At 38.3% G+C, this 144,179-nt stretch overlaps 5 protein-coding genes and 2 non-coding genes across 16 annotated transcripts; 3 read left to right on the forward strand and 4 right to left on the reverse strand.

Annotated features, from left to right (window-relative positions):
• Positions 1-2,038: 2,038 nt before the first annotated feature.
• Positions 2,039-11,315, reverse strand: PNN (pinin, desmosome associated protein). 2 transcript variants are annotated; one of them, XM_034418062.3, is made up of 9 exons: positions 10,860-11,315; positions 10,312-10,383; positions 9,351-9,419; positions 8,002-8,074; positions 7,769-7,863; positions 6,571-6,646; positions 5,575-5,730; positions 4,893-5,031; positions 2,039-4,310 (listed from the first exon to the last, which is right to left on the reverse strand). In XM_034418062.3, the coding sequence occupies exons 1-9, from the start codon at positions 10,970-10,972 to the stop codon at positions 3,037-3,039; spliced, it is 2,067 nt and encodes a 688-aa protein (XP_034273953.1). In that variant the 5' UTR covers positions 10,973-11,315; the 3' UTR covers positions 2,039-3,036. The 2 variants fall into 2 exon arrangements, with proteins under 2 accessions (XP_034273953.1, XP_087730685.1); XM_087874559.1 differs by having other exon boundaries at positions 10,655-11,039.
• A 1,141-nt stretch (positions 11,316-12,456) lies between these two features.
• Positions 12,457-20,504, forward strand: TRAPPC6B (trafficking protein particle complex subunit 6B). Of its 2 annotated transcripts, none has more exons than XM_034418061.3 (6): positions 12,457-12,713; positions 14,133-14,200; positions 14,987-15,104; positions 16,311-16,394; positions 19,482-19,575; positions 20,230-20,504. In XM_034418061.3, the coding sequence occupies exons 1-6, from the start codon at positions 12,618-12,620 to the stop codon at positions 20,259-20,261; spliced, it is 492 nt and encodes a 163-aa protein (XP_034273952.1). In that variant the 5' UTR covers positions 12,457-12,617; the 3' UTR covers positions 20,262-20,504. The 2 variants fall into 2 exon arrangements, with proteins under 2 accessions (XP_034273952.1, XP_087730701.1); XM_087874575.1 differs by lacking the exon at positions 12,457-12,713 and adding an exon at positions 13,091-13,208.
• A 2,348-nt stretch (positions 20,505-22,852) lies between these two features.
• Positions 22,853-32,969, reverse strand: GEMIN2 (gem nuclear organelle associated protein 2). Of its 2 annotated transcripts, none has more exons than XM_034418059.3 (10): positions 32,733-32,969; positions 31,126-31,210; positions 30,364-30,453; positions 28,869-28,928; positions 28,198-28,311; positions 26,915-26,959; positions 25,252-25,320; positions 24,150-24,260; positions 23,704-23,762; positions 22,853-23,086 (listed from the first exon to the last, which is right to left on the reverse strand). In XM_034418059.3, the coding sequence occupies exons 1-10, from the start codon at positions 32,852-32,854 to the stop codon at positions 23,047-23,049; spliced, it is 795 nt and encodes a 264-aa protein (XP_034273950.1). In that variant the 5' UTR covers positions 32,855-32,969; the 3' UTR covers positions 22,853-23,046. The 2 variants fall into 2 exon arrangements, with proteins under 2 accessions (XP_034273950.1, XP_034273951.1); XM_034418060.3 differs by having other exon boundaries at positions 31,138-31,210; positions 32,733-32,937.
• Positions 32,970-35,880: 2,911 nt separating this feature from the next.
• PROSER1 (proline and serine rich 1) lies at positions 35,881-56,905 on the reverse strand. Of its 7 annotated transcripts, none has more exons than XM_087874403.1 (15): positions 56,738-56,874; positions 53,931-54,045; positions 53,188-53,253; positions 53,035-53,092; positions 51,782-51,850; positions 51,339-51,433; positions 50,561-50,654; positions 48,962-49,072; positions 48,486-48,569; positions 47,558-47,636; positions 46,768-46,872; positions 44,956-45,000; positions 40,250-41,942; positions 39,467-39,614; positions 35,881-38,448 (listed from the first exon to the last, which is right to left on the reverse strand). In XM_087874403.1, the coding sequence occupies exons 5-15, from the start codon at positions 51,797-51,799 to the stop codon at positions 38,317-38,319; spliced, it is 2,604 nt and encodes an 867-aa protein (XP_087730529.1). In that variant the 5' UTR covers positions 51,800-51,850; positions 53,035-53,092; positions 53,188-53,253; positions 53,931-54,045; positions 56,738-56,874; the 3' UTR covers positions 35,881-38,316. The 7 variants fall into 7 exon arrangements, with proteins under 7 accessions (XP_087730529.1, XP_087730537.1, XP_087730535.1 ...); XM_087874411.1 differs by having other exon boundaries at positions 53,931-54,042; positions 56,738-56,873; XM_087874409.1 differs by having other exon boundaries at positions 52,912-53,092; positions 56,738-56,873.
• A 3,176-nt stretch (positions 56,906-60,081) lies between these two features.
• On the forward strand, positions 60,082-60,245 carry LOC132710828 (U1 spliceosomal RNA). The gene has a single exon (XR_009621555.1). It is a non-coding gene; the product is annotated as a U1 spliceosomal RNA (small nuclear RNA).
• Positions 60,246-60,773: 528 nt separating this feature from the next.
• LOC117666184 (U1 spliceosomal RNA) lies at positions 60,774-60,937 on the reverse strand. Its single transcript, XR_004591662.1, has one exon. It is a non-coding gene; the product is annotated as a U1 spliceosomal RNA (small nuclear RNA).
• A 4,775-nt stretch (positions 60,938-65,712) lies between these two features.
• SEC23A (SEC23 homolog A, COPII component) lies at positions 65,713-101,029 on the forward strand. Its single transcript, XM_034418054.3, has 20 exons — positions 65,713-66,276; positions 72,788-73,024; positions 75,824-75,881; positions 77,701-77,787; positions 79,465-79,701; positions 81,003-81,082; positions 82,388-82,532; positions 82,862-83,020; positions 83,509-83,624; positions 85,157-85,280; positions 86,418-86,498; positions 89,114-89,203; positions 91,715-91,821; positions 92,996-93,149; positions 94,829-94,906; positions 95,627-95,788; positions 96,718-96,804; positions 97,833-97,988; positions 98,632-98,697; positions 99,951-101,029. The coding sequence occupies exons 2-20, from the start codon at positions 72,804-72,806 to the stop codon at positions 100,038-100,040; spliced, it is 2,298 nt and encodes a 765-aa protein (XP_034273945.1). The 5' UTR covers positions 65,713-66,276; positions 72,788-72,803; the 3' UTR covers positions 100,041-101,029.
• Positions 101,030-144,179: the final 43,150 nt, after the last annotated feature.

Below are 144,179 nucleotides of genomic sequence, written 5' to 3' on the forward strand. Positions count from 1 at the left end.
TACTGTGTCGTTTTGGTCTCCATGATACAAAAAAGATGTTGAAACTCTAGGAGTGTAGAGAAGAGCAACAAAGATGATTGGGAGGCTGGAGGTTTAAAATATGATGAACAGTGGGTATGTCTAGTCTAACAAAGAGAAGGATGGGAGGGGGGGGGATATGATAGCAATCTTCCAGTACTTGAGGGGCTGTCACAGAGAAAAGGGGGTCAACCTATACTCCTAAGCACTGGAGAGCAGGACAAGGATAAGAAACTTATAATGGAGTGATCCAATCTAGAACTAAGAAGAAATTTCCTGATAATGAGAACAATTAACTAGTGGAATGGCTTACCCCCAGAAGTTGTGGGTGCACCATACCTAGGTTTTTAAGACGAGATTGGACAACCATTTGCCCAGAATGGTATAGGGTCTCCTGTTTGAGCAGGGGGTTGGAGTAGAAGACCTCCAAGGTCCCTTGCAACTGTTACTCTGTTAAGTGGCAAATTTATGAATTACAATCTCCTTCGTTAAGTTTGAATCTCTTTTAAAACTTGCCAATGTTTTCAAGGACTTACAGAATACCTTTTCTGCAATGTTTTTGTTGAAAAAGCAAGATCTCATATACCAGAAGAAATGGCCTTGGCTAAGAATAGAAAAATGTTTCCCTGAAGTTAAAAAAGATGCCTAGACTGCTATGTTAAAAGTGCTAATGTTGACTTTTAAAATGTTAATAATGAAGCCTGAAATTGCAGGCAACAATTCTCTCATTTGGTTCTCAAACTGTTTACCTTGCTGAACCAGTATTATATTTAGCAAGAAAATGAGTAGTTAGTATTTGAACTGTGGGTTGTGGAGCAGATTTTAAAAGTTATTGCTGATTGGGTAGTACTGTATCTTTCTGAGAAAGTACTGTATTTTTCGGACTATAAAACGCACTTTAGTTTTTGGGGAGGAAAATAAGAAAAAAGCTGATTGGCAGGTGGAGCAGCCTCCTGGAATACCCCGCATCGCTGTTCTCAGAGGTGAATTTTAGCAATAGGTTCCTTGGTTGTAAGCTCTGTGCCTTGCTTTTTTTTGCTTTTTCTGTCTCTGAAAGCCTCCAAAACAGAGCTTCAGAAAAAGCCTCTGAAGCTCTGTTTGGGGGCTTTTTTTTCTGAAGCTCTGTTTCTGATGCTTTTTTCAGCCTCTGAAACCTCGGTTTGAGAAGCTGGGCGGGGCTACATTCGGAGTATAAAATGCACCCTAATTTTCACCCTCTTTTGGGGGGGAAAAAGGTGCATCTTATACTCTGAAAAATATGGTATTTCATCCTGAAGCAGCTTATAGCTGTGTGATGTCATTTAGATCACCGGTCCCCAACCTTTTTGACTTGGTGGCCCACCTAGTGGGCGGAAAGGAACTGGGCTGCATAAGTGCAGTTCAACTCACATGTGCATGTGCACCGGCTCGCCACTCATGCAAATTGAGCAGCGAGCCACCCAGTTGCAAGTAGGCCACGGCCTGGGGAACCCTGATTTAGACTTCAAGATAGTTACAACAAATGCAGCCATATTGTGGATCTCTTTTTCGTACTTTACTCTATGTAATTGTTGGCAGGAGCGATTGCCTTGCATGTTTTATAGTTATGTCTAAATGACGATTTAATTTATTGTGATGAGAGTGAATTTCTTCTGGCCATAGCCAAGAAATAGTACAAATTACTTGCCAGGACAACCATAAATGCTGGAAATGCACCATAATCTATTAGGTAATCTGATGATTTCAGGGTTATATGCCAAGGCTTGGAAAAGATTCTCTAAAGTGTAAATGTTATTATATTTGGTTATTTGCCCTGTGCAAGCTTGTATTTTAATATCCCAAACTCCTTCATAATTAATTGATGTAGAAGAGCAGGCAGAGCCTGGTGTAGCGGTGGTGGTGTCAAGCATGGACTCAGCCTAGAATTGTTACCTGTCCACAAATGCTCCAAGTCCAATTAGTTTCACATTACCAGAATTTTTATATTGACAGATAACTGATAAAGAACATTTTATTAAATAATAGAAAATAACAAGCAATGTAGATAAAGCTAACTTTATTTGGACTATTACAGAACAGGCTAACAAAGACACTAATTGTATAAAAAGCTTAAAAACAGAACAATACCATTCCATACCAACTATACTGCTATTTGCTTTATTACAAAAAAGTTCAAGTTCAGTTTCCTCACTCAACAGGCATTTTTAAGCACAACATTAGCTCCAAACAAACTATGCAATCCATTTATACTGCTATTTGAAAGGGTGTGATGGCCAATAATAATCTAGCTTTACAAGATACACATGGCATTCTTCTATCATACAGCAAAACACAGAAAGGCAAGTTTTTTTCTTTAAAAAAAACCCTACACTAAGTATCATCCTAGAGAAAGGCAAGGTTTATGTAATTACAGGAATCACAAAACAGAATGTTATGTGTTCAAGAAAATTATAATTAGCCTGATGTACTTATTTTGCTTTCATACATGGGTAGTTATCTTAAGAAACAATAGTAAAAGCTTGAATCAAATTTAAATGAAAGCAGACACTTGCTTCTTTATGGGATTTGGGAATTCACTTTCTTCTTTACAATTAAATAGGAAAGACTAATGTGCAGAATATTAAACACTCTGCATGGAGTTTGCCAATAAATGGAGAAAGTTTTCTATGCAAGATGAAGCAGCAACAGGCTCTCACAAACCTCTGTAAAAGACATTTATTTCTACAAAAAGAGACTTATGATACAATTGAATCACACAAATTTAACTATGTACCTTTTAAAATATACAAGAAACTTTGAAGTAGAGGATACTTAAAAAATGGAGGGGTTTCAATATTTTATTTTACACATCTGCATCTTCACATAATTTGATAAGTAACCTTTTACAAAATCATGTAAAAAGCACAATTGCCTGGTAAAGAGTCTTCAAAAGATTTTACACTGCATGCAATTAAAGCAGCCTTTTCTTCCTTATATGGACTCTTTTCACTCAAGTAATCTTCTGCTGCAAAAATTAGGGTAGCAGCCTGGTCTCTTCTGTTAACGCCTTTTGTCTTTCCTGTCTGATTTACGGTCTCTTTCATTCCGTGAAGTCCTTTTGCCTGACCAACTACTTTCTGATATAGACCTTTTTCTGTCCGACCTTGAACTTTTATCCTTTGATCCTTTTGCATCTCTTCTGCTACCTTTTGATGACTTGTGACTTCTATCTACTCCTGAATTGTCCCTTCGCTTACGTTCCAAACTCCTTCTATGCTTTCTATCTCTATTATGTCCTCGCCCCCTGCTTCGACTTCTACTCTCACTGCTACTAGAACTACTAGTACTTTCTCGACTACTAGTACCACTGCTACTACTGCTGCTGGAACTGCTCCGACTACTGCTTGTACCACTGCTAGAACTGCTCCCACTGCTACTACTTGTAGAACTAGTACTACTAGTGCTACTACTAGTACTCCGACTTCGACTCTTACTAGTTTTGTTTCTTGCCCTACCTCTGCTTCTGCTCCTAATTTTGTTTTTAATTTCTACACTTACTGCCTGGACTTGATCTGCCTGCATTTCAGGCAGCTTTTCAGACACTACAGATTCTTTGTCTAATTGTGGCGCTTGGTCTTGAGCAGATTCCAAAAGTGGCAAAGGCTGTGGCCAAATCAGAGACTCTGACTGAGGCTGGACCTCAGCCTCTGATACTGGAATGGATTCAGGCTCCTTCTCTTCTGACTCCTCTGGTTCAGCATCAACTTCTGGCTTGCTGGGTTCCTCTTTTTCCAGGGCAACCGTAGGCCCTTCCTGTTCTGGCTCTGCATTACATTCCATTTCTGGTTCAACCTCTGTGCTAATTTCATTTTCTAATGGCTCTGTACAATCTGCCTCATTAATTTCCATTACATCCTGCTCACCATCTATTTGCTGAATACCTTCACTTTCTACTTTCACTAGCTCAACTTCCTCAGTTTGGTTATCTGTCTGCCTGTCATTCTCTTTAACTTCAGCTTCCTCTTCTACTTTAACTTCCATTTCCTCTTTTTGCTCTTCCTCTTCCTGTTCTATCTCCCCATCACTATGACTAGCACCTATCTCCTTTTCTTCCCTTACCTCTTCCATTTCTATATCATTGCTCTTATTACCTGTCTCCATCTCCTCCACCTGCTGTACCACCTTACCCTCTTCCTGATCCTTGTTCTGGTCTTCCTTCTTTTCTTCTTTCTGTACCTCCTGGTGTTCTTTTTCCTTCACAGACTGTCGTCTGGGCCTGGCTTCCATTTTATTAATTTGCTCAGCAAATTCAGTGCGTCTATTTTCAAACAGTGCTGAAGAATAAGGAATATATAATAAATAGCAATTAGATTCATAGTCTGAATAACTCCCTTTATATAACAGTATCAAAGAAATTATAATCCATGTAGGAAAGTCATGAACTCCACCTCTAATTCATCACATGACCAGCACATTTGTTATTTTGCCATATCTACTTGCATACAGAAGTACATGTTTTAAGCCAAGATACACAAAAGCCAAGTTTGTAAGGCATTGCCAATCTATGAAAGAAAACGTCTGTATATAAGTAGGTAGAGCTAACAATCTACACATTCTTTCATTTAAGCCAAGTTTGTAAGACACTGCCAATCTGAGAGAAAACTTCTATATGTAAGTAGATGCAGCTAACAGTCTACACATTATTTCATTTAGTCTAACATAGTGAACAGATGAGGAATTTTCATGGTTCCATGAGAAACCAGAGCCTCAGAACTTACATCACAAACTAAATACACCATGTTTATAGCTGCTTATTATTTTCCAATATGGAAGGAACGATTTTGTTTTAGTGTGACATGCACAATCTTACCAAAATTACTGCTTTTTACTATGGCAATACAGAAATAAAAACATACCATTTAGCTTTTTTTGGGAATCATCAAACATCTTCTGGGTAGCAGGGCACATTCTGCCAGGTATATAGAATAGATGAGGTTTTGTCTTCGTTCTTATATATTTAATTATTTTGGCATTATGTTCATTCCATTCTTCTTGCTGGAAAAAAAATTGTTTCTTTTTGTTTCTGGTTCCATCCAGAAAACAAATATGAAATAGCTACCATGTTTTCTTGAAAATACAACCTACCCCAAAAGTAAGTCCTAGCTTGATTTTTACATGTGCGCCCAATATATGTCCTACCCCCAAAATAAGCCCTAATTAAGACCCCACCCACTCCAGAGTGCACAGGTAAAAATTAAGCTAAGGTGGGGATGGGGTGGTGGAGCTGCCTACTACTCACCTTCGGACAGTTGCAGCCAGGCCCATTTCTTCTGCAGCCAGCAAGGTTTTCCTGAAAGTCTGTGCAGCCGATCAGTGATCGGCTGCACAGACCTTCAGGAAAGCCTTCCTGGCTTCAGAAGTTCCTGAAGGCCTCGGACAGTGAAAAGGAGGTTGGGGAGAGGGAGCGACACACACAAGTGAGATGAGTCAGAGGACGACAGCCCCCGGAAAATAAGACCTGGTGCCTTTTTTGGTGGGAAAAAAATATAAGACAAGGTCTTATTTTCCGGGAAATACGGGTACTAAATTTCCACTCACCAACTGAGCAAGTTCAACTTTTTGTTCCAATAGTCGTAGTTCTGTTTGTTTAGCACGTCTTTCCTCAAAGAGTTCTCGTCTTTCGTTTTCAACCTGCTTTCTTTCTTCTTCTGCCTGCACTTCAAGTTTCTGCTCAATTTCTTGTCTTCTTTTTTGCTAAATTAGAATGGCTTATAGTTAATTCAATAGCAGCATTCTTATTTAAGAAAGTCATGATAATGCACAAACTGAACCAATTCAATTCTTTTAAGGCAAACAAAAGTATTCTTCCCCAGCATATATACTGTAGATGGAGATTTGGTCTAAGGAGATTAATACTGAAACAAAAATTGTCCCCAATGTTATATAAGATTAACAGCATAATCAAAAGTAGTATAGAATCCGTAAAATATAACTTAAGATCAAATGTATTTCAGATGTTTCTTCTAATATAATATGCTGATGAAGGAGTTTGCAAAATTTATTTACCTACTCTGTCTTTCCTTTGCCAAGCCACAGAGTAAACTCACAATAAATTATTTGGAGAAATTCCCCTAAACAAAGTGAACCACGGCATTAAGAAACTGAGATCAAATATGCTCAGTAATCAGATGGAGGTAAATTGTTACTGGAAGCTTGTTCCTCTTGTGAAATGACACTACTGGCTACAATCTACAGGATTTACCTGTAACTTTTTATGACTAGTAGGAGTTTGCTGTCTAACCTCCTGCTTCACTGAAATAAAACAGTTCAGATCTGTTATATCACTGCGAATGCACTACTGATTTCCCTACTGCTAAAATTAGATTTTGATGATCTCAAATTCTTATTTGTAAAATATGAGAAAATGTACCAAAAACATTTTGCTTTCTGTCATAATTAAAATGTCCTCCTAAAAGTTGCTTCAAAATAAAACATACGCATGACTGGAATTGATATGGCCACCAGATTGTGTATTTTTCTATTATACAGAAGTATTATTTTTCCTGCACAATTTACTAAATATGAAATTAATACCCTCTCAGTAGCAACTGTTGATTCTTGTTTAAACTTCTGAAGAGTACCCATCAACAGGCCAAATATACGCCGATTCCTGACAGAATACAAAATGAAAACATATAATTATACCACAAATATTGGTATTTTATTATATATACATAGTTTTTTTTCAAAAATTTCCAAGGTCACTAGCAGCTATAAATATTGTAAAATACCAGGCCTCTGTGGCTGAGTTGGTAGTTATAAATGTGATTATTAATAATTAACCAAATAAAATATTTTTTTTAAAATCAGCAACCATGACTCTGCCCACGGCCCAGAGTACAATTCTGATGTCATTCAAGGTTGAATCAGTCTTCTATCCTTCCAAGGTTGGATGCTATATTCCACAGTATATGTTTAGTACAGTTAGTCCTGACTTTTCAATAGTTCATTTAGTGACTGTTCAGTTACCACGGCATAGAAAAAAAAAAGTGACTTATGACCATTTTTCACATTTATGACAGTTGCAGCATCCCCCTGGTCACGATTTAGATTCGGATACTTGACAACTGACTCACATTTAAGATGATTGCAGTGTCCCGGAATCATGTGATCTCCTTTTACAACCTTCTGACAAGACAATGGGTAAACCAGATTCACTTAACAACTGTATTACTAATTTAAGAACTGCAGCAATTCACTTAACAAATGGAGCGAGAAAAGTTGTAAAATGGGACAAAACTCACTGAACAAATTTTTCACTTAGCAACAAAAATTTTAGACTCAGTTGTGGTCGTAAATTGAAGACTACCTGTACATTTTAACTAAGTACTGCCAGCATTTTTCACTCAGAAACTGGTTTGGATCATTGTTCTACAGGCATTTTGTAAAATATCTCCCTTCTTAGTTCAGATCAAGCTGAAATGGAACAAATAGCAAAAATGTCCATTCCTAGTATCAAATATCTTTGATATTTGGAAGGTTGGTGGGTACCAAATGTTATTTTGGCTTATGTATGACCAGATATACTGCGGCTCTGCTTGTTGGAAAGACAGTTATAGATAATCTAGTAAACAACAGTTTCAGCTGAATTGCTTAGTATAATTCACAGCACAGAATACTGTCAGCATTTCTTATCAACTTATACTACCATTCTTCAAAGTGATAGAACTGCTTTTGTTTCTTGCTGCTGGAATTGGGAAAATTTAAAATCACATGAAAGAGCATGCAATACCTTTGTTTCCCTTTTTCATCCATATTTTGATCTTGAATAAGGTCTCGGCGTGTTCGCTCTTTGGAGGTAGCAACAACAGAGGACTGCAACGCTGGCTGCATAAAAAGATCAGAGTTAGGTTAACAGAAGCCTATTCATTTATTAAACTTATGCTGCTCATCTTGCCAAAGGTAAGTCTTGCATTATATATTTCTCTATCCTTACGCCCCAATAATATTTCAAATATACTTTACTTTTTTAACATCATCATCCTCTGCGTCGCTTTCATGGCGTGATTCTCTCCTGGTCCGACGTTCACCAGCCAATCTAAATGTAATACAAAGTGTCAGAAGCAACCAATGTAATTGAGATAATCAAACTTGTGCACTTATGCAGAATTCCAGAACTTGGCATTAGCCAATAAGAGTTTCTTTTATTAAATTGCATTGTGGAAGGAATATTTTTAAAACAAGTATTTGCACACTCAATTCTGATAGATATCTAGTAATGAGGGATGCTGCTCTACAGATAGTCCTCATCTCACAAATGTTCATTTAAGAACTGTCTGGAACTAGATTGGTACTTTACAGTCCATACAGCATTTTCAGCCGTCACAAAATGTTGCAAACTCCACACACATACCTGTGATCACGTTTGTGATTTTGTCACCTGGCAACTGGCTCACATTACCATTGGCTGCAGTATCTGCAGTCACATGTTCACAATTTGTGCCTTTTTTGCTAGTTTCTAGCAAAAAATGCCCATTAGGGAGAATGGATTTATTTAGCCATTGTATGATTTGCGTAATAATCACCATAAAATGATTGAAAAATTGGCCATATAGTGGTTGTAAAATCAAGGATTATCTGTAATATCAGGAAAGACCTGGTACACCCAAATAACTCTCCTTCATGAGCTGCACTGGTTAAGTTTACTTCCAGGTGTGATTCAAAATGCTGGTCATTACCTATAAAGCCATACCTGGTATAAGGGTTGTGTAATACTTGAGGGATCACCAGTCTCCCATAGTATCTGCTCAGCTGAACTGATCTGGCAGAATTTGGGGTGCTCCAGCTTTCTTCAATTAAACAATGCTATCTGCTGGGATTTAGGAAGCACACCTTTTCTACAGTAGTGCCTGCCCCCTGAAATTTCCTCCAAGATTCAGACAGCCCTCACCCTGCCTAGTGTTTCAATGAGCTCTAAAGACCTGGCTCTTTGTCCAGGCATAAAGCATGTGTGATGAAGCCCACTTTACTTCTTTTGAGCCCCACTTTCTTTTCCTTTGTTCTTATCTGAAAGGTTTGTAGTCTTTTCTTTTTTTAAAAAAATAAAAAATATTTTCAAACTGCCCAGAATTGCTAGGAATCGGGCAGGATATAAATTTAATAAATACTGATACCTGCTAGCTTAATGTGATGTGTAAACCTGCCAAATGAAGCTACACATTGTGGGTAAACTAATCACTGGGCATATTCTACAGTACATTGTCTATGCATCTTGGCAGAAAATTATCCAAAATGTAGGAAACAGATACACTGAATATAGTAAGATATAAAAATAATTTGATTCTTCAACTTAGGTGTAAGTATTCTCTGCTCACCTATTCGTCGACCCTTCTAGATCCCTCTGTTTGGCTGGGGGTCCTCCTCCGCTATCCGAGAATCCACGCCTAACATAAAACAGCAAATTAGCTTTCTGAATGCATACATTTAGAAACATATAATGCTCTATGAAGCTGTATACAGTATATAAAATAGCTGTTAGTTTCTTCATGAAAGGTAAAACTGAAATGCAATAAGTGAAACTAGTAGTATTGTTAAGCAAGAAGCATTTTTCTAGTAAAATGAATGAATAAAGGTTTTATAATTGGAGTAGTAACACACATACACGCCCATGCATATATTTACTAAAGCATCAGGGTTCTAAAGCTTCTGACTATACCTATTGTGGCATCATGGTAGTAGACTACAGCAGCACAATATGTTTGGATTTCACTGATTTTTTAGAAAATTTACACAGCCGCCTATTCGCTCACAGCTACTCTAGGCAGCTTACAAACAATGATCATGCTTGATGTTTGCTTGTCTACTCCAGAATTATAATAGAAATCTACAGATCAGATGAAGTCACTTCTGTGCCAGCTTTTCTGCAAAGAGCCTTGTATAATAATTCCAGCATGCTTATCCAAAGTGCAGTCGATTATAGTTTTTTTCCCCCTAATTTACCACAAATAAGCCTTTTTAGAGAGAAGGTGAACTATCCCCTTACAATATTCTCAAGGCAGCAGCAGCAGTCCAAACAAAGGATGAGCATCCCAAACAGTAACACAGCGGTGACTGTACAGTGGGCTGCTTGCCACCCAGTTATGACTATCAGAAACACATACCTCGGCGCTTGTTTCAAAGTGGTAAGTCAGACTTAAGTTTGGCTAGCCTTAAATAGACACCGATGCTTTCATTTGGCCTCAACTAGTTAAAACGGAAGCTGAATTTCCGCACCGCAAAAGAACTGCGGGCGGTATTAAAACAATTCGTTCCTCTCCCAGGTCCTCCGACACTCACCTCAGTAATAGGCTTCCGCGCCCCCTACCTCCACCAGGGCCTGTGATGGCCAACAGTCTACCTTGAGCGGGCCTGGAAAGGAGGAGACACACAATGAAATGCCAATCGCCGGGAGGACGGAGGAAGCACAGAAAGGGAACACCCGCCCCTCAAGAGCAACGCCAGGGGCCCTCGTGTTTGCAGAGCGCTGCAGCGTTTCCCAGCTCATGCCCGGCACCACCGGGCAAGCCCCTCCTAAGCAAAACTTCCCCCTACGATCCTCTTTTTTTATAGCCCTCTGAGCATTTCCATCCGGACGCGGGAAAAAGGAAAAAAAATAAAAAACCCCGTCGAGGACGCTCACCGCGGGCCTCTTCTATTGGAAGGCGGCGCCCGAGCTGCTTAGATCCGTAACGGGGGCAACTGCGAGGCCACCGACACCCCGGATTGCTTTTCGAAAGGAAGGCGCGAAGAAGGCCTCGCGGTGAGGAGTCAACCGCAAAAGCAGCCCTTCAAGTAAGCGAGCCTTTTTCGAAGCCCCAACCCTTCTTCCCCCGCTAGGGTCTCACCGCACATCGTTGGGGTCCCGCCCCGTGAGTTTGCGGATATTCTCATCGACGTGCTTGAGGCTTTCCTTGGCCTTTTCCAGCTGCTCCTGTAGAGCCCGCACGGCTACCGCCATGCCTGCCACCACAACCACGGCCTACCCAGCCGGAACCCAACGGAAAGCACGATGAGGTTAAGGGGGCAAGGAGATAGGCCAGCTTCGCGTCGTGACGTGGCTCCGAAGAACTCACCAATAAGAACTCGACGTTTGGAGTGAGACCTTTTTCACCCAAGAGCTATTCGTAACCTCTAGCGAATGGCCAACCTATGAGTATGAGTGGCACGGCACTGCTCCAATCGACGCGCAAGTTCTTAAACCAATGAAGAACTGACGTTAAGGACGTAACGTTACTCGCAACCACTTAATCGCTCTGCTTCTGTAATCCTGCCAATAGCTAAAAATGCCCGGGTAGAATGACATTTTTACAACCAATCAAGTGACAATCACCTCTCAGCACAACCAATCCGTGATGGGCGGAAGGGTTAGTGCTTCCTTTTCCACGCTAGGACAATCCCTACTAAAATTCGCGCGCTTCTGTGGCTCTCGGTAAAGCTTCAGGAGCTGTGATTTGAACTTCAAAGCATATCACCCCCCCCCAATTAAAACGAGCCTTTTTATGGATGTATAGACAGAATTAAATGTCAATGATTTCACGTTGCCTCCTTTTAATTGTATTCATAGTTTTCGGTATTACGTTTTTGTGTGTGAAACATTTTACTTTCTATGCGAGCCGCCGTTTTGATTCTGGCAGCACACAGAGGTGTAAAAGTACTTTGTTTTGGCTGCTTTCAAGTCAAGTCTCGGCTCCTGGCGACTGCCCGACAAGCTTCCTATGTTTTTTTGGGAAAGATTTTGGAAGTGGTTTTCCCTTCCTGCCCCCCACCCCCACCTCCAGCTGAGATTGACTGGCCCAAGGTCATGCAGCCAGCTTAGTGCCCCAAGAGGAACTAGAACTCCTGGTTTCCAGCCATTCTCTCTAGCCCACAGCTCTCCAATCCTGGCAACTTTAAACCTGGCAGATTTCAACTCCCAGAATTCCCCATTCAGCAAAGCTGGAGCAAAGCTAGCCAATAGCAACAGCCCTTAGACTTATATACCAGCAAAGCAAAGCTGGCTGGGGAATTCTGGGAGTTGAAGTCCGCCAGGCATAACGTTGCCAAGGTTAGGGACCCCTGCTCTAGCCAATAGCAACAGCCCTTAGACTTATATACCGCTTCACGGTGCTTTACAGCCCTTCTCTAAGCGGTTTACAGAGTCAGCCTATTGCCCCCCAAATCTGACTCCTCATTTTACCCATCTCGGAAGGGCGGAAGGCTGAGTCAACCTTGAGGCGGTAACCATAACTAACCATTGACCCACAACACATCATAATAAATATATTCCCGTTACTCTTTTTTTTCCTTTTCCGCAAGAAAATGGCCCGCAAGAAACGAACGAACCCAGCACGTTGTTCCGAAAGTATTTTAATATCGCCCCTTGCCTATTATCGCGTTTGCTAGGAGAGCGGCCAACTCCAGTATCCGCCTTTAGTTATCTGCGGTAACTAAACCGAGGCCGGAACGTCCGGAAGCTCCGCCCCGGCAGGCTGACGCCGGTTGCCTTGTTAACGCTGCCTCGGCTCTCAAACGGAGCGGTCGGTGGGGGGGCTCGATTTGCATCGATTGCCTCGGGGCGGGCAGGGGCCGCGGGTCTCTTTCTCTAGGCGGGAGAAGAGCTCGGCATGAATAAGTCGGAGATGGCGGACGAAGCTCTCTTCCTCTTGTTGCACAACGAAATGGTGTCCGGGCTGTACCGCGCCGCCGAGCAAGGCGATGGGGTGAGTGTGAAGTTTCTTCTCGCGTGTGTGGGGGGGAAAAAGAAGGGAGCCCTTCGCGATTCCGGTTTGAGAGCAGCTGCTTCAACTCCTCCTCGTCCTCCTGAAGAGCCCAGGGCTGCTTCCGACTTCCAAACTGCTCTTTAGAGGGGCGCCTCTTTGGGGATCGTGTGGCGGGGAGGGGGGAGGCGGAGTTTCTGTCAGACTTCAGGGGCTGAACAGATAATTTTAGACGGCGAACCCGTTGGTCTTTTTGGGATAAATCCGAAGAGGCGGGTGGGTAGCGCTGAATTCATACGTTTCCCTTCCCGTCATGGGCTGTGGAGGCTCTGGGTAACCCGGAATACTAGTGGGAGGGATAATTTGAAGAGAACAAGGACATGGTTTGTTGTCATATTCTTATTTTAGCCTAAGAAACGATCTGGTTCATTTTTTTTTAAAAAAATTAATGTCCAACCTTGCTTTTCTAATGGTAAATGTATGGCTTTGTTTTTACAGGTAAGTCCTTGACTTGTGATCTCAGTTGAGCCCAAAATTTCGGTTGCTAAAAGCGAGACGGTTGTTAAGTGAGTTTTGCCCCATTTTACGCCCTTTCTCGCCACCCTTGTTAAGTGAACCATTACAGCGGTTAAGGTAGTAACGCGGTTGTTAAGTGAATCTGGCTTCCCCATGGACTTTGCTTGTCAGAAGGTCGAAAAAATTGATCACATGACCCCCTAGGACACTGCAACCGTCATAACTATTGCCAAGCATCTGCATTTTGATAATGTGACCATAGGGATGCTGCAATAATCATACGTGTGAGAACCGGTCATAAATTACTTTTTTCAGTGCCGTTGTAACTTCAAAAGGTCACTAAATGAACTGTTACAAGTTGAGGACTACCTTGCAAATGTCTGAAGTTCCCTTCCTATAATGCACAATACTGGCTCCTTTTTTTGGGGATAGAGTAGATTCTGTCACTTGAATGAATGACAAAAACTGCCCATTCGGAGGAGTTGTAAATCCCTATTTCTGCCACATCCTGTTGGATGATTTACAGGAGAGGCAAAGCCCAACAGAGTTGACTTCTCATGAAAGCTGACACAGTCTTGTTTCCTTTCCTAGTGGAATTTACCTTAATATCCATGAAGTGGCTTTGGGTACCTCTCCCCCCCCCATTTATCGACACTAGCAGTCTTTCTGATGCCATATGACTGTTTTTGCTACAAACACTAACAATTGTCCTTTATTAGCACAATACTGTAGAAGGATAACACGTGCAATGTTTATCTCAGATGTATTGCTCTTACATGACAAATGTCACAATTGCTTTCATTTTGATTCTACCTTAAAACAGTTAAGAGAGAATAAGCAGAACCATTTAAAACCATTTTAAAATAGATTATTTACAACTGCAAGGTTCTTTTTTTGTAATTATAGGAAAATGGACGTTGTATTACAAAATTGGAAAACATGGGGTTTAGAGTAGGACAAGGATTAATAGAAAGGTGAGTGCCATGTTTATTTTATTTGATTATTATGATTATTATTATTTTAACAATGGGGTTGTGCAATCTGTGGTGCCAAGCTCAAATGCTATTTCTCCAACCCCCTTTTTTAGTCCTTGGACCACCTTGGCTAAAATGTAATTGTTTTTATCTATTTGGAATGAGAAATAGCTGAAACTAGTGCAATGCCTAAAATAGATATATTACACTAAGAATAAACTTTTGGAGCTCTTGCTGACATTATCCAGTTTATAGTCCTGTGAGCTTCTAAAATTATTAAGTATGGCCATTAGCCATGGCCGCCTTATTTTAAAGGACCAGAGTTGGTAAAATACTAAAGCTAGATCTTTTATTGCGAGTTAGGAAGAAAATGATTGGGATTGGTGTTTTTATCATTATCGAATACATGAGTTGTTATATTTTATAATTAATGTCAAAGAAATTAAAAAAAAATGAAAAATAGCTCCCATTGCTGCTATTTAAGAGAGAAAGTTGGTAAGTAAAGTGCAAAAAGTTAATTGCATATTGTATGATAATTTAGTGGTTGCAATAGCAATAAAGCTGCATTTTTTCAATGTAGCCCATGGAGTTCTCTATATTCTGCATACAGAATATATATTCAATCACTTTTCTCATCCATCTCCTGTTATAAAATCTGTTGGTGTATTTAAGATTTGATTTGATAGGATGTACACATTTTTTAACTGATTGTTAACAGCTAACTGTTTGTATTATCCTATATGAAGATGATTACATGCTGCTGCTATTTGTGTTGCTTTCTCTTAGGTTCACGAAAGATACTGCCCGATTCAAAGATGAATTAGATATAATGAAGTTTATTTGCAAAGATTTTTGGACTACTGTATTCAAAAAACAAATTGATAACCTCAGGACCAATCATCAGGTATTGTAAGAATGAATAATGACTTGTAGAACAAGGAGTCAAACTATATTCCATTGCTGCGCTATTCTGTTCCTTGTCAGACATTTCAATTCAGTGCATAGGTAAATGGATGTTATAAATAAGAGCAATATGTACATAGAAGTCAAGTTTATTTTTATAGCAATGCAGTTATTTTTCTCCTTGATGAGCATCAGCAGTATTTATAGTCTTGAATAATATTTGTCTACACTTTCATTGTAATCTTTAAAACATTAATAAAAAAATATAGTGAAAATTGTTGAATATAAAAATTAGTTCTACTAATATGAGGTTTACTATGGTCATTATATGGGTAAGTAATATCATTATAAGGGTAAGTTGATGATACATTACACAGCATAATCCACTGACTTCTGCTGTCCACATTTCCTCTGTACTCAAAGGAAATGTCCACATTTCCATGAATCTAGGATGTATTCCAAGTCTGCTAAATACATATAGATGCATAGTAAATCACTTGATAACATGTTACTAAATGTTTGAGTTAGCTAACAATCCCCTTCCCATGTAACATTGATTTGAAGATTTTAAGTAATAACAGAGACTCTTTTTGTCTTTCCAGTCATGCTAATAAAATCATAAATGCAAATTACTGCTTCATTTGTCATATCTAGATCTCAGTTTGCCTGTATACACTAGTGCAATGTATATATTCTGCTTTTCAAATACATCTTTTATTTCCTATCAAATTTGTTAGGTCATGTTTGATTACTAGTCGTCTTTCTATCCCTTTGTTACCTTTTTCAAAATCCCTATTTCTCAAATTGAGCCATTCCATAATCTTTAGCTATTTGAAGACTTTTAAAAGTTTTTTAAAAAGTTTGTCTCTTTCTTTAATCACTGACTTGATTCTCCCATATTTTTGGAACATGAGTCCAATTGGACTCAAAAACTCTGAGAACAAGGCACTGATGGATTAATTTTTAAAGGTTGAAAATTTATTCTAAATTGATTGAGGATAAAAGGACTATAGTTATTGTAGCAAAATTGCTAATGCATCCCTAACAAAAAATGTACAAACACTAATTTGGCTACATATGGGCAATCTTAACTAATTATATTGATATGTGGATCAGCTTTCTAAATGTTTGAATATAACATTAAAATGAATAGCAGGATATAAATGTATTAAATAAAATTTAAAGTGGAAAATGTTCATTTCTGCAGGGTATCTATGTACTTCAGGATAACAAATTTCGTCTTTTGACTCAAATGTCTGCAGGAAAGCAGTATTTGGAACATGCCCCTAAGGTATATATATTATATTATAGTCAAAGTAGCTTTAAAATATCAGGTCTTTCATAGATTGTTATTAAGCCCTCTGTGTCTCCATATATATGTGGGAAGGAAGATGAAATTGTGGTTTCCTGCTTCCCCCCCCCTTTCTCTCTTATGTGCACAGGTTACATCTTATGTATATTAGGCATAATATATATAATATACAACCTGTGTTTTAGGCCTTATATGCATACTGTGCTGATTTGTCTGAATATATGAGGAGCTAAAGCCTGGTAAAGTGAGGAATTGTGTAGTGCCTGCCAATCTTTTCCTCTTCACATCCAATTGAGGAAGAGTTCTGTTTTGATTCAATGGCATTTGAGTAGAAAGCTCTCCAGACTTTGCTATTGAGTATTGCAAAATCTAAAAGTGAGGCATGGGGCAAATGTAGAAAGGGCATAGGATATTGTGCTAGCATGTTCAGTCCAATAATTTTACTTGGGTTAAAATATTATTTTTACCTTTGAACAATATAACCACCATACTGTTGTTTTTAATTTGTGAGACTGTTGTGTGAAATCTGGAAGATAAATATTGGATGGGAAACATGTATCTATAAAAAATTAAACACATTCTAACAATTAGATATGCATCTTTGTTACCAATATTATAAGACAAAAAAGATTTTTGGTTCTCTTTATAGGTTCTTTATCATCACACTTTTTTCTTTGGAACTATATTCAGTCTATTTTGGAAAGGGTCTTAAGTATAACATTAACAGTTACAAGATCTTATTTTGTTATTGGGAAAAGAACCAAATGGCCTTTGCCATTCAACATGGGTATGCTGATTCCAATCTCCTACATACCCTGGCTATTATTTTCCCTATTCTGATAACCTTTAAGGTGGACAATAGTACCGTGTTTCCCTGAAAATAAGATCTAACCAGAAAATAAGTCCTAGCCTGATTTTTTAGCATGCTCCTAATATAAACCCTTACCCCAAATAAGTCCCAGTTAAGGTTGTTATCACGGGGGGTGGGTTGGGGTGGCCAGCACTGGAGGTGGTGAGGGCGCGGAGGCTGGCTGTGTCTGGCAGCAGCTGTAGCCCGCACAGCGCAGGTGAGTTGATTACCTGTCCAAGCAGCAGGCAGAGGGAGGGATGCAATCTGGACACACTGCATGGACTACGGGAAAGCCAAGAGTCAGTGGGCCAGAGCGGGGGAGTGGCCTCGGGAGACTTGTCTTCATATGGCAGCACTGGCAGCAGAAGGAGGCAGAGGCACAGGGTGGGGGGAAGGTAGGTGATCTGATGCGCTGTGCGAGCCTCAGGCAAGCTGAGAGATGCAAAAATGAGCCTCCCTTGGCTGCCCAGCTGTTCCATCTCACCGTCTCTTGGCGTTCCTACGGCCTGCACAGCACATATGGATCACCTGCCTCGCCCTGTGTCCCTCTCTCCATCTGCTGACGGTGCCGCCAGGTGAAGACGAGCCTGCTCTGGCCCACCAACTCATTTTTCCCACAGTCCGCATGGCACGCCCGGATCGTCTGCCTCCCCCCTGTGCCTCTGCCTCCATCTGTTGCTTAGCCAGGTAATCAACTCACCTGTGTTGCATGGGCTTTGCAGCCCCAGAGTGCGCCAATCAAGGTGCTGGTGGGCTGCAGCTGCTGCCGGACACCTTTGGCCCCAGTGCGCTTGCCTCCTCTTGTGTGTGCATCAGTGGGGTGGGGTGCCCAGCCTGATATCGTGTTTTCCTGAAAATAAGCCCTAATGTGTCTTTTGGAGGAAAAAAAAAAAAAAAAAGGACCGGATTTTATATTTTCGGGGAAACACAGTATTGTATTATATACATTTAAGATACTGTAGCTAAATATGCAGCCTTCTGTCTATAGTAGTTGATTGCAAACTGAACATGATGTAGAAGTCGGATATGGCTGAAAAAAATGAATGTAATTTTACATTGTGTCAACAGAAGTGTAATTTCCAAATCAGAGGAAATAACCTACACCATTCCATATCAATTAGCATCCAATTTGAGCACCATTCTGGGCAATGTGCTTCAGGAAGGTTTCAGAGAAATTGGAACGGAAACAAAGATAATTAAAAGTACAAATCAAGATGTATAAAGATACATATTGTTTATGATCACATTCTTTAAGTACCTGAAAGGTTGTTACATAGAAAATGAAGGGAATTCTTTCACAGAATAAAGGATTTAAGTTACACAAAGCTGTGTCTAGTTGAATTTTATAAAAAAAAATTAAACAGTAAAAATAACTTGACATTGAAATCCATTACCCAAAATGATAGCATGCTTGTGTTTATTGGTTGTGCTCAAGTGAAGGGTAAATAGCCATTTGTCTGTAGTGCTTTAAATTGAATTCATGTACTAAATAGGGGATTGGATTTGATGATCTAAATCACTGATTCTCAACTGGAGCCTTAGGATATTTCAAGGAGGCCATATGTGAAAAACATGTAATGGGAGCTATGGCATGTGCCAAGGGGGCTACAGAAATGTATTATACTGCATCTTGTTGATGCCAGAAAATGCACCAGTTACTCTACTATGTATGCTTTTGGTAGTAGGACCTGGAGGGGGAAGCACAGAGAAAAAGTTGGAGGGAGGCCATGGATGAAAAAGGATTGAGAAACCCTGGCTTAAACAATAGCTTTCTGACCCTGTCATCTTCTGATTTTTAGAAAGATATGTGTAGTATAACTTCCATTAGAACTTGGGCAGAAAGATAAAAATTAATGTTTCAGAAATGGATCAAGACCCAAACCTTTCCATTTCCCATACATTCCCTCCATCCCTTTACTATTATGGGAGGAAAAACTATGCTAGCTCTATTATGCTGTACTTTATTATCCTTCTGGGAATAATGATAAAAAATATTTTTAAATGAAGTCTGAAACAGAAGCAAATATAATTAGAAGTGCCTCTCTCCAACTTTTACCTCACTGAATCATTAATTGTTTGAAATTTGGTGCAAGCTTCTTCCTTTCCAGGCTAGAAAAATAAGTTTGTATTTTCTCAGTATAAGTTTTATAAATTACAGTACTGTATTTTAAGATTAGAGTTTTACCATGAATATTCTGCGTTGATATGTCTTGCAGTATTTGGCATTTACATGTGGACTAATTAGAGGCGCTTTATCAAATTTGGGAATAAAGAGTATTGTGACAGCTGAAGTTTCAACAATGCCTGCATGTAAGTATGTGCTGTATTAGCAAAATAAATCTGCTCTCTTCTGTGTAATTGTAAGATAAAATAAGTGAAATTACAAAACAGTTGCTTTGAAAATACTGATACTAGAACTGAAAAGTATACTGTACCTTAATGTAAAATTAGTGAGATGCCCAAGAAATAAGGTAACAGTAGTTATTGGCAGTAATGTTCAGCAAAAATTGTCAAGTTGAACAGGACACCTGTTTCAACTCACAAATCTTTTCTAAATGTCTGGAGAGAGTTTTTCTCTACATGTGGTACAAAGCTGCATACAGTATATTTGAAGCACCAGGAATCAGAGCTAGCTAGCTCTTAGTTCTCTACTAATTTCCACAATTATGATAGTTTCTTTGTTTGACAACTGTATGAAAATAGAAAGTGCTGAATTATATTCAAATTTAGATAGGAAAAAATGGGATTTTCAGAATGTGAAATAATCCGTTGAGGAGGAAACAGATTGTAGTCTCATACTTTACTTAACTCCAGATAAGTTCTACTCATCAAGGCAGTGAACAGATTGCATTGTGAAATATAAATTGAAATGCTTGAACCTGAATATTAATAGCATTTATAGAAGTACATGAGGTTGTTTCTGATAAAACAAATATTCCTTAACATTTTTTTTTTAATTTGCAGGTAAATTTCAGGTGATGATACAGAAGATGTAAATATAAAATTCATATTGTTGCTTTGTAAAATGGCAAAATGAACTGTATTTTATTTATAAAGCATGTGAAGCTATCCTTTATTATATTATTTGTCAAATACATTTTTTCCAGAAGGGATTAAGTGCAATTTTTCATAATTTGCTGGTACATTTTTAATTATCTACAATCTGTGGCCATGAATATGAATTTTCATGTTTGTAAGGATGAATAAAATATCCTAAATAAATGCTAAGCTGTAATATAGCCAAATCCTGTACAATTTCATTTTGTAGTGTTGAAATGGGTAAGGGCCGTAGAGCTGAGAATGGTACTCCTGCTTTTCAGTTCCAGAAAGGTAGTTTAGATATATTCCAAAATTGCTTCAAGTGATCTTGCATAGTTTTTAAAATGATGCACTTGCTTATCTAGCTGAAAGTTTCAGAATTGCATAAACAATGTTAATCTGACAATTAAGCTTGAACTGGGTAGTTATTGTTCCAAATCATATTTAATGGGTAGTATTGTCTGCTAGCCATTCAGATAATACAGATAAGTCTCATGCATTGCTAGATTTTACATTTTGATTTACTGGATTTTCTTTATAAGGTTGAGACTTTAAATAAGAACTTCGAAATGTTTTTGACATATTGGAATTAAAAACAGTGAAGTGGCAGCAGGGTAACAACAAAGCTGCCAATGGGCATGCCCGAGTTCGATTTAGAAATCTTGCTCATCAAACTGAAATTGATAGTACATGGAGACTAATAAGTTTTGGAAGGTAGAATGACCAAAGACCTTATATTCAAAAAGTAACCTTTTGCTCATAACCAAATACATCTCTTAGAAACAGATGCATAGACATTGATCTGGATTGGTTAAGTATTTGACATAATGGTCAGAATCTAGCATAAATGTTATCAAGAGGCATATTGTTCATTCTAATCTGTTTCTAATCATATGAAAAAAGTTATTGCATAGTTGGTGTACGATTTGCAGATTCCTGCTCAAATACTGTAGGTGCCAGGCATGACTAGGAGATCCTAGATACAGATTATTCTGGAGTGTCAGTTGCATCCTTTCCTGGACTGGAAGGAAATTTGCTCAATTACTCAAGCCTTGGCTACCAGATGTTTGCAGTATACTCTAAATGGGACTGCCCTTGAAGACTTGGAAGTTACAACTGTTCCAGAATGTGATGGTGCATGTGGTGATGGGGGCTCCTAGGTTCACTGATATAACATGTATTGTGTGATCTGCATTGGTTACGTTTACTTCTGGGTGTAGTTCAAGGTGTTATTATCTTTAAAGTCATACAGCACAAGGATTAGGTGATCTGTGGGACTTCCTCTTCCAAAGGACATCTACTGATCCTACCAAATTAGAAAGGGTGGGATACTCTACTCCCTTAAAACATTGCAGTCTACTGGCATCTAGAAAGCATGCCTTTTTCTGTGGAACTCCCTGAAGTTTGTCCAGGAGGTGCTTTTTCAAAAGGCAACTGGACTGTTTTTTCGTGAAGACTTTTTGCTTCTCATCCAACAAGCTGCTTCAGTTCTGAAGAATTCAGGAAACAAACTGAAGCAGCTTCTTGGATGAGAAGCAAAACATCTTCAAGGAAAAACAAAGTCCAATTGCCTTTTGAAAGAGCACCTTTCAGATAACCATGACCTGGATGATTGAGAATCCCCTGACACCTTGAAGTCTGGTAGGCCTTTACCCTTCTAGACTTCTGTAAAGTATGCAAGAACTGGCTTTCCCAAGTGGGATAGGATGAGATGGATTAGATGATTTAACATGGATGTTGGGACCTCGAGCTTGTTGCCAGGTTTTTAATATTTATAGTTTAATGTATTATTCTGTTGTATTGTTTTAATTATTGATTGGGAGCTGCCCAGAGTTTGATAAAAGACGGCTGGCTGTATATAGTAAATGTTTTAAATAAACACATAGATCAGGGTTGAATTATGGGAGTCCTTGTGGTCTCTGATGTTACCTAGTTGGGTAATTAAACATCTGCAGGCAAACAACTAAGATCGGAGAATACCAAGGACTCCACTTGGATCAGGCTTTGCCACAATTCCACATATAGAATTAGTATTTGATTTTATCAACATATTATTCAAAGGAAATACATTCTTTAAAAAGAAAAGATCTACAGTATAGGTCAGTTTTGTATCACACATGATTGGATTTAGAGAAGGATCAAAGCAGATGGGAACACCTGAGTGAATTTTGCTATTCTTAGAAGTTAAGCAGGTTTGTACCCTTGTTCAGACTTGAAGGGGAGACCAGTAAGAAATCCCAGAGCTTTATGGTAGTTCAGACAATCAAGAAACATTCTGAACAAAGGCAATGACAAACTATTTCCATAGCGTTTCCACGAGAACAATGTGGATGCATTGTTTGAATTAAGACAGTATTTTAAAGCCTTCATGTTTACACTTACAATGTTTTTAAAATGTTATTGTTCAACATAAATAACCTTTTTGATTAGTTTGCTTCAGTTCTGCTGGGTTTTAATAAGATAGACACTTATTGATTCACTGTGTAATACCGCAAATAAAGAGACACACATAGTTTGTAGATCAAGCAAGCTGAATTATGGACAATAATTTGTAAGAAAATATTTTATTAACATCTCCAAATCAGTCTGTTTTAAAAAAAAACCCCAAAAAAAACTTAAGTATACAAGTATCCACTAAGGTCACATTGGAACATGTGGTGCATCCATTCTTCATACTTCAGTCATGAAAGTACTGCCTGAGAAAGATTAACAATTTGTGCATGTATGGTTTCTAGATGTTTATCAGGATGCCTCGTCAGCCAGGTCGTATTGGTCAAAATACCTGTTAGGTGGGAGAAAAAAAAATCCATAAATATTAGTAAAATCTTCAGACAAATCTTGAACAAACGTATCAAAGAAAGGCAGAATTTCACTGTATAGCTTGTCTAAATATCCATTTAGTTGAATAGTGGTATGAGAATTATACTATCTTAACTACTCTTCAGGTGCCTTTCAATGCAGGAATTGAGCATTGATCTTTGCATGAAATCAGAGCATGTGATTCAACGCCTAGCATTTGAAGCTAAGACAGCATGGAAGAGACCTTATAAAAGAAGGTGCAATCATCACTGAATTTGATTATGCAATTTTAAGCTCTCATCTCTTTACAATACACAATACCGAATGAGGAGACACGAGAAAGGCACAAGTGAAATCAGAGAAACAGAAATGATAGGGCTATATATTAGTTGTTGCCAATGAATATTGTAATATTATGTAACATAATCCAACAATTTACTTTTTAAGTCTCTGGAAAGATAGAATTGGGTAAAAATTACAAGTTATTATTACAAAACAAGGCTCATGTAAGTAACGGTGCAGACTCTTGAGGATAATGGTGGAGAGATTGATTTCCTTTCATAGCCAATTTAGTACACTAATTAAAATAATTTGCCGTACCTTCCAACCAAACAAATCAACAAATTTAGAGCAGAGAGTTTTTCGTCATTCTTGTTCTCCTGCATTAGAGGGAAGAAAAGCATTTAAGTAGTTTGTTTCACCAAATTTCAAGCAATTGTTTTATGTCAACTATTACGAATTTCCAACAAATTAACAATGGATTTTGGCAACTGTCTGTGATTGATAGCTCTACTAAATATATTTGTAGAAAGCACAATTCTCTTTTAAATATTCATTAAATTCATCAAAGACTGTAAACAACACCACCATATTTTGAACATTTAATATAACTGGTGTTGCTCTTTTCTCAAGTTTTGACTATCATTCTGAAATATCAACATAACAAGTGACAAATTTACATATTTCAGGGAAATGATGGCTTCAAACGATTAGCATGATCAGGATCTTCTAGTATTCCCCTTCAAGGATCAACTATTTCAGCTTACCTCCAGTACTCTCACTTCAGAGCATTGCCTAGCCAGTTGTCGAATTAGAGAGTGAGCCTCTGGTAACAATGGTTTTTCCAGACAAGCTAACAAAGCATAAAGCCATCTGCCCTAGAGAAATTTTAAGAAATTGCAATAAGAATTTAAAGATAAAACCATATTTGCATTGTTTCTTTGTATCTCCATGAACACATCCATATCAATATCTTGGCAACAATGCAAATAATTTTCCTTGTCATCTGGGTTTTTTTTTTGCTATTGTCTAGTTTTCTACTTTTCAGTACAGATTTGGGATTTCTTAATGGTCCCTCCTTTAAGCAATAATTAGGTTCAGTCTGGTTATTGAAGTTTTTTAAATGAGATTTTAAGAAACCACTAAACTTTACTTAGAGGGAAAATAGATTCATTGTTTTTGAAGGCATGGTGATAAGACCACAGGTAAATAGGAACAAATTCTGTATTTCTTAGATCAAAATCAATTAATGCAGATATTTAATAGAGCTTATAGATGAAGGAGGACCGGTCTTTTCAGAATCTGGGTATGACTGCACAAGGCCTTACACATTTTAAAAAACCTTATACAGTAATGGCTTATGAAGCTTTGTGTGAAAATGGCCAATTGTTTTACAGATTTCACATGAGAACGATAATATTTTGTATTTGATTGTTCAAACTATTTAATGAGAAGGACTGTGAGAAACCAATTCAGTGGGTGCTGACTTGATATTCTTTTTATAGAGTCTTGTGTATAGCATGAACTATAGGAATCAAAATATGCTTTAGTGATGTAACAAACAGATTTAAAAGTTAGTTTAGAGGTGTAATTTAAAATTTACAGGTTTTTATACAACTATGGCATACATTGAATCTATATGAAAGGAATATATATACTAAGAACTGAAAGCAATTCAAAATTCTAAAAGAGCCAATTCAAATCATTCACCTTAGGGGGACATACCCTTTTTATAGCTTTACTAAAATCCAGGAAGGTACTCATGTTGACAATTCCAGATTAAAAGAAATTATTGATAAATAAATGAGTTTCCTTCAATTTTAATTTCAATGGGGATAATGCTTCTTATAACATAAAACTGCAAGTTACCAGTTCTGGAGTAAATTCTTTTTCCACCAGCCAGTTTGTCAAGTATTCCAAGACACTGGTCACTGTTGCCTTTTGGGATAGAGAAACAGCTGTTAAAATTTTGCATGGTGGTTGTTTTTTTCCTAGTGCACAGGGCAGATTTATAATTAGGTATTTTATACAAATGCTAGAAGAATTCAATATATGAGTAATTACTACAAAAATATTTTACAATCTTATGAAATACTTATTGAAGCAGCTTGTCCTAAAAAGAATTTTAAAAAGTATGCAAGATAGTATAATGAAAATACATAATATAGTTTTTATATATTAAAACAAGTTAAAGATCCACTAGGATTACAGACAAAATCAAAACTGCTTTTACCCCTTCTATTAATCTACTGTTTTGTTTAAATCTTTTTATAACACTGTCTCTTCTAGTGAATGTTACTGGATTCTTTGGATTATAGGCTCTCCTAATCATTTTTTTAATGTTCACAGCAAAATGAAAAATTGTTTTATTGCAAGTGAAAGGGGCTCATGTAAATTTATTTAAAAGTGGAAATAACTGTATGTATGCCACCAACGGATTCCTATTAGGATACTTTCTATTATAATTAGCAGGATTATTAGTAGGAGACCTGAGGCCAGAAAACAGAAAACAGTGCTTCTCCATCATAGAACTATGTTACAGAACAGCCTCTCTTCAGCAGTTAGAGTGGCCCCCTCAGTGGGAATTTTCTAGAAGCTTTTCAAGGTACAACTCATCTGGAGAATCTCTAAGAAATGTTTATTTGCCACCTCTTATGTTATTTATGATGAGCTATTATACTATAGGCTTGTTCTTATAGTGTACTGCTTTCTGTTATTCTTAATTGTGTAAAATTTTAATTTGTCAGCTGTCATAAGTGTAGAAAATTCAAACACATATAAATTAAAACAATCAGTCTATATCTGAATAAATGATGGAAGAGCTATAAAAATTTGGCCATCAACAAGGCAAATATTACTTTACTGAACTCTCTGAAATTCCTCATGCCTTATTAGCTGCAGCCTAGCAGGTCAAAAAGGGAAATGGAGAATTCTTTGTCTCTCTCCATCTTTTCTGGGCCTTTAAAATTTTTTCCTCTTATTACAAAACAATTGAGATATAACATATTTAAAATATACTTATCACTACTTTAAGGCTAAGAATCTTTAGGGCTCTTCAGATTTTGAGCAATACATTTCTATTTGGGATTACAAGTAGTCCTTGGTTTATAACCATTTGTTTAATGGCCATTTGAAGTTACAATGGCACAGAAAAGTGAGTTACAACAATTTTTCATACTTATGACCATTGCAGCATATCCATGGTCACATGATCAAAATTCAGGTGCTTGGCATTTAGTTCATATTTATGATGGTTGCAGTATCCTTTTGCGACCCTCTGACAAGCAGAGTCAATGGAAAGTCAGAGTCACTTAACAATTTTAGCAAGAAAGATCATAAAATGAGGCAAAACTAACTTAACTGTCTCACTTAGCAATAGAAATTTTGGGCTCAATTATGATAGTAAGTCGAGGACTACCTGTATCCAAGTTCAGGTGTTTCAAGCAAGCTATGAAGGCAGGTAGGAAAAAAAGGTAAAGCTGGATTCATCACACCAAGACTGGAAATGAAACCGACAACAAAAGTAAAGTACCTGATTCATTCTGCTAACAATGCTCAACAATGGAGGAAAGCCAATCTGAATGAAAAGAAACCAAAATATGTTAGATTTTAAAAAATGGTTGGAAATCTAAATACTTAGCTTAATTTTAGATCTGAACACTAGTGCACAATTGTCATTTTTTAGGAGAGATTGTATAGATATTTTGAGCTTTGTTAAACTATATTTCATTTATTGAAAACATTTACATAGCTGCCCATCTTATATCAACTTCTGTATGGCTTCCATGTAATTAAACTCTAGAAATATATGCAACAATTACCATTTGCTTCTCTTGAAGCTTAAATTTTCAAAACCAGTTCCTGATATCTATTTATCTAAACATTAAAGCCTGCTTTTCTAATGTATATTCATAGCCATGTTCACAAGTAAAACCAGTACATAATTAAACTCATTTGAAAGAGAAATACAAAAAATACAATCTCCAATACAATACCCTGTTTCCCCCAAAATAAGACATCCCCTAATAATAAGGTAAATCGGGCTTTTGACCGCATGGCAATAAGGCCAAGTGCTTATTTCAGAGTTCAAAAAAATATAAGAAAGGGTCTTATTTTCGGGAAAACATGCTATTCTTATTAGTAATAGTTTTCTAAAAGGGTTCCCAGGGTAGTGTGGCCATTGGGAAGACCTGTTTAACCCTACCAAATTTATTTTATTTTATTTTATATCGAATTTATATACCGCCCTTCTCCCTGAGGACTCAGGGCGGTGTACAGCCAAAGTAAAAACATAAACTACAAACATTAAAATACAATTAAAAAGATATATATATATTTGGCCCCATAATTAAAAGCAATGACAAACCAATTAAAAACATTTAAAAAAGTGTTAGGCCAGCCCGACTTGCTGAAAAAAGAAAGTTTTAAGGGCACGGCGGAAGGCACCGAGGTCTTGGATTCTCCTTATCTCTGGGGGCAGCTGGTTCCAGAGGGTAGGTGGCCCCACAGAGAAGGCCCTCCCCCTGGCGGTCACCAGCCTACACTGTTTGGCTGATGGCACCCCAAGGCGGCCTTGTGTGTCTAGTATCACTGGGATTCTGAATATTTTTCTATTTAATATATAAAATCAATAGTGCAGGTATATGCAGCAACAGGATAGGCCCATTTTGTTGGACAAGGGATTATATTGTAAATATTTTAAGGATGATCATATGTACAAACTTAATACATATTTCACAATATGCATGCAAACTCTGGATCAAAATATAGTTATTTAAAGGTGATATAATTATTTAGGACAGATTTAACACTCACCTGTACATAATCAATTCCTGGACTTTCATCAGTTGAGATTTGATCTGTTAACTCTAAATACAACTTTTCACCTAAGCAGAATTTTTTCCAACCTTCTTCATCATCTGTTGTAGGCTGAACAATTGAAAAAAAAAAGTCAAGTTATTTTTCTTTACATATTTTCCTTTATTCAAGGTTCTGCAGCCTTTATTTTTAATTTAAAGTAATTAATGCAAGGTTGATGCAGGAAATCCAGGGCTGGGCTGGCTGGATATCAGCAGCAGCAGGAGCCACCTACAAAGATAGGGGGAGGGGAAGGAGGCTGCCAGAGGAAAAAGTGTAATGATTTTTAGCTGAAGAACGCTGTCAGTGCATATATAAAGGCCTACACATGAAACAAATATAACTTCTGAACTCTATTTGAGTCTGAATGTGTAGGGTTGCAAGGCATCGGTACAAACCAGGAACTGAGTTCTAATCCTGTTTTAGGCACAAAGCCAATTGGGGAACCTTGGGCTAATCACTCTCAGCCATGGGAAGAAGGCAATGCAAAGCACTTCTGAAAAACCTTGCAAAAAAACCAACAACCCTATATGGACTTGTCCAGGCATTCTTCGAGAATCTGATACAGTTGAAAAAAAAAAGCTTATATGTAAATTGACAGTATCCTGAAAATATTATGTTTTACTTGCCATTGCTACATTGCTGTCCAAATGCTGTGCTTTCCAGTGATCCCTGTGCTTGTTCACACTCTGAAAGATAAACTTTTGATCAATTAAAAGATTCTAATTAACAAATATTTGATCACTTTAACATATACTTGCAGGTGGTAGACACTAAACATAGAAACATTATTCTTCTCACATAAAACAAAAATACCTCTTCTGTGATTATGCTTGCTGAACTATTTGCTTGGAATGATAAGCATTCCTTTCTGCTTTAAAGTGGCTATTCTTAGCCCTATGGAGATTTAACTAATTCCTTAATTTATACAATCAATTAAATTTAAATGAGATTACAATCCTATCATTAAATAGGATTTAGCAGGAAGGGCATGCTCCAAATTCCTTCTATTAAATGATTTTGTTGGATCCAAAAATTCCACCTTCTTTGTTTAAGAATCTACCCTGTAGAAAGACAATCCCTCTTGAGATCTAGATGGTCCCAATCCTGTTAAATTTCACATAGCATTAAAGACCTGGCTGTTTTCCCCTGGCATTTGGGCCAGAAGACTAAGTGAATTCTATTGGCTGATGTTATTTTTATTGTAAACTGGCATTGTGTTTTGAGAGTTTTTTTAAAAAATTGGAAATATACTATTTGGATTTTTATTCTAACTTTGGTTTTAACACTGCACACCAGGGCCTCCAAACTTTTCAGCTTATTTATTCCCTTCATAAAGTTTCAAACTGTTCATTGATCCCCAAGCACTTATTACAATAAAATACATATTACTTTTACTATTACTGCAAATAACAATGACCAATAACACCATCAAGCATCCACATTTGTCTATCCCAAGTCCTTGTCTTGATAGCAAGACAAAAATGCCAAATCCAGTCTGAATATCTGCTGACTATGTGACAAACCACAATAGTAACAAAACCACCCTGCTTGAAACTGCCCATATTCTTAGATGGCACTTTAATAATTTTTATATCCTTGGTTAGGATTTGAATTAAGTGTGCAGTCTTAAATTATACATCTAACTGTAGATTACCCCACATAATAACCAACAGTCCTATAAACTTTGGGGATTGATATTGACCACTTAACAGAACCCTGTTGTATATTAACCAGTGTTGCCTTTCTTTTTACAAACTGTATAAATAAATAAAGTTATTTCATTTTGGTGTGCACTTTATATTTGATATTTAAGCCTTCAAAGTGGAGTATTAGTACCACTAGTACTTTTAATACTATTTTATTACATATGCATTTATATGTAAATGCAGTATAAAACCTAACTTTTTCCATAATATCATGTTTGTGAGGTATATTTGGCTGAGAGGCACCCAATGAGTTCTACACCTTGGAAATTCTCACTGATAGCAAACAACAATAGTAGAAAAGTGCCATCTTCCTAAAAATGGGAATTATGGCTGCAAAGACCAGAATAAGCACTGTCATAAGAAACACTCAACATAAAATCACTGAATTTATATACTTGTATGTATGTATGTATACCTGGCGTATGGTTGAAAAATGAGACACTTGTTGCTGTTGCCATTTCAGAGTTGGAGAGTATCCTTCAGGAGCAGGTTGACACCCTGAAATCTAAAAAAACCACAGGCAACGCAATGACAATATTAAGAATCTCATGTTATTCACATATACACAAAGATTTTTCAAAAAAGCAGGACTATCTACAATGAAGGATTGCACTGTAAAGATGAAATAATTTGCATAAATGGCAAAATTAATCTGTTTGATCATGGAAAAAACAATAACTACTTTTCTAAAGGACTGAAAATGTTTTATTAAGTTTTTTTTTATTGAAAATGGATAAAAATGTCTTGATTTTTGAATTAGCTGATTGAAAAGGATCAAATATGGGAAGAAGTGAATTATGTGATGTAACTTGATAGGGAGTGGTGTGATATTAAGTATGCTGGTAACTGCTATAAGAAAGATCAGAAGTTGCTTCTTTAAATATTTTTTTTCTTATTTTTACTGCATTTTAAAATTTTTCTTAAACAGAAAAAATATAGAAAATAGAATTATCTTCTATCTGTTTAAAAATTCTAATAGTAATAATAAAAGAATGTCATATTCAATTTTAAAACAGCCATTTCCATTTTGTAGGACTAGCTACCATGCAGATGGATTATGTAGAGTGCTTAATTACAAAACTGGCAATCTCTTAAAAGTATTGTACTGTTAACATCCAATCATCATGAGCAGTATACTTGTAATGCTTATAATAATGATTTTTTTAAAAAAACGTACTGAAATATTTACAGTCTGCTTCTTTTTCAGTTTCTTGGGATCAATCTGGGCCACAACAACATCAGGACATTTTGCAGCTTCAATCCTACAAAATAAAAATATTTGAAATTTTAAGTACTTTTTGATTTCTAATTAAACCTAATTTAGGAATTAAAGAATTAAGCCTGGAAAATCCTTAAAAATCATTCCAGCTTTGTCTGCTTATCAGTTTGGGTTTTTCAAAATGAGACAAAGTGGGTGGGATTGTTACATACCAAATGTAACAAGCCATCCTAATGGATTACAGTTTGAACAAAACTAGGCTATATGATGTATTCTTTGAAATGCTGCAATAATGAATTTAGTTTTAAAATTGATTTGGACTCATGGCACAATGCAGAAATGTTTCAGGTATTTTTCATTCCATTTAATCCAGCACTGCAGATCATTTAATTATACCAGATCTGCATGTCTTATTTATCATTTGGAAAGGAGTTGCGAACCAATATTACTAGAGTAAAAAACAACAACAATGAATTGGCAAAACCCAAAGACATCACTATGAAAAGGACAGTACGAGTGGATTCAAAGCTACATTTCAGTATTATCCTTCTTTATAGCTAAAATAGCTAAATGGCTGTAGAGATTCTCAGTCATCCAGGTCACGGTTGTCCCAAAGGTGCTTTTTCAGGAGGCAACTGGACTTTCTTGTTTTTTCTTTTGAAGACGTTTCGCTTCTCATCCAAGAAGCTTCTACAGCTCTGACAGGATAGTGGGGAATGGAAGGATTTATATTCCTTGTAGTCAGTTGGTAATCTGCATCCTTTTAGGGTCCTTGAAGCACTTGGAGGTTTATCTGTGTCCTCAGGGTCACCTGAGTAGTGCTCCTGGTTCCTGTAGTCTGCAATTTTTCTCTGGAAATCCATTCCTACTCCACCACTCAAAAGGTGGAAGCAGGAGCTCAGGTGACCCTGAGGACACAGATAAACCTCCAAGTGCTTTAACGACCCTCTAAAACAGGTCTTCAAGCTTGGCAGCTTTAAGACTTGTGGACTTCAACTCCCAGAATTCTCCAGCCAGCATAGCTGGCTGGAGAATTCTGGGAGTTGAAGTCCACAAGTCTTACAGCTGCCAAGCTTGAAGACCTCTGCTCTAAAAGGATGCAGATTACCAGCTGTCTGCAAGGAATATACAGTAAATCCTTCCATTCCCCACTATCCTGTCAGAGCTGAAGAAGCTCCTTGGTTGAGAAGCGAAACGTCTTCAAAAGAAAAAAAAAACAAGAAAGTCCTGAAAAAGCAGCTTTGGGATAGCCTTCCTTTTTCATGCAGGAAATCCCACCACCGCCAAAGCAACCCGCCATATTGCATTGCCAGTAGCAAGACCATACCCAGGCGAGCCTCTGAAGTACTTCGTCAGGCCCTACCAGAACCGTTCATCATCATAGAAGAAACGCTTTCACTTCCATGCAAGCCGCACAGGAGTCAATATAAATACAGCGCCCATTTCATACGAATATTAGCGCCGGGTTGACCCCATCCAACTTCGCCCACTCAACCCAGCGCAGCCCCATCCCCAACCCGCCCCCCCCTCCCTCGGCGGGAGCCACCAACAACCACTTCACTTACTGGACCCGCTTTAAGTACTCTTGGGGAGTTCGGGGGGGCACCGTGGGGTCGAAGTCTTCGGCGAGGTCGCAGTCCTCTACGGGTAAGAGGCGGGGCATCAACTCCTCCACCGCAGACTCCATCGAACCGCTCGCAGCGCGCCGCGGCCTCGCCCAGCGCTGGCAATGCTCACGCGCAGAGAGACAACCGACGCTCCTGGCGGCGCCACGTTTGCGCCTGGCGAGTCGAACCCAACCTGACTGCGCACGCGCGCGTTTTTTTCCCCCTCCCCCCCCCGCTCGTCTGAGGGGACGGATCAGAGCGGCGAGCGGGCTTTTTGCTTTTCTTTTTAACCTGCTTCTTCCGTTTCGGAACCGAATAACTCGGCGCGGCGTTTTATGTTATATTTGAAAGCTTTTCTGTTTGCAGTTCTAGCTCTAACGAGTGGAATTTCCTTCAAGGGAGGTTGTGTAAAAATCAATTGCAGGTAGTCTTCAACTAACGACCACAGTTGAGCCCAGCGTTTCTGTTGCTAAGCGAGACATTTGTTGTCAGGTGGCAAAAGGGGATCATATGATCCCAGGACACTGCAACGGTGATAAATACGAGTCAGGCGTCCAACGGGTGAATTTTGATCACATAAGAGCCTGATAGTACAGTGGACTAAAGCACTGTTATTAACATCTGCTGCTTGCAATTACTGCAAGTTCAAATCTCACCAGGCTCAAGGTTGACTCAGCCTTCCATCCTTTCTAAGGTAGGTAAAATGAGGACCCAGATTGTGGGGGCAATAAGCTGACTTTGTATAAATATACAAAAGTATGAAGGCTATTGCTTAACCCATTGTAAGCCGCCGTGAGTCTCCGGAGAAGGGCGGCATATAAATTAAAGCAAAAAAACAAAACAAAACATGACCATGGGGATGCTGCAATGGTCAAGTGAAAAATGGACATGTCACTTTTTTCAGTGCCGCTTTAACTTTGAACGGTCACTAAATGAACCGTTGTAAATTGAGCACTACATGTACATTCACACTTGTTCGTTTGAAGGGTATTTCTATACAGGAACCTTTACAGTAGTTTCCGAGGGAGAGGGGGGCACCTTGTAACCTGGATTGTAAGGCAAAGTCCCATGATATGACAACTGCGCCATCGCGATTCCGCTGTTAAGAACCAGGATTTGAAGAGACTGCATGTCAGTCCTCACAAATGGCTTGAATCCATATATGCACAGCCTAGTTCCGTATATAGACTTTTATGAAGATGCAGGAAAAATGCTAAATGAAACATTACCTTTTTCAGAAGCAACGCTAAAGTAAAATATTACAAGAGCTTTTCTTTATTTATTGAATTTGTTTCCCATCTCGCCACAAGGCAGCTCTGCTATTCATTTTTATGCTTCTCCCTCATCTCAAGATGTTTAACTGAGTTATGCCAAAGGAATCCTGCAAACCAAACTATGGCCTCCAATGTTAGTAAGCCAGATTGTGGTTTAAAGAAAAACAGACAGTTGCTGTTTTGGGGTGAAACATCACACTGAACCTAGGATCTTCCAACTCCACATCCCACAGCAATGCCTTTTAGCACCCTGGGGGACACTTTTCAACCTATATGTAGAATGCTTCTATGAATACTGGTACAAAAGAAATACATCACTGGCAGGGGTGAAATCCAGCAGGTTCTGACAGGTTCTGGAGAACAGGTAGCGGAAATTTTGAGCAGTTCGAGAACTGGTAGCGGAAATTTTGAGTAGTTCGGAGAACCGGCAAATGCTATCTCTGGCTGGCCCCAGAGTGGGGTGGGAATGGAGATTTTGCAATATCCTTCCCTCAGGAGTGGGGAGGGAATGGGGATTTTGCAGTATCCTTCCCCTGCCACGCACACCAAACCACGCCCACAGAACTGGTAGTAAAAAAAATTGGATTTCACCACTGATCACTGGAGGTTTTTAAAAAGAGACTGGACAGCCATTTGTCTGAAACGGTTTCCTGCTCAAGCAGGGGGTTGGACTAGAACCGTGACGGCGAACCTATGGCACGCGTGCCACAGGTGGCACGCGGAGCCATATCAGTGGGCACGTGAGTGTTGCCCTAACTCAGTTCTGGCACGCATGCGCACGCCGGCCAGCTGATTTTCAGGCCTTCTGGGCCCACCGAAAGTTGGGAAACAGGCTGTTTCCGGCCTCTGGAGGGCCTCCGGGGGGTGGGGGTGGGGAAGGCTTGGTTTTTGGTCTCCCCAGGCTCTAGAGGCTTTCTAGAAGTCTGGGGAGGACGAAAACAGCCTTCCCACTCCCAGAGGCTCTCCAGTGGCCAGAAACATCCCGTTTCCTGACTTCTGGTCCCACGGGAAGTCGGCAAACAGGCCTTTTCCGGCCTCCGGAACAGTGGGGAAGGCCGTTTTCACCCTCCCCACACTTCTAGAAAGCCTCTGGAGCCTAGGGAGACCGAAAAATGGGCCTACTGGGCCTACCGTGCCATCCCTTGCCAAAAGTGTGGGGAGTGGGGGAGGGTCGCATGTGGGGGGCATTGAATTATGGGTGTGGGCATGCAACCTCCTCCTGCTTTTGGCATGTGACGGCAAAAAGGTTAGCCATCACTGGGTTAGAAGATCTCCAAGGTCTCTTCCAATTCTATGATTCATTGAGAAGACTTATTCGTACTTAAATAATACTTAAATTTAAATAAATAAATACAAATTAAATAAATACTGAAAGAATGAGAGCTGCATAGGAAAACCAATATAGGAAGGAAGTGTGAATAGGTTGAGAGGAAAGAGAAGGCTGAGAAAATTGTGTTTGGTTGGAATTGATGAGAAAATGAAAGGTGAAAAGTTTAGAAAGAAGCAGCATATGAATACTGTAGAAGCAAAGATGGTTGCAATGATATTGGTGTAAGCTAGTTTTACTTATAATTCCTTTTTGCATCCAATACCTTTCATTCTTTATTATTTCTTTTTGTGTTCTGCATAACATTGGCTATTCTAAAAAGGAAAAGTGATTAGCTTGGATATATGTGCACATGTACACTACTATAGGTAGTAGCAGGGATAAGAGGCAATTTGATTTAACAGCAGTGACTGTTTTGCTGTAGAATGACTAAACTGGATACTAATCTTGTATTAGAATTTTTTATATTAATTACTTTGTTATGTAAAAAACTACTCAAGGCAGATTTATAAGGAACTGTTTATTCAGTCTATTTTAGAAACATCACTGCTATTCATTTTATTTTAAAAAAATTATAAAAATACAGCTATATACATATTAGCATTCTCCATACCTGCTTACCTATGGAAAATTTCTACATTAGTAATACTATTCAGTAGACTGTCATCTTTAGAAAAAGCATTAAGCTATGCACTGCAACAAAGTGCATTAAGTTCACATTAAAATTTTAACATCAAGTATATCTACTATAAATCTAAAATATGATCAAAATTATTTTAAAAGATAATATGGGCAGGGGTTATATTCATCACTACAGATGTTAAATCAAGGCTGATGAAGTTGTGTCTTAACTGTTGATGAATTTTAACTCCCAGCAGCCTTTAAAAACATAGCCAACATTAAAGGATGTTAGGAGCTACAATACAGGTAGTCCTCGATTTACAACAGTTCATTTAATGACTGTTCAAAGTTATAACAGCACTGAAAAAAATGACTTATGATTATTTTTCAAACTTATGACTGTTGCAGTATCCCCATTGACACGTGATCAATATTCAAATGCTTGGCAACTGACTACTATTTATAAACATTGCAGGGTCCTAGAATCATGTGATCACCTTTTGCGATCTTCTGGCAAGCAGTAAATGGGGAAGCCAAATTCATTTCACAACTGTAGCAAGAAAGATCGTAAAATGGGGCAAAATTCATTTAACAAATGTCTCAGCAACATACATTTTGGGCTTAATTATGGTCATAAGACAAGGACTACCTGTAGAAGCACAAATGAAGAGCAGTAACTTTCTCAGAAGTTATAGGAAATAGTACAAAAGTCTTTATTAAAATAGCAACAATGTTATATTGCACAATTCATAATTAAAATTGGTCTTAATTTCAAAAAGCCAATATAATAAATGTATTTAATTATTTTGGTTCCCCCCCCCAGTGTTACTGGAAAAAGTCTGTGTGAAAACCTAGCTCTATCTATTTAAAAGTTCAAAATTTTCAGAATTTAATTCATTCAAATCTGACAACATTATGTGCATTTGTTTTGTTCTCATAAATAAAGTGAATTCTTCATTCACAAATCCAAAACTCTTCAATATATTTGATGGGCTACATTAGACCCATTAGTAGTGTTATTACCAGTGCCTTGTTCATGAATTAGATACAAACATTTGTTTGTTATGGAACATAAAACTATAATCTACAAAATGTATTTCCTACTGATTGAAGGAAACAGTACACTTAATCTAAAGTTACACATTAAAAAATACATATCTACAGCAGACTTCTGGTATCCTAGAAGACTGAACAAATTATTGGTGGGAGGTAGATTGCAAATATAAGTAAAAACAGCTTTCCCTACTTAATACTCTCCAGGTGTGTTGGAATTACCACTTCAAACATGCAGCTATCTTGAAGCTGAAATGCCAAGACATTCTGAAGCTATCAGCCTGGAAAGGATGGAATAAATGCCTGAGACAAATTGTTAAGTAGTAGAGCTTTCAATAACAAGTACAGGTAATCCTCGACTTAGAACCATTTGTTTAGCAACCTTTGAAATTACAATGACGCTGAAAAGGTAATTTACAATCAGTCCCTGACGTCATGTGATTGCAATCTGGGCGTTTGGCAGCTGGCTTGCATTTGTAACAACTGCAGTGTCCTGCAATCATGTGCTCACCATTTGCAACCTTCCTTGCCAGCTTCTGATAAGCAAAGTCAATGGTGAAGTCTGCAGGAGACTGCAAGTCACAGTCACGTGATATTTCAAGGACTGATGGGAGATTTGCTTAACTATTTAATGACAAAGGTTGTAAATTGGTTGCAGCCGTGTGATGCCTCAGTTAACAGTTTAATAATGAATTTTTCAGTCCCTATTATGATTCTAAGTTGAGGGCTATTTGCATCAGAGTAAAATAGCAATGGATAATCAATTTTTAAAAAGAATGAGAAAAAAAAAAAACTAGAATACTAGGATTCTATAGGACAAGGCAAAAAGGAGTGCAAATCCGCTCAGCCTAAGTAAAGTAGGCAGATGCACAAGATTAAATTCCTAAAACGAGTTGAAGGGGGTAGGTGGGGAGTTTGATCTATATCTTTAAATCAGTACCTATACCTCATGCAGTGCTGTGATTTTTAACAATCTAAAACACTGATATCACAGCAAAAATGTTTTTTTTTTCCAGTGATCAGTTAGTCTGGATCTTAAAAATCCTACCTGGATTAAAGTATCCTCAGAGTGTACTATGAAAAATGGAGTGAAGGCTTCCTAGGGTTGTTGATATAAAGTAAAAAAAATAACCAGTTTTCATATCATTTCAGCAACAGTTACTGCATTTGTAATCTCTCTTGAATGATATATGTTGAAAATGTATTTTCCGAAGGAAGCATCATAAGCTTTTAGAGCATTCTTCTTGATAGCTGAGATTGATGTTCATTATTGCCATCCAGTCTGGGGAAGATTTGCCTGCACTGAAAAAGGTGTTCCAGAAGTTCCTGCTGCTGGGGGATATGCACTGAAACCTTCAGATTGAGAGCCATAGTTTTCTAGAGCAGAAGCAGAGTGTATCTTTAAAGAAACAAACAAGAAATTAATAGTATGTCTAAAAGCTGGAGCCTTGGCCATTCCAAAATCCAAATTTGCCAGCAAGGAAGATAAATACAACTGTCAGAAAGTTTAATTCAGTGTTCCAGAATATGTAAATGAAAGTTACATCGCTTACATGCATCTGCACAAATTTCACACTTTGTTCCTAATGGAAAAATTAATGGATGAGGATGTTTTATGATACAAATAGTAGCACTGGTATATTGATAGAAGAATACAGTTACAACTATAATAAAAATGAGGTAATGAGGCTTCACTTGAATGTTCAGAATCTGTTATCTCATACAGAATAAAATGTGATTTCTAGAGGTGTTGGATAGTTCCCAGAATTCCCAGTTAAAGGCCACATTGGCAGAATTCCTCCAGCATATGACAGATGCTAGCTTGGGAAAAGTTACATTAAAATTTATAACCACAGTCTCAGAAATTTGCAATTTAAAAAATTTAAAATGCCCAATTTCATGCAACAGTCCACACTTAACACATCTCTATCAGGGGCAAGCGACTGTTCTGTTATCAAGGGCTTTTATTATAGGAAGGATTTCTGGAGGCTGATGATCTGACTATTTCACTCCAAGCACCTACTGGAAATCTGTAAGAGATCCAGAAGGTACCTGGGGACACCTTCTTAGCTGAACCTTTCCACACAGAGATCATTAGTTCCAAGGAGGCTATGGAAATGTAGCAATTTATATACATACACGTGAATTGTACATTCCACATTATAGCCTATAACCACATATTTTTAAAAAATTCAGATATTTTTCCACCAAAATAATTCTCTGCTTCCACCATACAATCCCCGATATTTCTTCCTCACATCAAATTTTAAATTACCAAAATAAAATAAAAACTTTTTGTGTTTTTGTATGTATAATACTTTTATTCTTACTGTAGATGTTGGAACACTGTGTTTTTTCCTGATCATTTCTCTATTCTTCGTGCCTATCTTATCTTTTTTATTTATATATTGTTTTACCTGCAGTAATGCTGACTGTGCAGCTGCACTGTGCTGAAGTTCCTGGAGGGAAGATTGCGTTGCACTCTGAGCAAGTCCAGGGATGGCAGGTAGAGACAGAAGTCCTGGAAATACTGTATTTCCAGGGGCCTGGAGTCCAGACGTCAGGCTAAAAATGCAGAAGCAGAACATTTTCAAATTCACACATTCAACACTACCAAAAAAAAAATAATAAAAAAAAATTGATAATTGTTATATTCCAACCTATGACCATACAGCTTATATAGATACAATGTATGGAAGCAATCAACATGTGATCAAGAAGTGTTTTCAATGTGACTATTTATTTAATTGTATTTATTTGTATCCCGCTGTATTATTTTGATAAATAACTCAAGGTTTATATATATATATAAACCTTCCTCTTCCTATTTTCCCCACAACAACCCTGTGGTGGGTTGGGCTGAGAGAGCGACTGGCCCAAAGTCATGCTAATTTGGAACTGGTTATTTCAGTGTATGTAGTAGAAATATTCCAATATTTTATTCCTAATTAGAATATCTCTCAAAGATTCCAATCAATTTAAAACAATTACATATCCTCTATTAGAATAAATCTTCCCCTGCTAGATTAAGGAAATTAAGAAAAACCATAGACAGGATCTGTCAACATTTAACAATAAGAGAATTCAGAAAGCAAACATAATAATTATCAGTATTTTATAATTCACACCTAAGACTTCATTTTGCACATTATTGTAAGAAATCTGCCAAAATGACTTTTGACTTTTCGGAGTAAACGTACCCAGCCTGTGCCACAAGTGCAGAGTTGAAGTTTGAGCTAAAGGCCGAGGCAAACCCTGGCAGCACCGGAGCTGGAGATGGGGCTGTGGCAGCTGCTGGCAGGGGTGCAACTGCTGCTACTGTAGAGGATGCCTGGAGCCCAGGGAAAGAAGGGAGAGCAGGAGTGACAGAGGGTGTGTTAGAGACAGGGAAAGGCGGGAAGGATGAGTTGCATGAGCCCAGGGGCACTTGAGGAACAGAAAACAGGGAAGAGACAGCACTGCACAAGTTAAGGGAGAATGGAGGAGCCGGGGCAGCAGCGGTGGCAATGAGTGGCGGAAGAACGGGGCCTGAGGAGCTGACATGTGGGGCAGACGTAGTTGTTGGTGGAATGGACAGCAGAGGCCCCGTCGGAGTAAGTGCTGGATTGCCAGTAAAAGCAAAACTGTTGGTCAAGGAAGTGAAAGGAGGAAGTGCATTATATACCGGAGTAGATGAAGCGTGGGAGGGAATAGATGGGGAACTGTTCAGAGGAGAGGTCAAAGCGGGAAGTGCTGGATTGAGGGAACTAGTTAAACTGCATGGTAAGGAAGTAGCTGAGGAATAGGCATGCCCAAGGGCTGCCAAGCCTGAAGTGCTGTGATTGGACCCCCCAGAAGGGGTTGGGATTTTGAGACCTGAAAGAGTTGGGCTTGTGGGTTCAGTTTTAATCAGAACTGGGGCAGCTGGAGCGGAGGAAACTTGCTGTTCAGGATTGGCAGGGCTTGGGCAATGCGGAAGACCCACTGAGGAGCCACAGCTGACCGGCAAATTGGATGATGACATTGTTGTTAAAGGAGACTGCGATGACAACGCAGGAGAAGTGGCACTACTGCTCCCTCCTGGCTGACAGGCGAGGCCTGAGAAAATGGAGAGTCCTGGAGCGGAAAGGTGCTGCAGGGAAGAGGTAACAGTTGGAGTGTAACATTTGCTACTGGATGAACAGACGGCTTCGGAGTTCTGACTGAGAAGACCAGATAAAGAAGCAAGCTCAGCAGTCACAGTCGAAGGCAGAGCATTTGAATTAATTAATGAGCTATCGTTCACTGAGAGAAACCCCTTTAAAGCTGATAAAAGCGGGTTAGGTAAATTAACTGGGCAAGGTAAACTAGTGGCAGGAGAATTGGCAATGGTCGATGAAATGGAGCTAGCTACTCCCTGAGGATTGGGGGTCAAGGACAAAGGCAGGCCAGCAAAAGCAGATGACAATGAATTAGGATTATTAGCTGGGGCAGTGACAGTGGCTGCAGAAAAAGGAAGACTGGCGAAGGGTGCAGGGGCAGATGCAAAGGCTTCGTTAGGTGCAGGGGTGGCACACAGCGTGGAGAGCCCTTGGGGTGCTGCAGCGGCAGGCAGCACAGAAGCCAGTCCAGAGAAAGATGCAGGGAGAGGAGCAGTGCTGGCACCATGAGCAGATGTGGCAGGAACTGCAGGTAGCGAATGGGATTTGACAATAGTAGGAACGGGAGTGGATGGTTGAGGCGGATGGACGGAGGAGATAACCTGCCCAGGGAAGACAGGAAAGGCAGGGTTGGACACGCTTATCCCTGGGACAGCTGGAGATGGAAGTGCTGATGAGTGGCTTATTGCCTTAACCAATGATGGGGTTGGGACTGGAGTAGCAGCAGGATTAGAACCATGAGGTGCAAAGAGATGATTCATTTGTGTGGCAAAAGCTGGAAAGAAACAAAATCAGTAAGAATTCTTGGGAGGCAGTAGATATGTTTGTATTCAACATGAATGCATTTCAGTACAGTTTACATAGCAATGGATCAGCATAGGAGCAAAATAAAAGATGCTACTACAACTACCAAAAAGCAAAATGGTATGCAAAACGAGACAAACTCACTGGTTCAGTTATTCTGCTGCCTGAACCGTTACCCTACAATTCAATCACAATTGATTTGGTATTAATTTTAGTCCCACATCCCCATTCTAGCTTTTGTTGCTTTAGTAATATGGCCATTTAAAAAATGTAAGGTTCTGCATGTTTGTGTTCTAGTATGAATGTTTTTTGTAGATGTTCATTTTTTCCATTGTTTAGTTATTTATTAGGTGCTCAAAGCAATCTGGGCATTTTAAAAATCCAAATGAATCAATGTTCACACCACTTTTATTAGTTTAAGCTTCTGTGGCTGTCCATTTCTTATTTGAATGCAAGCAAGTCTCCTATTTTGAACTTAATCTTTCCCAAACAGAAATAAGTAGTGTGAATATTCAGAGGGTTTTATATTATAAAATGGGTACTTTTAAGATTTTTCAAAAATTGAGGGCCTACTTTATCTCCATAATTCCTTCCTACCAACACGCACACATTCATACAAAGCACCCTGCACTAAAATTTCCAGGTCTGATCATTCATGAGAATGAGGGCAATAGAGTGACCATCCCTGGGCTAGGTGGAACTATAATTAATTTTCTCCTGGGCATCTTTGGGACCGCGTTCTCCGTGTGGAACTAATTCCCCCTGTACCACGCTCCAAATTTGGAGCATTGCCTGTATATGTGAGATAAGTGGGGATCAGCAACATTTTTCTGTGGCAATGCACCCCGTGGAAGAGCCAGAGGTTGTTGGCGTCATTTCAGAAGTTCACCAATGTGGAACTTTTTTATAAGACTGTTATGTACATCTGAGATAAAACCTATGATTATTGGTTACTAGACAATCTGTGACCCATTGGGTTATTGTTTCAGAGATATTTTCTTACTTGAGCAGAGAAACAGAATGACCATGTGCAGTGAAAATAGAAGCAACTTTTTGTCATCTTCCCTACTGACTTCACTTGTGAGAAACTGGCAGGGACTATTGGAAATAATAAACACATGACTGTGGCTAACTGTGGCAGCATAGTGCATTGAAGAGGCCACAACTTTGCCAAATTTTAATCCCAGAAGAGTAATGCGTTCCAGCTTTTCTATGCATTTTTTAATTCAGCCCAAAACTGTGTTTTAGAAAACACCATTTTGCCCAACTGAAGGTTACAAACAGATGTACAGGAATATATAGATTATTTTAGGGCTCTATCTTACTAATTTCATTTTTATTTTGTCTGTCCCCCTTTGTGAGTCAGTCTGATCTGGTAGTATACAAGCATAAATAGATAAATACTACTGAAAGTAGAAGGAACTCAATTATGTTAAATAGGCCTGATGAACTCATAATACTTTAGAAACTGGAGTTTTTATAGTTTAGAAAGTATAGAGAAAAGCAGCCTTACTCCAGAAAATATAATTGGAAGGAGTTGTACAGCAAAACTGGTGAACCATTAATTTGAGATAAAAATAATAGTTATTAAGCAACCGCATTACAAAACATACCTCTGACTAATTCTGCTATACAGGAGAAAAAAGGAAACCTTTCTGATTTTAAAGCAATTTTTTAAAGTACAGTAATTGGATCCATGACTGTTGCCAGTGTTTCCCAATTTTCTTGTGTAACAATTCAGTGTTAGGAATTTTCAAATTGCAAATATATTCAGTTATTTTCTCTGGTAAGGGTAAATGAATACAAGGGGACAAAATTGCAATTATCCATGAAACCCATTATTGCTGGATAGAATTGAAAATTGTATTGTCTCATAGAAAGTCTGTCAATGGAGATTTTAAAAAGTTTACTGGTGAATAAGGCACTTTGTGTAAGACACTTCATTCTATCAAAGAAAAGGACAGCCATTCACTTTTCCAGCAAGCCATAGGACATAATTGCACTCTCATCTGTGACTCGATGCTAGAATAATACAATAATAAGAATAACTTTATTGTCATTGTATGTGTATACACAGTATACCCATACAATGAAATTCACTTAACACCCAAAGACCAGGTCCAACACACATAACAATCCCCAAACACACTCCCACCCACCACAATTCCCCACCCCTAAACCACCCAAACATCCACACAAAGAGACCAAGTACAATGCCATACATACTGCTCACATTTGAGACATACTGCAGAGAACAGTATGCAAAAGCATGTGAAAGGCAGAATGATTTTTATACATATTTTCATTCTCCTGATTTATTCCTGGTTCAACCCAAGTTTATTTTAATAGTTTAATTTTAATTCATTAAACAAAAATGTAATTATTGTTCAATTGGTACTTTAATTGTTCTTGGATACTTTAATAAAAAATAAGGTTTCATGTATTCTCTTTTATACTATATTCATTGTATTGTAAATAGTTAAAGAAAGGTTTTTTTTTTTAAAAAAAAGTACAATCCCCTGCATGTTTACCCAGATAAAAGCTCAATGGGGCTTACTTTCAAAGCACAAATATTTTTAAAAGAATTTAAATCAGAACTTGCATCTTATTCTTGTTTTAAGTGGAAATTCAGCTACCTATTGATGAGATCAAATAGTTTTTACCACTTGTGCTAAACAAAAGCTTTCAATTAATAAAGTCAAGCCATCTCATTGCAGAAAAAAGACTTAGCACATCCAAATCATTATCTAATCAAACCTAGGAACAAACACAATGAATTTCTCACAATAATTCTCAGTATGATATATATCCAGGACTGAGTATGTATATACGTATGAGATTGACTATCAGGGAAAAAACACCTCTAATCAGTTAGTAAATTTGGCACATTTATACTTTATCTTAAAATTGGTATTTTTTAAAATCTGCATTAGATTTATGTATTTGAAATTACAGTGGCTTGTCTTTGTAAATAGATAGCTTACCTTGACTTTGGGAAGATTTTGCTTGATTGGAAAGTTCTTCATTTTCTATATAGAGTATAATGAATTAAGGAAGAAGCGAATACTAAAACTGGTCCAGAATGCGGCTGCGCGGGTGATTACGGGAGTGACATGGCGCTCCCATATAACACCTCTCCTGCGCGAGCTGCACTGGCTCCCGGTGGTCTTCCGGGTGCGCTTCAAGGTGTTGGTTCTCATCTTTAAAGCGCTCCATGGCTTAGGGCCAGGATATTTACGAGACCGCCTTCTGCTACTGATAACCTCCCACCGGCCAACATGTTCTCACAGAGAGGGCCTTCTCAGGGTGCCGTCGGTCAAGCAATGTCGGCTGGCGGCCCCCAGGGGGAGAGTCTTCTCTGTGGGAGCACCCGCCCTCTGGAACGAGCTACCTCCCGGAATACGGCTGATCCTGGATCTCTGCACTTTCCGTAAGACGTTTTTATTTCAGCAAGCCGGCCTGGCCTGAATAGGTTTTATGGGTTAGTTTTTAATTGTATAGCTTGGGGTTTTAAATTGGGAGGCCGATTAATTTAATTTATTTTTAGTTATCTTAACTTTTATATTGTATGTTATTTTAATTTTCGGCTGTTCACCGCCCTGAGTCCCTTTGGGGAGAAGGGTGGTATATAAATTCAATAAATAAATAAATAAATAAATAAATAAATAAATAAATAAATAAATAAATAAATAAATAAATAAAACAAATTACTTATCAAATGCAAACAAAAATCTAAGGCTTCCTTTATGCTGCTTTGATTACCGATCTGAAAGAAGAACCAAGATATTTTTGCTGAAGCCTAGTACAAGTAGTCTTCAACTTACAACCATAATTGAGCCTAAAATTCCTGTTGCTAAGCAAGACGTTTCTTACCACACTTGTTAAGTGAATCACTCCAGACGTTACGTTAGCAACACGGTTGTTCAGTGAATCTGACCTCCCCATTAACTTTGCTTGTCAAAAGATTGCAAAAGGTGATCACATGTCCCTGGGACACTGCAACTGTCATAAATACAAGCCAGTTGACAAGCAGCTGAATTTTGATCATGTGTCTGTGGAGATGCAGCAATGGTCATAAGTGTGAAAAACAGTCATAAGTCACTTTTTTCAGTGCTGTTATAACTTCGAACAATCACTAAATGAATGGTTATAAATCAAGGACTACCTGTAAAGTGTTTTGCCAGTAAAACCTGGGTTTAACAATGTTAGGGAGAATAACAATTTGCTTCTGCTATAATTTGAGCAATTGGCCAATAACTTCTAGGCTCCATCTAGTTAAAAAAAGGCCATCGTCCTGGCTCAAGCTTCCCCTTTACTAAAGCTCTGAGGTGCTAATTCCCCCCACTGTGATTTTTTTCCTCTCTTGACGAAGTGGTAAAAAACACCCTGATAGATGCACATCATTTGACATTTCCTTTTCAGAACAGCTACAGCCAGGGATGGGTTGGGTTGTTGAAACCAAGAGCAGGAAGCTGTCCCAGTCTTCCTTCCTACCTTCCTTCCTTCCTCTCTCTCTCACACTCATTCCCCACTCCCTTTATTATTTCTACAAATAACTCAAGGTGGCGAATATGTTCCATATACCTTCCTCTTACGGTTTTCCCCACAACAACCTTGTGAGATGGGTTGGGCTGAGAGAATGTGACTGGTCCAAGGTCACCCAGCTGGCTTTAGTCTGGTGCCTTAACCACTAGACCAAACTTGCTCTGTCTCATGTTCTTTATCATTTACATGCTCTTTTTTACTTCTTGGCTTGGTTGAAACATAAACCGATCACCTAGGCTTTTCAAGGATACCTGCTTTACCTGTTCCTACAGTACTAGAGGTATATGATGGTGTAGTTGGCAAACCAGGAGCTATGACGTTAGCCAGTGGAACAAGACCTGCATTGTTGTAAGCACCTGGTAAGGAAACAAGACACAGAAAATTGGAGAAATAATAAAGTAGCATATATTCCTATTGGGTTGCTCTGTTCATTGTCTCACCTTAAATAGCACATGTGAAAATCACAGTTCCTCCACAAGGCTTTAAAAATATTTTAACATTATTTACTTATGTAAAACTATTCAATAATATTATACATTTCCTGCATACAGTCTGCAAAAAAAATAAAAATAGCTTAATTTATATTATACTAGCTGTATAATACATAAAACAATCTTGTTGATTTGGCCTGGAAGAAAAATGAAATGTTCATCTGGTATCCAATAAATGGAAAAAGATGCTGGGCAAGAATTATAACATTGTTCACTCTCCTTCCTTTTATTCTTTTTATTTCTATTTATGGAAGGAACAGAAAATGCGGTAGCTTCAATTCCTAGCACACAACAGATATTTTGCTGAATGTCAATAAAATTCTCCAGGGAGAAGAGTTTTCAGCTCTGAGCACCGCCTATTATTACAGGCTACTAACTTATCAGAAAAGATTAGAGACAAGTATAAAAGAAATATACAGGAAGCAAGCAACCTCAGAGAAAACAAATTTATTCATATATAAATAAGCATATCAGGCTATCAGCTGTCTATGAAAAGTACCAATTAGGTACACAATTAGAATCAATGTCAAATAACAGGAGGAAAGCTTACTGGGTGCAATTGTTGCATGTGGTCGACAAGGAGGAATTGGATAAGGAACAGGCTTGTGTGGATTGTATGTTGCTGGAGCCTAAACAAGAAGATCAAAGATTATATGCAAAGCTATCATGAAAATAGGCTACCCAAGATAGTGTGCAACACACACGTGTGCCAAATGACACATTTGGCTTTGATAAAGGTTCTTCTTTCCTGTGCTCCTTTCACTGGTTTTCTTTTAGTGTTAAATCTGTTCATTATTTGATTCATCCTCCTGTAGGTTTTCTTTTCTGTCTAGATTCCACCTCTGTGATCAGCTAATCTAAATCGTGGCTTACTTCTGCTTCTCTTTTTTATTCCTGCCCCTTTCTTTGAATCTCAATAATTTTAGCAATTGCATATCGAGAGGAAGTATGGCTGTACCTCTTGCTCAACACCATCTATGCACTGAGGAAACATGTCATGTAACCCTAGGATAAACCTATAGTTCACTATGCTGTAACAAAGCCTAACGATAGGCACTGCCAGCCTAAGTACACTCCCTAACTTATAGTTGTGTTCGACTGCAATTCCCACATTCTGCATGCACAATGTTGGGCACAAATTATAAAAATTATAATCTAAATAACTGAAAGATACCAAGTTGGGAAAGACTGTCCTTAATCAAACTTCTGCTTTCTTGCATTCAGAATGTACTTGAAATACTTTCTTTTCATTCCTTTTATGAAAGTTGTTCTTTCTTAATAGCTAATTTTATAGACATCTGAACAAGGTTTTTTAAACAACAAAATCTTAAATTTATATATCAGCTGCTATTTATAACAAATAGGGGTTGTATTTGTCACATTCGTATTCTTAGTTAATTCTTTTTCCTACTAAATTTATCTGGTTTTCAATAGCAAAGTCAATGGTATCTTTTGATCATGGCATTAATGTGACTTACTGGTTTTGATGGTCCAAGAATGCGAGCTGCTATTCCCTTGCCTTCACTAGAATAGTCCTCATTTTCCTTCTTAACAGGGGAACCCTTTAAAATACAGATTTTCCATTAGTGAATATATAACACTACGTTCGAAGCAAAAAGATCTGGTTCAAGGAGTACTGTACAGTAAGTCATGATTTGCTTATATATGTGTGTGTCTGAAACCGGAGTGTAATATATTTTCAATTTATTCGATAAAGGAAAATATATATGATGATAAACAGCATGACAAGACAGTTTCCTCTACATTTAATCAGCATGGATACAATTTTATTATATAAGCTAGAAGTTAAATAACATGCCTCCTTTGAGATAACCTGAGCAGAATAAACTTTCACAGAGAGAGGCTACAGTTTTCCACAAAACACGATTTATATGTTAAAAGACATATAATAGAAAATTCAGACAAATGGAAAGGTCAGTAAGACCACACGTACAGGAAAAATTCCATTGATACGGCTAGGCTTCCCCTTTGGATAAGGGTTCCCAGGAATCATGCCACAGGAAGATATCATAGCATGAGGTGCTTTGCATCCTGCTTTGGAAGCCTAAAATATAAAGAAACAAAGCAAAGCAAAGCAAAACAAAACAAAACAAAACCACACACACACAAGAAGTCAGAATGAGTATTTCATTACTGTGAGAGAACACAGCATGTTCTATAAAACATATGAAAGGGAATATTAATGTAATATCCCTATTTCCAGACTGCAGATGAATTATGCTTACTGCAGCAAGATCAAGACAAGCATAGCCTCTATGACAGGGCCAGGCATATCTTGTTTTTACATGCTTCTCTTTCTTTTTTTCAAAGGCTTTCAACTTACACTGCAGCGGTACGAGGAAAGAGGGCAGCTGTGGGCAAAGGCCAGCAATGATTTTCTTTTCTTTTATCCAGCGACTAGGAATACCATTTTAGAATTCTAGGCAAGTTTATATTTTGCATAAAAATCCTCTCTGGGAATGTTATTCTCTAGCTGCATCTTAGTTGACATCATCTTTTTTTGCCCTACCTAAAAGTAGTTCTGAAATTTGGGGCAGGGCAAGGTAGTGTCAATATTAATTAGGCAAGTTTCCAAGAAAGATCTTCTAATAAATAATCGTTGAAGAAAAATAAGGAAACTATAGCGAAGGTATTTCAGCTACTATTGTATAATAGAAACCCTATATGTAGAAACTGATTTTTTTAAAAAAATATTGTGCTCTTTTCTTTCCGACTTATGAAACAGGCTGCCTGGCCCCCTCATTTGAGTGGAACAGCCTGTTTCTTTTATCCCTTGTTTTGCATAATCAGATTTGCTACCATTTCATTCACTGTGTGAAAAATAACGTTCACATCTTACAAGCACTACCCAAATTCTCAAATATTTGAAACAATTGTTTCAGTCTCTGAGTGTGTGCTTAGCTGGGCTATCTGAGTGAGTAGTAATATGCTTCTGGGTTCTCTCTGTCAACTTTATTTTCAATAGATTTAGTTTTTAAATTATGCTCTATTATGGAACCTCCCAACTGATTTTTTTTTCTTTGACCGTTTAAATAGGATACTTGCTATTTATTGAGTGAAAGAGCCTCACACGTTTTGGTGCCTTAAGAATTAACTCAAGCCAATTGTATCCCTCAGCAATCTTTCAAAATGCTTCTTCTTAACTTTAATCTCTAGCAGGCATCTCCCAATTTCTTTTGGTTAAATACTCTTGGTGACTCCCACTTATTAAGAATGCAATTCCCAGGATTCATAATTAGCAAGGCGGCTGAAATTTCCTCATGGCTAGAGAGGTGTAGAAGTTCTATTTACAAACATTTTCCACAGCCCCATTGTGGATATAATGACTAATTTATATTTGTTAAAAATTAAGTTAACAATTTCATAAAGCTCAGAAAATTATTTTTCTTTTCTAAACAATTGGAACATGTCCACACCATTAACATTCTTCCCATGTACATCTGCTAGATTTCTTCTGAGAAGAGCTCATGGATCTTTTTCTTCGACTAGTTTTAGAAAAACTCTAAATCATACACGTTCCTTGCCTTAATACCTGCTCAAGAATTCTTCTGCATCTCTTCTTCTCAGACATATTAACTCTGAAGAGGTCTTCAATAAGACGATAATTCTGAGCATCAATTATATTGCTACAAACAAACAAACAGTTTAAAAAAATTCTTTATAATCCTTATAGCCACAATTTTATAATTTAATCTTGCTTCACTATATTTTTCAAAAAGGAAATAATAAACAAAAAGCTAATATGAAAAAATATGAATGTTTATCTAAATATTTATTGTTCATGTACAAAAACGAGTTGTACAGAGCAAGATGATACAAAATAGTTACAGCCTTTTAGAAAAAGTGCCTTAATCAAGCAAATAAAATCACGTTTTTATCCAACTAAGTATCAATAAGACTTAAGCTACTACTCGACTTACAACAGTTCATTTAGTGACGTTCAAAGTTACAACAGCACCGAAAAATTGACTTATGACCGTTTTTCACAGTTACCACCTTTGCAGCATCCCCATGATCATGTGATCAAAATTCAGACGCTTGGCAAATGGTTCATATTTATGACCATTGCTGTGTCCCTGTGATCCCTTTTGCAACCTTCTGGCAAGCAAAGTCAGTGGGGAAGCCGGATTCGCTTAACAACCGGGTTACTAACATATCAACTGCAGTGATTCACTTAACAACTGAGGCAAGAAAGGTCATAAAATGGGGCAAAACTCATTTAACAATAGAAATTTTGGGCTCAATTGTGATCATAAGTCAAGGATTTCCTGTATTAATGAGAGTATGCATCATCAACAGTGAATACTTACGAAGCCAATAATTCTAGTGCAATAAGTTTGTCTTTGCTAAAAGTGAAGCAGTTGAGGATATTAACCACTTTTGCTGCAGAAACAGCTACCATTTTCTAGAAACAGAAGAAAAGCGGCCTCAGTCCATGTTATATTCTCATTTTAGGCTCAAAGTACAAGCATTTTAATATTGTAAACTGCCCAGAGTTACCTCGTGGTAAGTTGGGCAGTCAATAAATTTAATAAATAAATAAATAAATAAATGTATTTCAGCTTCTGGCAAAAGAAATTTGGATCGGAGACTATATTAATGATATATTAAGTATGAAAACATGCTTTCCTCAGAAAAGAGACTAAGCTATAAATTAAATGAATGCAGGAAAGGCAAATTAAAAAAATCTTCAGCGGGATAAAATTTATTATTACATTAATTTTAAGAAGTCATTGATTCTTCAGAAACTTACATGCTGTAATGCCTTCATCGCTTTTAATTGCGGTTCAGCCCAGGAAAAGTACCTCAGCAGCTCAACAATCTGCAACAGAAGCCATTCTATCATACACCATGTACTTATGCAAGATAATTTATTTGGAACTACTGTCTTCTGTTGAACTAAAAGCATTTTCTCTCATCTTCAAGGCTTCTAAATGCCTCTTTAATAGGCAATAACAAATTCAGTATGATTTGAGCATTTAATATCTTTATGATATAAACATTTTGAGTAATTAGAATGTAAAATTTTCCTCACATTTGATTGGTAAGTAAATAATTTATTTCTATAATTTGAACGTTGGTGTTACAGATACTCCTTGAATTTTGACTGCACTTTGGGAGTGGGATTGCTGTCATGAAATAATGAAGTTATAAAGTGTGACATCATGTGGCTGCACCTCTTAGTGACAGCAGTCCAGGAATTCCCAGTTGTTGTAACCCGAAGACATGCGGGCCATTAAGTGGGAAGCAGATGGAAGAAGTGCAGGATTGCAAGGGAGGAGGAGGAGAAGTCTGGTACAGGCCACATGCAAATTAGGGTGGTATTGCAGGGTGGGAAAAGCTGAGGGAGGGAGGGGAAAGAGGATGCAGGTTGTGCGCGCACGTGTGTGTGTGGGGAGGGGGGGCTGGGGAAAGAGGGCCTGAGGAGCATGCATGTGTATAATTGCAGAGAAAGAAGATATGGGATGTGCACATGAGAATGCTGGTAAACCCAGGGAAGGAGGGTGCTGGTGGGTGCAAGTGAGTGAAGGAGGAAGGAGGACACATTGCTTCAAGTGAAGAAAGCCGGGGGTGTGTGTTGATGGTGGTGGGGGAGGAAAGACACTTGTTCAAACAACTTGTGATGTTCCCTGCTAGCTTCCCCCATTGACTTTGCTTGTGGGAAGCTGGCAGAGGTCAGCAATGGATTATGAGATTATGATTATGAGTGCAGGATCCTGCAACTGATCTTAAGTGCAAACTAGTTGCCAAGCGCTTAAATTTTGTTCAAGTAACTGCAGGAGCACTGAAATGGCTGGAATTTTGAGGACCAATCAAAAGTCCCTTTTTCAGTGCCATTGTAATTTCAAACCGTTGCTGAATGAATGTTTGCTTGAGGACTACCTGCCATTGACGGTGGGCATTCAGTGTTAAGTCTGTATCAGTTCCCACATTCAGCACAGCACAAATCAGAATATATAAAGTACAAACATCTTGTATTGTCCTTTCATACAGTACACTTCTTACAATGTTGGATTAATCAAGGTTAATCTCATGAGCTCTTTGCACAATCCATTGTCAAGGGCTGAAAGGAAAACAAAATACCTTTAAGTGCCTTTTTCATGCTGCAGTAAACTTCCCTTAGTAGTAATGGTTTATAAAACAGTTCATCTCCCTTACCTGTTCACTAGAAAAGTATCCATGTACATATTCAATTGCTTTTAATTTGTATTCCATCAAAACAGCCTATAAACACAGAAATAGCATTTGTTAGTCTTACAGGAATTAAAATGGAAGGTTTCTGAGAAGTCTGTTGAGTGGACAGAATATGTATCAGAAATGAAGATTCTATACTTTTCATAATTTATTTTCTCTTCATTGTTAGCTATCTCAAGTACAATTATTTGGTAAAAAAGGGAGGGTATACAGGTAGTCCTCAACTTACAACAGTTCATTTACTGAACTTCAAAGTTACAATAGCACTGAAAAAAGTGATTTATGGTTGTTTCTTTACCTTCTTTACCTTTTTGACTGAGTATCCTATGGTCATGTGATCAAAATTCAGTCAGTTTGCAACTGGCTCATATTTATGATGGTTATAATGTCTTGGGGTCATGCAATCACCTTTTGAGACCCTCTGACAAGCAAAGTCAACGGGAAACCAGATTCACTTAACAACTTAATAGCAGTGATTTACTTAACAACTATTGCAAGAAAGACCATAAAATGGGGCAAAACTCACTTAACAAATGTCTTGCTTAGCAACAGAAATTTTGGGCTCAATTTTGGTCGTAAGTCAAAGCCTACCTGTAAATTCCTTAAATAATTGGGCCAAAAGTATCAGTATAATCATTCCAATCTGTCTTCTAAATTCAGTGAAGCTCTCACCTTCTGTATATCTTTATTGTACAAACATTGATTACCTTTCTAATTTCATCAAGAACTGTCTCAAATGCTTTTTTATCCATCTTGTTATCTTCAGTTACAGCCTTTTGTCTGTTCCAGTCACCTTTCCTTTTATTGCAGAATTGTCTCCTACTGAAGGAATAGAAAAGTTGTTGGTGGGAAAAAAATTTAGGAGGATCCATTCATCGGACTGTTGAACAATACAGTTGTCTCTGTTAGAATAACAGAAACCTCTCAGGACAAACACACATTCATACCCAGCCTGATACAAGCATCTTGTACATTATTTATTTATTTATTTATTTATTTATTAGATTTTTATACCGCCCCCTCTCCCGAAGGACTCGGGGCGGTGAACAGCCAAAGTTAAAAACATACAATATAAACAATTAAAATACGTTTAAAACAGAATTAAATCTAAAATGGCTCCCCAATTTAAAATGCCTTACCCATACCCCTATAAAAAGACGAATTTAAAATTTAAAAATTTAAAATTTCCACATTTAAAAAGGGGGAAGATTTAGGCCAGGCCAGCTTGATAAAATAGAAAAGTCTTAAGGGCGCGGCGGAAGGTGCGCAGATCCGGGATCCTACGTATCTCCGGGGGGAGCTCGTTCCAAATCGTAGGTGCCCCCACAGAGAAGGCTCTCCCCCTAGGGGCCGACAGCCGACATTGTTTGGCCGACGGCACCCGGAGGAGCCCCTCTCTATGGGAGCGTACTGGCCGGTGGGAGGCTATTGGTGGTAGCAGGCGGTCCCGTAAATAACCAGGTCCTAAGCCATGGAGCGCTTTGAAGGTGATAACCAGAACCTTGAAGCGCACTCGGAAGACCACCGGGAGCCAGTGCAGCTCGCGCAGGAGAGGTGTCACATGGGAACTCCATGTCGCTCCCATCACCACCCGCGCGGCCGCACTCTGCGCCAGTTGGAGCCTCCGAGTGCACCTCAAGGGGAGCCCCATGTAGAGCGCGTTGCAGTAATCCAGACGAGAAGTAACGAGGGCATGAGTGACTGTGTGTAGGGAGTCCCGATCTAGATAGGGATGCAACTGGCGGATCAGGCGAACCTGATGAAAAATCCTCCCGGACACGGCCGTCACATGCTCTTCTAACGACAGCCGTGAATCCAGGAGGACACCCAAGTTGCGAGCCCTATCCGTGGGGGCCAATGATTCGCCCCCAATAGTCAGCGATGGCATTAGCTGACTATATCGGGACGTCGGAAACCACAGCCACTCGGTCTTGGATGGGTTGAGCCTGAGCCTGTTCCTCCCCATCCAGATCCGTACGGCCTCCAGGCACTGGGACATCACTTCAAGGGCATCGTTGGGGTGGTCCGGGGTGGAGATGTACAGCTGGGTGTCATCCGCGTACTGATGGTACTTCACCCCAAAACCACGGATGATCTCGCCCAGCGGCTTTACATAAATGTTGAACAAAAGGGGCGAGAGGATCGATCCCTGCGGCACCCCACATATGAGGGGCCTCGGGGTCGACCTCTGCCCCCCTGTCAACACAGACTGCGACCGGTCGGAGAGAAAGGAGGAGAACCACCTTAGTACGGTGCCTCCCACCCCCAACTCTTCCAACCGGTGCAGCATGATACCATGGTCGATGGTATCAAAAGCCGCTGAGAGATCTAACAGGACCAGGACAGAGGAGCAGCCCCTGTCCTGAGCCCTCCAGAGATCATCAACCAACGCGACCAATGCCGTTTCCGTGCTGTATCCAGGCCTGAAACCCGACTGGAACGGATCCAGATATGACGCTTCATCCAGGTACTGGGGAAGCTGTCCCGCAACCACACTCTCAACAACCTTCGCCACAAAACGAAGGTTGGAGACTGGACGATAATTAGCCAATATTGCCGGGTCCAGGGAAGGCTTCTTGAGGAGGGGCCTCACCACCGCCTCCTTAAGGGCGGCGGGGAAGACACCCTCACCCAATGAAGCATTTATAATCCCCTGGAGCCAGCCTCGCGTCACCTCCCGGGAAGCCAGCACTAACCAGGAGGGACACGGGTCCAACAAACATGTGGTCGCGTTCAATCTACGTTCAATCTAAATTATGGTCTTAAGCAGAGGCAACAAGATAAACCTCTTGTTATCTTGTCTTGTGAAAGATGCCTTAGATTTATAATGCAATTCAATGCATTTTAGATGGCTAGTCTCTTTGAATACAACAAGGACTCACCTTGTAGTAAAACTGAACCGAACTCATAACGTGCTCTGCTTGGTCTTTTTTTTACAGACCCAACCGCTATTCTTATAAAGCCTCGTTTTACCACATTAATACAGAGTCCATCACTTGTTTATTCAGTACACTACATATGGAAATCGTGGCCAAACATGACATGCGAACGTCATGGACATTTAATTTTTTTTATACTACATGAGCGGCGCGCAGGTTCCAGACTGAATTCCTGTGGCGACATAAGCTCGGCATGCTATTAGGAAGTTAAGACCAGAGACTGAACAGTTTTCCTCGTAGGTCAAGCCTTCCTTGGGTGGGTTTGGCTTTAAGGCAGGGGTCTCCAACCTTGGCCCCTTTAAGCCTGGCGGACTTCAACTCCCAGAATTCCCCAGCCAGCAAAGCTGGCTGGGGAATTCTGGGAATTGAAGTCCGCCAGGCTTAAAGGGGCCAAGGTTGGAGACCCCTGCATTAAGGAACGGCATCAGGTAGGAAAGCGACCTCCAAGAAATCTTTCCCTGCTCGGAAATGCAACCTCGAAACGAGCGAGGCAGGCAGGCCCCAAACCCTGCCCGCAAAAAAGGCTCGAAGCTCCGTCGCCCGTCCTTCCAAGCGCGGCGCTCGGCTCTACTTACCATCAGCGGCGGACCAGAGAGCAGGAGGGGGAAAAAAAAAAAAGAGCCGCTGGCCGGCGACTGAACCGCTCGCGCGAGTCTCCGAGGCCCCCTCCGCTCGCAAGGAAACTTCGCTCCTCGGCGCGCTTCGGGTGACGTCATCAGACCGGCGCCTCCAACGAGGATCCTGCTCGCCCGGTCCTTCGTTTCAACAGGGGATGCCGGGAAAGTTGCTCTGGTAGCCCGTTACGGGGCTAAGCACGAAGAAAGCGACGCCCGCAAGCGGGATTTAGGAAGGATTAACTACTCCCGGTGGTCACTAGCGGTTGGAATTCAATTCAACTCAAACCTTTATTGTCAGAGTACAACATGTGTACCATGAGATTGGCTGAGCCTCCCTTCGTGCACTTGGAAGCAAGAATAACTTGACAATTGACTGTATTCAGCGAGCGCGCATTTTCAGAGCTGTGCCAGACTTCTTAGGTTTGCCCTCCTGTAGATCTTCAGATCTCACCGTCCCCCATCTACTGCCTAGAAATGACAACAGCTTTGTATGGAGGGCACCGACTTGGAGAAGCCTGATGGGGCTGCCTCCCTGTTCAACTACCAGAGCATACAAAACATTTGCTAGACCAATTCTCGAATACAGCTCATCTGTCTGGAACCCGCACTGCATATCGGACATTAGTGTGTCCAGAAATATTTCACAAGAAGAGTCCTCCACTCTTCCGCTCGCAACAAAATACCCTATGCCACGAGACGTGAAATTCTAGGCTTAGAAAACTTAGAACTACGCCGCCTTCGGTATGACCTAAGCGTAGCTCATAAAATTATTTGCTACAATGTCCTACCTGTCAATGACTACTTCAGCTTCAACCACAACAATACAGGAGAACACAATAGATACAAACTTAAAGTGAACCGCTCTAAACTCGATTGCAGAAAATATGACTTCAGCAACAGTGACATGCCTGGAATGCACTACCTGGCTCTGTGGTTTCATCACCAAACCCCCAAAATTTTAACCTAAGACTGTCTACTGTTGACCTCATTCCGTTCCTAAGAGGTCTGTAAGGGGCGTGCATAAGAGCACCAGCGTGCCTACCATCCCGGTCCTAATGTTCCCCTTATTTGTATTCATTTTATATATTCAATTCATGCTTATACTTATATATATTATCTAATACGTACTTGACAAATAAATAAAAGTAAAAAAAAAATTAAAAAACTTAGGGATAAAATGCGTTTTTGAGCCAGACTGCAGACAAAGTGGCATTTTGGCACTGAATCTTATATAAGCCCACCATTTTTTATACAGCCAGTGTTGACTCCTGGCAACCACCTAAGATAGTCTCTGCACTTCTATTGGCATGAATTGAGAGGGAATAATTGGCCCAGAGTCGCCCAGTTATGTTCATGCCTAAAGTGGGACTAAACTTTTAGTATCTTCTTTTCTAGTGCGGTGCCTTCACCACTAGATCAAACTGGTCTCATCAATCCAGTTTAGCTAATAGTATTTATTGCAGGGTTTACAGAACAGTTAGGATGTAATTCCTGGTATCACACATCATATTTAAGCTGTACACAATTTCAGACTACATTGGCTGGATTCACACAAAATGCGAATAAAAGAAACTATTACTTTTTCTGTGCTTTGAGATACTTGTACCTTAAAAAAATGAGCACTGAAGATGTTGAAGTTGATTATTTACTCCTTATTGGTAACAGTACATTTTGCACAAGGGTATTTTATCATTCATTAGCTCTTTTCCAGCGATAATAGCTTTAACATTCAATAACAATCTTGTGGCACTGCTGAAGTTTTCAAAGTAATATTTGTAGGTATATTGGGATAGGAGCTGGAAATATATTGGATTTAACATTTATTGAAGATCAATTATGAATATGCTTCTCTTTCACTTTCCTAATAATGTTAATTGGCCAGATTTATATGGATCAGCATATTGGAATATTGATCCAAATTTTGGAATAATGGATTAATAACTTATTTGAATAGCCTCAGGCTGCATTAGACAAGTGGAAATCATTTACTGTATGCTGTACGCATTCACTGCCGTTACTCTTTATCCGCAACTAAGGACTGTGAAAAAGTACAGTTGGATCAAGCCATATGCGCATTTAGTGCGGCCCTGACACACTGGGCATCTGAATGCATTTAAAAAACTGACAAATCTGAACCGGTTTGTATGCTTGTTGTATCTCAGCAAGGAGGTTTATAGCATGGTGTCTCAAGGAAGGTAATGAACAGCCATCACTATTAATAGCCATTGATGAACTGATTCTTTTTTTTTTATTGAAAAAGTTTTTCAAATACAAATTTTTCCCCCTCCCCCCTCCCCGCTCCCTAACCCCCTCTCCCCCTCCCCTCCCCCCATGGCTTCTACAAGATGAAATCCAAATTAATATCACATTATGTAATACTTTACCACCCTTCCACACCACCCCCTATGTGCTACACATTTCTTTCTAACATTATTATTATGTCCCCCATATACTATACGTTTCAAAACAACATTCGGCTATGAAACTATATAAGATGAACTGATTCTTCACAACCTACTCTTCGTTTCAAGATTGTCCTGATTATTTGCCATTAGCAGCTCTGGGCTACAGATTTCATAGTTTAACTATATGGTGTATTTATATATACTTAAGATATATAAATATTTCCTTCTGTGAGTCCTGAGTCTGTCTGCACGTAGCTTGGATACATGATCACCATCCAGCGTTAACGCCGTGTAGGAGAAAAGCTGCTCGTAGCTCCAGCCTAGCGCATCTCTCTTCACTCTTCCCAGCCGAAGAGCCCAACTCGTGGCGGTCCTTCTTTGGAAGGGAGCTGGGAACAACCCCCCTCACCCCCCGCCACGACAGGCATCCGCCGAAAAGATGCTGTTTCGGAGTTGCGGAAGCAAAGAATTTAGTCATGCCAAGCAGGAGGGTAAGCGCTGAGCTGCAAGCGGCCGACACACAAGATGCCTCTTCCATTCCCTCGGGGATTGCACAGCGTCGGATCGAAGCACACGAGAGGACTCATCAGCGGTCTTCCTCCTCCTCCTCCTCCTCCCGCGTCCAAGTCGCTCTTCAGAAGGACGAACGAGAGCCAATCGCCAAGCAGGAGAGGTTTCCCGGCACATGCAAATAAGCATTCCCGCAGAGCATTGTGGGAAGAGCGCGAACCGGAGCTCGCCTCCGTTGGCGACACGGCCGGTTCCTCCGGGAACCTGATCCGCTCAGGAGAAAGGGTTTGCAAGGGTGAGGGTAAAAGTCCGGCGGAGCATTGCGGGCCACCGTGACCTGAAGTGAGTGGAGCGATGGTGGGAGGGCGTCCCGGCGCGAAGCAAAGCATACTTACCTGGCAGGGGAGATACCTTGATCATGAAGGAGGTTTTCCCAGGGTGAGGCTCATCCATTGCACTCCGGGTGTGCTGACCCCTGCGATTTCCCCAAATGCGGGAAACTCGACTGCATAATTTGTGGTAGTGGGGGACTGCGTTCGCGCTATCCCCTGACTTATTTGGTTCAAAATTAGAATAAAATGTTTTGGACTGCATTAAAGGCTTCAATGCTGTTGTATTTTAATCATTACCCGTGCAGGTGGTTTTAAGAAATTTTCAATCAGTCTGCTTTTGTTTTGCTCCTTTTCCATCCGTGTCTGCTGTCCCCTTTGCTCGCTGGAAGAAAGAGCTATGCTTAGTGGACCTGGCAGGTTGAAAGGATTTCGTGTTCTTTGGGTAACAAAGAACACGTTGAGTGGGAGATTATGAAAGCACCTGAAACTCTTAAAACAGTGCAAAACCGGAGTATGTGGAGACCTTGTCCAAAGAATCGCCAATAGTCGGACATGACTTAAACGGATAGTACTATGAGTAAACTTTATTACATCTGCTAAACAGCTTTTTTAAATGAATGCTTTTTTTGTATATGAAAAGTACACATAAATACCAGACTTAAAAACGCAAATAAGAAATGCTTCGCAAAACCATCACGACGAACTAATGTTCTTAAAGTTTTATTCTATTTTTTGAACCAAATAAGTCAGGGGATAGCGCGAACGCAGTCCCCCACTACCACAAATTATGCAGTCGAGTTTCCCGCATTTGGGGAAATCGCAGGGGTCAGCACACCCGGAGTGCAATGGATGAGCCTCACCCTGGGAAAACCTCCTTCATGATCAAGGTATCTCCCCTGCCAGGTAAGTATGCTTTGCTTCGCGCCGGGACGCCCTCCCACCATCGCTCCACTCACTTCAGGTCACGGTGGCCCGCAATGCTCCGCCGGACTTTTACCCTCACCCTTGCAAACCTTTTCTCCTGAGCGGATCAGGTTCCCGGAGGAACCGGCCGTGTCGCCAACGGAGGCGAGCTCCGGTTCGCGCTCTTCCCACAATGCTCTGCGGGAATGCTTATTTGCATGTGCCGGGAAACCTCTCCTGCTTGGCGATTGGCTCTCGCTCGTCCTTCTGAAGAGCGACTTGGACGCGGGAGGAGGAGGAGGAGGAGGAGGGAGACCGCTGATGAGTTCTCTCGTGTGCTTCGATCCGACGCTGTGCAATCCCCGAGGGAATGGAAGAGGCATCTTGTGTGTCGGCCGCTTGCAGCTCAGCGCTTACCCGCCTGCTTGGCATGACTAAATTCTTTGCTTCCGCAACTCCGAAACAGCATCTTTTCGGCGGATGCCTGTCGTGGCGGGGGATGGGGGGTTTGTTCCCAGCTCCCTTCCAAAGAAGGACCGCCACGAGTTGGGCTCTTCGGCTGGGAAGAGTGAAGAGAGATGCGCTAGGCTGGAGCTACGAGCAGCTTTTCTCCTACACGGCGTTAACGCTGGATGGAGATCATGTATCCAAGCTAGGTGCAGACAGACTCAGGACTCGCAGAAGGAAATATTCTGTTACTATGCCCTCTTAACCTGGAGATTTTGAAGAGTTAACTTTTTTCCTAAACAGTCAAGCTTCATATAATTTACAGTAGAATGGAATGGAATAGGAATAAAGCGTAGACACACAAGGAATTTGTCTCTGGTGCAGAAGGTCTCAGTGTACATAGTAAAGCAACAGTCATCATCATTTATTATTTATTAATTCAATTTATATGCCGCCTTTCTCCGGAGACTCAGGGTGGTTTACAATGCATTAAAAAAAACCATCTCAATAAGGGGGTAGTAAACAAGATAAGAAGGATAATAATGCTACATATAACATAGGTAAATTATGTAGACTTAGTAATGTGAGAATTAGGTGTTCAGTAGAGTGATGGCATGAGGAAATAAATTGTCCCTGTGTCTATTTCTTTTGGCATGGAATGGCCTATAGTGGCATCCCAAGGGGAGGAGTTGAAACAGTTTATGTCTAGAATGTAGATATGGTATTTTCTCAGCTCTCCTTCTGATCCGCACAATATACAGGTCTTCAATGGAAAGACTGCTTACAATTGTTTTTTCTGCAGACTTAACTATCTATCTGTTGGAGTCCGTACCTGTCCTGTTTGGTTGCTGTATCAAACCAGACAGTTATAGAAGTACAAATGACAGACTCAATAATTTGTCTGTAGAACAGCATCAATGGCTCCTGGGGCAGTCTGAACTTTCTGAATTGATACAGGAAGAACATTCTTTGTTGTGCCATTTTAATTATGGTTCTAATGTTAGGTGTCCATTTCAAGTCCTGGGAAATTATAGGACCCAGAAACTTGAAGGTCCCTATTGTTGATACTGTGTTCTCTCATATTGTAAGAGGTAGTAGAATAGGAGGGATCCTCCTAAAATCCAATCTCATTTCTACAGTTTGAAGCATGTTCAGCTCCAGATTGTTCCGGCTGTACCACAGGGCCAGTTGTTCAACCTCCCGTTTATGTGTAGGCTTGTCACTGTCTTGAATGAGACCAATGACTGTTGTATCATCTGCAAACTCCAGTACCTTAACAGAGGGATCCTTAGGGATGCAGTTATTGATATATAGAGAGAACAGCAATGGAGAAAGCATACACCCTGTGTTAATTGCCCAGGTATTAGATCTAATTTTCCCTAGCTTCACCTGTTGGTTCCTATCTGTCAAAAAGCTACTGTAATAATTCACCTACAAGTATGGACAGGCACAGCTAGCTGAATCAGTTTACAGTGAAGAATTTCTGGAATGATAATATTGAATGCCAAGCTGAAATCTACAAAAAAGACCCATGTATAGATCCCCAGGGATTCAAGATATTGTAAGATGTTGGGCACTGCTACTGTATGTTGAATATGCACATGCACTGAAAATAAGAGTTTGGAACTCCTGTGCAATTATTTGAAAGTACATTTATTAACCAGAATGGCATTTAATTTTCAGTAAACATATTTAAGGTATTATATTCTGCCTGTTATTTATTTTTTTCATTTTTTAAGAAGAATAATTGCAGGGGAGACTAATACAGAGAGTTAAATTGGTGTAATGTTTAAGCATCAAGCTAGAAACCCAGATATCCCGAGTTCTAGCCCTGCCTTAAGGTACAAAAATAGCTGGCTAATCTTGGGCTAGTCACTTTCTCTCAGTCCTAGAAAGGAGGCAGTGGCAAAGCATTTTTGAAAAACCTTCCCAAGAAAACAGCACACAGTCTAGGAGAATTGGACAGAAAGAAAAAATAATAATTTTCAACTGCCAGTTATACATCTCTTTGTGGGCATATTTAATTATATATACATAAAATATAATTCAGTGGTTTTCCACCCATTGTGCACTCATGCTAGTTAAGGATAAAATAAATAATAAAAATCTTACTAAAATTACTGGTTAAATTACAATTGAAATTAAATATGAACTGATTATGAAAAACTTATGTTGTGCAACCTGTGCTTCTTTGAATAATGTTGAACTACGATTTCAGATTGACAATAGAAATTCTATATTTTGGGACCCCCTCGTTGGGGCAGCTGTGAATTGCTTTGGCATATGACTTTACAGCAGTAAATGCCATAAATTTCAGAACAAGTAAGTACTGTCAGTATTTGTTTCCCATTGATGATAATCAGAAACGTTGGCTGTGCTGCCTAAACAAGTCTGGGTTATGACAATCCAGTTTTCTGGATTTGCAATGCATGATATACTGGACCATAAATTTACCCCATTGGTGGGATTGCACAACGCTCCATGCTAAAATGTGGTTGGCTAGTTTGTAGTTTGGTGCATCTTGTGAAGATAGCCATGGTTTGAGGACATACCAATTTAGCTTTTTGCATGTTGGCATTCCTCAAAGTATGATTTCCATCACTATCAGCCAACAAAGAAAGTTGCATGACAATGATTCAAATTGTAGGGCCTTTTCCAGGTGCTGAGGTAATGCTCTCCTTTGGTTCTTGAGTTTCAGAAAACCTTGAGGTTTCTGAAAATTCCATATTTACAGTCCCATTGCTGATCCAGCTCCTGCCTCTCTTGCCTCGGTAGTCGACCTATTTCCTTCCAAATAATAAGTGACCAGTTTAAGAGACTGAATACTTTCTGGCTGCTCTGCATGTTGTTGCAATACTGGAGGAAATACTATTTGAATGCAGTGGTGGGATTCAAATTTTTTTACTACCAGTTCTGTGGGCGTGGCTTGGCGAGCGTGGCAGGGGAAAGATACTGTAAAATCTCCATTCCCTCCCCACTCCAGGGGAAGGTTACTGCAAAATCCCCATTTCCTCCCGATCAGCTGGGACTCTGGAGACAGAGAATAGATGGGGGCGGGGCCAATCAGAGGTGGTATTTACCAGTTCTCCTAACTACTCAAAATTTCTGCTACCGGTTCTCCAGAATTGGTCAGAACCTGCTGAATACCACCACTGTTTGAATATAATGTACAGCTAAAGGATGTGTTAAGGCCAACTCTCTCAGAGGCAGGGGTATAAAGCAAAGACAACAGAGCACGCAGGAACAAATATCGGGATGATGGCACTGGGTGTTTGTGCCAGTGGGAAAGGCCTCATTGAAGAAAACATCTACAGGTAATCTTTGACTTACAACCATTTGTTTGGCAACCGTTCAAAGCTACAATGCCATTGAAAAAAAAGTGACTTGCAACCAGTTCTTTCACACCCATTGCAGCATCTCCCAATGATCACAATTATGGGATCAAAATTTGAGTGCTTGGCAAACTAGTTTGGATTTACAATGGTTGCTGCTTCCCAGGGTCATGTGATCACCCCTTGTGGATTTTTCAGCAGGCTTTCAACAAGCAAAGTCAATGAGGGAAGCCAGATTTAGTGAAGGATTGCATGATTCATTTAACAATTGTGGCAAAAAAGGTAGAATTGGGCGCAGCTCACTTAACCGCCTTGGTTAGCAATAAAAATTCTGGTCCCAGTTGTGATCTTAAGTTGAGGACTTCCTGCAGAACATAGAGTTACAGAAGGCAGCGATATACCATAAGCAGCATTGAGTCTGACAATTCCTCAACACAAGGATACTGAATGTGGATCCATCTGATTATCACAGCAGCTTTCTAGACTCCCTCAGTGTTTTTCAAACTTGGTGACTTAAGGTATGTGGTTTCACACATGCTGGCTGGAATTCTGGGAGTTGAAGTCCACACATCCTAAAGTCACCAAGTTTGAAAAAGAGTACTCTAAATTAGTGGTGAAATCCAATTTTTTTTACTACCAAGATTCTGTGGGCATAGCTTGGTGGGCGTGACAGGGGAAGGATACTGCAAAACCTCCATTCCCACCCCACTTCAGGAGGATACTGCAAAATTCCCATTCCCTCCCCACTCCTAGGGGAAGGATATTGCAAAATCTCCATTTCCATCCCACTCTGCGGCCAGCCAGAGGTAGCATTTGCAAAATTTCCGCTACCGGTTCTCCAGAACCTGTCAGAACCTGCTGGATTTCACCCCTGCTCTAAATGCAATTTTATACTGTCTTAATTCTGTGGACAGAATTTCAAGAGTTTTATATCAGAAGTGAGGAACGAGGGCCCCTTTGACTTGTGGACTTCAATTCCCAGAATTCCTGAGCCAGCCCGGCTCAGCGTGGCTGGCTCAGGAATTCTGGGAATTGAAGTCCACGGGTCATAAAGAGGCCATAGTTCCCCGCCCCTGGTTTATATGAACGCCCAGCTAGGACATGCAGTGAAGGAAAAGACTGCTGGTGTTGAAGTCCCCTCAGTGACGGGGCGTTTAAAGCGAGGCGAGGAAGAAGGCTTCCCGGCGTCTCATAAGACTGCGAGGACCTGGCGCTGAAGGAGGTGGAGCCCCCGAACGACGCAACAAGCGAAAACATCCTCCCCTTTCAGTTTACGCAACAGCCTCGCTTGGATCTTCGCAATCAGCCACGCCCCTTCGTCGGCTTCCCTCTGCTCTTTTTTTTTTCTCCCGCCGCTCTGGGCGGAGCTAATCGACTCCAGACCCGCCCGTCGCTCGCGGCCCCGCCCCTCTCGCGCGCTCTGTGCCCTTTGACGTGGCACCGGTTTCTTTCCCCCCTCCCCCGCCCCTTCCTCAGCCATGATTGTTGCGTCGGCGGCGCTCAGCTTGCTGGGTTTAGTGTGCGCGAGAGCGAAGTGAGAGAGGCGGTTGGAGGCTCGCGGAGCCGAGGTGAGTCGCGTGAACGGAAGGACGGATGGAGGCGGCACCGAGGAGGCTCGGTCCCTCGTCGTCTGGGCCGGGGAAGCTGAGGGGGGGGCACCCACCGGTCCAGTATAGGGAGCGGGAAAGGAGAAGGGGTCTCTTTCGATTTCTTCCGAGCCCGTCGACTCCCCTTACCGGAGGGGATGCCGTTCGCGCTCCTTTGCCCAGTATCCTAAGATGTCCTCGCGGGCTTAAAGCTGGAGGGGCTTCCCTTCCTTTGAAATCGTTTAGCCTGGTGTCGGTGGAGGTTTCCCCTTCAGTATCTTCTGTCCTGCCCGCCTTTATCCGTTCTTCTCCCTTCCTCTTCTTCCAATCACTCCCCCCCACCCCAACGTAGCTTTAAACCCCAAATTGGGTTTCCGACATTCGGCGAGAGGGTTTCCCAACTTGGGAAGGAAGGCATTGTGGGTGTGAATTGGGCAGATCAGTGAGTGTTCTGCTTCCCTGTTGAAGTGGGCGTGTTTGAACATTAGAGAATCATGGAACTATCATGTGGAGCTGGACTCTCTTTTTTTTTCTCTCTCTCTCTCTCTGTGTCTTTGACCATCCCATCTTCTCTGGAAGGGAGGTCTAAAGTCTGATCCTCCTAGTTGCATTGAGTTGTATCTCTGCAATCTAACCTCTGACATCATCCCAAGGTGAGATCGTGTACAGGTAGTCCTCAACAAACAACCACAATGGAGCCCAACATTTATGTTGCTAAGTGAGAAATTTGTTAAGTGAGTTTTGCCCCATTTTACGACTTTGCTCGCCACTTTTGTTAAGTGAATCACTGCAGTTGTTAAATAAGTAACACGGTTGTGAAGTAAATCTGGTTTCCCCATTGACATTGCTTGTCAGAAGGTTGCAAAAGGACTCTGGGACACTGCAACTGTCATAAATGTGAGTCAGTTGTCAAGCATCCAAATGTAAATCACGTGACTATGGAGATGCTGCAACAGTCATAAGTGTGAAAAATGGTCATAAGTAACTTTTTTTAGTGCTGTAACTTTGAACTGCTGTAAATTGAGGACTATCTGTATATTAAGCCTATTTCTAAAGCAGAAAAGGGAGAGAGAGATCAGTGTCCTTTTTTAAAATGGAAGTAGGCTGTGGAAAAAGTGTCAGTAAAAAAGGGAGTAGAATAATGTAAAGAGGTTCTTAAAATCAAAACATTAAGCGGGAAAGAGAGAAGAAAGGACTAGATTAGGTTTTTTTGGGGGGGGGGAGAAGCTTAGTAGATTTTTGTAAACTTGAATATTTACTTTTTATAAATTCAAGTGTGTTTGCTCACTCTGCTGCTAGTGGCAAATATTGCCAGTTGTACAAAATAATACATGTATGATATGTTCCTCAAAAACAATGTAGTTCTGAATCAGACAGTAGCAAATATGGCTTGAGCTTTTGTAAGCCAAGATGTTAGATGAATGAAGGGGAACTTCATAGGATTTGAAGGGGTCTTGGAGATTTTATAGTCCAACCTTCTGCCAAGATAGGAGTCATCGTACCATCTTGGATAAATGGTTATCCTAGCCTTCCTTGAAAACCTTCAGTGATGGAGCACCAACAACTCTGGCAGGCAGATTGTTCTATTGATTATAGTTCTCACTGTCAAGAAATTTCTCCTTATTTCCAGGTGGCTTCTTATCTTTACTTCAGGTGCTATGGAGAATAAATTGACATCTCTTCCCTTGGTCATCAAGTATTGTTATCATGTCTGCCTTCTGTCTAAATATACCTAGTTTTTTCAGCCATTCTAAAGAAGCCATAGAAAGATTTAGCTTCCAAGACTCTTATCATCTTTGTTTCCTTTTCTCTTTCTAGGGCCTTAGTATCTTTTTTGTGTGAAGTGTCAGAACTGAACACAATATTCCAAATGTGGCCTTACCAGTGCAGTGTAGAGCATATCCCTTGATCTTGATACTATCCTTCAGTTGATACAGCCCAGCCCAGCCCAGCCCAGCCCAGGACTGTGTTGGCTGTTTTGACAGCTGCAGCACACTGCTAACTCATACTTCAGCGGTGGTCTAGATCCCCCTTATAGGTACTACTGTTGAGCCAAGTACTGCCTATCCTGTATCTGTGCAGCTATTTTTCCTGCCTAAGTGCAGGATATTACTTTTCTTGCCATTGAACTTCATCTTGTTGGATAGGCCCCAATGCTCAAACCTGTCAAAATTCAAAATCTGAATCATGACTCTATCTTCTGAAGTGTTAGCAGTTCCCACCAGCTTTGTGATGGGAACAAATTTGATAAGTGCCCCTTCAATCCCCTCATCTAGGTCATTTATAAAGATGTTGAAGAGCAATTGTCCCAAGATAAAACCTTGAAGAAGCTCATCGCATACTTCCCTCCATATAGATGTAGTTCCATTAAGGATCACAAGTTGAATGTTTTTGATAGAGATACTGTCTGTCTTACATTGTTCTATTTTATTGAGAAATAGGCTGTGGTCTATTTTACAAAATGCCTTACTGAAATCTACCATGTTTCCCCGAAAATAGAACATGTCCTGAAAATAAGGCCAAGCCTGATTTTTGGGGTTGGCCTAAATATATGCCCCTCCCTGAAAATAAGTCCCCCCTCTCTCACGCACACACAGGTCGCTCACCCCACCAACCCTCCCAAGGCAGACACATCCCTGTGAACTCCTGCAGCCCCCGCCTGCCCTCGCTTTTGGCTGCATGCAAGGAAAGCAGCAGAAGTCTTTCTTTCTCTCCCCCAAACTCTGCCTCTGTGGCTTCCAAACCCCAGCCAGGACAGCAGCCGCTCGGGGAGTGTGCTTCCCACTCTATTGTGATGGCTGGAGCTGGACCCTGCAGGGAGAGCTGGCCCAGGCTGTGGCTTCCATGCGGGTGCTGGTGGTGGGCGTCGGCGGCATTGGCTACAAGCTCAAGGACCTGGTGCTCTCCGGCTTCGCCCACATCGACGTGGTGAGGCGTAGGAGGCGCGCAAGCAGGGAGGTGGGGACAGGCACTCACGTGGGTTGGTGCCTTCGGGCCGCTCGCGTTCTACATACGTGCACACACACACCATGGGAGGGGAGGGGCTTGATGGTGGCATGCGAAGGGAGCCTCTCTGCCGGATTCCCGGCTGTGAGTGCGCAGGCGGTCCAGGGCCTCCTGCACCCCTGAAATAATAAGACCCCCCCCGATAATAATGCCAAGCCCTTATTTTGGGATTCAAAAGAAAATAAGACCCTGTCTTATTTTCGGGGAAACACGGTAAGTACGCTGTATCCACAGCATTTCCTTGGTTCATTAATTTAGTCACTTTATCAAAGAAGGCAGTAATAACCAATTTCTTAAATATTTTGACCTACATTTCTCTTTTGTTTCCCAGGTTGCTGTTTTTGATAGGTTGGACTATTTTTTTTTTTACTTTTGCAAAAAGACAGATGCAAAAAAGGAATCAAGCAGTTCTGCCTTCTCCCTACTGTCACCTTTTTGTTATTTTCTCCTAGTGAATCAACCATTTCCTTGACTTTCCTGTAGCTCCTTACATATTGAATTTTCTTGTTATTTTTGGTATTTGTTGCAAGTGTTAGCTCATTCGTGAACCTTAGCTGTCCTGATTCCGTCCTTGTAAAATTGTGCTATTTTCTGGTAATACGCTCAGGTTACAAGACCCTCTGTCTATTCTTTATACTTGTCCTCTTTGTCCCTCAGCTTGTCATACAGTTCTTTGTGCAACCATGCTGGTCTCGTCAAATGTCTCTTGTTTTACTTTCTGTGTGATATTGTTTTTGTTTGGGCCTTTATTATCTCATTTTTCAGAGTTTTCTATGCATCCTGATTTTTTTCTCCAGCTAGAATTTCCATCCATGGAATCCTTCTTATTCTTTGTCTTAGTTTGTTGAAGTCAGCTCTCTTAAAATCTGGAACACTAGTCCTTCTTCAGTTACCTTTGCATGCAGTATGGTGAATCCTTATATGATACGGTCACTCTCTTCCAAAGTTCCTACAATTTCCACTTCCTCGACCACTTCATCCCTATTAGTAATTATCCAGTGTAGTTGATCCTTTAGTAACCTCTCCATCTTTTGGGTGATATGTATGTTAGGAACCTGTCAGGGTAAAGTTCCTCTTTACTACAGTATGTGTTTCCTGGATACTTCAACTAACTGATTTATAAAAAAAAGTTCATCTATTTCTTCTGCTTGGCTGTGTGGCTTGTAATACATACCTATACAATGTCATTTCTTTTTCCCTTGTAATTACAAGTACCTTAAACTTACATTTTTAAAGAGTGAAAAAAGGCAACAAGAAAATTATGCAATATCTGATTTTTTCAAATATAAAAGTACTGTATCAGATTTTAAAATCTGACAAATTAAGATTTTATGTACTTTAATTAAGAGATTGAAAGACATGAATATTAACTGTGTGTAACGTATTCCATGGGGATTTGCAGAAAAAACAAGTTATACCCCAAGGGACTAATTTGTAGTCATCTGTTTTCCAGCTTGACTAGGCATATTGAAATAGAATTAAATATTTTTTTCAAAGGGATAGCTGAATATGTGCAGAAGGTTGTTTCCTGGACTTTGAATTGATTACAGTAATTGTTTGACTACAGTAATAAATAGACATATAGCTGATAAATATGTTTAGAAAGAATTAAGTCCATGATGTAGTGGTTGATGTAATGGTTTATTTTTTATTTATTAAATTTCTATGCCATCCAGCTCTCCTACAAGGGACTCTGGGTGGCTTACAAATTATAGAAAAAACTGAAAAAAATTTAAAAGATTAAAATAAACTGACATTAAAATATTAGTAAAAACTGCACTAAAAACTGCAAAATCTCCATTCTCACCCCACTCCAGGGGAACGATACTGCAAAATCCCCATTCCCTTCCCACTCTGGGGCCAGCCAGAGGTGGTATTTGCCGGTTCTCCGAACTGCTTAAAATTTCCGCTACTGGTTCTCTAGAACCTGCTGGATTTCACCCCTGGTTCAAAGGTAACCTCGTGTAGAGCGCATTACAGTAATCCAGCCAAGATATGATTAGAATTTGAGTAACCATGCACAGGGCCCCAGGATTCAGGTAAGGATGCAACTGGTGCACAACGTAAAGTTGCACAAAGTTGCACAAAGGCCATCCTAGCCACGACTGCCACCTGCCTTTTGAGCAGGAATTGTGAATTGTGCAAGTTGTCCACTGAATCAGTCTGGGGTAGTGCAAATCCATGCAGAGTTAATGAGTTAATGATGATAAATCACCAGATCCAGAGATCCCTTGCACAAATTTGAAATTTGATGGTAATAAAGTTTAGTACAGTGGCCCCATTTTCTGCTTAAAAGTGAAAAAAATAGCTGTATTAAACTTCTGATAGCACAACTATTTTGCTGAAAAATATCCAAGAAACTGAAACAATAACTGTATCACGACTGCAGTTCATCTATACATAATTTATTTTTCCCTTAGTAGTTCCTCAGAGAGCAGCCATGACATGTAAAATCGTTACCTACCTGCTTCTAGGGAATTTTAGATATCATCAAATATCATGAAGCTCAGTAACTCCTATGACCAGCATTTTATCCTACCTTTTCCTGATTTGTACTTCAAATGCCTATTTGATTAAGACATTCTTACTTTATCTTAATATAATACCTAGTACTATTGTAGTTAGATAGTTACTTTTATTTAATTCATTCTGTCCAATAGAAGAGGTGGGCTCTGGTTTCTGTTTCTATTGCATATTGCTACTGAGTTTGCACTAAATAGGTTCCAAGTTTTGTGTACTATAACAATTGTCCTTGGTTAGCACATAAGAATGTATGATGTATACTGCAGAGTAAACTAGGTTGAATTTGTTAGTTTAAATGCAGCAGTTCTTTTAGGCTGTTTTCAAATGAATGCAAGTGATAACCATGATAATTTGTCAAAATAAGATTTTTCAAAATGAAGCTACATAGTAGGATAACACCTACTATAATTTCAGAATTGTTGTAATGTTTTGGAGTGAAACCGTTGCTTAAGGTACATGTGCTTGTGCATTTGGAAATGTCCAAATTTCCATTTTGTTAAGCAGTGAAATAGTTACTAAAGAGAACAGAGACTCCTAATTGTTATTCATTTTCCTTCTATAGTTTTATGGATAGACAGGAATTTTCATGGTTTCCAGATGACTGGTAATGAAAGTACATGAATTCCCTAAATATAGAAGTCACCAACATTTATGGCTTGGCGACTTGACTGGGGGGGGGAGGAGAAGAGGGGAACTGGGCTGTGGGAGTGGTGGGCTAGTGTATACGCAACCCTTGTGCAAGTGGTGGGCTGGCAAGCATGTGCCGGCCCACTGCTCACACAAGTTAAGCTGTGAGTGTGCATGTTCCGGTCAGCACCTCACGCAGCCCAGTTCTGAATAGGCCAGGACCCAGTAGTGGGCCTGTGCCTGGGATTTGAGGACCCCTGCCCTAAAAGTATTGCATTGCTTTTAATTTATCCTCAAGAACTTGCATGGTTAAATTCAATATATCTTTTCGCTACAGATACAAGAGCTTCATAATGACAACCTTCTTGGAGTTCATTCAGCAAAATGAAGATAGAGATGGTGTTAGATTCAGCTGGAATGTGTGGCCTTCCAGTCGTCTTGAAGCCACAAGAATGGTGGTTCCAGTTGCTTCTCTGTTCACACCACTAAAAGAGCGTCCTGATTTGCCTCCCATTCAATATGAGCCAGTTCTCTGCAGTCGCACTACCTGCCGTGCTGTTCTAAATCCGTTATGGTAATTCCAATAAATATTGTTGGTTTTGCTGACATGTTATTAGTCTTGTGATTAAAAGATTGCTTTGTCCCAATTTTACCAATTATGAGCAGTCAGTCTTTGTATAGCGTTATAGCTGTTTCCTAGAAACCCAGGTGCTATGTACTGTTACGCAATGTGAATAACAGAGCTTATAGAAAAAAATGAAGTTGGGGCAGATCATTCAAGAATGACAACACATTCTCAACCCAAATATTACTAAACACAATAAGCCTATTAAAGTACTTACGTAGTTGAAAAACATATTAAATGCATAAGTAATGCAAATTTAGACTCATTTTGAAAATAAGTGAAAACAGCTTGAGGGATAAAAGATGAATTGAGGCTGAAGACTTACGAAGACAATGGAACAAAAGGATGACCGTCAATGATGAAGAAGAACAGATGCAGGATTTAGATGAATATGGTCACATCACATGCTTCTCTTGTAAATAGCTGCTTATATGGCTTTAAATAAGATTAAAATGCATGGCCTGCTATTCTCCTTTCTGCACTGTCTTCTAAATATTGCAAGTTCTTCCCAAATGCAATTAGAACTGAAGCAGAATGCTTTTTTATGGTGGCTTGCTGGACAGTGACTTTACTTGACCTTCATCAATAAATTGTTGCAGTTCTTTGGTTGAAAATTACTTTGCATGAGATTGAAACAGCTCCTCTGTCCTCTTCCTCCACTGTCAAACCCAGCCTGCTGAGTGAGAGCAATACAGTTTGCTTTTATTTGGAAAACACTTTTATGTGGTCAACCCCTTTCAAATTATACATAAAATCAGAAGGTCCACCAAGCACTATGAGAATAGTCTGTTTTAACCTCATTTTGAGCTTACAGAATAATACAAATTGCATTCTTTATGTTGAATTGCTGCAAAAATTGAACTGTGCATTTTTATCCTCAGTAGCTGTGATAGCCATCTTATATAACAATGTACAAAATCAACAAAACTGGAGTTTTTGCTACTTTCCTTGGTAGCTCCTAGATTGGAGTATTACTATAGTAGATGCATAGGTGGCAGCGTCTCCCTTCACTAGCACCAATTACGTTACATAGTTGGGTTATGAAACATACTGCAAGAAGCAACCAAACTCAGAGACCTCCAAGGACTCCATAGTTTAGCCCTGAGCAATATATTCTATTGATAGCAGTAATTCTCTGATTGAGAGGTTGGAAAAGTATTGTTATTTGAGGAAATAAAAATAGGATTTTAATTTTTGGTGAGAGCTCAGTAATGGCCAAAGGATGATTTGATGTACAGGTAGTCCTTGACTTACAACTATTTGTTTAGTGACCAAAGTTACAAAGGCACTGAAAAAGTGACATGACCATTTTTCACACTTAGGATCATTGCAGCATTCCCATGGTCAAGTGATCATAATTCAGACGCTTGGCAACTAGTTCACATTTATGATAGTTGCAGTGTCCTGTGGGGGGTATCATGTGATAACTTTTTATGACCTTCTGACAAGCAAGGTTAATGGGGAAGCCAGATTTACTTTACAACTGTGTTACTAACTTAACAACTGAAGCGATTCACTTAACTGTGGCAAGAAAAGTTGTAAAATGGGTCAAAATTCACTTAACTGTCTTGCTTAATAACAAAGTTTCAGCTCAATTGTCATAAGTCGAGGAATACCTGTATTGTCCAAAACAATTAGATTAATAAAATCACAGTTTTGCTCTTATAAACACTTCAATTTTGTTTTCTTCAGTTTAAGATATCCTCAGATATGTTGAGTAGAAGTTTAAATAAGGTCTGCTCTATCTTTTACCCCCTTTTAATGTGTCTGATATAGACACCAATGACCATATCCATTTTGGGGCTTAGTAATTGGTTGCATGATAAAAAGTTAGAGGCTTCAGTTTCAGGTTGCTAGTTTAAGCGTTATAGTCAATCTATCCTTAACACCTTTGAATCCTAGAGCTTAAATGCTTCCTTCCCTGAAATATCAGTTTGTGATGGCTTGTTTTCCAATGAAAACCAATTGCATCAAAACAATATCTGAACAATGTATGTATAGTCTTTGTAGTAAATTATTTTTTATTATTGCAGAAAATACCCTCAGCAAAAAACTTCCTGTTATCTTCTCAGCATTTCTTCTGATTGTTTCTAGTACTGCTAGTACCACGCACAATGTCACACATTTCATTTATTTCAAAAGAAGTTTGAACATTTCAAAATAATTCTGTGATGCTAAAGCTTTTCTGTTTCTTTCTCTGCCTGAAATTTTATCATCAGCATGTTTCTTTGGTATATTTTTTTCAACTAGTGTACTCATTTGGAGGGGGGAGAAGCACAGCTGAGCTGTAATAATACTCCAAAATTGAGGAGAGAGCTGCCATAGACACTAACAAAGTACCATATATGTGGTAACTGATTTGAGTAAACAGTGAATAAAGCAGCTAACTATTGTGTTCAAGTGGTTATAGCTTGCTATGTTCATTTGCCATTTCTGATTGATGCCATATTGAAACTCAGGAAAATTATGTGTAAATCATGCTATGCAAACATTTTTTTCTTTATCATTTGTATATGAATAAATTAGTATTGCATAAACGTACTACAATATATGAGAACTGATTCTACAGTGAACTTAGCCCAGCAAAAACTAATTAGAGAGGAGCTAAAATAGAGCATCCAAAGAGTCAAATTTAATAAGTTTTGTTAAATAAAATCTAGAGATGAAAATATGTAATCTATATTCAGATTTGAGCTTGAAACTGCATTATCTCATAATTTATTGAAACATTTAATATTATGTTTGTAGCCAGGTTGATTATCGAGCAAAACTATGGGCTTGCAATTTTTGTTATCAGAGAAATCAGGTAAGTCAACACTTATATTTGTCCCAGCTATTCTAACATTTTTTTTTGCTTTATTAAACTTACAGATATTATAGTGATAGCATGGTAAAAATAAAAAAAATGTGAAAATCATTTTGATGTTATGTAGAAATGAATCAATGTTAAATCTGAAATAATAGTTAATGAGCAAATGTTGGGTAAGTAAAGAAAAAGGAACTGTAAATCCTGGAAAAGAAGTGTCATTTTCTTATCTTTGTTGAAAAAGGATTACATTTTTTGACAAGCAAAATAGTATTAGTAATTTTTTATATGTCAAATGTAGATTAATCTTTCTGATAAAGTATATGGATAATCTTTAATGACCATAATTGGACTAGAATGACCATAATTGGACTAGAATTTCCATCATTAAGCAAAACGGTAACTAGGTAAAGCACCACGTAACCACCCTTTAGTGATGGCAGTTCCAATCGTAGTTGTTAGGCGAGGACCATGCCATCATTTGGCAAGGATCTCATGCCTACTACACTCATTTCTGCTTCAACTCTCCCCATCTGTTCATATCTCCATCACTGTCATTTTGGCCACCCTGCATTTTCTGGTCTTATTCCTATTCTCTAGTTGATCTTCATTATCTTGTTCCATTTGCTGCTGGCTTAGGATCCAGGCACTGGGCACGGGTAAAGACCCGCAACAGATCCTTGCCTGCTGAAGTCAGCTTGCTGAGCCTGTCTGATGGGACAGCAAGGCATGGTGTGTTCCATTACCAGGCGAGGCAGGAAAAGTTACAGTGAAAGTGGAAGCAATGAGGGAGGTGCTGTTCAAGATGACAACAGAATTAGAGGAAGCTGAAGGCTAGGAACTTCCTGGAGGTGCAGTGTGTGGAGGCAGTCCTGGAGAACCAGCCTGCCAGGCTTCAGCAAGGAGTGGAGGCAAGCCTACTGTCAACCTAGGCGCGGTCCCTCTGTTCTCTCTTGGCTCAGCCTTCCTTCTGCAAAGCCTTGCAAAGGACTAGCAGCTTTCAGTGCACTGAAGCCCACAGACCTGTTCTCCCAGGGCACTTCTGACATATGCTCTGCTGCTCTTGTCCCTCCGCTTCCTCCAGTTCTGCTGTCACCCTGAGCAGCACTTCCTGCATAGTCTCCACCTTTACCTGGGGAGCCACCTCCTCTCCTGCATAGCCTAACAATGGAGAGTTCCTCCCTTTGCCACCCTGCTGTCTCTTCCCCTGTAGGGCCTGGCAAACTCCCTTCAGTTGACAAGGCTCTGTCCATCCTGCTGCACTTGCTGTGTATATCCCAGGGCTGCACTCTTGCCCAGCTCCTGCATACTGGCCCTGCAGGAGGAGGAAGAAGACTGTGAAGGTCGATTGGGGGTAGTGGCAGTGTGGGGGGGGGCGAGGTAGCAGGAGTATGTGGCAAACAGCAGGTGATGAAAAGTGTAGAACCCAAATATTGATCATATGACTGTGTGGGTGCCGCATTGCCCAGAACTCCAAGGAGGGCTGGTTGTAAGTACCATTTGTTCAATGACACTAACTTTGAGTGGTCACTGAACAAACCAAAGAACACAAATAGCAATTTGTTGTCAGCCATTCCGTTGAATCCAATCCTCGGCCACTCTAATTAATATCAAAATAAGTCCAAAAATAAATTGAGGACTAGCTTTCCTTATTGTGATGTGCACCCCAGGCTAAAATGATGAATGGTAAGTCTGAAAGATTTCAGGTAGAATGATATGGTATGAATATTAAGATGCACAAATAGAAATAAGGATAGTAATAAAATTCAGAATGTGATGTGTTAGGTTTATATGAACATTTCTGTCATTTTTCTTTCAGTTTCCTCCTACATATGCTGGCATATCTGAGATGAACCAGCCTGCAGAACTTTTACCGCAATTTTCTAGTATTGAATATGTTGTACAGGTAAATATGATTAAAAATTTAGAGGTGAATGTTGAGCTAGTGAACAATAGTAGAGGGAGAAGTTGTGATGGCCAGTATGGCAGCATATTATAACAATATGCATTATCGTTTGTTAAAATAATGGAATAAATCAAAATTATGCTTTTCACTGTTTGGCATAATTTGATGTGGTATATCATAGGATGGTATGATTTATTTTGTAACAACAGCATAGATACTTCTCATATCATTATAGATATTACCTATCACATTTGTTCTTAACACATTGAACAGTATAACAACATAAACTTGAATTGCACAGAAATATGCTCAAATTCTACATTTGCAGAACTCAATACATCTTTGTGAATATTTGTTTATTGTTTTTAAAAAAAACCTAACTATGAAAGAAGAATAGGAATAGGAATAAGAATAAGAATAGGAAAGCAAAAAATCAATAATAGTTTTATAAATATTATAAAACTGAATAACATTTTCAAAGTAATCTTAGTCTATATATTAAGATGTCAATTTAACAATTCATATATTATTAAAATCAAATATAATATGCAAGAATTAATGGCAATAAACGATGTAGTATATTTTTAAAATCAAGATGAGTGAATTTCTGTCTACTCTAAAAATTCTATCCTTATTTAGCAAGTCATTGAGAAACTCAGATACTAAAAGTTTAATGTTAGAAGAAATCAACACTCGATACAGTACAAATTCATATGTGGATTTATAATCTGGTAATGCTTTCCATGTTAAACTGGATAGTTCATTGGATAGTTTTCTATCCAATTTGTTTTTGTTTTAACGTTGTTGCATACTCCCACTCTAAACTTAATTTGCCATTGAATTATACACAATTTCCAGTGGGAAACACAGATTATTCTAGAATTGTAATCAGTTTGACATACTTTGTGAGAATCTGTGGTTTGGTAATTAATGTGAAAATAGTTGGGAAAGAGAATTCACTCTTCAGAATTTGTTTTATTTTATTTGGTTATAAATTATTTTCTAGAATTATTGGGCTTTGTAATATTCTTATCAAATAGAAAATGATGTGACTTGATTATTACATTTGAAACAATTTTTAGAGAATGAATTATATGCTATATTATTTATACAGGTAGTCCTTGACTTACAATAGTTCATTTAGTGACTAATCAAAGTTACAATGGCAGTGAAAAAAGTGACTTATGACTAATTTTCACAGTTACAGCTAATTTTGCAGCATCCCTATGGTCATGTGACAAAAATCCAGATGTTTGGCAACTGGTTCATATTTATGACATTTGCTATGGATTATGTGATCATCTTTTGCGATCCTCTGACAAGTAAAGTCAATGGAGAAGCCAGTTTCACTTAATAACAAGGATACTAATTTAACAACAGTGATTTACTTAACAACTGTGGCTTGAAAGGTCGTAAAATGGAGCAAAATTCACTTAAAAAATGTTTCACTTAGCAATAGAAATTTTGGACTTCATTGACGTAAATTGCACTACCTGTAGTGCAGTGTCAAACACTTAAATGTTTTAATTAGTGAAAGAGAGAACAAGCACTCCAAAATTGGTTTTGGCATTATTGGTCTAATAACACTATTGACAATGATCTGTATTACATGCTAATTTGTCATGGTTCTTTTGTGAATTAATATTAATATTACAATGTTTTTCATTTTACTTAAAGCGTGGACCTCAGATGCCTTTGATATTTCTTTATGTTGTTGACACTTGCATGGAAGATGAAGATTTGCAAGCTTTGAAAGAATCCATGCAAATGTCATTAAGTCTCCTACCTCCTACTGCTTTGGTAGGGCTTATTACTTTTGGGAGAATGGTGCAAGTTCACGAGCTTGGCTGTGAAGGCATTTCCAAAAGTTATGTGTTCAGAGGGACAAAGGATCTATCTGCAAAACAACTTCAGGTAGCTATCTGATATTTAATTTGATCACTTATTCTGTGATTGTTGTGTCTTGGAAAATAGAAGAAGAAATTGTCTGCTGTATTGAACAAAGTATTGCAGTTCAGAAGATAAAAGTGTATTTTCTGATTTTCACCTACTTTTTTTAAAAAAAATGTTTAAATGGTGTTCTTAAATGTCAGGGGAAATGTTATAAAGTTTGAATTACCTGCCCAGTACTGTCAGTGTATCATGCTCAACTTTAAAGTTGCCACTAGTACTCATAATTTTCCACTTTAAGATTATTAAAAATAGTGGAAAGATATAATACAGATTTATTAAAAATTTGTAATGACTTCAATAACTTTATACACACATACATGGAGTCTAATACTGAAGTAGGAGGGTGTATTAGCTGGACCCACAGTCTCCATCTAGTCCGGCTTTAGAATCCTTTTCCTTTTTCTTCTTGAGACTTGAAAGCTCAGTAATGAGTGAATTGTATAAGCAGATGGGAAAAGAAGCCTTGGACAGGTATGTTAGAAACTCATGCTCAAACTTGATTCTTAATTATAAGGGGACATAATAGGATTCAGAAAAGGAAGCCAGATAACTGCTTGAAAATGAAAACAAAAAGCTAATCTTACTAATCTATATTAAACTTCAAGGTAGCAACATAGAGGTATTAGCATAGCAATGAACTGCTTAGGCAGAGAGCTAAGTATCCTTAAACAAGGCTAGACTATAGATTACTGGGGAGTTAGAAAAATGCACTTTTCTTTTTTAATTCAAGATATTCCAAATTGGGTTATGGATGGCAGCTCTCTTAGTCAATAATGCTTGTAGGTTTGTTTTAAATAAGCACTGTTGATATAATGAACAGAAGGAATAACCTCAAGGAGTAAGAAGAATTACAACCAAGGCAATGGTCAGATAAAAGAAATCTGAATCTGGGGCAGAAATGTAATTTCAGAAAGCATCTCCGATATTATCCTCTCTAATTCACATGAAGAAAAAAAGGACAGAGGAGGAAAGCACATTCAGATTTGCAAGATTCTGTTACTATAACCCTGTACTAAAACCCTACTACTATATTGTCTTGCATGTCTTTGATCCCCAAGTTTGGTCTGTCTTGGAGATCTTCATGAGAATTAGGAAAGATCATGTCTCAAATTATATTTTTGTGTCAGATTTTTTAAATCTGACCCATGTCTTGATTACGGCTCTTCCTCTCCTCAAGGTTATTCTTTCTGCCAATTTCATATGGGTAGTTATTTTGAGTGATTTGCCAAATATATAGCTGTTCTGTTATACACTGTTCACAGGAAATGCTAGGACTTACAAAAATCAATGTATCACAAGTGGGTCGTGGTCCTCAGGTACAACAGCCACCACCATCTAACAGGTATCAATTTTTATTTTTTAAAAAATGTACTCTAAATTGCTTTACACTAAGTTCTGGTTTGTTATGTATTACTCTATTTTATCAGTGCTGAACCCTTATGAACCAGCATTAATCCTCTTTTTTTTTATTTATTTATTTTGGCTAAGAACCAAAAGGATTAGTGTAGGCTACTAACAAAACAATATATTATTTGATCTGGTATGTGTTGATCTCTTGAATAACTTGGGTTATATCCATTGGTGGTATGGTGACTATGAACTCCTGAGCTGACTCTGTTTCCATACCACCTGAGAGCAGATTGTAGTCTCCAAGAACTATAAACCTTGGAGACTTTACTGCCAGTCTGCTGAAAGAATTTAGCAACTCAGATAGGAATTTTGTTGTGGTGCAGGGAGTCTGGTATAACAGCAACAAGCCAATTACTCCCTAGAACCCAGCTTCAACCAGAGTGTGTCACATCTGTTCATCTGTGGAACAGGATAACTGAAAGTCTTCAGTCTCATGGATAACCAACTGCCACTCCAACCCATGTCACCCCACCTGGGCTTGTGGCTGATGCCAAACTTGACACGTAGGTGGTAATATCATCGAGAGAGAAATTCCTCCCTCCCAAACCATCCAGGTCTTGGTTATACATGTTAGATCAGCTGCTTCATCTTATGGTGGATGTGCATGATCTTACTGCATACCAACTTGGTAACAGCAAGTCAGCAGAGTAACAGCAGACAGAGCCCAAGACCTCAACAATCCCATGATGTGGACTCATACTTTGAAGGCAAGATAAATCTTAGTCACTGACTTCACCATTCTTGCAAGCAGCCCATCCTTAGCTTCTCTCCATATCTTCCTCTTTTAAAGTGTGTGTGTGTGTATGTATATATACATATAGTATCTTCTTCCAAATGATCAGCATATTAAATAAATACAGATTGAGAATTTCATCCTGTCATGAATTATGATCTTTTTCAGTTGTGCAGTAGATTACAATTTTACAAGCTTGATAACTGCAGAATGAATGTAAATCATATTTGAGAAATTGAGATTGTAGAACAGTATAGTGCATATTTTCCAAAATGAAATCCAAAATATTCTCATTGGCATTATTCTTTTCTTTTCCTTTGACCCTCTTACTCATTGTCAAAACATTCTTTAGAACAGATTTTGGGTGGGAGACAGGTGTAGGTAAATGGGAAGAACTCATAGAATGGATTTCTCCTTTTGTGAGGCTGAATTTTACCTCTCAGTTGAAAAAAAGAAAATTTTAAATAGTTTCCCTAAGAACAAAACTGTTTTTATTCTTTCTAGATTCTTACAACCAGTACAGAAAATCGACATGAATCTCACGGATCTCTTGGGTGAACTGCAACGAGATCCTTGGCCTGTTCCCCAGGGGAAAAGACCTTTGCGATCTTCAGGAGTGGCTCTTTCGATAGCTGTAGGACTGCTAGAGGTAACAAGTTATCTCTGATATAGGAAAATAATTAAGTTAATGTGAGTTTGATTTAAATTAGAAAGATAACTCTTTTTAAAGATAGTAAATAATTTTATGAAACATTTTCTTATCACAAGTATCAAATATACTAAAATTTGAGCAATAATTATTTTTCAACTTTACATATCTAATTTGGACAGTGAGATGGACAGCAAATTTAATTAATAAATAAATACTTGATACTGCAATTCCTTTTAGAGCATGAATAAACAGTTCTAAATATCAATGGAATATTTTGGGCTTCAGGAAGCTCATTTGTTTCTTGACTTGTATTTATTATCCTGCAGTGTACTTTCCCTAATACTGGTGCTCGTATAATGATGTTTATTGGTGGACCGGCTACCCAGGGGCCTGGGATGGTTGTGGGAGATGAACTTAAGCTCCCTATAAGATCTTGGCATGACATTGAAAAAGATAATGCCAAATATGTTAAAAAAGGTACTAAGGTAAGAGATTCAATAAATGCTACTTTTCATTTATGTTAGCTAAGAAGTGTGTTTGATACATTCCAAAATGATCTCGTCCTTAGATTATATATATTTTCCAGAATTAAAAAAGTCTTTAATATGTTTACAATCTTTCTAACAATATTCTGAGAAACATTCTGACAGTTATAAGCTTCGGATGGTATACTAGAAAAATTAAATTAATATTGATGGACAGTATATCAATTTATAATAAAAATATATTCCATGAGTTGTTTGTATAGCATGCTTAATAGATATAATTTTGAATCTTTTGTTGACATTTTTGTTTATCTTATGTAATCATGGAAAGAAATACAGCAAGTCAGTACTATCAAAATATACTGAGAAGGATTAAAAGGATGTAAAGTATTTAATATTTATCTTTTTGTGAAAGAGCTGAATACCCTGTGTTAATGAATGGCTATAGAAACTCAAGTAATTTGGAAAAATTATATTTTTTTGTATAGCATTTTGAAGCTCTTGCAAATCGTGCTGCTACAACAGGTCATGTTATTGACATCTATGCCTGTGCATTAGATCAGACTGGTCTTTTGGAGATGAAATGTTGTCCTAATTACACGGGGTATGTAATATATGAAAGTATATAATTTACCAAAGAAATATTATTTCAATAAACGGTTAAAAACATTCACTGTATGTGCCAACTGGATTTGCATATATGAACATATGTAGTTAGTATGCAAGCAAAAGCTTTTGATGATGAATAGACTTCATAAATATGATTTTATTTTCTCAAAAGTTAAGTTCTATCATTTAATTCTGGAGCCCTATTAGCAGTGGTGAAATATAAAATTTGTTACTTCCGGTTCTGTGGGCGTGGCTTGGTGGGGGGGGGTTAATGTGACTGGGTGGGCGTGGCCAACTTTTTTTAAAAAAAACTTTTAAAACCATTTTTTTCTACAACCTCTTCGGCTGAAGAAGTTGTAAAAGAAATGCTTTTAAAAGCCTCTGATGATCCCAGCTGAACCGTGCGATCATCAGAGGCTTTTTTTTTTTTACTTTTAAAAGCATTTTTTCGGCCGAAGGGGTTGTAGAAAAAATGCTTTTAAATTTTTTTTAAAAAAGCCCCTGATGATTGCGCGGCTCAGCTGGACATGGGAGGGTGGGCAGGGATTTTTGCTACCGGTTCTCCGAACCACCCGCTGACATAGCTACCGGATCGAGTGATCCGGTCTGAACCGGGAGCATTTCACCCCTGCCTATTAGGTTAAAATGTGCTCAAATTGCTAAATAGGATTTATGGGTATTGCTTGACTCATTTGGGACCGTCCACTCATCTCTTCCCCTAAATCTATGTATCAGGTAGACATTGAATTTTGATCACATGACCACAGAGTTGCTGCAACAACAGTAACTTCAGGCATGATTTGTAAATCCATTTGTTCAGCTTCTTTGTAGCTTTGAATGGTCACTGAATGAATGGTTGTAAATTCAGTGGTATCTGCAGCTGCTCTTCAAATGAATTTTATTCACCTGCTTGGTGAATTTTATTTCTTCACTAGACAACCCATGATCCCTTGGGCCATTGTTTCAGATATGTTTCCTTATTAGATTCCTCAATGCCTTTAACAACAGTAGAACTTCTAATATTTCTTAAAAATTCAGGGAAGTACAGTATTCAGAGATGTATTTGTCTTGAAAGACCCATGTTGAACTGTATAGCAACATCAGGAGTTCACCACAGGAAACGTTTTTATGACATTTTCTATTATATCATAATGCTTTATGATAATTTTATATAATGAACAGTTTTATGAAATTTTTCAAATTTCAATTTCATGGAAGTCATGGGTCATGGATTTTGAATGCATTTTGTAATTTAGCTATTCTGTAGTTTGAGACACCGTGCTCAAAATTAATTACTCTATGATGCACCCTTTCCCCCAATTAAAAGTTATGGGAATCAGAGTTTTTATAGCATATAGATTATGCTCTTGAATAAATTGTATATTAAAAACTCAGTATATATAAAGTAAAATGACAGATGCCAGTTGTAGTTGGAGACCAGGTTCTGAAAGCAATAAATGATAATGTAACTGTTCTTTAGGACTGTCCATATCTGTGTCTTTTTTTTTTTTTTTTGTCTTCATGTAGAGGTTACATGGTAATGGGAGACTCTTTCAATACATCTTTGTTCAAACAAACATTTCAGCGGGTGTTTACAAAAGATGGACAAGGACAATTCAAGATGGGATTTGGAGGTACCTTAGAAATCAAGGTAAGAAATGACATTTACTATTAAAAAATATGGTTCTGGTGTTCTTATCCCATAAAATCTTACTGTGCACTCAGAGCTAAACAGACTTTTGTGGAAAGAGAGTATTGCTAGCAGTAACATTCATCTTAAATTTTTAAACCTTGGATTAAAGTACTTTATTTCACTGTGAAAATAAACTCTTTAAATTGAACAGCTTTTCACAATGAAATAAAACATTGACTGATGTTCTTGGGTTAAAGATGCAAAGTAAACGTTTAACTCTGCAGCTGTGATTCTGCACTCATTGTTTGGCTAAACTATATTAATTTCATTTCTTACAAACCCACAAAATAAATTGCTGAATGCATTTTATGTTCCTGTGCAGTTAAAGCAAACTCCCTAGTGCATGGGAGTATAATCATAAGTAGGGTATTTAGATTCCATTCACATGATGTACTGAATATTTAATAGAAACCTTTGTCGATGTGAGCATTTTTCCCTGTCTGCCATTTCAACAGTTGAGCAGCAGCATATGAAAACAAGGTAATATATATGGTTTATCCATACTTTGCTCAAGTAATGAAATGCTGCTCAAGAAATAAAATAATATTGAAAAGAGGCAATAGCTTTAATAGTAAATGCAGATTTTTCATGCTGAGGGCTCAGTCTAAGTTCTGGATTCTCAGTTTAAAAGCATCTCATCCTGGTGAGCCAGTACTTGTGAGAATTCTATAATCATGGCCTCTATACATCCGTAGTATGATTTGATATAATGCTGAATTGGGAAATTATAAGGATTCAAAGGACAATAGAAATATTCTAATTCAGATTCCTGATCCTAGAGATCACCCAACACCTGTAACCTAGTACTCTTCTAAAGGAAAATAAATATTTTAAATTTAAAGAAAGCTGACTAATTTGGTTTAATAATATGAGAAAGCAGTGAATAAACACTAGAAAAACTTTTAATGCAAAATATATAGTTTTGAGGAAGAAACATAACCATTTGTTTAGCAAAATCATAGATATTATTTTTTAAAGATTGACTGGTTCTGCACAACTACTTAGTTTCACTTTTACAGGCTACAGTAAAATTACTGGAGTGAATTTTAACCCACCTTTTGTATATTATTCTCTTTTACTTTGAAATCTGTGCAGACTTCAAGAGAAATAAAGGTATCTGGAGCAATTGGACCCTGTATATCTCTCAATTCTAAGAGCCCTTGTGTATCAGAAAATGTAAGTTATATAAAATCAAAAAACAGATACTGTCAATCTATATCATTGCTCTTTTTAACATATGAAATACAATAGAAATTTTATTCTTTGTAAAATAACCTAAATAATTATTTTGTTACTTAGTTACATGTTTGATTATATGCCATCAAGTCAGTGTCAACTCTTAGTGATCACATAGATTTTCTCCTGAAGGATCTGGCCCTTCATCTCTTCCAGTGATGCACTCATTGCCACAATAATTGAGTCCCTCCATCTTGCTGCTGATCCTTTTTTCTTTACACTTTCCCCAACATTAAAGATTTCTCCAGAAAAATATCTTGGTATTCACATAATGTGTCTGAAGTAGGATAATTTGAACTGGCATTTGTATCTCAAGCAAAAATGCTGGGTTTATTTGTTTGATGATTCATTTTTTTCATTTTCTTGGCTATTCATGATATTCTAAAGAAGTCATCTCCAACACCAAAGTTTCAAAATATCAATGTTCTTTCTATGCTGCTGCTTTAAAGTCCAGCTTTCGCTTCTATAGTGTCACATAATATGGCATCTGAATATCTTTTTTTCATTGCTACTTTACTAAGTTCTGGTCTGTGACATATTTCTTGATTGCTGATTACTTTACTGTTGCTAGTTGATCTTAAAAGGTAGAAATTATTCGGCATTTCAGTAGCTACACTGTCAATTCTAAGGCTGGTTGCTGTACCTTTTGCTATTAATTTGGTCTTCAATTTTACTTTCATTTTTTCACTGTGCTTTCATTACTAGTGCTTGCAGATCATTTGCATTTTCAGCTATCAGAGTAGTGTCATTAGAATAGAACAGGCTATTGATTTTCCTCCTTTAATTTTAAAAACACATATATCTTCTTCCAAACAAGCTTCCCCCAATATGCATTCCACATGTAGGAAGAATATGACAGTTTAGGGAAGTAGTTAAGGTGCTTGTCTAGAAACCAGGAAACACTGTTTTTAGGCCTCCCTTAGTCCTGAAAACCAGGTAGGTGTCTTTTAGACCAATCATTCTCTCAGCCCAATTCACCTCACAGGGTTGCTTTTGCGGGAAAATAGGAGGCAGGAGTATTAGATATGATCATTGTCATATACATTATATTTTAACATTGCAGGATAAAGATATAACAATAACAATAATAAAGTGTACAGTCTTGTTTCACTCTTTTGCCATCTGTTCTGTGGCTTCCTAACCTGTGGATAGGATTTTTGCATGAGGACAATTAGATGTTCTGGAAAAGCCTCTTAATTCTCTGTATAAAATACTACTGATTTTCCTTTTGATTTCCTTTTTCTTGTGAGAGATTCTGTATCCTCAAAATCTGCTCAGAAATGGTGTAAAAGTCCAATCTTCTAGAGCAAATTCTGAGCTACCCAGGGAACTATGGGTAAGAAGAAAGCAAATGGTCTGCCCATGAGACTTTGGATTCCATCTATTATTATTTCCATCTACTATCATCTATATATCTTTAAAACAAAATTTTGACTACAGTAGTCTTCAATTTTAGGCCAAAATGACTCTTAATTTCAAGAATAGATATCTTTTTAATTGCATTCTGTTTTCTCTTACTTAACATTCAGAATCAGTGGGAGTCGGGTGGTGTATACACCATCATCATTCACTAGATTTTTTTTCTTATAAAAAAAAGTGGCATCCAAAGGTCTGATTCAGATTTTCTCTTTTCTTCTGCTGGCCTCCTTGTGTCCTCCAAATCCACCGTAGAGGATTTTAGAATCCTCTGGAGCAGATTTGGTGGACAAACGGGGGAAACATTGGTGAAACATTGGATTTATTCTTTGATTAAGGATTCATGTACACTGCATCATGAAATATAACTGCAGGAACTAGTCCAGGCAGTTGCCAGGATTCAAAACTGACTCCAAAGTGCAGACACAGACTTTACAACATCATACAATTACATTAGCAACATTCTTTTGAAGCTTTTAGAGGTAAGGTAGATAAGAAAGTTTGAGCTCATTTATTTTACCCCTTGTGCTGTCTTTCTGGTTTCTGCCACTGAAATAGCTGTTGTATAACTGTTCAAGCATTTGTAACTTCATTATTCGAGAATTTCCTGTTTTGTTTATTTTTTTGGATCTGCGCAAGGAACCCCTTGCTAAGTATCAGTATAGATACTCTGTTGTTTTCTTTTTGGCCATAAGGTGGCATTTTGTTGCTTCCATTGTTAGATACTCCATCATGCATCTGAAGTAGGCTTTAGTCTCTCAAAATGTTTTTTTTTATAAAATGAGTTAAGCCTTTGAAAATGTTTATTCTTTTTGGAGAGGGCATTATTAGAGTTCTAGAAATAATGATTATGTGGACTTCACTTCAAAGGAAACATGCCACTGGGTATTGAATCTGTAGGGAGGAAACGCCCAAAAAAATTAGTCTGTATTTGCTTTTTACTTTCTTCCTTCTAAATTATTAGTAGTTGTTGCTGATTTGTGTTATCTCAGGTATCATGAAAAAAAGTCTCATAAGGTTTCTGCATCTATATAAACCAAAAAGAGGTGTTCTAATGTAATATATTTAAAGCCAGAAAGTTTTACTAATATGTAGCAGACTGTATTATTACTACAAATTCATTTGCAATCTCCTTATAGGAAATAGGAACAGGAGGTACTTGTCAATGGAAGATTTGTGGACTTAATCCTACTACAACTTTAGCTTTGTATTTTGAGGTGGTGAATCAGGTAAGATAAAAATAGCTGAACATCCTTTATTGAGAATAACAGGGTTGTAAAAAGGGAGTTACTGTAATTTTACAATTAAGTGTTCCTGCAACGATACTGTATTTTTATGAAAATAGACTAATGGCTTGCCTTAGTTGGCTTTGGGGAATAGTATTTAAATATGGATATTAATAGAAATGAAATCTAGCAAAATTTTAGAGAAGAAGGCATGTAGTAATCTAAAAGCTGAGTTTTCTATAGCACATCTTTCAGTGTTTCGTTTTAAAAATTCCTACTTTATTGATAAATTCTTTGTCAAAGAAGAATCAACACATCAATAGAAAACTGAGTAATTTTGCTGTCTGGTTTATGACTAACTAAATTTAGTTCCCTAATATTTGCATATTCAAATAAGGCTGGTCAAACTGGCAATTACTATATAACTGTTTCCAGAGGAGAGCAGCAATTACTTTTCTGTTCTCTGCCTTCATCCTTCTCGGCTGCTTCCATCAATTACAGTAAGATACGTTTTAGAAATAATAGATTAAAGTTATTTTAATCAGAGCAGAATCACAAAATAAAATTAGAGTGTGGGAAAAACAGATGAAATTGTTTTGTTTGACCATCAAAGATAAAGAAAAGCAAATTCTATGTTCTTCATTTGAATTGTGTCAATTTGATGAGACATAAGCATTGTAAACAGTCCTCTTTGATAAAGAATAGGAAACAGGAAGGTCCTGCTTTATCTTATCTGTGCCATAAACTCAATAGATGTGTGCAGACAAATTAACATCAATAGTCATGAGGAAAATAATGTTATTTATCTTAATCTGTTACATTACAATGCTACATATAGCACTTGGAAATTTTTCTGTGTTAAGAATTGTTAACATGTCCAATTTAATATAGAACAAGATTTATTATCAATATTGATTAAGAACCATTTTTGTTTTGAGAAATCTATGTGTATTTCAAAGGTCCAGTTTTAGATATAGTTAGATATAGCCAGGGGTGAAATCTAAATTCTTTTGCTACCGGTTCTGTGGGTGTGGCTTGGTGGTCATGTGACTGGGTGGGCGTGGCCAGTTTGACGTCACTCACTGTTAGAGCCAGGAGCTCCAGATTCTGACACAGAACAGCAGCACTTTCTGTCACAAGCCAGGAGCTGCTCAAAAGCACATTCTGCCTTTCTGAAGCCCTCAACGCTTTGAGTTTCCCTCTGGCTTGACTGCCCAGGCGAACCTTGGAGCTTTCTCTTGCTGTGCTCTTCATCCCAGAGGGCTGTGCATTCCCCTCCCCACCGCCAATCCTCCGTACAAACTGCCCACCCTGTTTCTGCAAAGGCAGAGCCTCCCCCTTGCAGGGCAATCCAAAGAGGGGAGGGGGCTGCTGCTGAAAAAGCTGCCTTCCACCTGGGCCTCCTCCTGCAGCCAAACGTGCCCAGCTGTCTCTGCCTTTTTCTCAAACTGGCTGTGCATGGGGCGCTTGGAGAGACAGCGAGCAAGAGAGCTCTCCAACCTCTGTTTTTGTGTGTGTGTGTGTGTGTGTGTGTGTGTGTTTGTGTGTGAGGGAGGGAGGGAGGGAGGGAGGGAGCGATCTGAAGCCGAAGCACCCAAACCTCTGGTAGCTTCTGAGCAGCCTTGAGTCAGCCAGATCCACCTGACCTACTCCCTGAGTCTCGCTGGCTGACTCAGGGCTGCTCAGAACCCCCCCCCCCCGGGTGCCAGAAGTTTGGGTGCCTTGGCTTCAGATCGCTCCCTCCCTCCCTCACACACACACACACGCACGCACGCACACACACACACACACGTTGGAGAGCTCTCTTGCTCTTTCTCTCTCCAAGAGCCCCATGCACAGCCCATTTGAGGAAAGGGCACGCACGGCTGGGCGCCTTTGGCTGCAGAAGGAGGCACAGCGCAGTGGGGTTGTTTTGTTCGCTGCGGTGGTACTTTGGGAGGGCAGGCGGACATCTGCAGCTGACAACTATAATGAATATGTCCACCTGCCCTCCCGAAGCACCACCGTGGCGAACAAAACCATCCCATTGCTATGGATGCATAGCTTGTCAGGGCTGAGCTGGGAAGCTGCTGCTTGAGTTGTGGTGGTGGTGGGGGCGAGTAAGGTGCTAGCTCCTTCTCCGCAGCCCTGCCATGCTTGCCTGCCTTCCACGTGGGCTTCTGCTTGCTTGCTTTCGCATGCTGGCCACCAGGACACCAGGAAGGCAGCATGGAAGGCAGGCAAGCATGGCAGGACTGCGGGCCATAGACCGGTTCAGGGACATGGCCAGCCAGCCATTGCTCCCGGTTCGGCGAACTAGCCTCAATCTCTGCTACCTACTCGCCTGAGCCGGTCTGAACCGGGAGCATTTCACCCCTGGATATAGCTAAAGTTGAGGAACAAATTTACAGATCTGGTAATTTAGCTTGCTTTTGGCAGGTAATTTTTAGAATAGATTGGGTAATATAATTACCTCCTTAAATTCCTTTCTCAATGTCTTTGTGACTCTATCTACCTTTTCTCTTGTCAAAACAGCACAATGCTCCAATTCCTCAAGGTGGACGGGGTGCAATTCAGTTTGTGACTCAATATCAGCATTCAAGTGGACAAAAACGGATTAGAGTAACCACTATTGCCAGAAAGTAAGCATTAATTTTTGGTGTAGCATTCCAGACATCTGAATGATTTGTATATTAGTTAATAGTATGCAATAGGGAAGTGATGCTTTGATAGACAAGTTGAAACTTTGCATCTTAGGCTGCAATTTTAAACCAGATTTATATGCTTGAGAAGTTAGTTTTTTATATAGAACAGAGTTGTTGGGAGTGGGGGGAGAAAGAGAGAGCAACGACATTGTAAAACAATTGTTTAGAATTCATTTTGAATCAGAGACATGTACACAATTCTGTTGAAGTACAAATTGGTTGGCAAAAGACAAATTTACAATATTGGGGCATACACAGTGTGATAGTATTTCATAAATATAATTTATTTCTAGAGAGTTCTTGTTATGGGTTTTATCAAAGTGTCCCTCGTTCCTCTTAAGTCTACCTCTTGGAATCTTTTTCCAGTTTATCGACATTCTTTGCCTTTCCAAATGTCTGTGGTTTTGCTGACAAGTTTATTTTTCTCTGGAAAAGTGTATTTGGAGAGGGGTTTAATGTATTTATCTACTCTAATGTCATCTTTTCTCCTTCAATATCCATTTGTGGATTGTTTTTAATTATAAAGGTTGAATCCAAATTTCATAAAACAAATATAATTATTTCTGCTCAAATTGTAAAGCTTGATAACATTTTATTTAAACTGGCAACATTTTGCTTGCAGTGCAGATCTACTATGCATTTGGAATCCTGCAAAACTTCCCATGTGAATTAGGAAGGGTTTTTCCTACATTGGATTTTATTTTGTTTTACGTTGGAGGGTTAATACTGAGAACTAATAATATTGGTCATATAATAAACATATATAATAAATATTGGGTATTATGTAGAAGGTGAAGTTGGATAAAAAAATTAAAAACCCAAATGATTTGATTTGTGCAAAAAATATACTTAAACTAGGATAAAAGTCACAAGTTTTGTGGGGACTGGGAGAATTTTGTTGCTAGTACAGTATGTGGTTATCCATATCTGATACCACTTTCTTCTGGGAAATATTAATTGCTGGTTGTTCTGCAAAGAATGCTTTGCTATAGTGTTGAAAATGAATATGAAGAAAAGTTCAGATTTGTTCAAGTGACAAAATTATAAATTGCTGTTTTTGCTGCTTTTTGGCTAAGTTTGTGATAAAATAATTGCTTTTTTTGTTTTGCAGCTGGGCAGATGCTCAGACACAGATTCAAAACATTGCGGCTTCTTTTGACCAGGAAGCAGCTGCCATTCTTATGGCAAGATTAGCAGTCTATAGAGCTGAAACCGAAGAAGGACCTGATGTGCTTAGATGGTTGGACAGACAGCTTATCAGATTGGTAAGGCATTCAAAATGTTTTAGAAACTGTTTCCTTTCAAGGATGAAGTCTCTTCAGAGATGTTTATCCAGAGGTTACACTTCAGAAGAGTTATTGTTCCATATTTGTTCCTCAACCGTTTGTTTCCATTATTGTAGACATAAAAGAACAATTAAGATCCTATGTTTAAATATAGGCACCATGGCAGTGATCTTGTATGATTAATTATTGCTAACTACTTCAAAAAAATTTCTAGAAATCAGAATTGATAGAGCTTCTTTTCAGCAGAGTAACAATTTGGAAAGCCTATTTGAATATTTATGGATAATAGTTTTTAGCCCACTTTTAGTTGATTGAGCAATTCCTGTAGTAGAGATTTTCAGCGATAAATCTTAAACTGAATCCAGATCTTCTTTAAGCAGAGGCTGGCTGCAGACAGAGCATTCCTGCTCCTAAATAATTGGGTAGTTTAGGGGGTAGTTTTTATTATTCCTTTCTTACCCATAATATATTTTAGGGCATAGAACCTCTTTAGAACATTCTAGCTCACTGATGGAGAATTAGCAGAAATCACCTCCCTCCTTTTCTCTGATTGTTAAATCAGATTTCTGCCTAGAGCTTTTCTTCGGCTATGAACAGAATGGTTTCTTTGAATCCAGTCTATTGAGATTAGGCTAGTGTACATGGTAATAATGCTAATAATATTTAATGATGTGTAAAGAACAGTATTTTGTTATTGTTAATCCTTTCCTCGTTTATATCTAAGCATGAAATAGTTCTTAAGTAGTAAAATACCTTGTTAAGAACAAGTAGCACATACTAACAATCCAACTTAATATGCTATTTATAAATACATATTAATAGCATGTTGCGTTAACAATGACTTCATATAGCTGTTGTGAGTCCAATGGATTATGATCCTAGTAAAGAAGTAGGTATTTTTAATCTAGTTCATGCCAAACTAAGGCTCTCATTTTTCTTATTTGCCAGCAAGAAAGCTCCCACACATCTCATCTGCATGTTTTCTTCCACTATGAAGCATGTTCTGAATTGGATCTTCTGTTAGCCTCTGTTACTTATTTATAAGGAATATCCTGACTGCCACCTGCGACATTCTTCCCTAAACCTGTGCTTTTTAATTTCTTTTATAACTGAACATGTCCCTTTGCTAGGTCTGATGCAAATCCAGTGATTTAAAAATACTAAAACCATAACTGGGAACAATAAACACCTGAAAAACCTGCTCATTGTGTGATGAAAAATATTAGGAAAATTGACAGTTGGTTTTTAATTTGACATATTGTATAATAAAGTGTTAATGTAAGAAATAAAATATTTATTTGAAGGTGATTGCTACTTGTATAATTATTATATTAACAGAGTTTCTCTCCACATATGTAAGTTGCCATAGTTTTTCTCAGTTGCTGTCCATTTAAGTTAACACTTTATTGTCTGGAAATCATAGTTGTGAACATAATTGAGAGCAAAAAAGTAGCATACAAAATAGAGAAACTATTATTTAGAGATATTCCTGGCTATTAAAGTTGATGTAATATTTCTGGATACCGATTGACTCAAGATTTCACTTTTCTGAAATCTGGTTTGCAGACTTTTAGAGGAAGATATAGTACATATTATTTTACAACATAATATTAAAAATGCCATACTGAACACATTGACTTTGTTTTTAAATCTTACAGTGCCAGAAATTTGGAGAATATCATAAGGATGACCCAAATTCCTTCAGATTTTCAGAAACTTTTTCCCTTTACCCACAGGTGAGTAAGAATAATGCATGATTACAGTCTGACAAAAAAAAAGTTGTCAATGCAGTGTAGTTCATTTTATGACAAATTAGAGGTGAAATACACTGGAAAATTATTGTTATCTGCATCTTGGAGATGTTGAGGCAAGCAACTCGGTTAATGGAAGTGGAAGTGCCTGTCTCCAGTCCTCTGTAAAAATGTTAGAGATGAGGATTTAGAAAAAAATTGATAGAGAACCATGAGCAAAGGCTGCCTGAAAAGGTGAAAAACAGTAGGTTACAACTCTGCGACATTTCAGTAAAATTATTTTGTGCATGAGCTCTATTGGACTTTTTTGGGGTGGTGGTGGTAATGCGATCTAAACCTCTGCAGAGAGGTTGCAGTTATAATAGAAGTCAGAGTCTTACCAATCAGACTAGAAAAGCAAAGCTGTTTTTTTTTCTCCTAAAGGATATTACTTGCTACTTTTCAAGATTAAATTGATTGTGTGTTATTTGTGAATACTGCTTGATTTCATCATGAACTAAAAGATTCATTATATTTAAAAGTTTGATTATAAGATCTACATACTGAGACAATATTATATGCATTAATCTATACTGTAGATGTTTCAAGAGAGGAATCCAAAACATTTTTCATCAGATAATGTTAGTGCACTGATCTGAATTTGATGCACAATGAGGTTAAACATTTGCTATAGTAGAGTTATGTTGGACTTGTTTTCTTTTGCAGTTTATGTTCCATTTAAGAAGATCTCCTTTCTTGCAAGTTTTCAATAACAGTCCTGATGAAAGTTCTTATTATCGCCATCACTTCATGCGTCAAGATCTGACTCAGTCACTTATAATGATTCAACCAATTCTTTATGCCTACTCTTTTAATGGACCTCCAGAGGTATAGCACATAGGGGGAAAAATCCAAGAGAACAGATTTTGCTTCATCCTATTTTTTTTAATGCATATGCTATTTTGTTACAAGGGCTCAGATTGAAATATATGTTAAGCAGATCAAATAAGCTTAGCATCAAAAACATGAAATAAAACAATTGAATATGTCTTAATTTGTCACAAAATGGTAGACTCAACATTGATTGACAGCAATTTAAAGTGGAATCCTTTTTGTTTGGAATAGGAATTTCTAATTATTGCCTTCCTCTTCCAAAATTTAATTTTGTGCAATGCAAAAGTGGAAAAATTCTTTATTGAAGATTGCTTTTTAATCATGTGCTAAATGCCATCAGCTGGCTATTCAAAACTTGCTCTGGCCTGGAATGCTGTTCCCAAAAGAGCATACTGCTCTCTGTTTTCTGAAGGGAAGATCAGGAATTGCCACCAGGTAGTATTGGTTGGCAAAAACTTGGTCGGAGTTTCTTTGGAGTGGGATGGCATTTAAATGTAATACAATAAATAAATAAGTTACAGGATGAGAGTTCACTGCTTTTTCCATACACTTTTAAAATCACATATTTTTTTTTTTAAAAAAGGTCTTTTATATATATGTTATAAATGAGAGGTATGAAACCTGTATAATTATTTAATGCTAAACAGAATGTAAGTGAGGGTTAATGTTACTGTAAAACGCATTGCCTACTGAATCAAGGTATCAGGGGATCCCAAAACATGGAATCATACACTTCGTTGTTGTTATTGTTATTATTATTGTTATTGAAACATGCTTATAAGATTCATGCTTAAACTATAATTAAACAAAATAAGAATACATTATAAATATTTTATTTCCTAACTAATTGACACAAAACTGTCTTTAAACGTTTTTGATAGTTTCAAGTATATTTAATGAAACATGTTTCCTTTTTATATTAGCCTGTTCTTTTAGACAGCAGCAGTATTCTGCCTGATCGCATACTTCTCATGGACACCTTTTTCCAAATTCTTATTTATCACGGAGAGGTAAGAGGAAATGATTTTTGTTTTCTTTAGAAAAGTTTTTGAGTAGCAACTACAACTATATATAAATTTTGCTATTTTTGAAATGGTACTCAGTCTCTGAGGAAATTTACTATTTAATCTGGGGAAAAAAGGAGCTAAGAAATCAGTAATGGGCAGATTCAGAACCAGAAGTAGGCATGAACTCCTTTTTTCTTATCATCATCATTTTTTCTCTTCTTTTCCCTGCTATATCTGTATTCACGTCTGTTATCTTTTTCTTTGCTCAGTGTGGAAGAGACAGGTTGATACATATACTGCACTATATAGTATTTTTACATGTCCTATAAATGGTTACATATGAGATTCTTTTTTCCCATTACTTTTTCTTTTCTTTGCACTTTTATCTTGGTTTTTGTCTGATTCTTTTTTTTTAACTTTTTACTTTTAATATTCATTTTTATTCATTTTTAAATTTAATAAAAATATTAAAAAGGGATTTTAACAACTGATAAAAAAGTGTTATCTAGTATAGTCAATAAAAATCTGCTATTACCCAGTAAGTTATTATTTTTTTAAAGTTTTGGTCAATTTGAATTATCACATGGCATGCGTGGAACTAAGTAGGCAATTTATGATACAAGTATATTTTAGATACATGAATATTAAATATTCATAACCACATTTCTTGAAAATATGAATGTATTGTTTTTTTGTTTTTAAGGATTTAATGAAATGCCATAATTATTGAGTTGCTCTTAAAAAAACGATTGCAGTACTAAAATTAATCATTAGATAGTCTATTGTGGTATTATCCTCCAGGTACTCTTTCAGTGTTTGTATTTGGTCTGTAGTTGTTATTTAGTTGTTTTAATCCTATTTAATCCAAATCCCTTTAGAGTTGCCTGGTAACTGGGGCAGCATATGAATAATTGAATAATAATAATGGCAAAAATAATAATATTGATTTACCTTGATCTAACAATCTTACTATTAAAACCGATTTATATTAAATTTTCACTAAACAGTGAATGTTGAATTGCTGTCTCTAGACTATAGCTCAGTGGCGCAAATCAGGCTATCAGGATATGCCAGAATATGAAAACTTTCGTCATTTGCTCCAAGCCCCAACTGATGATGCACAGGAAATACTTCATTCAAGATTTCCAATGCCACGATACATTGATACTGAACATGGAGGTAGTCAAGTAAGTTACTTTGATTTCTACCTGGGGGACTGTCTGTTAAATAAAAAAACAGATTGTTTTGGTAGAATTCTTTGGTAAGCTTTATTTCATATAATTAAAGGGAGCATGATTGAGTATGTATTATCCTGCGTGTTGAGCTTGGGAGAGACAGTCTTTCATATAATCAAAACATACAAACAGTGGCTTTATTCCCAGTTGAGAACCACTTACAGAATATCCTGTAAATACTTTAATTTCTGTCATGCTTTCTCCAGTGCAGTATTGGAATGATGTGAAACCTCTACTGTATTGAATTAGCACATTGTTGCTCAAAGATGTGATATTTGGTTGTTAAAGAAGAACATCAGTATTTGGGGGTGTGCAGTTCTTTTGATATATATTAGTACTTAAGAGTAGTATATTTATATAAATAATAGAGAGAAAACTATTAATACTAGTATGCATTGATCTTGTTCTTCGATTCATAAGGAAATATATAGGTAAGGACACAATGTACCATAAAGACCTACAGATTGTCACAAAGTCTCATACAAATGCAAATGCTATGAGAATTGACTTTGTTATAGGAATAGTGTACATGCTGTGATTGAAACCATTTTAATTGTTATTTAATAAAATTATATTTTTCTTTCTTTCTTTCAAGGCCCGTTTTCTACTTTCTAAAGTAAATCCATCTCAAACACATAATAATATGTATGCTTGGGGACAGGTAAGCTTTAGCATAATTAATCAACCTGCATAGAGTAATTAAAATATTATTTTCTGTGTTAACATTTCTGGGCATCTTCAAATTAAGGACTAAAGGTAGGTACTAAGATGGAGTGGTAAATTAACTACTTATTAAATTAAGAAAATGTACTAGTTTTTTCTAGAATTAGACATACATTTTTGATAGAAAGTTTTCTTTGAGACTTTTTAAGTAAGGCAAATCTTCAAAGTTATTAAAAGTGTAATTTTTTAAAAAACTGCTTTTGTTTCCAACATTTAAGAATTTGATAAAACTATATTGGATATATTTATACTGTGTATATCTACTGAAAAATAGATTAATAGTTTTATTGTATTATAGATAACTATTCTAGTAGATACAGACAGTCAAAAATGACTCACTTTTTTAGAAGACAGATTCGGGAAATGAAAGAACAATGTGCTCATGAACTAAACTGCAAAGCAAATGTGAGGTCTGAATCCAAGATACACAGCGTCTGTTTTTAAATAGTTTTCTATTCTTACACATATTTTTCAAAAGGCAAACTTATTACCCCCATTAAAATAACTGTTGAGACAGTTATTTTAATGGGGAAACTAAATATAAGGTGTAAAGAATAAGACCAGAAATTCCAACAACAGATGTCTGTACCACAGAGCACAAAAAATGTCCATTCATTGATGGCAAACTGGTTAAGTTTAAAGGAATGGAACTCTGAGGCTAGGATGCATTCTTAGAAATAAGGATGTTGCTACAAATCAATGTTTGTTTTGCACTATTCTCACCTCACAATATTTTTAAATCTATAAAAAAAATGACCAGGAGGGGCAGCATTCCTGACAGTGCCACATACATATCTGAAGGAAGAGTAGTTGCACATAGGCAGCCCAACTCATTTGTCACAGCTGCTTTTGCTTCCTTGTAATATATTTATGTGACACAAAGTCTTTATTAGAAAATGTATATAGCTGCCCATCTATCAAAAGGAAAACTGAGTGAACAAAATAACACATTACATTAAAAACCACAGTTTAAAACAATAACCTGGTTAAGGCCCCAGTAAAACTTAACATCCATCCACCCCATGCCAGCTCTGTCAACATCCTAGCTTCACTGCCTGGGGAAAAGCCAGATATGCACTGCTTTTCTGAAGGCCAACAAAGCCAGGACTGTCTGTATCTCCGGGGAGAGGCTGTATCATAAGGCAGGCACCCTGACAGAGAAGGCTGCTAACATTTTCCATTCTGTAATAGGAATCTGGAGCACCAATTCTTACGGATGATGTCAGTCTGCAGGTCTTCATGGATCATTTGAAGAAACTAGCTGTATCAAGTGCTGCTTGAAAAAATGTGGAATTTTACACATGCTGACAAGTTGAAACATTTTCACTTTATTATTCTTTGTATGTAATTGTAAAACGGAATGCCCAAGCTGCCTAACTACATCTTATAAAAATGTAATTTTTAAGAGAGTGTTTATTATCAAAGGCCTAAGAACAAACATAATTTTGAAAAGTAAATGAAATAGGAATATTGAGAGAAATCTTTTAGATTGCCTTAGTCCAGAGGTCTTCAAACTTGACAGTTTTAAGACTTGCCCCCAAGTCTTAAAGCTGCCAAGTTTGAAGACCGCTGCCTTAGTCCATTAATAACTAGCTTTTAAAAAAATATTCTAATGGTGGAAAGTACCATTCTGGTTTGCACTGCAAAAATATGGCATAATCATGCTTATACCTTTTCACTAGCAGAAGAAATTGATAAGATACTACAAATCCAACTTGGTGATATCTGAAAATATTTATTTTCTCTGTTTAGCTATACATGGATGTTTTAATAGTTTTGTTTTTCATTGTTTGGTAGATAAATTGTTTCTATATGAAGAAACCAAGCAAACAGAGATTGAAAAAGAATTGTTATCCAGTTGTTATCCAAAGCTTATATTTTGATAGACTTCTAGTGTCAATCTTGCTACAATTATTCAAACGCTATAAAATTGACTGAGTTCAAGAAAGGCAAATTAATATCCTATGCCTGTCGCAAATGTCTTTGCAGGAGAATACAAAAATTGTACTATAAATAAAAACTATTGTCTGTTTCCCAAATATACTTTTTTTCTTATAATTATATAACAGTATAAAATTGTGTGTTCTTGTGCTATGTTCTCTTTCTGTTTTGCTATTAAATTATATAGGTAGCAATTCTTTTCCAAACAGTATTGTACACTACACGCCATAATGATTACAAATCTGATAATATTTAGCTTTGTTTTTTGAGAAAATCTATATTTACACACATGTACATATCTTTAATAAAGTTTCTTTTGTTTGAATACAGATTGGCTTGTTGAAGCTATTTCTATACTCAATATTTGATAAAGGTACAAAGGTATTCTTAAATATAGATATCAAGACATATCCTGTGGCCTTGCATTATATATATTACAATGTGTGAGCTCCTTGGCCCCAAAACGAATAGAAATTGAGCCAAAGGAGGAGTTTGACAATTCATTTCAAGAAACAATATCCTTTGCAACCTTGACTTAAGCACCCTTCATTTTGACTCTAGGAGAAAGAGAGGGGGGATTTGTAGCTTGACTGGGAAAGAATAACTTTGCTTGATGGTTCCTCATTTTAGCTGGTCCTTATTAGAACTGTTATTTGAGATGAGTACCTATGAGGGTTGCCCCCCCCCCCCTCCAATGTAAAGGTGCAGGTCCAAGCTATGCTTTTTACTCTGTTGAAAAGCAGGTTAAAATATTTCAAATAGATGAAGCAGACTGTGCTTCATTTTTATAAGTTGAAGTTAGTAAATGAATATCAACACCCAAATTAATGTATTGTCAGGTCTTTAGTAGGGTAGAAAGAGTCTTAGTAAATCAGCCAAAACATATGTCTGTCTGAGCATTCTTTTTTCCTAAAGTGCCATCTATGTGAAGCCCTTAAGAACTTGAGCATGAATGCATGGATTTTAATAACAACTTCTGTGATTCCATATCACAAAAAGGAGACACATTTTTACTGATTTATCTACCACAATTTCTTGATCATTTTATGCCAATCTAAATGTGATACTACTTTTTTAAAATTTAGTTTTCACATAGTTTAAACTAAGATTTGTTTTATAGGTAGTTTGCTTGAACAAATTCCATCTATATAATGGAAACAGTCTACACTTTTGCAGTTGGGTTATAAACATTGGCACATTTTAACTATGGCTTGAATCCAGAATGCTCTCCTATTTTTGGTTTTCTATCCCCGACACACTTCTTGCTAATTGACAAACATGTATAGTAAATAGTTCATATACAAAACACAGTCAAAAATCAATTAGATGAACAGAAAATACTTTGAACATGCATGCAAATTTGTTTCATAGGTTAGGATCTTTGAGATGTCATTAGTGGTAACAGCAATTGATAGCAAGCTTGCTAAACCACAGTCATTTTGCTGATATAGAAGGGTAATTCAGGTTTGTTGAATAACGCATATTTAAAATAATTTTTGGTGCCAAGTTAGTTGCATATATAGCCAATGTATTATTTTAATTTTGTTTCCCTTTTAATGTATCTGATATTTTAGTGCTTGCTTCTCATGTTGCACTCTTCTCTATTACTTTACTATCCTTTTCAATTTTAGCCACTCTGAATAATTTGGAGCCATTTCCTAACTAGCAAGGCTTCTGTTAATTGATAGGGTGAATCTTCACAGCTGGACTGGGAGTGTTGATAAATGAGGCTGTGTTGTGCTGATCTTGGGTGGTAGCAAGTTGAATTCCTGTGTAAGACCTGCAGCTGCCCCAATGCTGTGTAGAGTCCCTTGGAGCCCATTATTCTCTCCCATTCCCATCTCGGAAAGATTTGGCAGTCTGGGTCAGGTATTATCCATAAGCAAATGATGTGCAGCTGTATATCCCAATCCATGATTGATCAAACAGTGTTCTGTCCTGGTGTCTGGAGGTTTGTAGAGTTTGGATGGGGAGTAACAGACTTGGACTCAGACTGAGCGTCTGGATTTAATAAGCTGTTTCCAGGGATCTTCCAAAATTAATTACTGATGGGATTCTACTATCGGGCAGAATTTGTATATAATTTTGGTGTTCTGGACTTTCTGCTCTTGCTTAGTAAGCAAATGGCAACTGTGCCAGGGTGCCCTTGCTCAGTGATGTTTGATGCTCCAATTATGGCTTCTGGATTGGGTAGTCTGTTTATGCCTTAATCACCTTTTGTATGGACTAATGCATTCTTGATGATCATCTGGGAGCTACAGCTGGTCTAAAATGAAACTACAATGAATAATGGGAATGTGTCATTTTGCTACATCTCTAATTTACAAGCTGCATTGGTTACTAATTGGCTTTCAGATGTGATTCAAGATGTTGATTGTCATTTATAAAGCCCTTTATAGCTTGGGCCTTACTTACCTAGGAGAATACCTTTTTCTATTTGTTTCTGCTCATTTGGTAAGATCCCACAGGGTCAGCATGCTCCAGTACCAAAAATGATAATTGCTCAGCCTTTTTTGAAAGGGTAGATACGGTGATTAACTCCTTGGGTGTTCCCTGATTTTTCTTTCTACTGCTTAGGTTTGTAGCCCTCCAACTTCCACTTATAAAGTCATTTGTTCTACCACTTATCTCTGTAGACTAGGCTCACTAATAATACACCTGGTCTTGAAGATTCACGCCATCTTACTGAGCTCCTAGTGCCAGTGAGATTGGCAAACATTGCTCTAGAAAGCTTAGATAAGGCTCTTGCAGCTTTCCTATAGGTATGCCCAAAGGTATATAACAAATTGCAGCAATCCTGCTTCATGCAAGGCCATCAGGGGTGTCAAACTTACAGCATCACGATGGTATCATGTGATGTATTGGGACTTTCCCCCCCTTCGTTAAACCGGGTGTGGGCGTGGCCAGTGCGTGATGCATCCGGCCTGCAGGCTGGGAGTTTGACAGCCCTGGTTTAGCAGATCCTGCTCATGTGACTTTCATTTACATAGAGACAAAACGTTGTCCATGGGGTCGAGATAGGTTGGACACGACTTCGCAACTAACAACAACAATAGCAACAACAAAGACTGGCCATCTGAAGAGAAAACTTGTTTTCTCAAATACAACAATTCCTAAAAGGAGTCTCTGAAGACATCAAGCAAAATATTTGAGAGAACAATGAGGAGTGGGAAATTAACATTACTATGATAGTCAGAGGTGCTTGTGAAGTCCCCAGCTTTTTATGTACTTTGTGGCAATACAGTAAAGCAGAGCTCATCCAAATTTAAGCTGTGGAGCTAAATTATCACACAAACACAGAACTTGATTATAGCAACTGCAATGAGGGAATGAAGACTACAGAAGACATATTTTTTAAATTACTTATGTCATGTGCTCTACATTTCAGAGTCATTGTTCAACTTTTTTGGCAGTGTAAATAAGCTTCAGTCTGGTTCTAATTACCTTACCGTCATGCAGACTTCTGTGTTAGTTTCATGATGCTGTTGTGCTGAGGGTCTCATTTTCTTCAGCTTGTGATTTTGTATCTTAATTTGTGGCCTTATTATCTCCATGTAAGATTACATGGTGCAGCTCTAATTAATGGATACTTTGTGAATAAACTGTCTGGGAAATGAGATATAAATTAAGGTTTAATGTAATTAAAGTTAGTTTTGCCTTAATCAGCTTTAACTTTTTTCCATTCATTGCAATATGTTTTGTTTATTCTAAATCATTATTTCAAACTACTTTCATTATTACAGTAGAACAAACATGGTACTGTATACACTCACAAGATTATAGTTTTCATTCTCAGAATGCATATTTTAACATGCAGGTTAGCTATAAAAAAACTATAGCAAATTAATGTGCAACATTTATTGTTGAAAATGAACAGTATGGAAACAGAGAACATTAAAATAATATAAAATCCACATTCAAACATTGTTTTTTAATTCAAGCAACAGTTTACAAAATGGTTACAAAGTATTCAAGATTCTAAAAATTTTTCATCAGACAAGATGATTAAAAGTTCAGAGAAAAGATCTACAATATCCATTTTGTGGTACAGGAATGTGTCCAAGAGGCCACCAGGAATGAAACAATTCAAAGGAAATGTTTTCTTTTTATTGAATATTGCTAGAATGCATATATTTCTAAAATGCACATCATGCTATAGAATTGTAGAAAGACAAGACACTCAAGTTGAGCTTTAGTTCAACTTCATTCCTAGTGATCTACAGAATAATTAGATAAAATTTATATTTTATTTTGTTTTATTAAATAAAATTTGATAATTTTCTCTTTAATAATGCTTTCCATCAACCTAGAACAGTGAGTAAACAAAGTAACCTGATATTTCCTGCCTCATTTTATTCTATTTTATTTATTTCATTCCCATTTTATTTTACTGCAGTAGCCTATTTCAACTATCATTACTGCCCTCTGAAGATAATTAAATTGTCATAACATCCTGAGCATCTTGGAATTTAATTTAAATCTGTAAGAAAAGGTGACAGAATAAAAAAAAATCAACAGAACAAGCCTACTTTTAGACTTTACCTAAAATAACAGAGCAGCCCAATATCAACCAGGCAAGAAATTCATGAGTACAACTAACAACAAAACAAATCCTATTCCCTTTATTTACACCTTAAACAGATATGACATCCTGAATTGGGATTTGGAAATAGAACTAGAAAAATAACACTTTACAGCTCTCTTTAGGAGGAATTAAGCCATCAGAAGGAATCCCACCCCTATTAGTTTCTCCCTCTGAAATAGCTGTTATTTCTCCAATAAATTTATCCGCAGTGCCAGATGAACAAGTTATACAAGGAAATAAAGTAAATCCCTTTAAAGGAATTTACAACAGACCTGATGGCCAGAGTCTGTTTACTGACTGCACAAACAATATTTTCTATCTTTGAATATTCAATGTTTATAAACGGAAGTGTGGAGGCTCTAAAAATAGCTTTTGGAAACTCTGTGCTAAATAATGCAGACAAATTAGCAGCTCTCTTTTAAGCTCAATACACTGGCACTAGGAATGAACAGTTTATGGCTAGTTAGGAAAACTAGTGGGTGAAAGCAAATTAAGATAAGTAAGAAGGAAAAACACAAGGAGACATTTGGGTAATGTATCCCATAAAAGTGACAAACCTAAATAAACATAATTGATTACTTCAAATGTTTTTTAGAAGCCTTATGGATTGCACTTGATGGAATTAAGAGTGGCCTTTGGCTTGCCAGATGTTATTAATCTTATCATTAAGTTCTCTTTTCCATGTCAATAAAATTGACTTAAATGCTATTAAAGGGCTTCTCAATGTAGCAGAATACAAAAGGATTTGCCTTGACCATTCCACAATTCCCCAAGAGCTGCTTAAAACGGAAATTTTTCAGAAATATCTTCTGTGAGTATTTCATAATGAGAAAAGGAGAGCTCAACTCAATACACCATTCTGAGCTGAGTCTGTCTTGCCTAATGTCAAGGACAGGGTGGCAAATGATGAAAAATGATGGCAGCCTAGAATTACCAGCATCTTTGACAAGACACTTTGTCAGTAATGATCCTGAGATTACACAAGAAAAGACTGTTACAAATCAAGCACTAGAATTAATTACCTCTTTGGAACCTTACCAATAGTGAATAAGAAGCAAGACCATAAAGATTCTATTAATGTACACTGCTGATGGGATATCAGCCAAAACTAATAATTCAAATGCCCCACTAACAGCTGAAATTTTGGAGATTTTTGAGATCTGATACACTTCAGGTGAATCATCAGAAGATTCAAGATTTTAGAAAGAAGACACAACACCTTAACATACATCAGCCAAGGTCCACAGTCCTTGAATGTATCAAACAATACGAGGCCAGATAATCTTTGATTCCAGTTCGTTGCATAGTTTTTGATCCCTCATAGTTGCTATATCAGTCCCATAATAGGAAAAAGAAGGAATGGCTAACATGGTGCCATTAGTATGGAGCTATCAAATACTTTAGGAATAAATTGAACATCTGAGTGAAAATAGTTTTCCATGAACCTCAGTAGAAGAGATGAGTGACAGTAAACCTAATTTTCTCTGCATAGTTGCAGATTTTTTGGTTTCTGCAATGAGTAAAGAAAGTGTTGGAATTTGATGTGCAACTCCTGTGGCCACAAGGAATGATTGTGCAGTTGGATATAGTTTTCTTAAAACTTTCATTTAGAATTCTATCAGGTATAAATATTAGAGAAAATGGGATAATAAAAAGCAAAGCCACTTAAATTGAGCTTGATTCTTGGTTTCCAAATAGACATGTCCGGTGACCACACGGACATGTCCACTCAAACTTTTATCAATAATACCAGTAATGCTATTTTCTTCTAGACTTTTAACAAACTTCCCCATAAAACTGCAGCTCTGCAATTTACCATGATTCTCCTGTTCCAGTGCAACCAAATCCAATCTTGTGAGATGAGACAACTGGGTGTTACCCTCTTTGGAGGTGAAGGAGGAGGAGTGGGATAGAGCTGCATTTGTGCGTATGAAGAAATAAAGCACATCTGGCTGGTTGCTTGAATGTTAATGATCCATATTGATGGCCACTTAGTTTATCATGCAATCAAATCTATGCAGATGTTCTTTTGCTAACTTCATTTTACAACCTGCAGGTGGCATTATTTCAATGTTTTAAGATATATGTAACATTTTGATGATTTTCATATACGGTAAGTTTGATAATGGAATTTACTTTGCACTGAAGCCAGAGCAATCAAGAAGCAAAGAGATGGCATTTTCAAGCAAATATACATCCAGATAAACAATCTAAACAGGCTGCAAGTTTGGTTGGAAACTAATCAAGGAGAGAAGCAACTTAGAACTAAGGAGAAATTTCCTGACAGAGCAACAACTTGCCTCCAGAAGTTGTAAATGCTCCAACACTGGACGTTTTAAAGAAGAGATTGGATAACCATTTGTCTGAAGTGGTGTAGGGTTTTCTCCTAAGCAGGGGGTTGGACTAGAAGACCTCCAAGGTCCTTTCCAATTCTGCTATTCTATTCTATTCTATTCTATTCTATTCTATTCTATTCTATTCTATTCTATTCTATTCTATTCTATTCTATTCTATTCTAATGCATAATTTCTCCAGTTTTCTCCTGTCCTAATTTCTCTACTCACACAATTCTATTTTGGAACCATTGCACGAAATGTCAAAACTGCAATGAAATAACAAACTGTAGAGATCTATGGAGATGACCTTGGAGAACCCATCCAGAAGCCATTAAGATAACAGGAGCAGAAGAAATATGTGTTAAGCTAAGGCTGGAAGGCAGGAAGACTTATTACAAGTATCAGAGACTTATACTGGCTGCTCCCTGACTCTCTGGAGTATAAATCGAAGGAACGGAAAACACAAGCAGATTTGCAAGATTCTGTTTCTATAGCCTCTCTCAATAACTATGGTTCTAATATATCCATGGAATCTGATTTTTGACCTGATCTACTACAGCTGACACTGCCTTATCCCCCATTTTTACAGACTTCCTGACTTTGCAAGGAGGATTGTTGAATACAAAATACTATTTAAAACACTTGCACTATTTGATGCAATTCTTTCTCCATTATAAAAGGTGGATTAGTCACAAGTAAAAGCTACACTGTTTTTTTTTCTCCCTAGGGCATTATTTAACGCTTTAATATTTTAGAATATGATAAGAAAAGTTGTTACTTTTTGTTGGATTATAGCAAAATGCAACCCAAGTTTACATCCTTTCTTCCCTGACTACAATACTTATCTTGCTTTGGTCATAAACTACAGTATATTTACAAAAGGCCTCCAATTTCCTGAGCTATGAATAAATACCCCATAATTTATTTTCACTCAAATATCAAATTGAACTGTGGACTAATCTTTGGGGTTGAAGCTACCTGCTTTTATACCATCTTATCAATGTCAGACAGCTTTCTAAACACAAATCTGCTTGTTGACCCATTAGAGGAAATGGCTATCCAGCATCTATTGGCTTTTATTTTCTGACTAATTAATAAATAAATAGCTGCTTTTCTTGCTCTATCAAAAGGGTGGCCTATCTTAGCTAAGATAACCTATTTCTAATGCCATTTCTCTCAGTTCATGCTGTGATAAAAAGAGCTATTAATAACAGCATGTTCAGGGTTGAGGTATACATAAGTACAGTGTAGCTGTGCTGTGCTGTGATTTGGGGCCTCAGGTACATTTTTTTTGGGGATGCAGGACATTACCCTGAAACGGCAAATACAAAAAAAAAAAAGTGTTCAAATGTAAAGAATATAGGAAAAAACCCTTGCTTTCCAGGCTATTGTTCTATTTATTTTTATTCAGCTTTCTTGTCACATACTGTATCTCTAAAGGAATTTTGCAGACTAGATTGGGTATTGATTTTCATATAATAATAAAATATAATCTATTTGTTTTTTTTAAAAAAATATATATAGGACAGTCCAATTTGGAAAGACATTAATACTGAAAATGATTATATTAGAATTATATTATAATATTAACTTAAACATAATTTGTATTAGTTTAAAGTGTTGGGAGATATTTAGAACCAGTGATGTCATATCTATGTCCGATGTTTTTAATTTTGAATGATTAATAAAAAACTTTTTAAAAATAAAAAAAAAATACTGAAAATTATTGGTACACTTCTGCTGTAATGTTTAAGAAGTGCTTGTTGGCAAAAATATATGAATTAACTGCTGGACCATAGCTATGGGTTTCAGCTTAATTCACTGTCAAGATTAACACTAGTTCTGGTGAACTAATACTTCATAAAGTAAGATCTTCTTCAGACATTTAAATATATAGTAATAGTGCCAGGGTGTAAGGTAAAAGGTAAAGGTAAAGGTTTCCCTTGCACATATGTGCTAGTTGTTCCCAACTCTAGGGTGCGGTGCTCATCTCCATTTCAAAGCCGAAGAGCCAGCACTGTCTGAAGATGTCTCCATGGTCATGTGGCCGGCATGACTAAACATCAAATGTGCATGGAACGCTGTTACGTTAGAGGTGTAGGGACGGGTTGGCAAAAAGGTGAAGATGAAGGCTAGAGCAAAGGTTTAAGAAGATCTGCATTTTGGAAAATGTTTCTCTTAGGCAGAACTCAAAAGTGTGCCACAGGTGTAGCCTTAATATGCCATAAAACGAAGCAGACTGTTTCAGATTGTGGAATATTATAGAAAAACAAAAGCCAAAAATGGAGTCAATGTCTGCTTGCTTTAATGAGACTTGAAAAGTGCTTTCCTTAGACTGTAATAATACAGGATTTGGTGCTTTGCTTCGCACAGTTCATATCTTTTGGGCTGTCATTGCTGTAGCAACATGGTAGTGTATTAGAGAACCCAGCTGTGAGCTGCATTTGTTTTGCTATTTATACAGAGAGCTGGTTGATGTGACTATAAAGGATTTTTATCTTCTCTTCCCTCTCTGGCTTTTGTACGTGGTGAACTAGTTGCATGAATCATCCAAGAGTGCTTCGCCCTATGGCAAACCACATGATCAATTTGCTTTGTGAGAACCAGCAAAAAATCTAGAGTTTTATCTCCTTTAAACAGAAATGACCTTTCCTTCTTGGGCTTGGCTGATAAGATTTTTGTGAGCATTTTGAAATATGTTGGCAATCTATTAGCTAGGTAGAGAAAGGATTGTGTATGAGGAGTGGTGGGTCTGACTCAGAACAAACTGATCCTTTTCACCAACTTCTGAATAAATATAATTAGACCAGTAGACGGTTGTACCATTTTGATGTCTGCTTGCAGAGGTCTGGTGAACACACAAATGATTTCTGGTGGGAAAGAATACTTGAATGGACGAACCTTTAAGTATCGGGTTGGGCAAACTTTTAGGCCCCGAGAAACATGCTTGCTTCTAGGTCAGAGGCTCTGTTTACACAAAATACATATAACCAATTTGGCACAAATATCCTGAGAGAGAGGAAGAAGACTCATCTATTGCAATCCCAGCAAGTCCTGTCAAAGTTGATTTATTTCCTGCTGCTGATTTGTAATCTAAGCAGCTGGACTGCAAGAAAGGTTGGAGGTATGGAATTCAGAGCAATGCAGACTAAAAACAATGCCCAGATCAGAAAAAAAAAGAGACAAAGACAGTTTGGACTATTTCCTCTGGTGTTGTGGGGCAGGCATTTTCTCATTGGTAGAATTCTTGTTTCATACCCCCATTTGTGTAAAATCGGCTTTGCATTTTCTTTCCTCCTTCTTACAGCCAGGGCTGCCCTTTGCCACTATCCCCACTTCTCCCTCCTATCCTTGAAGAGGTGGCTTCTATCCTACAAGCCTGATTTCTGCCTTGCCCTAAAATGTCAAGAGCAGAAGCCGGACAATAGCTAACTGCCATTTTTGCACTTCCCACTCTCGGCTGAAAGAACTGCTCAGCATCATGGGAGAATGGAGGAACAGTAATGGAGGCTTACACAGATGCCCAAATATGCAGGCTGTCGGTAGTATGAGAATCAAGTCTCACATGACTACCATTTCGGGACAGCATCCACCCAGGAAAAGAAGAGAGAGGATTTCATATACCACTGTACAAAAAACAATAACTTGGCAAGCTACTTGGAGTATGCATTTATTTAAAATTAACTAGTATAATGATAGTAGGAAAGTAGCAATGCAAGCCAATTCTCAGTATTGTCCTTTGAAAAGTATTTTTGGGGGACTGCAGTCACCAGGAGTCAATTTCTTGGCAAGATTTTTAGAAGTGGTTTGTTATTGTCTTCTTTCAAGGCCTGAGCAAGAGTAGAGCAGCTGCAGAAAGCCAGCAGAGATGACAGGCTCCAGACCTTCTATGATGAGGAACAGATCCCTCCCTACTCGATCTGCGGGCAAGAAGAACAGAGTGGAGAGAGGCACAGAGGTCAGCGAGGCTGCTTATGAGGAAGCAGCCCTGCCCGTCCTCACAAGGAACAGTTGAAGAAGGCTGATTTAACCAGACACTGGGGGAAGGTGTGTTTGTCAGGAACACCTGCTCATTTCGATGTGCTTCTTCCTGGCTTCCCTGGATCCTGTTCCTTGAACTTTGGACTGTGTTTTTGGACTCTAAACCTCAGACTCCTGTGGACTTGGAGTTGGCTCTTGGACATGTTTTGGTATTGTTGGTATTGTCACTTCCCTCTTGCCTCATGGGTTGGCTGGGACTTAGTTTGGGAATCCAGACTGAGGGAAAACTGAGCGCTAGGGTGGAGCTTCATCAGCACCGTTGGTGGGTTGTTTGTTCACTTTGATAAGTGAACAATAAACAGAGCCTCCTCAAACTTTGCCTTGCTCACATGACTTCGGTCAGGACACTTTCTTCCTACATTCAAGACAACTTTCTGTCTTTAAGATATAATAAATATTAGGTAGTAGCAGTGGGGAAATTCAAACATTTTCCCTATTGGTTCTGTGGGCGTGGCTTGGTGGTTATGTGACTGGGTGGGCATGGCTTGGTGGTCATATGACCGGGTGGGCGTGGCTGCACAACTGACTCACACACAATGTAAACACAGCTGGACTTCACACAAAATGGCTCCTGCAACAAGCAGGAACCTCACAGACAATCAGGCAGAGCTGATTTTCTTACAGCTGATTGGTAGTAAAAAAATGCTAAAAAAAAAAAAGTAAAAAAAGTTCTTACATTGCCCGGCCTAGCTGATAGTTGTACAGCTGATCTCCCCCCCGCCACTTTTTAAAGCATTTTTTTACTACCAGTTTGGGCGAACGGTAGCAATTATTACTACCGGTTAGGGCAAATTGGCCCGAACCAGTAGCATTTCACCCTTGGGTAGTAGGGATAATTGAAAGAATAGGTAATTGGAGAAAAATTGAAAAAAAGCAAGAAAACTCTCATTGTTAAAAATTTATTTGTTCCTACAATAGCTTTGCTTTTCAGTCATAGTAATAAAGATGAAAAAGTTAATTCATATTAACTTTGTATTTTATTTGCAAGCAAATGTAGAATGATTTATAAAGATTAAATCTCTGAGAAAATGATGACTGTAAGCTCCCAAATAAATGTTTATTCTAAATTTAACTTGATTAAGTTGTTAGCAACTCACTATTCATCCATTTATGTACCCAGGATTATTTATAAAAAGATAAGTAAGGTTTTTAATTGAGCCACCAATTATAATACTCTCTGGGTTTGTTTGACTAAGGTGTTTGATAATAATGAACCTTTAATTTATTAATCATACCTTTGAATTAGACAGTGGTAATTGTCTCAACCTTTCTTTTTAACTTCATGTAATAGCTTTTTCAGTCCTAGATGTAAGTATTTTTAACTTCCTATGAAATGGAAAGTTGCTACATCACTCAGAAGCTGATCTGAAGAAAGGAAAACAGACATGAGTGTTCATTATAAAATGGTAAGTTGGTATCACTTTTCTGAAATTAATAACTATACAGAGTCACTGGGTATCTCTATTTAGACTCCTGTCTCATTCTTTCTTCTTCCATTTAAAGCAGGAGTGTCCAACCTTGGCAACTTTAAGACTTGTGGACTTCAACTCCCAGAATTCCTCAGCCAACTACAGGGAAGTTGGGAGCTGAAAAATTGAAGTCCAAAAACCTTAAAGTTGTCAAGATTGGACATTCCTGTCTAATGGGTTACCCTGAGCCTTAGTCCTTCTGTTGATCTCTGCTGTTGTACTGTATCACCCCAACCCCATCCTGAGCTTCTTATGTCCACTTGAGCTCTTGTGTAGCAAAAAGCACCATTCTGGCTCTCCCCCCAGATCTGCCCAACCTCATCTGAATCATGTTCTTCCTGAATTAGTAGGTTTGGTACTTCCCTACCCCAAATCCCATTGTTACCCCAACTTCTCCTTCCTGGGCAGCAGCAGTAGGATCAATCTACTCTTCCCTTTTTAAAACTTAATGTGATGGCAAGAAACCCCAAAATTGCACGGCTCTGGAGCTATTTGCCATGCTGTGGTTCTAGGCTGCAAGGAGTCCTTAAGCCACAGTGCAGCATGAAGCAGCTGCTGTCCTTGGAAACCTCAGCTGCTCCTGCCCACTCCAGCATGCCCCAGAAAGCTGAAATGCTCAAGAAGTCCCAGCAAGCCCAGCAAATATTTGTTTACCCAGCTGTCTTCTTTCCCAGTTCCCCACATCAATTCTTTGCCCTTGGTGTCCAGTTACCATGGCCAAAGCAGAAGCACTTTCTTGCCTTTGCTGTATCCTTTTCGAGCCCACAACTGCTATGCTATCTTGACTGCTCCAGAAAAGCCCTTCTGCTTCAGTTGTGATGGCTGGGTGCAAAAGACAGGTCAATGTAGGGAAAAATGCTTTCTGGGACTTCCTGAGTCCTGCAGCTTGCTGGGGTGGGCTGGGGCAGCTGAGGCTTCCTGGTGGCTATGGCTTCATGCTGCAAAGCAGTTCAGGATTTCTTGCAGCCCCTGAGCTCCTGGTACCCTCACGTCATTCTCAAGTGAGGGTACCAGGAGACAGAAGGGCAGAGATAGAGGGGAGATAGATGGGTAGGGGTAGTTGGAGGCAGTCCTTCATCTTTATTGAGGCTCTGGATTGGGAAGGACCATGCTCAGAATGGCTTAGATTGTGGTGGGTTCTCAGCTAATCCCACCTCAGCTAACTGGTAGGATTAATGATAGCAAGTGATATTGCTGGATTGCCATCACTAAGTAATGAGATCATGTGATGTCTCATTTTATGACTGCATCACTTAGTGATGTAAATTCCATCCTAACTGTGGTTGTAAGTCAAGGACTACAGTAGTTTGCGCTGAAATTTTTGAATTCTACAAAACAGTAGATGAATTTGAAGGGGATTATACTTGGAAAAGGGCTTTGTGCACTTCCTCTCAGCCCTCCTTAATTCACAGCCAACAGCTCTTCCCAGCAGCCTCTGGGTAGTTCAAATCAAATGGAGATGCAACCAGCAGCTCAGCCCACCTTGTTCCTCTGCACTTCCTCTCAGCCCTTCCATATTGCCTCACCCTGTGATGGAATGCTAAGCAAATTCATTGGGCTACATTCATTGGACTACATTCCTACATCAAGGAATGTCTACTAAATGGATAGATTTTGGCTGTTTCCAGATATAGAATAGAATAGAATAGAATAGAATAGAATAGAATAGAATAGAATAGAATAGAATAGAATAGAATTCTTTATTGGCCAAGTGTGATTGGACACACAAGGAATTTGTCATGACACATACGCTCTCAGAATACATAAAAGAAAAGATACATTCGTCAAGAATCATAAGGTACAATACTTAATTATAGTCAATATAAATATAAAATATTTATATAAAATAAATATAAAACAGTCAATATAAATCTTAAGGATACCAGCAACAAAGTTATGATTTTAATAAAGAATTTCTTGGTTAAGAAATGGTTTTTTCTGTACGCGATATTGTCTTCCTTTTGTAATTTTTATAATTAAATTTTGTATGTTTGCTAGGTGCTATCTGTCCAGGAATATGCTATAATTGTTTCCCCACTCTGAATATTATTTATATATTTACTAATTTTATATTCCACCTTTCCAATTAGAAACATTCTTCATAATACATGGGCATAGCATCACCCTTCTTCAATGTTTACTTGTTTCAGCTCCTACTCTTTTCAAAGTTCAGAAGAACTCATGATTCCTTACTAGAAGAGATCCCTAAAATCATTTCATGTGTAATTAAGTTAACAAGAAATCTCTGCCACGTCAAACTAAAATCCAGGATTCTATTTCCATATTGTCTCACCTGGTAATAGAATGCTGAACAAATACATTGGACTTCAGAGGAGGAGGCAAGAGAGGTAAGGGAAGAAGCAAGGCCTTTGCAATAAAAAATATTGAATCCAGGAGGAGGGAAGAAGAATGTGAAAGCAATTAAAGTGGCTCTACCTTAATTATGCTAGGTATAAGCTGCGTGGGAACATTATTGATTAATGTCAAGACCTGCAAGGCTAGCAAACCCAGGAAGCAAACTTTCTGGAAAGGATGATGTAACTGAATCTTGAAAGCATATTAAACGAATCCTTCCATGCAACATATACTTAACTAAGGCAGAGTGTTAGGACTCTCCTGGCTTGGGCATTTAGGAAAGTAAGACCCTCAATTCCATCTGTAGTGAAAGGTATACTTTTACTAAAGTCAAGAGTGGTTTCAGCATAAACAAAATATTCAGATATGAATATTCCCACATAAACCCAGGGATTTGACACTTGTTTGTTGGATGTTTGCATTTGTTTCCCATGCCTGTGTCCTTGGATCTTTCAACCATTGTCTCTGGTTGACACGTCTGTTTCCTGTCATTCCCCCCTCCCTATATTCCCCCATTCCCCCTCTCCCCTTTTATGGCAAGATGCCACCAAAGCAAAGCAAGGCTGAAGAGGTGTGATGGCAGATCTGATGCAGAGTTTCTCTGACTCTTCTTCCATACTTCCCCTTCTCTTATATTCAACAATATCTTCTCCAATGTCCCTGCTTCCTTCCTTATAGTCCTTCCAACTATCTTGTCACCTCCTCTGTGTTCCCAAGATTTGTTAGGGTTTCATTCTAATGCTCTGGATGCCCAGAGTAAAACATAAATGAATATCATCTGTTTTTAGGGTTCTCTTTCTACCTTTGGTTGCAATTTAGAGACATATTGGCTTTGATACTAAAAGTAACATAAAGCCATTGTAGTCTAATACAGAAAACAGTATACCACCTTATCATTCATAAAATCTTTGGGGCCAACAATGACCTAGAAATGTGGAAAATGTTCTCAATCTGAAATACTATTTTGAGTGATTTGAATACAGAACAACAACAAAAAAGAATTCTAGAGTTTTTGGCTGGTAGCTTGACAAATGGAAATACAAACACAAAGGTCAAACAAAAAAACACATAAATACACCCGGTCATTTCTCTGGATATTATGATCCCAGCTAGATAAAGGAAGATATCTTAGTTAGTTTACTTACCTCTTCATGGACCAGCGGTAGGGAAAAGAAGAGCATTTGAAAGGGAACTTCAGTGGTCAGGTACTGTTAAATCTACCCTTATGGGAGCAGCTACTCAAGCTGCAAATCCCTCTTTAAGCAGTCAACATGAGGATCCAAAATTAGCCACCCAGGAGCATAGACAGCCTTTTCTTTGAAAAGCGAATCTACATATCCAGCAGTGGTGGGTTGCTACCGGTTCGCCCCGGTTCAGGCGAACTGGTAGTGGCGGCGGTAGAATGCTCCGCCCACCTGCCCGGATGCTTCTGCACATGTGTAGAAGCATTGTGCACTTATGCGAGCACACGCGTGCCCTTGAGCGAACTGGTAGTGAAGGGATTTGAAACCCACTACTGATATCCAGCAACAAAAAGTAAGGGAAAATACATTGCAATTTAATATCAGTGATTGTCCATGGCTTCTGTTTTTCAAACAATAATTGTAATTATTGTAATATTTTGTTGGACTTCAAGATAATTTAAATTTAGTTTAGAAAATTCATAGAAAAACAGTTTTCATTCTCTTTCTCATATCTCTCTAGAAGGGTGAGGCCCTCTTTTAAGTAATATGGGATAGGTTCCATAGTTCTGAATGAGAAGGGAATTATTCTAAATGATCTAAGGATTTCAAGATGCATTAATTTAAGGAAGTTTGTAGAAAAAAGGGTCTCCTTATCGTAATGTGCCAAGTACTGTGTACCATATTCTTTGTGATCAATCTGAGTGTCTTTTTTGATAGTTGCAAGTTGTTAAAGGAAAAGAACAGGACATTTTCCTTAGTATCCAAGCCAGTTAATTACTTTTATAATTAACCCACAAAAAATCTTTGGAGTGAGATGAATAGAAAGGGATTATAGTTTAAAGCAAAATGTGAGCAATAGATATAAAATTGGATCAGGTTCTGACTTCTCTTATCTTGGATTTTCAGAATAATGAGATATGAATTTCTTTTTTTATCTGAAAGTCCTATTCCTAATAGACAGGACCAACAATGAGATAGAAAACATGATAAATTTGGAGCATAGACTCTCCACTTCATAACTGCCAGATACATTTTCAAATTTCTCTAGAGATACGGTGTTTCTCATTTCATATCAGTGGGGAAGAGAGATAGGATGGAAGAAAGGGCAAACCACCTGAGTTGCCATGCAATTGTGCTGGAGAAAAATTGTAGTGCAACTCTGAGGAGGAAGATCAACTTTATTGAAGCAAAAATTGTTGGGTTCCAGTATATAGAAGATGATCAGAACACAAAGGGAAGATCTGAACTTTTATAGGGATTTTGAACTGTGCTCTGGGCTGTTCTCAAGGTTTTGGTTCGCTGTCAGAATTTTTGGGGCCATAAGAAGGAAAAATCTGGTTAGTTTAGTCTATAAAATAAAAGATACATTTATTGCTAAGAAAAACAAGGCTTTTTAGAAGCAGCCGCAGCAGCAGCATTGGAAACAACTATTATACCTTTCCTAACAAGCATTAGAATGTTGATGAGATTAGGCAAGTCTCCAATTTACATAGAACATTTGCAGCTTTTCTGACTTACCTTGTTGATCTTTCCCTAATTAGGCATATGTTGGACAATTACATTGGTGCTGGGTCCCTGCTGTTTTGTGTCCTTTCATTCTGCTTTTGTTAGCAAAAGGAATATTTATTGTCCTTCAGGTCCTGATGAGATTAAGGGGCTTTGTTTTGGGCAAGGAATAGTTTTTAGACATGATTGAATTTTGTAAATAAAAAGCTAAATGTGGTGTCTTTCATGTCCACTGAGACAGGGAGGGAGGAAAGGAAGGAAGGAAGGCCTGTCTTTACAGAAAGCACTATTTTGGGGAAGAAAATTATTGCATTAGAATTAGGGTATCCTTATTAGACAGTGAGAGAGCTCTGTGAAATATTTCTCTAATAATAAAGCCCTACATAAACTGCCCTTAGCTGATCTTGAAAAGCTAAACAGAGTTGGACCTGATTAGTACTTGGATAAAAGAGCACCAGGAAAATGCATTTTTAAATGCTAATAAGAAAATAATGATTCAGAAAGCAGTTTTGATACCTTAGGGTTCAGAGATGCCCAGAACAGTCCACAAAATGAAAGAGGGCTGACTCTTTGTTCCATTGCCTTCTGTCATTTGGGCATTCTTTTAAAGCTCTTCAAGTTGTCACTTGTTAGTTCACAGGGGTTAAAATCTTGGATTTCAGCCTTGGGAATGTATGGAGAATGCATATAGTTTAAAGGAAGACGAGCAACTTTTTTACAGCCAGGAACAACATACATACATTCCAGTGGTGAAATTCAATTTTTTTTATTATCGGTTCTGTGGGTGTGGCTTGGTGGGCATGACTTGGTGGGCATGGCAGGGGAAGCAAAATCTCCATTCCCACCCCACTCCAGGGGAAGGATACTGTAAAATCTCCATTCCTATCCCACTTCTGGGGCCAGTCAGAGGTGATATTTGCCAGTTCTCCGAACTACTCAAAATTTCCGCTACCGGTTCTCCAGAACCTGTCAGAACTTGCTGAATTTCACCCGATACATACATACATACATACATACATACATACATACATGTGTACATGTGTACGTGTGTGTGTGTGTGTGTGTCTTTGTGGTACCTATGAAGAAAAAGACAGTGCAGCCAATATTAGTGTGGTACAAGGAATCACAATTTTTTGGCCTGCTTTTTTAGTTAAAAGGGTATTAAAGGATGAAATAACTGCCTTAATCTTTGAAGATTTTTTAAGTCCCACTTTATGGCCCTTAAACCTTCCCAAAACAGAAAAAAATTAACCTATTTTACTTTTTTAAAAGTGATGAAATTAGTACTTTTTTGCAAATTGCAATTCATGACAGTTTATGACATAAATAATATTTTTTTAAGGTACCACAAAACTCATGGCTATTTTATGTTGCTAGTGAAATCATGGAAAATTTAAATTCACAACAATTCAGGCAACCTAGCCTATGATGCTGAAATTTGGTGCTGAAATTAAGTCAAGGTTATTCTTGAAAAATGAATGGCCGGTAAAGGTGATGGAGTTGGTAGAGATGGCAAATCTGATTTTTCCTTTTAACTTTAATTTTTCTTGTATTTGTATTTTATCTTATAATAAATTTTAATAACATTTTTAAAAAGGTTCTTAAATTATGCAAAATAATTGAAAACTATAATGCTAGAAAAATTTTGCATAGCATGATTAAACAATATGACTTTTTGATGTTATGTTTGGCTAACATATTTAACTTTTTTATGAGGTTTTACATTGGATAGTTCACCAGAGGGCACTATCTTTCTAGGATACATGTAGTGAAATAGTTATTTTAATTTCAGGAAAGCTTTCAAAGTCATTTAAATATTGCAACAGCATCTGACATTTTTTATATCTAAGCTCAGTTTACTTTTTTTAGTTACTAGATGTACTAAAATAACTATTTTATCTTGACTCTTCAAAATAGTTCTTTTAAAAATATTTTGGATACGATTATATCATGTGATTAGTTCAAAATTGATTCCTCCAGTTCCCCTTTCTTTTCTGTCTATATTCCTTGTGTAGATTGTGTAACTATAATATTAAGAGCCTCAGAAGTTCATGGCTACCATGACAACCATGGATCTTGTCCTATTTATTGAGGACTAAACCCATAAGAGAGGTCATACATTAGATCTGATCTTTATCTTGGGGGCTGAGAAATGTTAACATCTAACAACAGATAGATAACCTTTCCTAGCTCTTTCTGGTGTCCATTCCTTGCTGCTGGAAGGTAGAGCTATTTAATCAGCTGGCCCAGGCAACTGATGGACTCAACTGGATTTCGGAAGTAACCAGTTTTTTTCTTGGAAGCTCTGGAGCCTGGTTCAGCAGAGGCCATGGTTGTGGCTTGGAATGAGCTTCAATGAGAGCCTTGAATTGGATTGCTCCTGCATGGACTCTCTGTGATCACAGAACCTATAGAGTTTCTTAGTTTACTGAGCAGCTGCAGGAAATGAAGCAATGTAAGTGATGCTTATAACAGTGCTGGCAAAAAAAAGAAGAGCAAGCTGACTAAGTACAGGTGAGAGTTTTACCTTGTGATTATAAGAGCAGCAGAGCAAGCTTATTTCTTGATTCGTATTGTGAGCACAAATAGCCAGGCAGTAGGATGTTTAGGATGACCAGGCCCCTTTTGGGGAAGGAGAGGTTTAGAAAACTTTTGCAGAGTTGCTGAATATGCAGAGAATATTCTTGGCATCTGTCAGATAAAGTTGCTCAACTTTGCTTGGAGTTGTACTCTGGCTGGGCAGGTGTTATGGAAGGTATATCTGTGCTCAGTTATTTGGGAAGGGTTTGAGCCAGTTACTCACAGGGAAGTAGGCAGGATCCTTGGGGCAATGAATTCTGCCACCTATATTAAGATCTCCATGGAGGTGGCACATGATTAGGTCAAAGTAATGCCTCATTGTAAAAGGCAGTGCCATGTTCCTTTCAAACCTAGTCCTATATGATAATACTATTTATAAAAGCAGTATTATTATGGAGTTGATCAGCTAATAAATTTAAAATACTACTAGTAGTAGTTATAGTAATAAAATATTGCAAATTTGAATGCTCCCCCTTCTCTTTATCTTTGTGAGAACTAGTCTTGCTTGAGACAATTTCTCAGTTCTACCTCAACTCAGATTTCCTTTATCTGACATGTTTAGATTGTGCCTCTTCCTCAGGGTTATTCCTTCTGTCCATTTCTCTTTTAAATTAGGGAATAAACCAGGCAATATGACCTGTGGAGAGCTTGGAATGAGGGTGTGCATCTATCCAAACCCTCCTGGATCTTTTCTTGGGGTTCAATACCATCAACCATCACTGGACATTTTTAAGACCATCGCTGGAGATTAGCCATTTGTCTGACATGGTATAGAGTCCCCTGCTTGAGCAAGGGTGTGATGACCTGGGACAAGGCACGAAGGTCACACAGCAAGCTGAAAGTTCAAACTCCCCTTTAATGCTCCAAATGTCCCCTCAAATGCTCCCACGTTCTTGGAAAGTTCCAGAGCAAAGCGTGCGCACATCAGTGGTGGGTTTCTACCAGTTCGCACAAAGTGGCGGCAGTGGGAGGCTCTGCCCACCCAGATTGATGCCATCATGGATGCTCTGTGCATGCGCAGAAGCGCCATGTGTGAGTGAAGCGAGCATGTGAATATGGGTACTCCCAATACTGAACCAGTAGCAAAGGTAAGTGGAACCCACTACTGGCACGCACACAGACACATGGCAGCCTCTGCAAACTCCAAATGTCTGTACTGGCACACCAAACTCTACCAATTCAGCATTTGTTCCTGACAAACGCCCCTCCCCACAGCATCTTCTTAAATCTCAGCCCTCGGGTGTGCCTTGTGAAGAGGAGCGGGGCACTCTCCTCCCAAGTTGTCGGGTTGGCCTGAGCTGGTCCTGCCTTCTCTCCACTCTCCATGCTTAGGGATCAAGAGGGGGCAGTCCTTGCTCATCGCCTGAGCTCTGTTGCTCCTCATGTCCACTGCTTGCCCACTCTCGGTCATCCTGCCCCCGTTCCTCCCTGCTAACAAGCCTTCCCAATCCTGAGGGACCCTGGGCTGCCTTGGCTTGCTCCTCCCCACATTCCTCCAAAGCCAATGAAGCTGCCCCCTCGATCTCTGTCAGCTCTAGCTCCGGCTTGTCCTCCTCTGTAGATTCAGGCTCCAACGGGGGCATGACAAAGGGGTTGGACTAAAAGACTTCCAATGATTATTCTGTTCTATTTTGCTCTATTTCTTTCTGTGAGCCAATCCTGGTGCACACCTTGCTTTACTGAGGAACTCTGGGAGATGAAGTGTCAAAAGGGACATTTGAGACACTATTAGAGAAAGACTTGGAGTCAGACTGAAAATGGATAAGGGACTATATTAGAGATTACCTCTTGGTGATAAGGGAGCTAAAACTTCATAATATCATCATGAGCTGTGCTCATGCAGTAGTTAGAATGGAGTACTGCAGGCTACTTCTGCTGGCAGCTAGGGGTTCAATCCTCATTGGCTCAAGGTTGACTCAGCCTTCTATCCTTCTGAAGTTCGTAAAATGAGGACCCAGATTGTTGGCAGTAATAGGCTGACTCTGTAAACTGCTAGAGAGGGCTGTAAAACACTGTGAAGTGATACATAAGTCTAAGTGCTATTGCTATATAGAGGTTGAAAAAGAGGAGTGACACTGCCAAGCCCTGACACATCCCACGTTACAGGGACTTAAGACTTAATATGTCCTCCCTCGCAACACCAATTGGAGCTGGCTACAGAGGAAGGACAAGAACCATAAACAGAACCTCCAGTCTCAACTCCGGAACCATTAAAGAAAAGATATCAAACCATGTGATCATTTTCAACTTCAGTTTCCTCTGTGCAGCATTTTCATATTTTTGCATCAAATCATGTTTTCTCATGAACTGAATGCACATGCTTGGATAACAAATTATCTGCATTTTTCATCACATGTCTTTTCTAAGAAAGCATCTTTGTTTCTCATGTCCAAAAAGCACAGGTGGGACTGAAAAACACACATGATTTGAACAGGGAGCATAATATTGATCTTGTGAAGACTTTTAGCTGAATTAAGTAATTTATAGCATTGAAAATATTGCTATGCAAAATGGACAGCTTAAAACAAAGGAATTTCTGTGAAAGCCTGTTATTTGGGACCAAAAATGCAGTTATACATATGCCTACCTAAAATAGCTGAAGAGTTCAATGTTCAATGTTAATGAATTCCTTAGCAGCTGTTGTTTTGATTCTGTTAACTTCTCCCTAATGTGAGTCTCTGAAGGACAGTTATCACACCGACAGTGGGAAGCTGTTTATTGGAATAGTCATACAATGCAGATACTTTTGCTCCAATAATCTACTTTGCTTTCTAAGGTAGCTGAATATTACAGGAGAGCTGGTTGTAGAAGAAAAGAAAGAAAGAAAGAAAGTTAAGTAAGTTAGTTTATGGTAAAAATATCTATAATTGAAATGTCACTGCACCTTAGATAGAGGCAAAGAGAAGTCACAGATTTATTCTGAGTACAGTATTCATTTTCTGAGAAAAACAACATTGGTGTAATAATTTTTGCCTCTGCTGAAGATGAATTAAGCTTCAAGTACTGAGCTTGGAGCATGATTAAAAAAAAACAGGACACCTGAATATTTCAAAGAGTCTTCTGAGAGCTATCAAGTTGTATATGTGTGAAAGGAGGACTTTGGGTAGGCAGGTTGTGAGATGGGAGGAATGGGATGGGAAGAGTGTTTTTCTTTCCAATAACCTCTCTGTCATGTCACAATGAGGTTTCTGGCAGCAGCTGATGACTGCGTCTGTCATCTTATTTGGTCCTATTGGTCCTTAGACTTTGAATTAGGTGCTTGTATTTTCAACAATAACCAAGCAGGTGCTGGAATAACAATTCTGGGTTAAATTATGTGTAAGAAATTCTAGAAAATATTAATTCCGTGTTTCAGACAGTTTTACATGTAATTTCATTTTTTAAAGGTTATATTATTTTATGGTTGTATTTAGACTGTACTGTAAGCTGGTAACAGATATAATAATTATACTGAGGCTGAGACCATACATAAAAGTAGTCTGTGACACAATAATATTTACCATAATTTATCATCCTATTTCACAACAACAACAAAAACCCCATAAACTTGATACCTATGAAAATAAACTCTTGCCTCTCACACAGTCATGCAACTGCAGAAGAAAGATGCACATATTTCAATCAAAGTGCAATCAGTTTGCTGCCCAGCTCATCATACAACCTGCTATTCCACTGCAGCCACCCACTTCATTGAGACATAAGCTAGTAGTTCAATGCATCAATCTCATTCTGCTTCTCCATGGCAATAAAAACATTGAGAGTGATATTGAAAAAGTGCTAGTTATGGGCATGATTAGACTTTGCAGACGTAGAAGGGACTCACTCTCCAAACATAGAGTTGAGTATGGCTTCTGTGTGTAGATTACAGACAGCTGAACAAGTGGACAGAGCCTGACTGCTTTCCAGCACCATGCACTGATGATTTGTTCAAACGACTGAGGAAGCAAGTATTTAACTAGATCTAACCACTGGTAAATTGCATTGAAGAAATAGGATATAGGAAAGACAGCTTTCTCAACTCATGGTTGTAGGAATAGTTTCTTTTTGTCTTTGAAATGTCTTAGTTACCTTCCAAAGGCTGGTTAATGAGTACCTTAGGAGATTGTGTGACTTTTTAATGTCCTATTTTATAATCTTCTCAAATACTTGAGATCACTATATGGAATACCATGAGATTGTATCAAAGATTCCAGACTCAGGATTAAAGCTAAAACAAGTCAAACTAGTCTTTAGCTATTTTATTTGGGTGTAAGGTTGGGTTGAGTATCATTTCTGTGCCTAGCCCATTCCTAAGGGAAAACTCTCTCCTCCGCCATCAAGTACAGTCTTCCTTGGAATTGGCCGAATGTAATTATAATTGTGCATAATTATAGAAAAATAGGTATCTCTTATACACTGGAGTCTGGTTTTGCAGGAATGTGGCTTCAGTGTTGTATACATCCAGACTAGCTTTGTGGTGCTCTGCCAGGGAACCATATAAAGATACTATCTGCTGCATTATTGTTCCTATATAATCTGTTATGATGATTAATTTATATTTAAAAGTTAATAAAGAACTGGTCTTAATTTAGAGTAAGGTTCTCAGACTTCTGAGAAGTTATTTAGACCAGGAGTTGCCAACTTCTGGATTGTGGCCTGATAGTGGGCCATGAGGGGTTTACAACATGGAAACAGCTGGCAAGCAGTGGGTGAGTGTGCTCTCCATTTAAGTGAGTGGCATGCACACATGTACACTGCTCACACAAATGGAGCTGCGTGTGTGCACGCCGCTTGCCGGCCATTCACATGGAACCATCTCTTCTCCCACCCCCATCAGTCTGCAAAGCCGGAAAAGTGGGGAACTCTGATTTAGGCCACCTTTTGATAGAGATGCCTTTTAATAATTTTGATATATTTGATATCTTTGTGATTAGAAATGGACAGCTATGATTGCTATGATTTGTATATTATTTAGATCTGCTGTGATTGAATTGAATTATCTTATTTCAACTGAATTACTTAGTTTTTTGTATTTATAAAATAATTAATTAAAAATTTATAGTATTTTAAAAATAATTGTTACTTAAGTTATTCTTTAAGTGTTGGTTTGTCCTAGTGCTACTAATTCCAAAACTGCTTTAAGAGGGAGTCATTTGTTTAAAAGCTTAGGTCTGGGAAAGGGGAATCTTACGTTTCATTCAGATTCCTGAGAAAGAATGATTAGGTAGAATTCTTTCGTATGGGGGAACAGCTACACACAGATAATTTTTAACTCAGGAAAAGGGGATGGGATGAGATAGGATGGTGGAGATCCCAGGAAAGCATTTGTGGGCTTGTACCTACACAATTACAGTGGCTCAACTATTGTCTAACTCGCCCACATCATGACAGTTAATCAGAACAGGGAGAAAATCACAAATGAATAAGAAAACTAATCAGCTTCCATACACATTAAGAACCTGTTCACTAATGACAGCCCTAGAGCTAATAGCTCTGATCCCATTCACCTTTATACTGCTATTTAATATACATTTAAAATTGTATACCTTTTAAACGCTATACCCTGTGCAATGTGTCCCTATGGAACAGTCAATCAGAGGATGCACTAAATGTTTGCTTTATAGATGTAGACAATTTTACTGTTCTATTTATGAATGTATGGAAAAGAACATTTTAAGAGTGTCATTTTCTGATCCTGCAAATGTCCTTCCTCAATTCTAAATTCTGCTCATTCAGGTATATTTCAAGGCCCTTTTCCATGGCTGCAGCATATGAGCAAACATTTCACCAACCAGAAGGGCCTGTGCCTGTCAGATAAGCATTGCTTGGGTGATTAAAAGCCAAAACTGAAGTTTAAAGAGCTTTCTGATTTATAAAGAACCCCCACAAAGGTCAATTTGTCTATTTTAAACAGATAGCAGAGAAAAGGCATATGCCTTGAATCCAAAAGAATTTAGCTGTGACATACAAGGTAGATTTCAACCTATCTATTTTTTATCCAGCATTTATAGCTGAAGCTATCGTACCATATATAACCTTTGATTTACTAAATTCAGTTAAATCCCGTGGAAGAGTTGTCTGTCCCTGGGTATGTAAGAAGGTATTGGAGAACAAGGTGGCTTTAAGGCTCAAAAAGGGTTGTTTTTCTCGTGGCCAATGCCCTCGGAAGCAGTGGTGGGTTTCAACTGGTGTTACCACCAGTTCACTTCATGCACGCATTTCGCGCGCGCTTCGCTCCGCTCAAGTGCAGTGTATTACGGAACAGCTGAGATGCGGCAATCCGCTCTGCTGCGCCTTTCAGCTGGGCTAAAAATAAATAAATAAATAACTTTATTGTCATTGTACGTGTATACACAGTATACCCATATAACGAAATTCACTTAACACCCAAAGACCAGGTCCAACATACATAATTCCCAAACACACTCCCACCCACCACAATTCTCCACCCCTAAACCACCCAAAAATCCACACAACAGACCAAGTAGTATTGTCCAACAGCTCACTGATGGTGGCCCTTTAGTTCATTGTTGAGTACAATTATAGCTCTGGGATAAACTATTCAGAAAATGTGTGGTCTGAGTTTTAATTGTTCTGTATCTTCTGCCAGAAGGCAACAGTCCAATGACCGTATATAAGGTATGTATAACGCAGCGGCAGGCGGGAGGGCCAAGCTAACCATCAGAGAGAACTGGTTCGCTCTCAGCTCATCATCACCGCTACCGGCTTGCCCAAACCAGGCCGAACCAATACAAACCCACCACTGCTCGGAAGACTATTCTTCCAAATGCACTTAATAGCCTTCCCATATATTTTGTAACACAGTCACTCTAATACAATAGAATGTGCTTAATACAAGAGATAGTTGTCAAGCTATGACCGTAATGGAGCCTGCTCATTATAGTTAGAAGTTGTGCCGGTCATTGAGAAAGGCACCCAGGTACTCGGCTTAATGATATACATACAGCCAGTGCTCTCCCTGATGCTCCCAAGGTCTCCCCCAACCCTTGAGGCACCTTGCATTCTGCTTCCCACCCTGTATTCTGCTTCCCACCCCACCAGTAGTGGGATTCAATTTCGGCTGCTACCGGTTTGCTTGCTTGCACGTGTGACGCTTCTACACATGCGCAGAAGCAGAGACCTCCAGGCAGGCGGGCAGATCCTCCAGCCGCTACCACTATCAGTTCGCCCAATCTGGGGTGAACCAGTAGCAACCCACCACTGCTTCCCACCCTTTGGGGTCCTGCAGCCTTTGGGCCACACAGCCACCCAGGGACTTGCAGGACTCAGCCTGCTCCTCAGACATCTCCAGGACCCAGGAACACCCAACTTACCTTTCTGTGTTCTGCCTGTCTGATGCGAGGCTTAGCTTTTCTACAGCCACAGCCTCGTGGCAGTATCACGCCATTCTGCAAGCAGGTATTCCTGGGGCAGGGAGGGGGGGGGAGAAGGGGCACTCTTTTTTACTACTTCCAGTAGTGATCTTAAATAATGAACAGGGATTTAAATAACAACCTTTCCATTTCTTTGAATCGATTAAGCTAATATATACTGCAATATGCCTACTTTTGACTTGTCTGTTGCCCAGTAACCAGGCAATACATTCTTAATTTTTAAAAATTGCAGCAGTGTAATATACTCATGGCCTTGTTGCAATGCCAAGGAAACCAAGGAGATTGGATTTGTGACTTTGAGGTCTACGTTGGCCAGAAATAATGGGTTATTTGGTCTTTGAAATAACTCCTGGCTTTGATTCTAAATTTGGGTAACAAGTATAAATAATTTACAACCATTTAAATTATTTTGCAGGAATATTAATGTGATTTTGAGGTTGTAATCCCAAATGCACCTAGCAGAAAGTAAACATCACCGAACATGTGAAAATTACTTCTGAATAAACAATGTTAAGATTGCAATGTTAAAATTTTTAAGAGCTATAAATATTTGATCCATCCAAGGTTCAAGAATTTTGAGGGTCTGTATAGGTGGCCAGTTTTGTGGGAAGTGAGTAGAGTCCTTGTTGATGCAAATGGGCCATTTCTGTTGCTGGATAAAAGCTGGGTTTTCACATGTAGCTGTGGGAAAGTCCACTGACAGGGAGGTTGAGATAATTAGGTGTGATAACTAATTAATTGATAATGAAACATTGTGGTTTCTCACTTTGCTACCCAGTTATGGCTTCTTTGTGAGTGCTATGCATGGCTGATAATCACATTTATGAAGCATTTGTATGAAAGGTTTGCTATGCATTTCACTACTAGTCCTGTGGAATAATTTTTTGATAAGTAGTTTTTACTGAAACCTGTAAAAGAGAACCTCTTCAAATTGCTGCTATTTGTAGCACAAGGACTCTGTTTTGTTTTGTTTGTCTATTTGAACAGCTTGGTGCCCAAACATAAATTAAGAGTGTACTTGAAGCTTGAAAAGGAATATTGTTGATTCTCTTCAGCATTTTATAATTGTGGGACTGTGCAAAGCTTTGATTTAGAGACACGGTTCAAAGCCCATTGAATCATCTCTGAATCAAATTGATTTTTTTTATCAAATCAGAAAAGCTTAAAAAGGGCTTTGATGCATATACAAAAGTCATTTTTTCCAATAAATTCAGAAATGGAATCAACTTGCTTTAGAGTTTTGAATCAAAGAATCAACTTCCTACGGTAGATTGATGTGAGTAGTCAAGTTAGATTGAATCAATTATCCTCATTGAATTGATAGTTGATCTGGAGCTTATTCTTATAGTCATTATTGCCTATGTAGTATTATAACATTGAAGATATTTTGGGATCTCAGTCTAGCTCCACAGAACATCTGCATTTACCTTCAGCAATGAATAAAACTGTCATTGTTCAGCAGAGATGGCCAAGGGTCATGAAATAGGATCAAGATATAAACGTCTCATGATTGTACTCCCTTTAGGTTGCACATGGAAGTTGAATGTTTTTACTGGAAGGAGGGGAAAGGCCTAATGGTTACAGTAAAATAGAATTCCAGAGAAAAGAGAATGAATTCCCAGTAATTCCCTATTTGATTTTTTGTCAATGGTACAATAGTCAGCCCTATAGTTGGCATGAGTGACATATAACTTCATAGAGCATTAAATGCTGCATTCTTCCGGTATCCTTTAATGCTCTTCTTTCTTTATGTGTGCAAACATAACTGTTTTATTTCACTGGTGGCTCCAAGAGAAATGTTGTATGTACTTGCACACTTACACAGGTAGCTATGGCCAACCTATGGAAACGAATGCATTGAGAATTTTGTAGAATACAGCTGCTTTAAGGCTTCAAGGATGGATGCTTTCTTTATGCCCTGCTTTGCACAGTTAACATTTCAAATGAATTGCATAGCTCCTTGAAATTCCTGAGATAATGTATAGGAACAGTGGTATGTACCATGATTGTATTTTATAATTTACTTCATAAAATAGTTGAAAATATAAACAGGACAGAAGTGGGTTTCAGCAGGTTCTGACCAGTTTTGGAGAACTGGGAGCAGAAATTTTGAGTAGTTCGGAGAACTGGTAGTAAAAATTCTGACTGGCCCCGCCCCCATCTATTCTCTACCTCCCAAGTCCCAGCTGATCAGGAGGAAATTGGAATTTTGCAGTAACCTTCCCCTGGAGTGGGGTGGGAATGGAGATTTTATGGTGTCCTTCCCCTGCCACACCCACCAAGCCACGCCCCCAAGCCACATCATGCCCCCAAGCCACGCTCAGAGAACCTGTAGTAAAAATTTTTGAAACCTACCACTGAAACAGGATAATGGTATATCACTTTATTTCCTCACTTTCAAATAATTATTTGAGTCTTCCAGGATTATCAAAGAATTAATGGACATTTGAAGCCTCAGCCATCTATAAAATAGCTTATTTATATTGTATTGCTCCCATAAAGATGATGTAATGGTGTGCCAAAACACTTTGGTAGACTGGGTGAAAAGATGCTGCCTAGGGAATAGTTGGATAAGAGACAGCATAACCCTCAGCTGAATAGTGGAAGGAATAAGAGACTTAGAAAGGAGCCTCCCTAAATTCTCGGGCTGTAAAGGTGATGGTAGGAGAAATTTACTTTTGACATTCAAGTCTGATGTCATCCTTACCAGATCGACCTGACAGAAAACACAATGCAATAAACTAATTATACTTTATTGTAAAGCTACATTAACAGAAAGTGGCATGTGCTTCTCCAGTGACTGTACTTCAGACATTTATACTAGTCTCATTTTCCCTTTAGTGCATAAATTCCCAGGATGGGCAGGACAATTCTACAGCTTCCTGCTTTTAGATGCTAACCCTGCTACAACATGCAATGTTGCCAGCTTCTGTGTAGCAGAGTTCAAAATTTGTCAGATGATGACCTGTGCCATAAATTAGATTTGACGAGCATCTAGTTCACCATATTAGAAGGCTTTGTAATTTGATGGATATAATCTTCAAGGCATTAACCTTTTATGTTCTCCTACACCCACCAAATGCTCCTACCCCTTCTTTTAGATTCTTTTAGACTTTTATATATAATACTTTCTGTTTTAGTATATTCTCATTTTCAATTTTCACTTTTCTAGACTCTAATGTATCTTCTCTGCATTTAATTGACTGCACATCACTCTCTTTATGATGATCTATGACTGTAATAAAGATTTGATTTGATTTAGTAGTGAAAATAAAGATGCATTAAAACAATATAGCACTGACACATAGTTTTTTCTATATAAGTTGTCTCCTGCGTATGCTCCCAGTATTTTAGATAAATAACTTACTAAACATTCCCCATTTTTTTCATGTTAGTCCAATCTAAAAAGATTCTAGCTAGATACCATGAAAGAAATCTATAAAATAAATAATAAAGATACACAAGTTACAAATAGCTATGCTCCGGGTAAGTCATAGATAATAAAACATAGGCATATTGACATGAAAGCATAACAATGCATAAGATGTCAGTTGAGCTAATCAATAAAATAGAAAAATGTGTAACAAATGTTAACTTTCCTCTGTTAATTTATGTCCCTGCCACTAAAGGCTAACCCAAGTTGACAGGGTTTACACCACATCTGAAACATGCTGATGCCTGGATTTGGTATGTCTCTCAAGAAAAGATGTATAGTAGAACTCCTTTAGCAATTCTTGACATTCTGTCTTAGCCCAGGGAATGTATTATTAAAAGAGTTCTGGGTTTCTCTGAGATAAAGCAATGTGGCATAAGGAATTAAGGGCTTTGTAGGTCAAAAGTAGCACCTGGGAATTGTGCCCAGAAGAAAGCTAGTATATAGTAATTTCATGATCCTGTTGACAAGAGGCAAGCTGTCACTTTCTGCACTGTTCTAAATGTCAAAAAATAAAATGGATGAATAAATATGGCAAGCCAGTATATTAATAAATATCTGGGAACACAGTGATAAAGTTCATTCCTGAGTCAAGATATCTTTTAAAAATAGGGCTGATATTGTTCATTATTCTAAGGATTTGGCACCCTTCTTTTTACTATACTGTCTACTACAGGATAGTATAAGGGATGCGGTGGCTCAGTGGCTAAGTCCCTGAGCTTGTTGATCAAAAGGTCGGCAGTTCAGCGGTTCGAATCCCTAGTCCCGCTTAATGAGGTGAGCTCCCGTTACTTGTCCCAGCTTCTGCCAACCTAGCAGTTCGAAAGCACATAAAAAAATGCAACTAGAAAAATGGGGACCACCTTTGGTGGGAAGGTAAGAGCATTCTGTGTGTCTTTTGGCATTTAGTCATGCTGGCCACATGACCACGGAGACGTCTTTGGACAGTGCTGGCTCTTCGGCTTTGAAACGGAGATGAGCACCGCCCCCTAGAGTTGGAAACGACTAGCACATATGTGCGAGGGGAACCTTTACCTTAACCTTATAGGATAGTATAAGAATAAGGGCTGTCACAAGGAAGAGGGCATCGATTTATTCCCCATAGCACCTGAGGGCAGAACAAAAAGCAATGGGTGGAAGTCTGTCAGAGGGAGATTCAGCCTGGAAATAAGATGGAATTTCCTCAAAGTAAGAATGATGAATCGATGGAACAGTTTGGTAAATTATAAGGATTACTGCCTGGAGTAGGGGATTGGAGTAAAGACCTCCAAGGTCCCTTCCAGGCCTATGATTCTGTGAATGTTAACTTTTAATAAGTTTTATTATTAAATAGTTTAAAACTTGTTGGAGCAGCTTTTTGTTTCATGAACGATTGGCCATTGCCTGGTGGACTAATCTTGGCTTGCTTGTGGCTGGCTTTATTTGGGACAGTTCTGAAGCTGGTTGAAGAGAACTGCTAGGGAACATCAATAAAATTCTCTATGCACCCCATTGAGTGAGTGGGGCAGCACAATAGGTTACTTTCTTCCAGGAAGGGATTTATCACCTGAAGCTGGTAAATATGTTCTTGGTGTTGCCTCAATATGGGGAAAACAAAGAAATCTGGATATAAAAGCAACCCAAAATAGCATACCTGCTCTTTCTCGTGAGTGTGACTCCATTTGGAATAGAATCACTACCTCTCTGGAATTGTGATCACTCATAACCTTGTCTGGGTTCAATTTCAATTTATTATCCCTTATATAAACCATTACAAATTCTGGTAAACATCCAAGTGAGCAAGACAGTTACTGGAAGATGCTACAGAAAAATAAACTTGAATGTCATCATTATATTGATAGATTTGAACATCAACCTCCAAATTCTGATGATTTCTCCAAGCTGTTTCACACGAGAAACATTGAAAACAAAATGGAGCTTGAAGGACACCTTATAATAGTTCCTATTTTAAGGACCATTTGTCTTCAGGCGACACAATTTAAAATCTATTTAGAGGGAGAAATAGAATTACTGCAAAATAGTTCCCTCTATTTTAAGATATCTCAGGTGATGCAAAATGATATTATGGTTGACAATATCAAAAACTGCAGTACTGAGAGCTGAAGAACCAAATGACTCACACTTCTGTTAATATTAAAAGTACATCCAGTAGATTGTCTATTAATCTTTATTCTATAACCCATCCTGAAACCAATTTGAAATTGATTAAATCATTTTCTTCCTCTATCAGATAATACCCCCCCACTCATTTTATGCAACCAAGGAACGTCAGAAACTAGCTTATAATTGCTCATCATTGAGATATCTGTGCATATATTCTTTAGAAGAGATCCAGTGATGATGATGATGATGATGATAATAATTTTCCATGAAGCATTTATGTTGTTAATTGAAACATTTTAATAAACTTCCAGTAGTAGTAATAAACCAAGATAGAAAAAGATCAAGAGGATATATAGAAGATGCCATGTCATAAATAAAAAATAATTCAATGTAACCATACAGAGGACTTCCCAAAGATCCCAGTTATAGATCTACTGGTAGCACTTAGTTTGCCTGTGAGTTTTTATTTGCAACTGTCCCCCACAAATCACAAGGCTGTGATTTTAAAACAGGACTGTGGAAAGAAAAAGCAAGAATATGAGTCAATTGCCTTATAGCCCAAACAATTCAGGGGATCATGGTCTTGCATATTAAATACCTGCAGAAAAGAAATTCTGTTTTTCAGAGTCAGTGTTGAAATGCTATACTTACCAGATTCAAGTAGTCGTCTACTGTCTGCTCTCTAGATGTATATATTGCTGCTTTATAACCATAAAGCCTCCCAATTCTTGGAGTACAGCTGGATCTCAAGAATCCCAAAATTGAGGTACATCCATTCAGCACGAGCCAGTTTTCTCAAAACAAGGGAAATATTTATTTTATTAATTAACATAGGAATACATCTACGAACATACAGTATATCTAATGATGAATAATATTCATTTTTATAATATTAAAATATTATAAAATTCACAAGCTTAATAGAATAATATTCACAAGCTTAAAAGTCTTTTTGCTCATTTATTAACATCCAATTCTTTCAAATGCCCACCAGGCATCCAGAAAAATCCAGAGTGGTTCAGGGTTTTGAAGTTCCCAAGGAGTCCATGGTGAGATTTCAAAATCAAACTATTTGTCTGGTTTTCTGAGCAGCTGGGCTGGGCTTCTATTTTCTTGCTTCTGCTCACATACATACTGCCTAAACTCCAAACTCCACTAGGGAGAGGCGAATTATGGAAGAATTTTTTTTCATCAGATTGATTATGTGCCGTTAAGTTGGTGTCAATTCTCAGTAACCAATAGATAGGTTTTCTCCATATTGATCTGTCTCTTCTCTGGTTTTTCAGGTTTTCCAATGGTGCACCCATCACCAGAGTAACTGATTCCATCCACTTTACTGATGGTTCTTTTCTCTTTTCCTTCCCCTTTCCTAGCATTAGAGCCTTGCACTATTCTGATATTTGTAAGTAAGGCATGTCATGGCATATGAATATCTTTTCCAAGATCGTCATGTCTTCTCAGTGATGTATTTCTTGACTGCTTGTTCCTTTATTGTTGATAGTTGATTTGAAAAGGCAGATACCACTTTGATATCTTCATTATCATTCTTGATTTACCCAGCTTAAAGTTCATTCTAGGACTGAGGATCTTTCGTCAGTTTCAGTACAATGTAATATGACTAATTAACTTTGTTCCTAGGTTTAGGTTCTAGGTTCTTTTTACTTTGGGGGAAGGTAATTGGACAAGATTGATAGATGTTTTATATCAAGGTATAGTTCTAGCTTTTGCAAGTAAAGAAGTAAAAGGGACAGGACATACAACTAGAACAGATGCACAATACACTGGGCAAATGAGTAAGTGAGGGCAAAAAGTTGTTTGGGTAGGAAAATGTTCAAGTTGTTTTTCAAGAAGTCTTGCATATTTTCAGTCCTTTGGTGCAAATTGATTATATTTTACATAGCACAATAGTGATTTCCCCCCCACAGAAACCAAATTCTTGGATGAAAATGATCAATTGCATAGCACTGAGTTTGCATAAAGCAAAGTCACATAAAGTGAAGGACATTTCTACTTCAAAACAAGGCGGAATGAAAGAGATTTTTCTCCCCACTCTCTTACCCTCTACAAATATAGTTCCTATTTTGTTTTAATATAAAAACCACTGAAGAAGAGAACATGGACCTGCAGAATTATATAAAAATAATGTGCAAGCTTGTGAGACAAATTACCAACCTTTGTTGTTTTTTAACAATTGTGTTAGACATGTTTGGATTGCCATAGCAACCAACTGCATGTTTGAAGTAAATACACTAAATTTCATCCATCATCTGGTGCCAAAACAGCAGCTGTTAATGTCTTATTGTGAAAATGCATTTCATATAGTCAGTTTTGGTTTTATTCCATAGAAATGAGATCCACTGATTAGAAAAGTAATTTCAATTGTGTATTCTGGTTGTCATCATAGTACTCTTGAGCTAGTTACCCAGGTGCAAAGCTGGAGTAATTCATTACGTGGCCTTCAACTTGAACCAAGGTCTTACTACGTTAGCTCATTAAACAGCTGACTATAAAAACAAGATAATGAAGCCCTTTCCACAGATTTTTAGAACAGAACATTTCTAAAACATCAGCACCATGTTTGAATAAAATGTAATTTCAGTATATGTTCTTTGTTTGGTTATTTGTAAATTCAGGAGAGTTCGTTTCATAATTTCACATGCATAAATACTCTTGTTCTAGACAAAAGTAAGCGAGATGAGGGTGGCCACTATACAAGTTAATCAACTTTATTATGTGCTACCAAATTCTCAAAGCACTCTTTCCCAAACTGGTGTGTTCCCCAGAAATATTAGACTACTTTTTGATCATTCCCAATTAGCATGGCTATTGAGAATGTAAGGTCCCAGAAGTTTCCCTGAGCCACTGAGATGCCAAAGAGAGTGAGACTCGAGATGAGGCCTGCAAGAAAATATCAGCTTTTATTTATGGCCATAGCAAAAGCTGGGTGACAAAACTATATCCAAAACATACAAACAAAATGCATGTAAGGAATAGCCACACCCTTGCGAGAGGGGCTCAGAGTTTTATATATATTTTACGCAGATAGAAACAAAGTTTACCCAATCAGAGACAAAGGTTCGTTATCAATGTGATCTTTAAAGCATTTCTTTGATCAGGCCCCTGTCTCTGTCCACCTTATCTATGGAGCATTCCTATAGCCTTGTGTAGGGCCAGTCTCTTTCCCTCCCCCCTTTGGCCAAGTTGTTTATTCAGCAAAATGCTTTCAGGACTCAGAATTTATGAGGCAGGAAAACTCCCTACTCTGGTTCTTTTATCTATGGAGCCTGATATTCTTCTATATTTTCAAGGATGTGCCTAGCTTTCAAGCCAAGAATAGAAGCGAGACACAGAAGCAAGATAAGAAGCTTTGCACTAATACCAACCAAACTCAGCTAGAATTAGTTCCTAACAACTAATTTCTGACAGTATACCATAATATAAACAGAAGCCAATAACAAAGCTTAATTCCTAATAAATGATTTCTAGCAGTATATCATATCAGAAGCAAACAACAAATATTGGTTTAATCAGTAACAATTACATAGTAGCATAAGCAATTCATAATAAAAGCAAATAGCTAATATTGATTTGATTCATATACTCCAAGAATATCAATTCTATTTGATTGGATCTGTAACATAATGTTTTTTTGGGTGGTGGTGAAGAGCAATGATCTGTAATATGGCTGACTGGTTAAGAAAAAAGAGCAACAAGTGCTTTTTATTACTGTCCTTTTGCTCTTTGCTTTAACATTTATTGTCAATATGGCCTTCTTTGGAGTCTAGGACAATTGGCTGTAGCTGCCTCACCCTGGCCACTTCACCTCAGCCCTCCCCCACCTCAGCAACTCATCGTTGCTGTCCCTACTTGGCCCCCTCACACCTGGGTGCTTCGACCAGGCCACCCAACCCTATCTGACCCACCATGGGTGATCTTCCCCAGCAGCCCTTCTGCCTCCACTCCTCCCACTCACTCCTCCCCTTCTGGTCTTTCATCGGTGCTCCTCCCCCACTCCCTTATCCTAGATGAATTGCCCTGGGACAAATTGCCCCTGCTGATTCAGACAATTATCTGTATGGGATACTTCCTGGACATGGATACCAGGGCCCTGCACTGAGGCCTGCAGGGGCTGCAACTGCTGCTGCACTGTCAGGATGGAGAGATTCTAGTGAACTCAGCTTGCAAGGTGGTGGTAGAGAGAACCAGCTGAATCCTACCACTGATATACAGGTAGCTGAATGGAGGTGGTAGTTATGGATTGAATACCAGTGCTACACTGTGCATACTGAGATGCCATTCATGAATGTACCACTTTTTAAATGAATCCTTGCAATCAAAAAGCACATCAGCATATCAGAGACAAAGATTTGACCTAGTGTGTTATCTTGCCATGCTAGTGATAGTTGCTAGGAATTCCTCTTAGGAGAAAATATTCAAAACTTGCTAATAAATTAGACCTGCTTGTATATTTATGTAGCCTCTAGATCAGTGGTTCTCAACCTGTGGGTTGGGACCCCTTTGGGGGTCGAACAACCCTTTCACAGGGGTCGCCTAAAACCATCGGAAAACACATATTTTCAATGGTTTTAGGAATAATTTTATGGTTGGGGGTCACCACAACATGAGGAACTGTATTAAAGGGTCATGGCATTAGGAAGGTTGAGAACCACTGCTCTAGATCTAGGCAACCCTATTATCATATGCCAAAACATTAAGGATTTGCACATATTTGAAATGAATGTCTGCAAAACCTTGAGAATGCTGCTAAGCACCTGCTTTGCCGGCCTATCTTCTCTCTTTCACAGCAAAGAAATTGACCTTAAGACATAATAAGGGAAAATTAGAAGCAGTTCCAAGATTAATCTACTTCATCAACATTCATAGAAAAATGCTCATCTACATAAGTCCTACAACATTCTTGCTCATTTCCCTTTCCTCACTCTGCAGCACATTTAGTTAACTCCTTATCTGAGTAACTGCATTATTCGTAAAGGAACAGAGGAACTTTTTTAGTTAGATAACATGGTCCAAACCATTGCCTGGAGCAGGATACTCACAGCTGGCTAGCCTTTCCTTGAAGATCTCCAATGAGGGAACTATCATGAGACACTTGTCAAATAAGTATTGAGTATGAAAATGACAGAAGATAGTTGCAGAAGAGAAAAAAACTGAACACTTGCTGAATTTGCATGTACAAGAGATTAAAACAGATGTTGTTTTGTACTAGAAGCATAAGAACAAATGTTTGTAAGCACGTTACTTGGGTTATGTTTGCTTAAGGGAATTCAATGTTACCAATATTGTCTGCAGTAACTTTTAATGTATTGCAAGAAAATGGAATTCAGTTGGATCTCTGCTATGAAAGAATCTTCATTTGGCTAATATACTGGAAAGGATGCTAATTATAGAGGTTCTTGAGCTCCTGTAAACCAGGAACCATGTTATTTTTACTGAGAAAATTTAGGAAGGATAAAAAAAAATTATGTGAGTCAATGCCTTTGGCTAATTAGAGAGACTTACTTCAGAAAACTGAGGTTGTATTTAGTACAAATTAAAACTTTAGGCAATATATATGAATATATATGAATGGGCTGTAAGTATTTGATGAAAGTCAAATGTAATGTTTGCTTCTGTTCATCAAGCAGAATTACATTACAAATATCTTTTGACTTTATCTAGAATTTTTCCCTCACAAAATCCCCTCGAATGGAACTGTACATTTGCTGAAAACAGAAGATAGAGGAAAACAAAACGATTGTGGGGGAGATAGAGATCTTGCTGGGAGCTGCTTTTGAAGATTACATTGCTGAAGGACTGGGAAAGGATATATTCCTCTTGCTCACCTGCTAAATTTTAATTCATTGATTAAATTTTAAAAAAGTTTCTTTTCTTTCTCTGTTTAATAATGTGCCCTCCCCTCATTTCCTTTCCCTTCCCTGTTACTTCATCTCTCCAGCCTCACTCCCTCCTCCTTTCTTTTGCTGTAGAAAGAGGGATATGTATATGTGTTTGTACACTTGTATGTTTCTGCATAAGCGAATTGTTTGTGTATGTGAGATAGAATGGTATGCATGCTATATCTGGTAACACAGTTTTGAATAGCTCAGTTCCTTCTGGGTAAGGAGGAGTCAAGAGATTCCTTGTAGTGTAGTTGTGAGGATAAAACCAAGCATATGATGGATAAAATCACATGGATTCACTTAGAATTGGACTCCAACTATGCTGTGCTGTAGAAGTGAATCACTCTTATATGATTATGTGGCAAAGTCTAGTTATTTCTGAGGAAGTGGATAATGTCCTTGGGATTTAGTTCTGCCACCAATGTGTTAGATTGATGTTAGAACTCATCCTTCCTACTGGTATTTAGTTGTAGCCTTTTGGGAGGTGATGTATGGTGGGTTCAAGAGGTGGTAAATGCCACTTTGCAGGAAAAAATTGTTCCACCTTCCTTGAAAAGGTAATGGATGTCCCCTCCTAAAGACTTTGTTGACGGACCCAACATTCCTGAATAATTTTCATCCCTCACCCACCTTCTCTTTTGCAGCAAGGTTGATAAGAAGATGTTAGATCTACAGGTCTGGCCATCAGGAGAAAGCAGATTATGTGGATCTGTAGCAGTTGGGTTTCAGACAAGAATATAGGACTGAGATGACATTGATTGCACTTACTGATGATATCTGAAATGTTCAGGATAGAAATAAAGTAGCTATCCTCATTCTTATTAATCTTTCAGTAGCTTTCAATACCATTGACCATGGTGTTCTTCTGGTCTGGTTGAGGGGATTAGAAATGGGAGACAATATTTTTCAGTGGTTCTTCTCTTGCTGGCCATGGAGAGAGATCCAGCCCTAAAGATCTGCTTTGAGTGTGCCAAAGGACTTGACTTTCTCCTCACTTCTATTTAAACCGCATGAATCTACAGTACTGAATAATTCAGTAATTGGCATGGAGTTGCTGCTACTTATTGGTGAAATGACTTCTCGGTAATGCCATGGAAGATGATGAATATTTGCTGATGTTTTGCTAGCTAGGCAGCTAGCAATGTTTGTGTATTATGTAATTATACAAATGATGTAAATTGATGCAATGACTAAAAACATCAATTATGTAATCATGTAAATGATACAACTTGACCTAAATTATGTCAGTTATGTGAATTCAGATTTATTTATTTATTTATACAATTTATCTGCCACTTCACTTCTCCTGGGTTTGAAATTGCTTAGAGAAATTAAAATAGAAATAAGAATAAACATACATTTTGAAAGTTCAAAATATCAAAAAATGAAAGAGTTTGATGCACATGCACAAACACATACACATAGTTGCCAATGACTCTTTAGTTAGTCTGCAAAGTCATTGATTGAGATTGGTGGCTATAGAAAAAAAATGAATGAATGAAATAAATAAAAATAAATTCTGGAAAACCCAGGTTTTTGTAAGCTTCTGGGAGACATGAGAATAGAAGCCATCCTTGCCTTGGGGCCCAACATTTCCACAGGAAAACTGCTGCTACTAAAAAATTCTGCTGTTGAATCTCCTTCCATCACATCTCCTTGTTATTAGTTAGTAGAAGACTAGACAACCTGTGACCTGTTCAGAGCTATTTCTTTTCCAGATTCAATGCCTTCAACAATGGCAGAACTTTGAATGTATTGTCTTCACTGGAAAATCTGGTGTACCTTCAGAGATATAGCTGCATTGAAAAGTCCTCATCTTAAACATTAGCAAAGGAAATGTTTTCTGACATTTTGCATTGTATCATAACATGTTTTATGATCAAGCTTATGTCATAAACTATATTATGAAATTAGCCAGATTTCAGTTCTACAAGAGTCATGGGTCCCCGATTTTGGATGCATTCTGTAAATTAGCCAATGTGAAATATATTGGTTCAAAAATTGTTATCCTATATGCACTATTTCACGAGACTTTTACTAGTATATAGATAGATTTAATAGACATTTAGATTTTATGGAACCCTTTCCCTCCAAAGGCCTATTAAATAAATGTTCTATAATACAGAATCAGGAATATTTGTCTGTCACTCTATCTTTCTCCGTCTCCCTCCCTATGCCTAATTATATCTATCTCCTGATGACATGAACAGAGATATCCTTGGAATCATTCTTAAAATGGCAGAACTTTTCACCTACTACTATGCAACTATTACTTATATTCATCAGGCCTAGAAACCTGACTACAATTTGCCCACAAAATATACTTTTCACTGCTATTTAAATCACACAACAACAGAATAATTTAGCTTCCTAATACAGAATATTATCAGACTGCATATAATTATAGTTCCAACCACTCACTTGGATATTTAATTTTTTTATTATTTGCTGATACATTTTCTTACCTAAGCAATTAGGCATATAGGTAATCCTTACTTAACTATGATAACTGGGATTGGAATTTCCATTGCTAAATGATGCAGTTCTAAAGTGTGACATCATGTCAACACATCACTTAGCGATGGCAATCTCACAGTCCTTGCTGTCTTTGTTAAGCAAGGATCACGGGTCATTAAGCAAACACAATTTCACAACTTTTTGATGGCTTCCAACAACCCAAGTCAATGGGGAAGCCAGCAAGAAATTGCAAGTCATAAACTTGCATAAAGTCCCAGGCAGCTTGCAAGTAGGCTAATAGGCAGGTAAGTGGCTGTTGCCAAGTGTGGTGGGAGTGTGGATGGATGCAGTAGCATTCATAAGTGATTTCCAACCTGGGGAAGACTGCTGCCAGGTGTGGGAACCTTATCTGAGCAACTTCGCTAACAGTTTCCCCATTGACTTTGTTTATGAGAAGCTGGCAGGGAAATGGTGATCACGTGGTCAAAGGATGCTACCACCATTGCAAGTTCAATCTGATTGCCAAGTGCCCAGATTGCATTCACATGATTGCAGGAGTGATGTGATGGCTAGAACTTCAAGAACCGGTTGTAAGATGAGGGGAATTTTGAGAAATATATTTAATAAATGGAGGAAAAGTTGGGGTTGCCTGGACACCATAGTGGAAAATAGTAAATTGAAAATGAATACAGCAATAGAGAGAGATGAAAGAAGTAGAGGGATGGAAGGAAGGGAGAAGGAGAGAGAGGAATGGAAGGAAGGGAAGAGGGGAGGAAAGAAGGAAGGGGAAATAAGAGTAGGAGAGAAGGTTAGATAGGGAGAAGGAAAGGAGGAAAGAAGAAAGGAAGGATAAAAGAAGGGAGGGAGACGGAAGAGAATGAGAAAAAAAATGGCTGTACAATAAAAAAGATGAAATGGAAGAAAGGCAACTCCAAACATGTGTAAATGTATTAGGATAAAGAACGAATTATTAAAAAATAAAAGAGAATAAATATGAGTAAAAATAGAGAATTTAGAACTTGAGGGCGAATGAAGATGTTGTTTATATAAACAACCATAGAAATATTAAGATATGATCAAAAAACATGGAAAAAGAAGATTTTGGCAGAAATTGTAACTAAGTAAAATGTATTTGGATATGATAAGTTGTGTAAGATATGATATGGCCAATACTCTGCTCATAAAGTAAGCGGGTGAATGTGGGGGGGAAGGGAATGAATAAAACTTGATTAAAAAAAAAAGAAGGACCGGTCGTAAGTACCACTCGTTCAGTGCTGTTGCAACTTTGAACAGTTGCTGGAGGAATGATCGGTAAGGAATGACTACCCATAGTCATCTTTTATCAGACCATTTTGAATATCTAGAAAGACAATTCTGCCTTCTGATGAGAACCATATGGCTACATAGAATCAAGATGAAAGTAAAATTATATTAATATTTCACACAGTAGGAGTAAAGCAATAATATTTTCCCTAGGCATACCCGTTGTTTCCAGTGACTAAGTTAAAACATTTAAATATTTGTTGGAATTATTTATTATAGCCTTTATGTTAACATCTGTAAACAGCGGGGTATGTCAGTACAGATGTACAGAAGCATTTTAATCTGTGATCTATCACTTGCCACTAAAAGTAGAATTACTTTCCCAGGCAACATAACTGCGTTTGTTTTACCTCTCGAAACTACAAAAATGCTAGTGTTGATTGTGTTGCTATAAAAACACTTTTCTTTGATAAAAAATGTCAAGCCTTTCAAAAGCAAGAAAAAGAGTGATGTTTAAAAAGAGAGGCAAAATCTGTAACTTAGATATGCTTTAGCAGTCTGATGTATTTTAGCTTAGAAAAGGCTGAGTCTACTCTTTCCTTATTATTTCGGTTGAATTGAATTTGAATTATTTCAGCATAATGGCGCAAGGCTGTATATGATCGTCTCCAGTGGTGGGATTCAAAATTTTTTACTACTGGTTCTGTGGGCATGGATTGGTGGGCATGGCATGGCTTGGTGGGCGTGGCAGGGGAAGGATACTGCAAAATCTCCATTCCCACCCCACTCCAGGGGAAGGTTATTGCAAAATCCCCATTTTCTCCCGATCAGCTGGGACTCGGGAGGCAGAGAATAGATGGAGGCGGGGCCAGTCAGAGGTGGTATTTATTGGTT

Source organism: Pantherophis guttatus, chromosome 1, assembly GCF_059756535.1.
Source record: "Pantherophis guttatus breed Tessera chromosome 1, ASM5975653v1, whole genome shotgun sequence".
NCBI lineage: Eukaryota > Metazoa > Chordata > Lepidosauria > Squamata > Colubridae > Pantherophis > Pantherophis guttatus.

What these genes read in the sequence shown, in the direction of transcription:
- PNN (XM_034418062.3), bottom strand. Translation starts at nt 10,972, where the DNA reads ATGGCGGTAGCCGTGCGGGCTCTACAGGAGCAGCTGGAAAAGGCCAAG. An exon ending in CGGGACCCCAACGATGTGCG is followed by an intron (nt 10,384 to 10,859) that starts GTGAGACCCTAG and finishes CCTCCTTTCCAG; the next exon opens with GCCCGCTCAAGGTAGACTGT. An exon ending in CTAGAAGGGTCGACGAATAG is followed by an intron (nt 8,075 to 9,350) that starts GTGAGCAGAGAA and finishes TATTACATTTAG; the next exon opens with ATTGGCTGGTGAACGTCGGA.
- TRAPPC6B (XM_034418061.3), top strand. Translation starts at nt 12,618, where the DNA reads ATGAATAAGTCGGAGATGGCGGACGAAGCTCTCTTCCTCTTGTTGCAC. An exon ending in GGACAAGGATTAATAGAAAG is followed by an intron (nt 14,201 to 14,986) that starts GTGAGTGCCATG and finishes GCTTTCTCTTAG; the next exon opens with GTTCACGAAAGATACTGCCC. An exon ending in ATTTGGAACATGCCCCTAAG is followed by an intron (nt 16,395 to 19,481) that starts GTATATATATTA and finishes TATGTCTTGCAG; the next exon opens with TATTTGGCATTTACATGTGG.
- GEMIN2 (XM_034418059.3), bottom strand. Translation starts at nt 32,854, where the DNA reads ATGGAGTCTGCGGTGGAGGAGTTGATGCCCCGCCTCTTACCCGTAGAG. An exon ending in ATTTTTCAACCATACGCCAG is followed by an intron (nt 28,929 to 30,363) that starts GTATACATACAT and finishes TTTATCTTTCAG; the next exon opens with AGTGTGAACAAGCACAGGGA. An exon ending in AAGAATTTACTCCAGAACTG is followed by an intron (nt 24,261 to 25,251) that starts GTAACTTGCAGT and finishes AAATTTCTCTAG; the next exon opens with GGCAGATGGCTTTATGCTTT.
- PROSER1 (XM_060687411.2), bottom strand. Translation starts at nt 53,975, where the DNA reads ATGGATAAAAAAGCATTTGAGACAGTTCTTGATGAAATTAGAAAG. An exon ending in TTCTTGGACCATCAAAACCA is followed by an intron (nt 47,637 to 48,485) that starts GTAAGTCACATT and finishes CTTCTTGTTTAG; the next exon opens with GCTCCAGCAACATACAATCC. An exon ending in AAAATCTTCCCAAAGTCAAG is followed by an intron (nt 41,943 to 44,955) that starts GTAAGCTATCTA and finishes GTTTCTTTCCAG; the next exon opens with CTTTTGCCACACAAATGAAT.
- SEC23A (XM_034418054.3), top strand. Translation starts at nt 72,804, where the DNA reads ATGACAACCTTCTTGGAGTTCATTCAGCAAAATGAAGATAGAGATGGT. An exon ending in ATTTTGAGGTGGTGAATCAG is followed by an intron (nt 89,204 to 91,714) that starts GTAAGATAAAAA and finishes TTGTCAAAACAG; the next exon opens with CACAATGCTCCAATTCCTCA. An exon ending in TTCTTATTTATCACGGAGAG is followed by an intron (nt 96,805 to 97,832) that starts GTAAGAGGAAAT and finishes TGCTGTCTCTAG; the next exon opens with ACTATAGCTCAGTGGCGCAA.